The following is a 144,179-nucleotide window of genomic DNA, read 5'->3' as shown; positions in this document are numbered from 1 at the left end:
TAAAAATAAATAAATAAATAAAAGAATTATTTTTTAGAAACCACAAAACACTTCTTTGGGGTCATATCCCTCCATTATCACCTCTCATAGAACCCTATACCTTTCCTCCATAGTAATTTTGTATTTGTGATTGTGATTATTTAATTAATAACTGTTTTCCCCACTAGACTATAGGCTCAATGAGGTAGGAGACTAACTCAATTTATTTGATCATTTTATCTCTAGCACCTAGCATAGTGCTGGGCATATTTAGAAATACATGAATGAATGAACAAATAAATGGCAGGAAACAGATTTTTCCACAGCCTTCTTATATGTGTTCATTTGAATAATAACAAAATGTGGTTGCCCTTAATATAAGGCTGTATTTGAAGTAAGCCGATTCTCACAAAAATCTTATCAAATAGATACTATTATTATGCAATTTCCCATGGTGAGTGAAGGTGGAGCCAGCTTCAGCTAGTCTAAATTTGGAGTGCATACTACTAACTCAACGTCCCCCATGTACTCACTCACTGGAGAGTTCTTGGAAAACTACGTAACTCTTTAGATTGTTACAGAGAACAGGAATAAATCAAGCAATGCTTGGAGAGTTTGGAGTTACATTTATTACGTGCAGGTCCGGAGGAAAATGTCTCTCAAATTCTGGGCCCCAACATGGAAGAACTTTCCATATTATGTTTTTACCTTCTTTGCCTCCAAAATATGTGGTGTTTCCAGCCCCTTTTGCAAGTTCTTAAAGAACCTCTATGAGTTGGGGCCTTGAGACCTCAACCAAAGGCCTGGCCTGGTGCCAGCACTGATCATTTTGTCTGGAGAAGGTTTAATGGCCTCTCTGAAGTGGGAGTAGTTTCATTTTCCTTATTATTTAAGCGAGCAAGCATTTATAGAAGTCAAATAGCAGTGTTAAAATTTCAAACAGCAGTTTTTATATAAGATGGATGCTTCAGGATCACGCTACCTTTCTGGAGTGAATGGTGGAGGTAGACAGCTCTGAAAACCTGACAGATCTGGGGAAGTTTCCTACCAGCTAGAGTTCAGAGTAGCAATTTCTCTGTAGGAAGAAACCTCTAGAACTGGGAAACATTGCAGAACTCTGCATGCTACTTCTGCTCAAAATACCATACAAACAGTATCCATGAAACAGATCTTGACTAAGATGACCTCAGTGACTGGAGGGGAAACAAATGGAATCCAGCATGTTTGAGAATTCTAACATTCTGATTCAAACCAGCCCTGCCTGGAAAAGCAAGCAATGGAACTTTTGATTTCATCTGCAGTATCTACCCTTGTAATCAGGGATTTCGTAACATGCTGCCAGGTGTCCCCAGGCCAGTGACCATTCCAAGCTAAAGTTCTTATCAAAGTCTTTTTTTTTTTTTTTTAAACTGTGCTATATTCAAGTATAGGTGATACAGTAGGCAGTTAGGCAGACATGAGCTGAGTAGAAATGCTAGACCAGATATGGAAGGTCACCCAGGGTGGAGGGCCCTGGGTACCTGGCATTGGGTAGGATCTGACCCCCAGGTTGACCTTTCCTCCCTTAGCATATCGCTGGTCATGAGGTTTAGACTCCCTGACCTTTCATATTGCTGGTCACGTGGTTTAGACCTTCTGAGCTTTCACATCACTAGTCATGAGGTTTTGGCCCCCCTTAGAGGAGTAACAAGGGGGCAGGAGAATAGCCTCATCTGATTCCCATAGAATCCCTTGCAGGACCACACCCTTAAGCATTAAGCCCTCAGGACAATGAGGCTCTGGCCTGCATCAAATGATCTTAGAAACAATGCCTCAGGTCTGTTGACCACAAAGACAGAGTTTTGGTCAAACTAGAGATAATATTTAACCTTCAGTTGAGTTTCAGTTCCAGGCCCAGAAAAGCAGCAAAACCAGATGAAGCGATGCCATGACTAACAACAGGACCAGCTGCAAGGAGTAGTGATCCCCTACCTAGTGGCCACCAATCAGTAGAGACCACCACCCTGAACGGACAAGTTGCTAGCTTAATTTCCCATGGTGAGTGAAGGTGGAGAAAGCTGATGAATATTCTATTGAGACTGCCTTCTTATACAGCTCACTATCTACCTTGGTGGCTTTCTAAGTAAACTCTCCCTTGTGTTAGAGTCTTGGCTCAGAATTCCTTCTTAGCCAGTTTCAAGGACCAAGGTCTAACCTCTGGTGCCATTCTCCATTAACATAAGTAAATAAAACCAAAGAGAATAATATTGAACTCATAAAACTATTAGTGTGGTGGGATTAGATACTTTTATAATCTAAAGAAGCTATTCTCTGTCTCCAGAACAATTAAGTACTCCTGGTGCCTTAAGGTAGACTGTTATAGAAATCAGTCAGCCCTTACAGGGTAGCTCTGTTCCTTAGAGTCTTGTCACAATATGCCAAAGTTGTGGATTCTATCCCCATCAGGGCACATACAGGAATAAACCAATGAATGCATAAATAAATTGGTTTACTTATGGAACAGCAAGTCAAGGTTTCTCTCCCTCTCTTTTCTCTCTTTCTCTAAAAGCAATAAATAGATTTTAAAATAAGTCACAGATGACCTCTGTGTATTAGCTCCTAAATTGTTTACTTTTCTCTGCAAGCTGCAAACAACTCAAAAGCTCCTTGGTGCCAGGCTCAAATTAACATACATCCAATTATTTTTAAAATGGCCAGAACAATAGAAATATGAGACACTTTGTATGTGCCTGCTTTGTATACCCCAAAAACTTCACAGCTTTTCATATTGATAAGACAGGGCCTTGCAGAGATAAGCCCCAGGAGCTCTCAAAACCCAGAGACTCCTGGTAAGCTCCTTCTCTCATTCCTCTCTCCCCCGGGAGGCCCCTAGTCTTCCTCTTCCTCGGGCCCTTTTCAGTAAGCCGATGGGTGGTCTCATGCTGTGAGGGACTTTCCCTCTCATGCTGCCTTGCTCAAATGCCATCCAATAAAGCCTGTGTTCCTGCTTTCCTCCCTCACCCTTTTCCTTGACGAGCCCCACGTTTCTCAAAGCCCTGCACAGACTAATTACATCTTCAGTGGAAAAGGTGCAAAATGCTGCCAGTTATGAGTAAGCTATGACTATGGAAAGAGATATTGTGAAATGCATCTGTTAAACAAAATTCAGCTGAATAAATCTGAAGATCTAATTGGGTTTATTAAGGGATTCACGAAGCAGGCAGCAGCCCATCAGGCAACTACACGGAAGTTTTTTATAGGTGGGCAAGGGAGCTCCTGCAAAAGAAAAGAAAGGATTACTTTTAGACCACAACGTCCGTCTTTTGTGGGGAAGGGAATGGGAAGGGTTTTTGTCATGCAGATTGCCTCTTCTTTCTCTGGGGGTAAATTGTGGAGAGAACCTACGTGACAGATTAATTTACTGGTGCTTGACTAGAAAATTCCCGAGAAGTTGGGTCGGATTACATTTCTAGAAGTTGAAGCTGGTATTAAATCTAGGTTTAATTTCCTCCGCTTTGAGCACAGGTGATGCCATTTTGAGCCTGTGACTTTCTCTTTAGCCCATCTAAAAGTTTGGTGATTATTGTCTGAGACTATTCAAGAGAGAAAAGGTGCAGGAATTTTACAAACATTCAAAAGATGGTAATTCAGGCTAAGTAACCAAATATGTTTCAAACAAATAAATTGTTTCTATTTCCACCACATAGTCAATGGAAATGGATCATGATCTTCCTCCTGTCATTTACGAATTGTGTACCCTTAAGCAAATTTTTCTTTGAAATCTCTGAACTTCCAGTTCTGTACCAATAAGATGGAGATAATTATATTTATTGTGAAGTTATTGTGAGTTACTATATCAGCACCTGGTTCCTAACAGTTTTCCAAATTTGTTCGCTTTTCACCAAATATATATATAATGGAAATATGTTTTTTTTCTTTCCAAGGGGACTATCGCATATGATGGCATATGTCATTGATTTTTACAAACAGGGAAGAACATTTTCAGAATAATTTACTAAAGAAAATGTTAACAGTTCAAAAGGTAGAGATGGTCCAAGTCACTTGCTTATGGAAAAGGTTATTCTTATAGCCCCCGCCCCCACTCCTTGCCTTAAAAGAAGTCTTGGCCCAAACAATTAAGTGAGTTGAAGAGTTTCCTTCTGGTTTTCAGTAGTACTTTGGTCTCTTGTGGAAGTCAATGTTGTCTAGTGGCTAGACAGAACATAGGTCTTGAGGCCGGCATGGTTTAAGGGAGACTAGCCACAAAATCACCCAAGCTGAGACCCCTTTCAAATCCTTTGACCTCGCCAGCTTTGGTCAAATGCAGGACCTTCCTGAGAGTAAAACATATATTAAAGGGGCTGAAGTAGTATAAGAACTTAAAAAAAAAAAAAGGCATAAACAGTCAGCAAAATAAACTCTGAATGCAGGAACAAAAAATGAGAATAGAAATATTGCTTCACATCAAAATCCAAATATCTGAATCATGGAGATGACAATTCCCCATGTTTTTCATTGCTAGATATTTAAGCGTTCAAGATGCCAAAGCAGAACTGTAAATCTGTTGTTTGAAGTGTTGTTTCAGAAAAACAAGTGGAAGAGATTCCGTATATAAACAAAGGAACCCCCTTTCAATCTCAGCTTTTACCATGTGTAGAAGCGAGGATAGTCTATTTTGCTTAGGGCCTCACACTTAACTTTAAAACATTGTAAACGTTTTTGTTCTATAGCTATCTAACCCAAGGCAAAGACCTGAAAAATATTTGCTATAGAAAAAAGCAGGATGGAAGAATGTAGTCAGATTAAAGACTAAACACTAGAAGAGATCTTAGGATGTCCAGCTTCTATATGGATTCACCCTGCATTCTAGATCCCAAATAATATTTGGATCATATTTGAAATTCATCAAGTTGTCAAAACATATACATAAACATGCAACATCCAAAAATCTCTGCAACACATGTCCAAGGATCTAATGCCATCTAAAGGAAGTTGTGACAAATTGCAAAATAAATACATGAATTAAAACTTTTCACTTTGGGGCAGGAGGAGCACACAGTCCGGGCAGAGTCGGAACCATGTTTCGCAACCAGTATGACAATGATGTCACTGTCTGGAGCCCTCAGGGCAGGACTCATCAAATTGAATATGCAATGGAAGCTGTCAAACAAGGTTCAGCCACAGTTGGTCTGAAATCAAAAACCCATGCAGTATTGGTTGCATTGAAGAGAGCACAATCAGAGCTTGCCGCTCATCAGAAAAAATTCTCCATGTTGACAACCATATTGGTATTTCAATTTCGGGACTTACTTCTGATGCTAGACTGCTATGTCATTTTATGCGCCAGGAGTGTTTGGATTCCAGATTTGTATTTGACAGACCTCTTCCTGTGTCTTGTCTTATAGCTCTAATTGGAAGCAAGACCCAGATACCAGCCCAAAGATATGGCCGAAGACCATATGGTGTTGGACTGCTTATTGCTGCTTATGATGATATGGGCCCTCATATTTTCCAAACCTGTCCGTCAGCTAACTATTTTGACTGCAGAGCTATGTCCATTGGAGCCCGTTCTCAATCAGCTCATACTTACTTGGAGAGACATATGTCTGAGTTTATTGCAATTTGAATGAACTGGTTAAGCAATGGTATATGTACAAAGATAATAATTTAATTTAAAAAATAAAATAAAATAATTAAATTTAAAAAAAAAACTGGTTAAGCATGGCCTGTGTGCTTTAAGAGAGACACTTCCTGCAAAACAAGACCTAACTACAAAGAATGTATCCATTGGAATTGTTGGTAAAGACTTTGGAGTTTACGATTTATGATGATGATGATGATGTGTCTCCATTCCTGGAAGGCCTTGAAGAAAGACCACAGAGAAAGTCACAGCCTGCTCAACCTGCTGATGAACCTGCAGAAAGGTTGATGAACTAATGGAGCATTAAGTGATAACCCCCAGTTCATATTTGTATTAGCAAATGTGTAAGAATGCAAGAACATGTACTGATGACAGTAATCTATACTTTGAATCAAAAGGTGCAGTGGTGGAATGGTATGTTTTAGGAATCAGTCAGATGTGAGATTTGGAATTGCAAGCAGCTTCACTGAAACCATATAATGGAATGCATTTTTTTTTTTTTTTTTTTTTGGAAAGGGTCTATATCAGTGTTTTTCAACCTTTTTTGGGCAAAGGCACACTTGTTTCATGAAAAAAATCATGAGGCACACCACCATTAGAAAATGTTAAAAAAATTTAACTCTGTGCCTATATTGACTATATATAAAGTAATTCTCTTGAATAGGAATCAAACACAAAGAAAGTATTTTATAATTACTTTATTATGAAATATTAAGTAAACAAAATAGTGAAAAATTATAAAATTCTTGTCTTGTCTGCACCTACGGCACACCAGGCAACATCTCGCGGCACACTAACAGCGGTTGAAAAACGCTGGTCTATATAATCATTTTTTAGAAAGTACATTTGCCTTTATTAATGTTTTTATATGAAGAACATAGTGTCTTTCTGGTTTTAAATACAACTGTGAAATAAAATTGTTTCATCTGCTGGTAAAAAAAAAACAAAAACAAAAAAACTTTTCACTTTGGATATAAACATAAATAAGATGTTCTGGGTTAATATTATTAACTAGAGGCCCAGGGCACGAAATTTGTGCATAGGTAGGGTCCTGATGCCTGGCCTGCGATCAGGGTCAATCTTCCCTGGCTGCCAGCAGCCGATCCCAGCCCCTGCTGCTGACACTGGTTGCCCTCTGTGTGGGGTGACCAGCAGGGCCATTGGAGCCTGCTCACTCGAACCCACCTTGGCCTGACATCACGTGCATCCACCACCCACCCCCAGCTCCCCCGTTCCCCATTGGGCAATTGGAGCCTGCTGGTCAGTGGGAGGGACCAAGAGGTTGGCTAGCAGCTCTGATTGGATGATCGATCGGGGCTTGCTGGATGGGAGCAGCTCCTACTATGAGTTTCTGCCCCCTAGTGATCAGTGCACGTCATAGTGACCAGTGGTTCCTATGGGTCGATTTGCATATTATGCTTTTACAGATAGATAGATAAATACCGTGTTTCCCCGAAAATAACACATCCTCCGAAAATAAGACCTAACGCATGGAAAGATAAGACATCCCCCGAAAATAAGACCTAGCACAATTTTGGGAGAAAAAATTAATATAAGACACTGTCTTATTTTCGGGGAAACAGGGTAGATAGATGATAGATAGATATCACTAAGCTAATACATGTTATTAGCAGCTTGATATTATTAAGCAAGGAACCACAAATCCTGTGTTGATTCTGATGAGGAGAAAAAATAATTTTCCTTCTACCCTCCTAAATTTATATATATATATATATATATATATATATATATATATATATATATATATATTATTGATTTATATATATATATATATATATATATATATATATTATTGATTTTTTACAGAGAGAAAGGGAAAGAGATAGAGAGTTAGAAACATCAATGAGAGAGAAACATCGATCAGCTGCCTCCTGCACACTCCCTGAATCGAACCTGGGAATCTTGAGTCCGCAGGCTGACGCTCTATCCACTGAGCCAAACCAGCTAGGGCCCTCCTAAATTCTTCTGGCTGGTCTAATAATACACATACAGCAGATTAACGGGAGAAAATTACGCCATGATTTCACAAACATGAAAATGCCATCTCATTCTGGATTAAGGAGAGCTAAGTAGGGAGCCTGAGACTTCAAAAGGAAGTAAGGCAATTCACAGGGAGGTGAAAGTTAATGTTTAGTAAACAAATGTTTGTTGAGCCATTTAGAAACAATGAGATACAGAGAGGACTTTGATAAAATGGTCCTTGCTAAGTTCCTCCCTGTTTATCATACTAAACTCTAGTTATCTGTGATGATATATCCCTTCCCGGAACAAGGCCTCTATTTTAAAGTCTTCGTGGCAGCTTGGAAAAAGGGCAAAGGTTTTTCCAGAGTCGCTCCTTTCTTGAAACTAACCAGATTAAAATAACCAATATCCTCAAAAGGCATAATGTAAGGTGCCAAACTTGGCTCACCCTCAATTCCACATAATTTCTATTAAAGTCAATAAAGCTTTTGTCCAAAAATTCCACAGAAGGAAAATTAAAATACAAATAACTAATCAAGAGGGGGAGATGTGAGTATATGTAATTATGTATGTTCGTCTATGGGTGTTCAGCATTGCAATAAACCAAATAAATATAATTAACACAGGGAAAAGTCTTCTTAAAATGTAATGCTGACTAGAAATCGGTTTGGCTCAATGGATAGAGCCTCGGCTTGGGGACTGAAAGGTCCCAGGTTCGATTCCGGTCAAGGGCATGTACCTTGGTTGCGGGCATATCCCCAGTAGGGGGTATGCAAGAGGCAGCTGATTGATGACTCTCTCTCATCAATGTTTCTAACTCTCTATCTCTCTCCCTTCCTCTCGGTACAAAATCAATAAAATATATTTTTTTTAAAATGTAATGCTGGCTAGACAAAAAGTGGAAGCAACCCAAGTGTCTGGTGACAGATGAATGGATAAACAGAATATGAAACAAAATGTGGTGTCCACTTGCAAAAGAACAGTATTTAGCTTTCAAAAGGAAGGAAATTTTGACCCATGTTACAACATGGAGAGAGGGATTTAGTGCCTAATGGATATAGAGTTTCAGTTGGGAAGAGAAGAGTTTTGGAAATGGATGGTAGCGATGGTTGCACAGCCATGTGAATATGCTTAATGCCACAGAACTCTACACTTAAAAATGATCAAAATGGTAACTTTTATGTTACGTATATTTTACATAATAAAAAATTCAGTATCAGGGATGCATTAATACACTGCTGATGGAAGGAAAAAGTGGTGTCATAGTTCTGAAAAATAATGTGACAATATGTAGCAAGAAATACTTCCATGTTTATATCTTTTAATTTATTCTATATCTGGACTCCATCTAAAATATATATAACAGAGATATGTTCAAAGAACTGTGTTCAGGGATGATCTATATCTATAATAGCCTTATCTATAATAGAGAAAAGTAGAAAACAAATCACAAATCCTATAATGGGGAGATAAATAAATAAATTATAGAGGACCCATAAGGTTATTGTGTTGCAATTATTATTGTATGTGAAAAATACTTAATGACCTGAACAATTAAGTGGAAAAATAGAGGTATTCATATTTGATTTATTTTTGTTTGTATATATTACAAGCATTCTATTATAAGAATTTCTCATTGTTAATTGGTAAATGTATATATTGCAGAATTAGGCCAAAACCAGCTCTCCGATATCCCCCAAGGGGTCCCGGATTGTGAGAGGGCTTAGGCCAGGTCCAGGGACCCCACCAATACACAGTGGGGGGCTGGGGAGGGACACAGGAGGATGGCCAGCCTGGGAGGGGCCATGGAAGGGCTCCAAGGCATGTCTGGCCCATCTCACTCAGTCCTGATCAGCCAAAACCCAGGAGCAAGCTAACCTACCAGTTGGAGCATCTGCCCCCTGGTGGTCAGTGCATGTCATAGCTAGCAGTTGAGCAACCTTAGCATATTATTAGCATATTATTCTTTGATTGGTTGAATGGACAACCAAACACTTAGCATATTAGGTTTTCATTATATAAAATACACACACAATATGTGACTTGATAAAAGTGTTAAATTAATTTTCTATTTGAAATACATTATAAAGTTAATTTTACTTAAGCAAAGCCTCATAATAATTCATGTCACATTATACTAATGGCAAAAACTATATTCTAGTCTGGCCAGTGTGGCTCTCTGGTTGAGTGTCAACTTATGAACCAGGAGGTCACAGTTTGATTACCAATCAGAACACATGGCTGGGTTGTGGGCTCAATCCCTTGACATCATGGATATTTCTTTTTCTTCTTCTTCTTCTTCTTCTTCTTCTTCTTCTTCTTCTTCTTCTTCTTTTTAATATGTTTTATTGATTTTTTTATAGAAAGAAAGAAAGAGGGAGAGAGAGTTAGAACATTGATCAGCTGCCTTCTGCACACTCCCTACTGGGGATGTGCCTGCAACCAAGGTACATGCCTTTGATGGGAATCGAACCTGGGGCCCATGAGTCCACAGGCCAACGTTTTATCCACTGAGCCAAACCATTTAGGGCTCATCATTGATATTTCTGTCTCCCTCTCCCTTTCTCTCTAAAATCAATAAAAGTATAATTTTTTTAAAAAAAACTAAACTCTTTTAATTCATAATAAGTCCATTAATAGTGTTTAAGGCTTTTACTAAAATATGACTAGTTCTTTATTTCATAGGAAAGAAAACTTATTTGGACATTCAAATTAAAAAGAATACATCATATCTACCACTGTGAGGATCCACTCTGAGTGAAATTGTGATGGCCTTACTAGACTAAATAAGTTGTACCTAAAACCACCATCTCTCTTCTGCCACCATTAGACTTTGCTTGAACTTAAATGGCTTACTCTGTTAAAATAAAAATAAACATTTGTCCCTATGCTAAAGATAACGTTTTAAAATAAAACCAATAAAAAAAGAAAATAGAGAGTTTTGGAGGGGAGTGAGTAGAGTGATAAGGAAAGGTCACCTTAGAGGAATTATGAAGGAATTATAAGTTGCGTATTTAGATACCTAGGTAAAAGGCGAAGGGCATTCCAGACACATGCAAAGGTCCTGAGGTAAGAGAGTGCCTGTGTCAGAGGAAAAACAGCAAGGAGGCCAGTGGGCCTACAGAAGAATGAGCAAGAATGGTTTCAGACATTTTCAAAGATCAGAGAGATGGGGGGAGTAGGAGCACATATAGAACTGCCTCTTCCGTGCATTGGACCAACTGGAAACAATAAAGCTTTTTGCAGCAAAAAGAAAAATACTTGAGAAATAACTCTAAGCAAACAGTATGTAAATCAGAAGAGAGGCCTAAGTGTTGAGCAAACAAGGAAAAGGACCATACAGCCTCCAGATATTGTTGCATTCTAGGAGATGTCTCATGGAAAAGAAGTCTCAGGCGCACAGATCTTCCTACTGCCCATACGTTGTGGGGCAGTGCAAAGACTTCTGTCTGATTCAGCCTGTGTGAGAGGGACCCCAACCTCTGGGCTATTAGGCTTTTATGTTGCATTATGAGGAAGGTTTCAGCCCCTCCACCCCACTACCAGGCATGATCAGCAACATAACAAGGCAGAAACTTCATCCTCACTCCATCCTACCAGTTCAGCATTGTCCCTCTACTTCCTGACATGAGATGGGGCATGGAGTCCAATCCTCGAAGCTATATGATGTTGTGAGGGGTTGTATGACTCAGCACCTCAACATTTACAGTTGGGGGAGCTCCAGTCCATGCTCTAGTGTGGTCAGGATGGGAAAGCCAGTCAGTCTAACACACCAACAATTCTGATCCCTAAGTTTGGCCTCTAGACTTCATATTTCACTCTGTCAGTTCTCTGTAGCAACCATTGAGGCAATGAGGCTGGTCACTCTAGGTGACACTAGAGGTGATTAGGAATGATCTAGTGTGAGCCCCATAATACAGACAAGGTAGGGCTCAAAGTAGACAGAAGAGGCCGTTTGTGAGAACAGCCTGAGAGGCACATGTTCTCCAATCTGAAATATAAAACAAGGCCAGCATCTAGGGTGGGGGTAATGTCCTGTGTTACTAATCTCTGGGTTGCCTCAATGTCCTATGCTTGGCTTCTCAGCTTTTCTATCACTGTGATCATTTTATTCTCTGAATTAATATCCCTCTTGTGAAAGACCTTCAGTGGTTTCTGTTTTCCTGACTTGACTCAGAAAGAAACATATGTGTATTTCATTATAAAGGACCTCAAACTCTTTTGGAAATAGATGGGAGTTTTTAAAAATAAAAGATATTAAAATCATGTAAATACTTGAAAATTTTATCACACTGCCTCCTTTAAAGTCAGTTATTGATTTTAAAATATATAAAAAAAAACTGTTCTTTTGTAGATAGTAAACTTTCATGTAAGATGGTGTTATTATTTACATGAATACTGTTGAGTAATTTTTCTTGTAATATGGCAAAAAAGTTACCTTTTACATTTTAGTCTCTTGATATACACAATGGATGTAGATGGTCTTTTGATGGATGAAACTTCACAAACATACCCAAAGGAGTCTATTTCCCAAATTTTATATTTGACTAAGCGCTAAGTATATTCTTCCAGGCATTTTTTTTTTCTCCTTAAAATTGCATGTGAAGTTGCAAGTGATCCAGATGTTACTGATTTGTTTATAGTTAAGCAATCAGCAATGTTTGGTAAAAAAAAATATTTGAAGGCTTATGATGCTTTTCAAATATCTTTATCCTTTGAAGACCAAGGGTGAGGCCTGCCAAAACTAAGTGAAACTTGAACTACACAAGACTCAAGTCCAGTGAACCTAAGACATCTTAAATCTGCACAATACCCAATGCTAACTAATGTTTTCACATCTAGCTCTTGGTACAAAGCCATGAAAGAACAATGGGTTATTCACTTATTTTTACTTTTTGGTAGTGGGGGGAGGCGTTGATGGTTAATTCTAGTATGGTGAAGGTTCCTCTTCAAACACAAATTATATTTAATGATTTATGATTCTGACCAGATGGCTTCAAGATTACATTGTATTGTCATGCAAAAATGCAGCCAATGTATTTGGCTTCTATTCTGAAACAATGTTTTCCTTTTTTTTTTTTTTTTTTTTGTACTGATCAAATGAGATAACCAGTTGCCAAATGATGCCTAAACATTGTTTTCCACTTATCCAATTTTAGTAAGCTAATGTACAGCCAAAGGTCTTTGAAGAATTTAAGTATTTTAAAAGAAAAAAAGCCCAACAGTATGGCAGAGTGATTGAACACCAAGTTTTTGAGTCAGTAAGACTGGGGGTGGATCCTAGCTGCATCAGTTACATGAATGTCCTTCTCTGTAAGTGAAGATAAGCACAGTAGCTGTCTCATGGAACTATAATTAAAAGGGACAATATATGTGAAAAACTGAATATATTGCCTGGCACATATCATGTGTTCAACTAGCTATTGCTATTTTAATACATTATTCAGATCAAACTTTTTCCATTTTAGAAAATCTTGTTTACAAGTTGAAAGACAGCTGCCGAAACCAGTTTGGCTCAGTGGCTAGATCGTCGGTCTGCGTACTGAAGGGTCCCAGGTTCCCAGATTCCGGTCAAGGGCATGTACATTGGTTGCAGGCACATTCCCAGTAAGGAGTGTGCAAGAGGCAGCTGGTTGATGTTCCTCTCCCATTGACGTTCCTAGCTCTCTATCCCTCTCCTTTCCTCTCAGTAAAAAAAAAATCAATAAAATGTATTTTTTAGAAAAAAGATGAAAGACAGGGATAATAAGACATCTCTAAATGTGGGCAGAACCAGTAAAACTTTTGTGGGTCAGTGAACAGTTTGTTCACCTGAATATTTTTTCATTTTGTTTTACTTTTGTTGATTTTTTTCAAATAGTACATCTACATGGTTTAACATTCAAAAGCTACTAAGAAATATGCAATGAAAGATCTCCCTGTCATCCTTGTCCCCCAGTTACCCAGCTCTACTGCTTTAGAGGCCATCAAGGCCAGCACTTTGCTGGTGAATCCATACAAGATATGTAATGCACATAAAAACAAATAAACCTGATCCCTTCCTTTTACTAAATAGTAGCATGCTATACAAATTGCTTGTTAGTGCACTTGCCCTTTTTGCCTTAATTATATATTGTCTATCATTCCATATCAATATGGCTGCATAATAGTCCATACTTTATTGTAGCCAGTGCCCTGTTAATAGAAATGTAGGTTGTTTCCAGGCTTTTGTTATTACAGATAATGTTCCAACAAGTAACCTCATCTATGCATTATTTAGCATATATGTAAATACTATTTATATCAGTAAATTCTGCACATGTGTAGGACAAATTCCCAGAAGACCTGCTGGGTCAGAGAGTATGTGTAATTGTAATTTTGATGATTATTTGCAAATTGTTCCCCATAGAGATCACACCGTTTTATAAAGCAACCAACAATAATATACTTGGACATCAAAAATCCATTTTCAGAGCTAGTTGCAGACCAAAGGTTCAGCCAGCTCCAAAGTGCATGACCTGATCATATCCTTTGAGCCCCACATTCTTTTATTAGTGTTAACCTCCAGGCAGAAGCATACTAGTGTCTCAGAGAGATTTCTTTTTGTTTCCATGGTGACACTTAACCTATTTAGAACCCTCAAATTATTGTTCTTAGGTTACCAGAGTAAAAACTATGGATTAAAATGTTCTACCCACTTCATGTTTTAAAAAGGGAAGAGATAAGAAAAGTCCTCATAGGAAAACAGTGGCACTCCCCTTGCCGGGGGGCGATGGTTCAATTTAGGCGTTTTTCTGGTGTGTGTTTAGGGATTTGCTCTTTTGCTCTCTGAGGTCCTCTTCAACTTTGCTCTCTGGCTTTTGAGAAACTAATTTGTTTTCTTTATGGAAGAACATGGAAAGAGGGCAGGGTGGGAGGGGTTGATTATGGGTTTGCACTTAATTTTCAGCCCCTCTAAGTAGAAAATTTTGCTATTACTTAAATATATTTGAATTTCTTTTCTTTTCTTTTCTTTTTTTTTTTTTTTTTTTTTTTTTTGCTATTAAGAATTAAGAGTAATAAACAGTGTTATCCAAGGACAAAAATGCATCTACTTGCTTGATTTTCTTTATAATCATAAAAAAGAATGCAACAGAGCTATTGGAAAATCTCTCAGAAGTAAACACATGAAGTAAACATATATACAATCCTTCGTGTTATTGGTTACAGGAAAATAGTGCCTCTAAGAGAGCCTTCAGAAACACCAGAGAGATGTGTATGTGTGTGTTCCTGTCTCTTGGGGTTCAGATGAAAATCTGCCCAATTGAAGAAAGGATTCGATTGGCTGTGAATGTATTTATTTGCAACACTGAATAGTTTATCTGTGAATGTGTGCCCATCTGCAGATTAACCGTTTTTTGCATGTGGGCTAAACCATAGGGAAGTATTTAAAACAAAAGGATACGGAGGGCTTAAGCTTTCACTAGAGCTTTTCCCATTGTTAATTTTAAATTCAAATTCAACATTAAGTGAAGCCTGATTTAATTGGTCCAGCTTTCTGATGGTTTTCAAAGCAAAGACTTTTTATCCTTGCTGTTTCTTTTTCGGTACAAAATTAGCCTTTGAATTCTGGGTGGCTTGTAATTTCAGTTAAAAGAGAAAGAGAAATAGAGGGAAAACTTTGTCTATTGTGTGATAATAACTCAAATCAGTTATTTGCCATACTTGAGAACAAAAACTTGACTGATATAACAAGTATGTCGCTTTTTCTCTGTTTTGACATCATAAATACAGCTACCAAAACATTTTCTGATTGCAAGCAGTCAATACAGCCCCATCAATCTTTTCAAGCTTCTCTCCAGGAACAGATGTAGAGTTGAAATGTGAACTACAGCAAATGAATCTTGAGTAGACTCAGTCTTTTCATATCTTTATGAAGGAAGAGGTGGAAATTCCTGCATCTTACAGGTAGCAGAGTGAAATATTGTATTAGCCAGAGTTCAAGGGGGGGGGAGGGGAGAGAAGAGGAGAGAAGAGAGAAGGAAGGGCACTAGGTATTTTAACATGAGATTTTATGTAGAGAATCAATTACTCAAGAATTATAGGACTGAGAAAACAAGAATAGAACACTGGGTTAACCCAGAGCCAACAGCAGAAACAACAGCTACATTTAGGCCTGAGGAGACAAAAAGGAAAAGAATGAGCTTAGTATTCACCTCTTTGGGAGAAGTGCCCCTTCGGAGCTGGGAATCTGCTACCTCTGAGTGCTTCCTAATTGCAGAATCCAACAGCCAGATGGCAAAGGACTCTGGGAAAAGTAATTTGCAAAGTTTCAGTCCTAGGATAAATATAATGGTCAATTTGGTGTTGTGGGATTCAATTACTTAATTTTTTACAGAAAGCAAATCAAAATACTATAAGGCAATCAAGTCCAGACATCCTTTAGTTACTCTTTTTAAAAAATATTTTTTTATTGATTTCAGAGAGACAGAGAGAGACAGAGAGAGACAGAGAGAGAGAGATCAATAATGGAAAGAGAATCAGTGATTGATTGCCTGCTGCATGCCCCACGTTGAGGATAGAGCCCGAAATCTGGGCATATGCCCTGACTGGTAATCAAACCATGACCTCCTGATTCATAGGCTGGCGTTCAATCACTGAGCCATGCTGGCTGGGCAGGTTACTCTATTTTTGTAAAGGATTTTATATTTTAAAAATTTCACTCATTAGTTAGATTATTAGAGAACTATTATTAAGAAAACCAGTAAGGACATTAAGTTAGTGATTATTTTTTTAAAAATATATTTTTTATTGATTTTATACAGAGAGGAAGGGAGGGAGATAGAGAGCTAGAAACATCGATGAGAGAGAGTCATCGATCAGCTGCCTCTTGCACACCCCCTACTGGGGATATGCCCGCAACCAAGGTACATGCCCTTGACCGGAATCGAACCCGGGTCCCTTCAGTCCCCAAGCCGACGCTCTATCCATTGAGCCAAACCGGTCCCGGCAAGTTAGTGATTATTTTGATGAATTATTGAAATATATTCTATGTTTACCCAGTGAAGAGAAATAAAGTATTATATCTGAATTACTTATTGATTGCTGTATAACAAATTATTTCAAAATCTAAGTGCTTAATTTAATACAACAAACATTTATTATCTCACACAGTTCCTGAAGTCAAGAATCTCAGAATCTCAGAATCAAGCATCTAGCTGGTTTGGCTCAATGGATAGAGCTTTGGTCTGCTGACTGGAGTCCTGGGTTTGATTTTGGTCAAGGGCATATGCCTGGGTTTCAGGCTTGATTCCAAGCAAACAATCAATGATTTTCTCTGATCATTAATGTTTCAATCTCTCTCTCCCACTATCAAATTAATAAAAATATATTTAAAAATTTTTAAAAAGAACCTGAGCTTAGCTGGATGGTTCTGGCTCCAGGTTTCTCACGAGGTTGCAGTCCAGATTTCAGCCAGGGCTGCAATCATCTGAAAGCTTTGAAGGATCGCTTCAAAGCTCTCACATAGCTGTTGGCAGAAGGCTGTAGTTTTCTACCAAGAGAACCTCTGAAATTCTGCTTAGGACTGATAGCAACTAACTTCCACCAAAGTTACCTTTTCATGAGAGAGGGAGGGTCAGACAGCAACAAAATACCCATGTCTTCTATAACCTAATCTCAGAAGTGACATACAAAGTAAAAGCAACATGCTGTCACTTTTGCTCTACTAGATTCTATTGATCATGTAGGTTAACCTCAGTACAAGGTGGGGACAATTCTGTAAGGTTGTGAATTCTATGGTAGGAGGTAGGGATTATTGGTGACCATTTTAGAGGCTGGCTACTATAATATCTAAACTTTTATTGGGGGGTGAGGGGGAGAAACAAAACCTCCAGAAATTCTATGTTAACGTAAAAACATTGAAACTTGTAAATAATTTTTGTGAGTTTATTTGAGCCAAACTGTCAACAATTGCCAGGAAGCAGATCCTCGATGGATTGAGATAATGCTCCAGAGAATGGCAGTTTCTCACCTGTTTTTATACATGGCAGTCAAAGGAGGGGACGTAGGTAGGTTATATGAAATCCATTGGTGATAGATTAGAGAGGTGGGAGAAAGCAAAGCTGGGAATCCTTTGGGATTGGATAAGAAGTAAAATGATAGACAAATACTTAAGTGGGTACAGGAATAATTAATATGATAACAATGAACGAATTTTTGGTATTTGTCCTGGCACCCAGGCACATTAGGTTGTACCCCAGGGGCTCCAGAAAAAGGGAAGTTACAAGTTACCCAGACATTTCAAGGATGTATTATCATAGATGCAAAAAGACAGATAGTTAAGGTAAAGGTTGACCTTGTCAGGGATGATACCGACCTAATAGGTGACTATGCACCATAACTGCTTTTAGTTAGTTTAATTTCAGACCAACTTTTTTTTGGTTTCTTTAGGACTTAGAGTTTGCAAGACCGCCATGCAGGCCTTCCCTGAGCTTGTCAGGTTAGCATGTGGCCCCTTTCATCCACACCCATCTTTTTTTTTTTTTTTTTTTAATAAAAAATTCCATCCAGTACAATTATTAGCTCTAAATAGACTTGATTGTGTACAAGAAAAAAAGCTAGTTGACCCATTTGCATAAGATGAACTTGATTAATTTTATTAGGTTCTCAGTAGTATGTATATATATAAATTGATTTTTTACAGAGAGGAAGGGAGATAGTTAGAAACATTGATAAGAGAGAAACATCCATCAGCTACCTCCTGCACACCTTCCACTGGGGATGTGCCCGCAACCAAGGTACGTGCCCTTAACCAAAATCGAATTTGGGACCTTTCAGTCCGCAGGCCGACGCTCTATCTACTGAGCCAAACCAGTTTCAGCTATTAAATTTTTTTTTTTTTTTTTTTTTTTTTTTTTTTTTTTTTTTTTTACTGATTTTAAAGAGAGGAAGGGGAGGCAGAGATAAAACCATCAATGATGAGAGAGAATAATTGGCTGCCTTCTGTGCACTCTCTACTGGGGATCAAGCCTGCAACCCCAGCAAGTGCCTTGATCAGGAATTGAACTGTGACCTCCTGGTTCCATGGTTGGCAAACTGCTGCTCGAGAGCCACATGCGGCTCTTTGGCCCCTTGAGTGTGGCTCTTCCACAAAATACCACGGCCTGGGCGAGTCTATTTCAAAGAAGTGGAGTTAGAAGAAGTTTAAGTTTAAAAAAATTGGCTCTCAAAAGAAATTTCAATCGTTGTACTGTTGATATTTGGCTCTGTTGACTAATGAGTTTGCCGACCACTGTCCTGGTTCATGGGTCAACGCTCAACTATTGAGCCACACAGGAGAGGTGGGTTCTCAGGAGTATTGAATCTTTCAGGTTTTATTTGATTAAAATATCTCTGTTTAAAGAATTTTTTAACTTTTGCTAGTCAGAGTGAACATTTCCATTTCATCCAAGTATTAACCGGGCCCGACCCTGCTTGGCTTCCAAGATCAGACAAGCTCTGGTGTATCCAGGGTGGAATGGCTGAAGACCTGAACATTTTAATTTCAGATGTGTTTTCTCAAAAATTTTCAGAAGCTAATGCTAACAATTAAAGATCCTTTGAAAGTAAGTAAGAGGTCCAGTTTAAAGGCATAGGATCCTTTAAAGTTGTCTGAACAGCAAGCTATGTTTGGGGATTTGGCATTCAAAGGGGCTGTCTTGGATTAGGTCTCAAAATACCTAAAGGATTTCCTTAAACAGGCCCAGTGTCAGACACAACAGGTGTTTTACTTCTAATTTTGGAAGCAGAAGCAGCCAGTTTAGAATGAGGCTGCTATGCACTCATTCAGCAGGAGTGGGGACAATAAGTAATTTTGCCAAGACATCAAGTGTAGGAAAAAGTGGATGTTTTATTCTTCTCATAGTTCTAAAAACCACATTTTTACAAGATAACAGAATTTTGATGAATTCTGATTAAGGCCTCTGTTTTTTCAGTATTTATAGCAATTAATTAAAAAATATTGAAAGTAGACTCTAGTGTCTCAGGTTCTATACTAGAATACTTATTGAAATAATTATGTCCATTCTTGTTTCTATTATACTATTGCCAGTGAATTAAATTATTGCAATGGGAAATAAAGACATTCTAGATTTAAGCATATATTTGTTCTTGTCAAAATACTTTAAATGAATTTGTGCGCTTTAGAAGAAGGTGATATTACTTTATTAAAAATACGGAAACATTTAAATAAGATTAAAATATATATAAGCCTTAAAATATAAAATATGCTTGAAACATTATTAGCCACCCCAAATGAACTTTTTCTGCATATAAATGTGAGCAATCCTTTTATTTGAGTGACTTTAAAAAAATTAAAGCAATTGTTATCATGAACTTTTCAATTACAAGGGTTCATAAACTTTCAAATGTAAAGTCCTTGGAAATGTTTCTAATATATCCTCAAGATATTCAGTGCAATCTTAGCATGATATATACAGTACATTTCCCATAAATACACACTAAATGAGATAAGCTTCAAAATTCTTATTGAAGAAATCCTATATAATAAAAGCCTAATATGCAAATTGTCCCCTTGGGCAATTGTTTGACTGGGAGTTTGACCACTCGCTATGATGTGCACTGACCACCAGGTGGCGTCGCGGAACATGACGGGCATCAGCTATATGCTGTGACCTCTTGCTGGGTACCTAGGGGCTGGGGACAGGGGTGATAGGGATGGAGTTGTGGTGAGAATGCAGGGTGTCTGCTGAGGTTCTCTCACTCCCTCTGCTATCCTCCCCTGTGGCACCAGGGCTTGCCCGACAAGGAAGCCCCCACGCTCAGGTGCCAGGCGTTGGCCTCTTTCCAGTGAGCCAGGCCACAGCCTCTGGGACCACAGGGGCTGGTTGGGCTCCCCATGGGTTCACCCAGGAGCCAGTCTGCAAGGCCGACTGGAGAGAGCGTGCTGCCTGCCAGCTTCCTTGTGGCGCTGCTAGGTGGTCCAGAGGGCCATGCTGTGCCCCAGCCCGTGGCATCTGGCCTCGCTCACAGCATCTCCGTACCGGGAGTCAGGCTCTGTGACTCAGGAAGAGGGGGGCACTGGGGCCCAGGGGCCCAGGTGCTGCCCAGGGCCCAGAGGTCAGCTGGGACCTGCCCTTCCACACCAGACTCTTGCGCTTCCATCGCAGTTACGGCCTAGGGACTGCATTTGTGCATGAATTTCTTGCACCAGGCCCTTAGTATCCTATCTAATTAAAGAGAAGCATGCAAATTGACCATACCTCTGCTACACCCACAAGCCATGTCCACCAGCCACATCCACCAGCCAATCAGGAGTGAGCATGCACATTAATCCAACCAAGATGGCGGTTAATTTGCATATCCAGGTGCAGAGAGAAGACTGAAGATAGCATAGAAGGAAGCCAAACTCTACAGAAGCAAGCAAGCAAGAAGGATGGCGGAGAAGGGAGGGAAGCAGGAGGGGCAGGGGAGAAGGGTGGGAAGCAGGAGGGGTGGGGGAGAAGGGAGGAAAGCAGGAAGGGCAGGGGAGAAGAAAGGGAAGCACGAAGGGCAGAGGAGAAGGGAGGGAAACAGGAGGGGCTGGGGAGAAGGGTGGGAAGCAGGAGGGGCAGGGGAGAAGGGAGGGAAGCAGGAAGGGTGGGGAAGAAGGGAGGGAAACAGGAGGGGCTGTGGAGACCACCTCGGGAAGCCCTATTGCAGGAATTCCTGCAAGGGGCCTATAGTATTAAAATAGTTAAGAAAGACATGGTTTTCTTGTCATATCAGAAAGTCTGTTGCTTATAAAATGAACACTATAGGATCTACTCACTTGAGGAATTCAATATTTAAGCTCTATGGTTCAGATGTTACTTTGAATTCTTCTGTGGGTTTAAAAGAGAATCTAGCTAGCCCTAGCTTGTTTGGCACAGTGGCTCAGTGGCTAGAGCATAGGCATGTAGACTGAAGGGTCCCAGGTTCCATTCCAGTCCAGGGCACATGCCCAGGTTGTTGGCTTGATCCCAGTAAGGGGCGTGCAGGAGGCAGCCGGTCAATGCTTCTCATCATTGATGTTTTTATCACTCTTCCTCTCCCTTTGAAATCAATAAAAACAAATAAAAAATCAAACCTATTTTGAAAAAAAGGCAAGCTATGTTGTAAGTAATGGCAAACCTCTATAATTATTTAAAAATATTTTATTGATTTTTCACAGAGAGGAAGGGAGAGGGATAGAGAGCTAGAAACATCAATGAGAGAGAAACATCAACCAGCTGCCTCTTGCACACCTCCTGGGGATGTGCAGGCAACCAAGGTACATGTCCTTGACTGGAATTGAACCTGTGACCCTTCAGTCCACAGGCAAACTGGTTAGGGCTGTAATTCTTTTTGAGTGGAATGAGAAGTGTATGCAATGTAAATATTTTTGAAGAAAAGGAACAGGTTTGACTTGAAACTAGATTTTTCTAATAGATTCCATAATGTTTATTTCTTTACACCATGTACAAAATTTAATATTGCGACAAGAAAACTTATTTAGGTCACAATAACATATATTCTCTAAAAACAGCACAATTGGAAAGAGTTTTTAAGCAGTAAGAAATCACATTGAGCCCAGGGTGGTTTGGCCCTGTGGACAGAGCGTGGGCCTACAGACTGAAGACTCCTGGGTTTCATTCCAGTCAAGGGCACATGCCCGGGTTGCAGGCTCAGTCCCAATGTGGGGCCTGCGGGAGGCAGCTGATCAATGATTCTGTCTCATCTGTCTCTCTCCCTTCCTCTCTGAAATCAATTAAAAAAAAATAAATCATATTGAGAAGCTCCAGGGTGGTACACAAGCTAGTCACCCATTGCTTGCACCAAACGCACTGAAAACTAGTTTCTAGAGCTTTCGGTAATGTGCACTGTACTCTCACCCTCGGGCCTGCCTTATCTCCATTCCAGATTGCCTTTGACTACATGTCTAACCTCACAGTAACACCCGCGTTTCTTTCTCCCCCAGCTCCACCTTGGCCTCAGACTGGAGTGCATTTTACGATTAACCATGTGTTTAAGTAATTAGGACATCAGCCGCTGTTGAATTTTAGCAAAATACAATTACGGATTCACAAAAACATGCCGGGTTCTCAACATAACGCGTCACATAACTTCCAAGGGTGGGACCTGGAGCAGGAAGCCTCCAGGCACTAGTGGAAACCTCGGCCAAACCAGCTTGTTATCAAGCAATTACATGGTGACATTTTAAAGGAAAAAACAACTAGCATTTTTCTGACCATTGCCATTTCTGTGGGCTGGGTGCGCAGCTACAGAGAAGGGGGAACAAAAAACGTCGGTGGCAAAGGCATCTTGCCACAGTGCGTGAGCTGCACTCGGCATTTCCAATAGGAATCCGCGGCAGGCGGCTGATTTACGGACTGTGTCTGTGTCGTCCAACACCGTGCCGGCCCCAGCGGGCTTCGCCCATCAGCTCTGTTTGCCACTTCAGCCGTTCAAGCCACCGCCATGGAAACAACGGGAGGAGAGGCCGCCGGGGGGAGGGGTGCAGACAGGTGCGCCCTCTGTGTGGGAATACACAAAGGGCCGACCCCGCCGCCGCCGCCGTGTCCCTGGCAACTCCACGCACTCGGGGCGCGCGCACTTCCCGCGGCCGCGAGGCGCAGCGGGCAGCCCGGCGGGCGGCGCGCGCAAGTCACCGCGCGTCAGCTCCCGGGAGAGCCCTCGGCCTGCTCTCGCTCCGGCGCGGGCCCCCGGGAAACGCGAAGCCGGCTCCGGCGGCGCAAGGGCTGTCGGGATTTGTAGTCCACTTGGCCTCCCAGGCAGCGCGTCCCCGCCCGTCGCAAGCCAAACTTCCTGCCGCTGCCAAAACCACACCTCCCGGCATCCTCTCCGGCTGTCGGGCCGAAAGCGAAAACAAATTTCTGGGCTGCGAGGGAGCTGCCCTCACTGCCTGCTGGCTCCCCCACCCGCTCCCCGCCCCACCGGTGCCCTCCTGCGAGGCGTGGAGACTGAAAGGCCGCGATTCTCTCTCTCTCGGCTTTCTTGGCTCCCGGTGTCGGGAGTGCGGCGTACGCAGGCCTTGTTCCACCGGAGCCGGCCTCGCGCGCGCGAGGGGCGGGGTTTCCTCGCTTCACCCCCCCACCGCACCCCCGAGTCGGGACGAGGAGGAAACTTGTGGGGAAGGCGACCCCGGGCCGGGGTCTGGAGCACGGCAGCGAGGCCGCCGGGAAGTGACTTCTCACTCTCGGGTTTTCTCTAAACATTTCTCTCGGAAGGCGGCCGCGTGCGCACTGCCATGCATTAGGCAGGGGCTCCCTTATGCACTCGGAGGGCGCGGACCGCTGCCTGGGGCCGCCGCCGCCGCCTGCGGAGCCCTAGACACAGCCGCCGCCGCCGCCGCCGCCGCCCGTCCTAGGCCCGTGGCGCAGAGGAGCCGGCGGCGCGGCCATGTGGGGCTAAGCCCGCGCCGCGCCTGGCCTGCAGCGGGACCGGCAACATGGAGGCGGCCGTCGGTGCGCCCGACGGCGGGGACCAGCGCGGCGCGGGGCCCCGCGAGGACGTGACGCCCATGGACGCCTATCTGCGGAAACTGGGCTTGTATCGGAAACTGATCGCCAAGGATGGGTCCTGCCTGTTCCGGGCTGTGGCGGAGCAGGTAAGGGGGTCCAGGGTCGGGGATCGGGGTCGGTGGGGCCGGGGCCGGGGCCGGGGGGTGGGGTGGCCCGCAGCTACCCCGGCGGCCTGCGTTCGGGGCTGCGCGGGCCCCGCTGTCGTCACAGCCGCCCATTGTAACGCTGCCGGAACGGGACGCCGTCCTGGGTCTGGAAGCTGCAAATCGAAACTTAAAAACCCGTGGATGATCGGGGTGTCGCCCCTCCTGGCGGAGAGGTAATGCGTTGTGGGCCCCCTGCGAGGCCCGCCGTCGGGAGCATGCACAGTTAGTTGATTGATTGCTGGGGACTTGGCGAAATGATTCCCCCCCCCATTCTGTTCCGCATTCACCTCCTTTTCGTTTTACAAGCAGAGCGTAAAACCCGATGTTTGCTGGAGGAGGCGGTGCACCAGACCTGACTCGTAGGACATTGTTTTTTCTGCTGCCGGACTTTGGAATGTGGGGGGTGGTCAAGGCCGCCGTGGTCCCCGTGAATCTAGGGAAGGGGGGAAATGTGCAGTTAGGGCAAGCTGACCTCTAAAAAATATAGAATGTTTTAAAATATTTGTCTTAGTTTCCATTCTTTATTTGGCTTTGCAAGGCGGTGTAGGTATACTGAAAAAAATTTACTTAAAAATAAAAGTCTGTTTAGTGTTGATTGTAGGAAGGATGTAACCGGGGGTGCTTTAGGCCCTTCTTGGCCGAATTTTCCCGTTAATGGTCAAAATCACATTCTAACACAGTGGCTTAGGAAGTTGTTTCTGTTTGTTTGTTTGGTTTTTGTTTGTTTGTTTGTTTGTTTTTGGGGTAAGAGAGACTTTTCCGCGTTATATAACACCGTGTGGTTGGTAGATATGCAGTCACCAAGATCCATCCTATGTTGAAAATATCTGCTAAAATAGTTGGATAAAAGTTTCACTTGCTGACCTGGTTTGTACTAGTAATTTCATACCATTCACAGTTTTGCTTTCCTTTGCTTAAGATTCACTCCTCCCCATCCATGGAGTTTTTAGGTTTCTGTTTTTCTCACCTTTTTTTGAATGCTAAATAGCTATCAAAATTTCTGTTTATTAAAAATGTTTTACTTAACAGCTGTAAACCAGTCTATTCTAATTTTTTTTTTCAACATCAAAAGGCCAGTCATTTATTTTGCAAAGGCCCTCTCTTCACATCAGTAGCATGAAATCTTTTTTTTAAACAAGAAATTGACTTAACTGGTATACACCTTTGTATTTTAAATGTCGTTGTCACTCAAACATTCTTTTTTTTTTTTTTTTTGAGCATTTTTTTTAAAAATATATTTTATTGATATTTCTCAGAGAGGAGGGAGAGAGAGAGAGAGCTAGAAACGTTGATGAGAGAAACATCGACCAGCTGCCTCTTGCACACCCCCTACCGGGGATGTGCCCGCAAGCAATGTACATGCCCTTGACCGGAATCGAACCTGGGACCTTCCAGTCCGCAGACCGACGCTCTACCACTGAGCCAAACCGGCTTCGGCTAAAACATTCTTCGTAAAGCTTCCCGATCAAGCTCTTTTTCAGTTCTTGATTTTTCTCTCATTTTTAGAAATTTAAGATGTTCCAGTGTTGCTGTGGGATATATTCACACCTACCCACCCTAGGCTTTACTATCAGTAGTAGGTAAACAGTATGTCCCATTTATGAATTTTCCACATCTCCGGCTGCTCTGCTGCTTCCGTCTCAGCCTCCCTGAACTCCTCAGCACTGCAGAAGCAGAGGGGAGTGGTGAAAGTATATTACATATTCGGTTAGCTCTAGCAAGAGTTCAGTACGGAAGAGGTAGAAATCAATAAAAGTAAGAGTAGTGTGGTATTTATTTGGAATTGGATTTCCAGATCTTTGGTTTATATTGAAGCAGAAAGGTGTACCTTATTTCAGTATTCCATGCCATAGATAATTAGTGAACTCGAGTATACAGAAGCCTCTCTTTTGTAGTGGGATCTCTGTTTTTAAGTACAATAGAAGGGGGCAAGAGCTAGTTGTATTAAGTAAGAACTCATTGCTAACATCAGATAAATTTCATTACAATGAGATACAATAAAATGTGTTAAGTTAGGCCTAAGGGAATATCCTCTTTCTTTATGCGGCTCGTGATTTTTAGTATACAGAGTTTCGGAAGCTTAACACCATGAATTTTGGGAAAGCTCAGTTCTTGGACATGGGCTAAGCATAGAGCCTTGTGGCCAAAGGCAAAGCTTGTGTGGGGGTTGGGAGCAAGGGAAGTAACACCAACCTCAGGCTGCCCTTTAAAAATATGTACAAAGGATTTAATTTTGTTGCCAACATTTTAAGTATCAAAGTAATTTATTGTTTCTAAGGAGTCACAGTAAGTAATCTAAATGGCAGTCGTTGCGGGGAGTGGGGTAGAGACTTGAGTTAGGAATAGTCTTTCCCTCCAATTTACCTGATTTAGATAGGCCCTTCCCTTTTTACACTTCTGGACTTGGGCCTGCGGGAGGCCTGACCTCAATCAGCTTTGTGGCCATGGAGCTAAAAATAGGGCACTCTTAGAGGACTTGCTAAAGCAGTGTATCTCAGTCTTTCCCAGTGTTTATCATTATCTTGTCCTAAGCAAAGATAGAAAAGCCTCCTATTTGTAGCTTATTTCATCTATAATTGCAGAGATATTTGTCATTTCAAATCTTCCTGAGTGTCCTTAAACTTGTACTATATTATACTTTTTAAACAGTTGTCATGTAACTTTGTTGCTTCTCTTCCAGTGCTTGGCTTTGTAAAGCACCAGCACCCAACACTTTATGGAAGTTGGCTTAGAGTTCGCTTCTTAGTAACAGGTTCAGATGTCATGTGCTAATAAAATCTTTATTAAAAGGAGAAAAAATAGTATTCCTACCATTGTTTTTGATGGAAAATAAGCTTTATTCACTAACCACCTGTTGCTAGGTAAATTGCATTAAGACTAGCTTCACTTTGCTAACTGCAAGAAAGCCCTATCAAATGACACTACAATTTACTCAGACTAATAATACTTTGATTCATAATGGTGTCTGATTTAACATACATGAAGTGTCATCAGCATTTATTCATTGGCAAAAAAAAAAAAATATGTGGTGTTTATTTTTATATATGGACAGTTCTTTCAGTCCTGGAAGCTTATAGTATGTAAGGATGCTTTTTAATAGTTCTCAGGACAGCATTGCAAAATCAGCTGTTACACTGAAAACAAATTCATTGCTAATCTCAGACAGTGCATCTTCAGTATATCTCAAAGTAAAGGGACACACTAGCTGTCCAGACAGTTGGGCCTCTGGTTCTGTGGATATAAATGAGCCTTGGCTGTTATCCAAAGAGACCTATAAAATGTGCAGCTGGAGCCTCCCTTTTCCTGCTCGCTGTGAGCATATGGGAGAATCTCTCAATTGGAATTGTAACATTTTAAGGTATAATTGACGTACAATATTAATTATATTAGTTTCAGGTGTACAAAAGAGCCATTTGACATTTTTATACTTTACTAGAGGCCTGGTGCACAAAATTCGTGCGCAGGGTTTGTGTGTGGGGGGTGTCCCTCAGCCCACCCTGCACCCTCTCCAACCTGGGACCCCTTGGGGGATGTGGGATTGGGCCTAAATGGACAGTTGGACATTCCTCTCACAATCTAGGACTGCTGGCTCCCAACTGTTTGCCTGCCTGCTTTCCTGATTGCCCCTAACTGCTTCTGCCTGCCAACCTGATTAACCCCTAACCACTTTCCTTGTCAGCCTGATTGATGCCTTACTGCCCCCCTGGCAGCCTGATTGCCCCTAACTGCCCTCCCCTGCAGGCCAGGTCCCCAAAACTGCTCTTCCTTGCAGGCCTGGGTCCCCTGCAATTGCCCTTCCCTGCAGGCCCAGTCACCCCTAACTGCCCTCCCCTGCTGGCCTGGTCTCTCAACTTCCCTCCCCTGCTGGCCATCTTGTGGTAGCCATCTTGTGTCCACATGGGGGCAGGATCTTTGACCACATGGGGGCAGCCATCTTTTGTGTGTTGGAGTGATGTTCAATCTGCATATTACTCTTTTATTAGATAGGATAGAGGTGCGTGGGTGGGGTCCAGCTGGTTTGCCCTGAAGGGTGTCCAGATCAGGGTGGGGTTTTCTTGGGGTGTGGGGCAGCTTGGGCAAGGAGCCTATGGCAGTTTGCAGGCTAGCCACGCTCCCCCCCCCTCCAACCCCTTCCTACAACTCAAGTGGTACCTGGGATTTATCTTCTACAATTAAAACTTTGTAACCTTGAGCAGAGCCAAGCCTCTTGCTCGAGCTGCCACCATTTCTGTTGGAATTAATGTAACTTCTATTATTGAAACTTGATAGCTTTAAGCAGAGGCCTGGTCTGGCCAGGGCTGCAGAAATTTGACTTCTATTGCCAGGGGCAACCCTAGTCTCCTGCTCTTCCACCTCTGTGGCTGCCGCCATTTCTGTTGGAATTTATCGTCTATAATTGAAACTTTGTACCCTTGTGTGGAGGCCTGGGCCCACCAGCGTTTGTGGAAAGCTTGGCTTCCTCTATCGCCAGGGAAACCCAAATCTCCCTCCTATTGGCTCAGTGGCTGCAGCCATCTTGGTTGTGATTAATTTGCATACTCACCCTGATTGGCTGGTGTGCGTGGCTGGTGTGTGTAGTGGAGTGATGGTTAATTTGCATATCACTCTTTTATTAGGTAAGATAGTGTGATCACCACACTAATTCTGATATCTGTCACCATGTAAAGTTACCACAATATTGCTGACTATATTTCTCTTCACCCTTATCACCCAATTTCCCATCTCTTTCCCCTCTGTAAACCATCCCTTTGGTCTCTCTTTATATGAGTCTGTTTTGTTCTTTTTTTTTTTTTATTCCATTTGCTAAAGGCCTGGTACATGAAATTCATGCACGGGTGGGGGGGTGGGGGGGTGGGGTGGTGTCAGCCCAGCCTGCACCCTCTCTAATCCACTACCCCTCTGGATGTCTGACTGCCGGGCTAGACCATCAGTCGGACATCCCTTTCACAGTCCTGGACAGCTGGCTCCTAATCACTCACCTGCCTGCTTGCCTGGTTGCCCCTAACTGTCCCCCGCTGTCAGCCAGGTCTCCCCCATCAGCCCCCTCCCTGCTGGCCTGTTGGCTCCTAACTGCCCCCCCCCCCCCCAGTCTGGTCACCCCTAACTGTCCCCCACCCCTACTGGCCTAGTCACCCCTTACTGCCCCCCCCCCCCCCCCCGTGCCAACTTGGTCGCCCCCAACTGTCGCCTACCCCTCACCGGTCTGGTCACCTCTTACTGGCCCCCCTGCCGGCCTGGTCACTCCTATCTGCCCCCTCGCCTGCCTGGTTGCCCCTCACGTCCCTCCTGCTGGCCTGGTCACCCTACACAGCCTGCTGTTCAGTTGTTTAGTCATACCTCACTAACCCTTTTGCTGGCCTGGTTGCCCCTGCAGCCTACTTGTTTGGTTGTTTGGTTGTTCCTTGGGCTGGCCCTGGGTGGCTGGGCAGCAAACATCTGAGGCTTGCCTGCAACTCGGGCTGGCCCTGGGCAAATGAGAGACTGAGGGGACTGGGTGCCGCCATCTTTGAGGGTGTGACAGTCACTTAGCATATTCCCCCTTATTGGCTGTGGGTGCTGCCATCTTTGTGACAATGTGATTGGCTGTGGGTGCTGCCATCTTTGTGACAATGTGAGCGTCAATTAGCATATCTTCTCGTTATTAGATAGGATGAGTCAAATTACTATATAGTATTTGGCTTTGAGTTATTTTACTTAGCATAAATACTCTGTAGGTGTCCATTCATGTTGTCACATATGGCAGGATTTTGTTCTTTTTTATTGCTGCACAATATTCCATTGTGTGTCTATGTATACACCCACCATATCAGCTTTATCCATTCAACTGTCTATGGATACCTAGACATATCTTGGCTATTGTAAATAATGCTGCAGTGAATATGGGGATGCATGTATCTTTTTTAATTAGTGTTTTTGTTTTCTTTGGATAAATACCCAGGAGTGTATTTCTGGGTTATATGGTATTTCCGGTTTTATTTTTTGAAGAGTCTCCTTATTGTTTTGCATAGTGACTGCACCAATTTGCAGACCAGAGTTCTCTTTTTTCTACATTCTCACCAACACATGCTATTTGTTGACTTTTTTTATAATAGCCATTCCGACTGTTGTAAAGTGTTATGTCATTGTGGTTTTGATTTGCATTTCCCTGATATTAGTGATGTCTGTTGGCCATTTGTATGTCTTCTTTGGAAAAAATTTTTTTCATGTCCTCTGCTCATATTTTTGGATTATTATTTTTTTTGTTACTGAGTTTTATGAGTTTCTTATGTATTTTGGATATCAATCCCTTATCAGATATATTGGAGTTGTAACTCCTAAAATTACTTTATAATATAAATTTTCAAGTGGCCTCCAGAGTAGTTGAGATGTGGTTATTTTAAATGTCAGTTTTTGTGTTTTGTTTTTTCCCTCCACCTTGTGCTATAGGGTACCAGGAACATCTTTGAGACACCTAGCAATAGAAAATAATATTGATCTTAAGTGTGGAAGTTAAAGTATTGGAGGCTAGCCAAAGGGTCCTAAGCATTTACTTGATAATGGTTTGTTTGAAACCAAAGCTTTGGAACTTTAGTAAGAGACAAAAGGCCAATAAATTATCCTTTTGTTGAATTAGTAGCTTAATTAAGAACAAAGGCTACAGAATGAGAGGATTTGGTTCATTTTGTAGTGTGGCTTATTTCAGGTGGTGCTTTAAGATTTTGGGCAGCCTGGCCTGTGTGGTTCAGGTGTTAACGTTGACCCATGAACTAGAAAGTCAGGGTTTGATTCCTCTTCAGGGCACATGCCCAAGTTGTGGCTTGATCCCTAACAGGGAGCATGCAGGAGGCAGCCAATCAATGATTCTTACTAGTCATTGATGTTTCTATTTCTCTCTTCCCTCCTCTCTGAAATCAATACAAATATATTTTAAAAAATATTTTGGGCATAAGAGCAAGTTTCAAGGCTATTGGAATGACAGCACAGCAGCATATTTGCATCCTGTGTGCTGCTCACTTGGATGTTCTTTTAAGAGTCCTGTAAGGATTTAAGAATTGAGTTTGGCTCAGTGGTAGAGCGTCGGTCTGCGGACTGAAAGGTCCCAGGTTCGATTCCGGTCAAGGGCAAGTACATCGGTTGCGGGCACATCCCCAGTAGGGGGTGTGCAAGAGGTAGCTGGTCGATGTTTCTCTCTCATCAATGTTTCTAGCTCTCTATCTCTCTCCCTTCCTCTCTGTAAGAAAATCAATAAAATATATTAAAAAAAAAAAGAATTGAGTATCTTAATTTTTCTGAAAGCACTTAGTTTCTACATAAGGCAGGTAATTTAAAACGCCTGGGGTGGATCTAAGCAGTGCACAGCAGAGATTCTGTTAGTTCTGCTTTGTGAAGAGCCAATTTATAGTAGAGGGCTGACCAAGAGAAGAAAGTGTCTTAAGTTTACAAAGATTTTCTTTAAGGAATGATTTCAGTATTTCAGTGACCTAAAGGAGAAATGATAATAAGCTCTTTGTAGAATGGCATCTGTTTTAAGAAATACTGCTATTTGTGTGTGTCATGTCATCCTTATGATTAGAGAAAGAAATGGGAATGAATAAAGATTTAGAAATTATAGAAAGACAAATGATGTGTCTGTTGGTTGTGAGATTTTTTGGGAGTGTCTAGGTTGTAATTTAAATCTTATTTTAACAAAATGCTTAATAGTATGTTGCTTTTTCTTTTAGGTATTGCATTCTCAGTCTCGCCATGTTGAAGTCAGAATGGCCTGTATTCACTATCTTCGAGAGAACAGAGAGAAATTTGAAGCGGTAATTTGTAATTTTAAACGAAATGGTATCTCGACTTGCTTTTACAGTTCACCCTTTAGAAAAGTGGTCTAGTGGGAATTTCACAGGATGGATCTTAATGGGGGTTATGAAAATCCCCCTTATAAAAAAGAACTGCTTTATTGAGTTTAAATCCAATTATATTTTTTTGTGGTAGTTTTTATTGCCATTTAGTGGTATTCATTTATTATTCAGGCTTTTAGAAAGCTTCTGTGACAGATAAGACACAGCTATGGAGGACAGAGGATGACTTGGGCAGGCTCCTTACATATTAAGAGTGAGTTTTGTATGACATAGATTAAATGGGAGTGTTGTGGTTAATAGAGTTTTCTGTGATTTCCCCTATGAATTCATACTACATCTTTTATTTTATCAGAAGGCATTTATATATTTTTAATTTTCAGGCTTCATTGTGAATCATATTAGAATACTGTAATTATGTAAATATGATTAATAGTTAATAGAATGTTGTAGAACAATTTACTGGAATTTTCTCAGTAGTATGTAATAGGTTATAAAATATGACAGTGACCTATTTTCATTTTACATTGAGAGCCTTGTAAGATTTGCTTAGAATTAAGTCATATGACAACTTTCAATGATATGCTCCCCTGTGGACTGCTAAAAGAACGTTGGTGTTTTGCAAATAACTCAATTATGAGAGCTAATAAATAAGTGGTCCTCAATTTGGCTATGTTCTTGGGTTGGTTTTCCTATATTCAAGCAAAATATTACTTTGTAACATTTTCCTGAGTGCCATTTTATAAAATGGACAATAATACATTTCAGAAAGGAGAATTACCTACTTGGTCTGGAGATATGAAAACTTGTCTTACAAAAAGAAAACTGGTAATGAGGCTACATAGAATATTAGGGTGTGGTAGAGAAGAGAAAGGTAAGTGGAGTAGTGGTCTTTAAGTATTTGAAGAAATTACAAATGAGTTAGTCATTATTATTGACCCCAGAGGGTAAAACTCTCTTGACAATAATGGAAATTACTAACACTGGTTGAGCACTTAATATGTGCCAGGCATTATTTTAAATGCTTTGCATATATTTATTTAACCCTTGCAATCTTACAAGTTATTACCAAAAGTTGAAAATTCCAAAGGGGTAAGTTTCACTTTGCCATTTCTGTTGGCCAGAATGGGAAAAGGCTGTCATGGGAAGTGGGCAGGGTATTCCTTGTGACTGAGGATGTTAGTCAGAGCCTAGCTGGATGCTTTTCTGATTAGAAAGGAGAGTCTTATATTGGATACTAGAGGCCCAGTGCACGAAATTCTTGCCCTAAGGGGGGGGTGTCCCTCAGCCCAACCTACGCCCTCTCCAATCTGGGACCCCTCCATGGATATCCGACTGCCTGTTTAGGCCCAGTCCCCGCAGTCGGACATCCCTCTCACAATCCGGGACCACAGGCTACCAACCGATCGCCTGCCTGCCTGTTTGCCCCTAACTGCTACTGCCTGCCAGCCTGATCATCCCCTAACCACTCCCTTGCTGGCCTGGTTGCCCCCAACTGCCCTCCCCTGTAGGCCTGGTTTCCCCTCCGCCCCTCAACTGCCCTTCCCTGCCTGCCTTGTCCTCCCAACTGCCCTCCCCTGCCGGCCTGGTCCCCCCACCAACTGCCCTCCTCTGCTGGCCTGGTTCCCCCTAACTGCCCTCCCCTGCAGGCCTGATTGCCCACAACTGTTCTCCCCTGCTGGACATCTTGTGACGGCCATCTTGTGAATGGGTGTGATAGCTAATTTGCATATTACCTTTTTATTATATAGGATTATATAGGATAGGCTTGTAAAACACTGCTTGGGTCTCTACCAACTGTAATGGTTCTTTGGGGTTTTAAGTCTATAAATAATCTAATATAAAACAGTAGCCTCTGATTGGTGGATATTTAAAATAATTAGCTATTTTGTTATAATGTGTTGAACTCAAGATACTGTCTGGAAATTTGACAGTATACTGTCTATAAAATAATCTCAGTCTTAAAAAAAGATCCGTGGGCATTTAAAAGATTTTTATAGACTAGGTAGTGTACTTTAATGTTTTTTAATTTTGCAAAATTGACTGAGCCTGTAATTTAAGTAAAATTGTAATTTAAATAAAATTGATGTTTCAGATGGTGTTTTAGGGCTTTCTTGATTAAATTCGTATAATGACCATTAGAAAAACAAAAAAAAATGTTATCACAGCTTTTTTTTTTTAGGTTTGTTATTGATTTTTAGAGAGGAAGGGAGAGGGATTGAGAGAGAGAGAGAAACATGTGCCCTGACAAGGAATTAAACCTACAATCTTTTGGTGCACGGGAGCTTCACCAGCCAGGGCTCACATAGCTTTTTAATTTTATTGATTTCAGAAAGAAAGGGAGAAGGAGAGAGAGATAGAAATATCATTGATGAGAGAGAATCATGGATCGGTTGCCTCCTGCACACCCCCAACTGAGGATCAAGCCCACAACCTGGGCATGTGCCCTTGACTGAAATCAAACCCAGGACCCTTTATTCCCATAGGCAGACACTCTATCCACTGAGCCAAACCAACCAGGGCTCACATAGCTTGAATAAACTTTTATTTTTATGTTAAGGTGACAATGAAGCAAAGTGTATTAGAAAATATCTTACTGATTTTTCAAAATATCTTTAGCATTATTAATTCTCATCTCTGTTTTTAGTATAACTGACTTAAGGAACAGTGAATATTCATATCTGTATTAGTAAACCAATGTCTTAGCTAATGTATCTGTCTTTGTTTATTCTCCCCTACGTATTGGCCATTTTCAAATTAACCTTAAAATGCTGCTTTTACCATATCATTTCTCTGTTCATAATGTCACCTGCAGTGACCTTGTATTGCCTTCTCTCCCTCTTCTGAAAGTCCTGCCTGGGCTCAAACTGTCTATAAACAGATGTTCAGTCTGAGTTCTCTCTCACTCTGCTCTCCTCATGAAAGTACCCTGTTCTTGCTGACTAGGTCACTCCTGTCTGCCCAACACAGTGTCCTCACTGTTTCCACATGCCATCTTGTCCCTGTGTCTGTTCACATCCTGTCCAGGAAACCTTTTCTGACAGAACTTCCTTCTTTAAGTTCTTTGTGTGTGTTTATGATCCTCACTTAATGATTTGTATGTATTTTCATAATTAGATTATATATGTGTATATATATTTTACTGTTACTGAGGTATCCAAGGTTTATGTAAGAACTCAGTAATTCACAGTGGAGAGGTTAACTGTTGTTTTGATGTATTCCTAATAGATTTCTTTTTCCTTTTCCAGTTTATAGAAGGATCATTTGAAGAGTATTTAAAACGTTTGGAAAACCCACAGGTATGCAGTAGTCTTTTATCTATTATATATATAAGATTAATATTATAGTGTATGGAAGGGTTATAGTGAGTTACCCTGTTTCCTTGTAAACATTTCTTAGGTGCACATTTTACATAGCATTTAATTGGAAGACAGTTGGAACTTTGTACTGTACTGTGCACTAGATATTGCCTAAGGACAGGGTTGTGGTATCTTTATCTTTGTTATAATGGCATGTGACTGTAGTTTAAAAGAGCTAAAATAAAACTACTGATGAATTTCATGATGCTATGTTGGTAGGTGTATGGGGGTTGGTGGCCTGGGCAAGATTTGATTACTTCTTCAGGTAACTGAGAAGATAGGTTCTTTTATGGAGATTTTATTTCCCATAATTAGCTTGAGAAGAAGGAAATGTCTGTTGAGAGTAAAAGGTCAGCACTTCCAGGTCTAACAGCCACACTTCCTCAGTTAATGCTGATGTTAAAATAAATTTTTTTCTGCTTACAAAACTCCTGTAAAAAATCCAAATATCATGGGATGTCATGTAGAATGTTCTGTTATCTCCAGAGGTAATTACTGTCAATTTTAAAATGACATTAGCAAAGGATGAAGCTAAGGAGAGGAGTCAGGTAGGAGGGAAGGGAATAGTAACATGAGATCAGGGTGTTTGGTCAACAACTGGTATATCAGTTTGATTCCCTAACATTAGTTTGAGTTTTGCTGTGGTGCAAGAATTGCCAGTCACCTTGGGGATGCAGAAGTGAGAAAGTACATATGCCATAAGAAGAACAGGAATGATGTTATAAGCATTCAGAGTTTTGTTTCTAGCTGGGGAGGCAAAGCCAAGAGTTGGAGTTGGCATTTGGAGTCTGAATAGATTCTGAATAAGAAACGCCAGGGGTGAAGGTCAATTTCAGGTAGTGAAAATTGTGAGCAATGCAGATTCAGAATGCAGTCCAGTTTTGTGGAGCATGGAGCATTTGAAAGTAGGAGGTAATGAGAAATAAGTCAAAAGGCAAGCTATGGGTCAGATCATGAGAAAGCCCTCAGTGCTAACTAAGCTCACCAAGTTGAAGCTTATGCTTTAGACCAGCATATCTCAGTGTGAGTTACACACCATCTGCATCAGAATCACCTGAGGTAGTTGTGCAGATGCAAGTCCCCGCCTCTTTATTCCTGATCTGAATCAAAGTCTGTGCCTGGGGCCTGGGAATCTGGCATTGGGAAGCCTTGCAAGTTTTTTGGGGCAGGAAGTGAGTGAGTGTGTTTTGTTCACCACTGTGAACTAGATAACAGTGCCTGACATTTATATTGACTGAATGAATGGATGAAAGAATTTTGTATAAAGGTGGTTTTGAGGGAGATGAGATCAGAGGCAAGAAGACCAATTGCAGTGGTTTTAAGATATTTTTATTTGACCCTGGTTAGAGAAGATACTGTGATAGCCATTGTCTACTTAACCAGACTACACCAGAATTTATTCTGAAGATTAAATATAAAATAGTTCATTATATGAAAGGTAGTATTTTGTTGAGACAAATAGAATAATTTTCCATTTTTTAAAGTGATGTAACACATTTTGCATTAGGTGTCGCTTTTGTTTGTAATCTGAGAGATTTCGTTTACATCAGAGGGGTATTGCTTGCAGCAGCTAATTAAAAAACCATTGTTAGGTAGAGGCCTATTTTAAGAAATCAATTTTAATATATGGCATCCATTTCATTTTGAAAACCAGAACCAATTTTTAAGAACTATTAAAATAAAAAATCTCTGGGGAAAAGATTATTATCCTCATCTGTGTTCATTGTCTAAAATCTTTTACCTCAAATTTCTTTTCTTTCAAAGAAAAGTTGGCAGCATTCATGTACCATAGCTCATTATTTTTAGTGACTGTTGGTATTAAGTCTTTATTAATTTCAAAAATAGTGTAGAAACATTCTTATGGTAAAATATTTAATATAGAATGAAAATCCTTTATTTTCCCTGTCTCCACTGTCAATTTAGGATGTTATCCTCCCAGTCCTCTCAAGGAATGTATGCATACATATTATACACACTAGAGGTCCAGTGCACGAAATCCATGCACGGAATGGGGCTGTCCCTCAGCCCAGCCTGTACCTTCTCTGATCTGGGACCACTCAAGGGATGTCCCGCTGCTCGTTTAGACCAGATCCTGGTTGGATCGGGCCTCAATGGGCAGTCAGACATCTCCCTCACAATCCAGGACTGCTGGCTCCCAACTGCTCACTTGCCTGCCTTCCTCATTGCCCCTAACTGCTTCTGCTTGCCAGCTTGATCGCCCCCTAACCACTCCCCTGCCAGCCTGATTGATGTCTAACTGCTTCCATGCCAGCCTAGTCACTCCTAATTGCTCTCCCCTGCAGGTCTGATCCCCCCAATTACTCTCCACTGCAGGCCTGAGTCCCCCGCAACTGCCCTTCTCTTGAGGCCCGCTCACCCCCAACTTCCCTCCTCTGCCGGCCTGGTCCCTCCCAACTGCCCTCTCTTGCTGGCCATCTAGTGGTGGCCTTCTTGTGTGCACATGGGGGCAGGATCTTTGACCACATGGGGGCAGCCATCTTGTATGTTGGAGTGATGGTCAATCTGCATATTATTCTTTTATTAGATAGGATAAGTTTTTGTTTTATACAATAGGATTCTTTTATAGTGATTTTTTTATACTAGTCAGTGATTTTTTTCGAAGTCACTTCACATGGGTATACCTCATTTTTTTTTCATGATTGCATGTTTCATATATAGTATGGATAAAATGTGTAAGTTATTTAATTATTCCTTACCTGTTAGTGAAATTTGGGGCTCTAACAAACATTTTTTAAAACTATTACAGATAGCTACAGTGAACATTCTTGTTTATGTTTGTGGACATAGGAAACATTTCTGTAGTGTAGGTTTATAGAAGTTGAATTGCTTTGTCTAAGAGTTTATGAAAATATTTTAAGATTTTATATATACTGGCCATTTCCTCCTTAGAGACTTAAAGTGACTCCTTTAGGATTGTAGAATCTCTACCTCATTTGAAAAGGATTGCTGGGATACTGCTCTCTTTGTACTTTCAACACGTGCCAAGCTCTGTCCTGGGTGCAAGGTTAGAGGACAGAACCCTTGGATTCGATAAGTTCTCAACTTAAGGATACCACTTCTTGGTTTTAATACACCACTAGGACCTGTCATTCTACCCCATTACTAAGGATTTTTGCAACATACGGGCTGCTTTTTAGTATATATAACTTGTTTTATGTAAATGTTTTTATAATATTTATGATACTACTAATAAGCTTTCTGAGCTTTATATTGTATAAAGGTATGTATGAAGATGTTGTTTAGAGCAGCGATTTTCAGTCTTTTTTATCTCATGACTCATAATCTAATTACTCAAAATCTGCGGCACACCAACAATATATGTTTTACTAATCTGACAGAAAAAAATAGGTATAATTTTGATTCATTTACACCTGATGGTTACTGTTGTCATTTTTTATTTGACATTCTAAGGGAAAAGAGGTCAGTGCCCTTATTAAATAGTCAAATATTGCATGTTTTAAAAATTATTGCAATACAATGGTTGAAAATCGCTGGTTTAGAGGTATATTGTAAAAAGTCAGACATTTAAAGGCCTTTTTTTTTTTTTCTTTAATACAGGAATGGGTTGGACAGGTGGAAATAAGTGCCCTTTCTCTTATGTACAGGTAAACACTAATATAATTCAACAAAAATAAAGTTAGTGGAAAATTAATATATTACATTATACTAAAATTGTGAAAATAGTGATTTTATGTCTTGGTTGTGAAGCATCTTTTCTAAGTTTTTTTTATTGTATGAATTAGATTTTGACATTTAGATATATCAATGTTTAGAAATTTTAATTTTCAAAATATTTTTGGAAAGGAGTACAGAAAATTTTACAGACCTCTAAACGTTACCATTTATCAACCTTATTGAGAAATGATTTCTTGCTTTCTCATGGCCAGTAGCACTGAAGGGCCATTAGAAAAGAGGCAAAACACCTCTGTCAATTACCAATTTTACTACTATTGCCTAGTAGAGGAGCAGGTGAATGCTTTATATTTTCTTTTTTTTTTTTTTTAATATATTTTATTGATTTTGTACAGAGAGGAAGGGAGAAAGATAGAGAGCTAGAAACATTGATGAGAGAGAGTCATCGATCAGCCGCCTCTTGCACACCCCCCACTGGGGATATGCCCGCAACCAAGGTACATGCCCTTGACCGGAATCGAACTCGGGACCCTTCAGTCCCCAAGCCGATGCTCTATCCATTGAGCCATACTGGTCTCGGCTATATTTTCTTTTCAAAATGTCTTTGTACATTTCCTCTTCACAACCTCTGTATTTGAGGTTTCCTTTAAGAATTATATATGAAGTCAGACATATACAAGCTATATTTGAAATTTTTTTTTTTTTTAGAAGATGCTCTTATATAGGTATTTTACAGCTTAGTATTCTATTACTATCTTATGTTTACTGCTATATCTTCAGTGTCTAAACATACCATCAGAAGTAATTTCTAAAAATGTTACTTTCAGGAAAGATTTTGTAATTTATCGGGAACCAAATGTTTCTCCTTCACAAGTAACTGAAAATAATTTTCCTGAAAAGGTAAGAATTTTTTCAATGTTTTTAAAAGCTTTAAGTGAAAGAACTACTCAGTTGCCACCTTGACCTCCTAAGCTATAATTTTAAGGTGGTTTTGGAAATATTTGTACATGAAGGCTAATACTGAGTTATATAGTGTAGCCCCTGTTAATCATCATTGAGCCATATTACTTTGTATTAGTTTTTCCTGACAAATCACCATGTTGAACCCTATCACTAGAGGAAAAAAGTTGAGATACTAGTGTTTATGAACATTAAATAGTAAAATAACTTGTAAAAATAGGTTCTTCCATTACATCCAGAAATACTTTGGTAATCATATTTCCCATTATAAAGATAATTTGTTGACTAAGTTGTTATCTGTTCAAAGCAGAAACAATTAGAAAAATATATACTCTAGAAGGAAAAAAATTGCAGCTGATTCATTATAAGGATACTTTGTTTTATTATAATTAGTTGTTTTGGAGCCATCCAGGCCAAGTTGAAGTATCTTTGTCATTATGCTAATGGTGGTAAGGGGGAGGGATATTGAGTGAAATACTACCTTAATAAGGACTTAGAGGTTCCTAACATGCTTGTCTCTGGATCTGGCCTTTTCCAGTACACTTAATGGAATATGACATACGTAGTCTAAATAAAATAAGTGTGCATTTCTCTTTGAATAAGTAATTAACTATTTAGGAAATACAGTTGATTTTAAAAAATATATATTTTATTGATTTTGTACAGAGAGGAAGGGAGAGAGATAGAGAGTTAGAAACATTGATGAGAGAGAGTCATCGATCAGCTGCCTCTTGCACACCCCCCACTGGGGATATGCCCACAACCAAGGTACATGCCCTTGACTGGAATCGAACCCGGGACCCTTCAGTCCCCAAGTCGACACTCTATCCATTGAGCCAAACCGGTTTCTGCAATACAGTTGATTTTTTAACAACATGAGTTTGAACTTATATGTGGATTTTTTTCAATGAATATATAGTTTGTCTTCTGTATCCCAAAGTGTCCGGATTCAATCAAGAGCAGATTGAAAACAGTATTTTCCGATTTGAGATTAGAAGTTGGGAATCTGCAGATGGGGAAGGCCAATTATATGCATTGTTCTACACCATTTGATATAAGGGACTTGACTATTCGTGGATTTTGGTATGGGGGTTAGTGTGTCCTGGAACCATACCCTGCAGATACCTAGGGAAGACTGTAGATACGTTTTGGGGGATTCGAAAGTTATATTTGGATTTTCGAATGCGAAGGAGTTGGCACCTCTAACCCCCACATTGGCCAAGGGTTAACTGTACTTTAACTGTTAGAAGCAGAAAAATGTTATTTTTGATTCTGCCTCTTAGAGGTAAGTATTAATAACATTTTGGAATATTTTCTTACGGTCTCTACATCTTGTTTCTTTAGTAGCTGAAATCATACTGTTTTTTTTAAAAAAAAAAATATATGTATTTTTATTGATTTCAGAGAGTAAGGGAGAGGGAGAGAGAGAGAAACATCAATGATGAGACAGAATCATTGATTGGCTGCCTTCTGCACCCCCCCTACTAGGGATCGAACCTACAACCCGGGCATGTGCCCTTGACTGGAATCGAACCTGGGACCCTTCTATTTAGGAAATACAGTTGATTTTTTAACAGAAAAATCAGGCCGATGTTCTATCAACTGAGCCAAACCAGCTAGGGCAATGTATTTATTTTTTATCCATAAGCATTCCCCAAGTCATTAAGAACTTTTTGATTTAATAGCTGTGTAACATTTCAGCATGTAGATATACCATAGTTGACTACTTTGGAGCTTTAAATTGCTTCTAAAATACTAATTTTCTGTTTGAAAATTATTTACTAGTGATTGAGAAATATTGGAGATAGTAAGTTGCTAGGTAAATATCAAATATGAAGTACTGAAAAGTGTCTTTTATTTTTTCCTTTCAGGTATTACTGTGTTTTTCGAATGGAAATCACTATGATATTGTCTATCCCATAAAATATAAAGAGAGCTCTGCTATGTGTCAGTGTGAGTTTCACCCTTGTGTTTGTATAGGAAATTATATTCCTAAGATACACAGTCTTAATGCACAAAAGTCAGGGCACATACACTCTGTTCTGTTGTATAAAATAATATTTCTAGAAACCTTAGGTTACCAAAAATATTAATACTGTATATAAAAAAAAGATCTAGTAGCTAGAGTTTGACTTATAAATGCAACATTATTTATTTTCTGCGGTAAATAAGATCAATAATAAGGTTTTGTATGTATTTTAAAAGCTGATAGTATATGGCTTGAAAATTTAAATGGCCGAGCAAATCAAACATTTGATTATATTTGGCTCTAGAGCAGGGTTTCTCAACCTTGGCACTATTGACATTTTGGACCAGGTCATTCTTGTTGTGGGGGCTGTTCTGTACATTGTAGGATGTTTGGTAGTAAACCTAGGATCTGCTGTGTAGATCTCTCTCCCATTGTAACAACCAAAAATGTCACTATATTTTGTCACATATTTCCTGGAAGGGTACAGTTCCATCCCAATTGAGAATTACTGCTCTATTAGTTCCTTCCTTTGTCTGTACTAAATGCACATCACTCGTACTAAGCAGTGGTGTTGGGCCTGCAACAGCTTTTCCTCTTTTTTTTTTTTTTTTTTTTTAAATGCTCACATGAGGTTGAGAAAGTGAAAGGGAAGGTAGAAGAGACAGAGAGAGAAACACTGATATGAAAAAAACACATTGATTGGTTGCCTCCCTGACCTGGTATCAAAGCTGCAACCCAGGTACATGCCCTTGACTGGGAATCGAACCATAGTTCACTCATAGGTTCATAGGTTGATGTTCAATCCCTGAGCCACTTTTGCTGGGCTGAGAATACATTTTATAACACTTTCTTTTTATTCTTTTATAGGAAATTACCTTCTTCATAGCAGTCTTTTTTTAAAAAAATTGTTTTGTTGTTTCATTTATTAATCCTCACCTGAGGATATTTTTCTGTTGATTTTTAGAGAGAGTAGAAGGAAGGGGGAGACACAGAGAAACATCTGATGTGAGAGACACATCAATTGGTTGCCTCCCGCACACTCCCTGCTCCCGGCCGGGAGCCAGGGTTCGAGCTTGCAACCCGGGTACATACATGCCCTTGACCGGAATCAAACTTGGGAGGGATCCTACAGTTCGTGGGCCAGCACTGTATCCATTGAGCCAAACTGGTTAGGGCAAGCAGTCTTAATGTTTCTTAATGTTTTCTATCCAAGTCTCTTAAGATTGGGCATGTTGTATGCTATCTATAATTCTGTTTCCTCATCTGTACAGAATAATTATACCACTGTGCTGGGATTAAATATGGAGATAATGTAAAGGCTTACCGCATGGAGTGTAATAATTGCTCAATATGCATGTTTACTTATTGTCATCATACTTGTTTCAGAGCTGTGATATTTTTTTGTGTTGATATTTTTTAAAAAATGGCAGATATCTTAATGTAATGGTTTTAAACTGATTTACACACAAATTCTGGTTGCTCTCCATGTAGGCAACTTTCTGATTAAATTTGACCATAGATGTTGCAGGTGTCTAGTTAAGATTTTAGAAGCCTGGGCAGTAGATACTCAATTTTATATTAGAACATAAAATTAGTTAATGTTTCATAACATCTCTCTTGTTAATTACAGCTCTCCTTTATGAATTACTGTATGAGAAGGTATTTAAAACTGATGTTAGTAAAATTTTGATGGGACTCAACACTGCTGAAGTAGCTGGTGAAAGCCACAGTGAAATATCGGATTCAGAGGATGATAGTTGCAGGTAAAAATAAATTCTAAAATATCTTTATAGTGCTGTACAAAGAAACAGTTGAGTAAATGATTCTGAAAGGAGTTACCTGACACTGAAATATTATGCTATTCCTAAAATATAGCAATCCGCAATAGAAGGTTCTTTATGTCTGCCACTAATTTTAATTCATAAAGCTTATATTTTGGTTAGAAAGCATCTAGTTCTATGTAATCTGTATGTGTATATGTGGAATAGATTTGGTCTACCTATATCTGTCGCATTATAAAATTTTAAGGTTAACCTGTCAGTTGTTTGCGTATTCAGTGCTAAAAAAATGGCCATTTTGATTTCCTTGACTGCCTTTATTTTTTTTAAATAATGCCACCTTTTTTTCTTTTTTAGATAATAAAAATTCCAAATTAGGGTTATAGTGTGGGAACAGCTCTGGATAATGCCTTTGTTTAGGTTGTGAATAAGAACCTTTTAACTCCGAGTCTAGGATATTCCCCCTCATCCCCTACCCCCACACAGGACATGTAAACTGGTGGACAAGAGCATGGGCTGTAGACTTCCAAACCTTGTTTCAATACTGGCTTCCTTCCAACTTACTATACTTGGGGCAAGTTACTTAAATTCACTTAAGAAGCCTCAATTCTGCATCTGTAAAATGAGATATATTAGTAGTTTCTCAAAGGGCAGAATCCTCCTATATAATAAAGGCTTAATATGCAATTCCACCGAATGACAGAACGACCAGTCGCTATGATGCTCACTGATCATGAGGGGGCAGATGCTCAATGCAGGCCCCAGGCCAGTCAAGACAGGTGCGGGGGGGGGGGGGGGGCCCGATTGCCCCACTGGTTGCCCCATAGATCGGGCAGGCCTAGGGCTTCTACTTACACATGAATTTCATGCATCAGGCCTCCAGTTTATAATAATTAAATGAAATATAAAGTGCATAAGCTAGTTCCTAGATAAAGTGCCCAACATATTAGTTTTTATCAATAATATTTAAAAAATACTAGAGTCCCAGTTCGTGAAATTCGTGCATAGGTAGGGTCTCTAGGTCGAGCTGGTGATCAGGGCCCATCTGTGGGACGATAGGTGGGTGGGGGGATCGGGGTCCCTGCTGGCACCCACGTTGGCTGGTGGCCTGGTGCCGCCCAGGTGGCAGCTCCTGCGTTGAGCATCTGCCCCCTGGTGGTCTGTGCATGTCGTAGCGATAGGTTGTTCCGCTGTTAGGTTGATTTGCATATTAGGGTTTTATTATATAGGATAGGATATTTTATAGCAATTAATCATATTCCATTCCTAATGAAGTTAAACTATATTATTGCTGTTGTATCTTAAATAGGAAAGTATCCTATTGGTGTTACATACTATGAAACTAGAGAAAGAAATGAAATTGATGTCTTAATTCTTTATTAAATAGTACTTAAATATATTTTCATTTGTAATTTTAGGCATGTCTTAAATTAAGTTTTCCTGATCCTGTTTGAAAAATTGTCTACCATTTGTTTATAAGAAAGAAACAGTTAGGTTAGAATCTGGATCTATTATAAATTTAATGCTAGAATGGACTAACTTTGCCCATGTAAAATTTTTGCTCCATGGTTTTCTCTAGCACCTCTCTGATTAAGATATGTCATTGAACATAGTAGAAAGTTAATTAGGGATGGTGTGCTCATTATAATGCTGTTTTTCTTTTTATACTTTACTGTTGTAGCCCTTGGAACATGCGAGCCTTTCTCGTTAACTTTTTGCATTATTATAGATTTTTGTGTCATATTTGGCTTAGGGAAGACAAGGCTTCAAGCAGGGAAGAGTGCTACACAACCATGGTATGATAGGTAGGCATAATGTGATAGCAAGGGGGAAAGACTAGGGATGTTGTTTACTCTCGTGCCTGTATTCTTTTCACATTCACATTGGCCAGTGCTGAAGTACTGGAAATTATGGGTGCTTTCTTTTAAACCTAGACACTAGCTACTTGGAGTCTCTTAAAGATTGTTGCATTTAAGGGTGTAGACTTGGGAAATTGTCCTGAAGACTAGAAATTGATTGATTAAGAAGTGTAGGACAGAAGAGTACTATAGATGGCTCCTCACCTCATCTCCCACTCTGTTTGCCATCCCTCTGTTCCAGCCTTGCCAGCCTCTTGTCCACACCAGGATCTTTGCACTTGATTTCTGTTTTTTCCTGCTGGAATACTGAGTAGCCATATGGTTTGCTATCTCATCACCTTTAATTACTTATTCAAAAAGACATCTCAACAAGTTCTTTCCTCATCCTACTTTTTATTATTTAAGCCTATGGCTCAACACTATGATTTTTTTCCTAACACCCCCAATAGCACTTTTTTAGCATTAGCATAGTGAATATGGTTTGCATTCATTATCACTAGATGGTACGTCTTTTTGTAGTGGAATATTTTGTTTAATGGATCATCATCTATGTATTTAAAGGAAAAATTTTTACATTGAATGTTTTATAAACCCAATTATTCTACTTACCTGAATTTCAGTTTATTTGTTTGTTTTATTGAGCCAGTAAGAATTACTGATATAAGTTTTTGACTTAATATTTTATAAGTCACACACACACACACACTTTATTGTTTATATATTTTTAAATCTTCACCCAAGGACTTTTTTCATTGATTTTTAGAGAGAGTGGAAGAGAAGGGAAGAGACAGAGAGAAACATCCATGTGAGAGAAACAAATAGGTAGATTGGTTGCCTTCCGCATGTGTCCTGACCAAGGCCAGGGTTCAAGTCTGTAACTGAGGTACATGATCTTGACTGGAATTGAACCCAGGACCCTTTAGTCCAGCAGTTGCCAACCAGTGGTCCACGGAGGTCTGTGAGATCTGAGAGATTGGCGACCACTACTTTAGTCCACAGGCTGATGCTCTATCCACTGAGCCAAACTGATTAGGGCTACTTGCACAGTTTATTGAAATTTGTAAGGGCTCATTGGAATATAGCTTTGACTTTGTGGAATATAACTCTGGCTTCTGATATTTTTATGTGAAGTTAGAATAAATTAATTGCATGTGAACACATATTGTACTAATTATAGTTTTTTTCCCTTTATAGGAGAAAAACTACCACTGCTAATGATGTAAATGGATTTAAAGCGCTGTCAAGTGATCAGGTATTTTTTCTAAAGGTCTTGTTCTTTAATATAAGAGCTTATGAAAGTGTAGTCTTAATTTTTTTTCTCTTTCTGGTACATTTTCAGTAGTCAGGCACATCTAGTAAATTTTTCAGCAACTTAGTAATTTTTGAAGTTTTCTTTTGATTTTTTTTTCTTATACATAGGTCATACAAAATCGTTTTGTTTTTTTTTAATCGTGACTTTGTTTATTTAGCACCTGAAAAACACTGGGAACTCCCACAGCCTTCCTTTGTCTAGAAAGGTTCTTCAGTCACTCAGTCCAGCAGTTTATAGAAATGTGGAATATGAACTCTGGCTCAAATCTAAACAAGGTGAGTTTAAAAATCTGCATTTTCCATGAATTTGTTTTGTGGCACGTAAAAATAATTAAGTCAACTTGATATTCTTTTGATATTATTTACAGCTCAACAGAAACGTGATTATTCCATTGCTGCTGGCTTACAGTATGAAGTTGGGGATAAATGCCAAGTAAGTGATTATATAGAAGAAAAGATCTTACCTGAAATCTTATTATATTAGGAACTGAGTAAACATAAGTTTGAATGTGTTGTTAATTTGGAATTTTAGAATATATTTTTTTATGTCTACATTTTCATGGTTTTAAATACTTAGCATTTTTATTCATTTGAATACATTACCAAAATTGTATGTATCTAAAACCATGGTATCTTGTCAGATGATCTTTAAAAAAATAATCTAAGTTTTGATATTGCTTGCTTTGAAGAAGTAATAGTAGTATTTTAGATTTTTAGATATTTTCATTACAGTTAGCAAGTATTTTATAATTGGTTCAAGCTTGATATTATAGGTCATTTGTTTTGCTTATAAAAGCTAATTTGGAAGATTGAAAGGTACACAATGTTTTTGTTTGTTTGTTTATTTGTTTGTTTTTTAAAAAAGAGCTGAAACTGGTTTGGCTCAGTGGATAGTGTCGGCCTGCAGACTGAAAGGTCTCAGGTTCAATTCCAGTCAAGGGCATGTACCTTGGGAGCACATCCCCAGCAGGGGGTGTGCAAGAGGCAGCTGATCGATGATTCTCTCTTGTTGATGTTTCTAACTCTCTATCCCTCTCTCTTCCTCCCTATAAAAAATAAATAAAATATATTTTAGAAAAATAAAAAATAATAAAAAAGATATATCTTTTTATTGATTTCAAAGAGGAAGGGAGTGGGAGAGAGAGAAACGTCAATGATGAGAGAGGATCATTGATTGGCTGCCTCCTGCATGCCCCACTCTGGGGAGATTGAGCCTGCAACCCGGGCATGTACCCTCACTGGGAATCGAACCATGACTTCATGGTTTATAGGTTGATGCTGAACCACTGAGCCAAGCCATCCAAGTGGTGTATAATGTTTTCTGTTGAATTAAGAAAGGAAAGTGGACTGATAATAAGAAATTTTCATTTACTTTGAATAAACTACTGCTCTGGACTTAAGTAGCTGATTTTTAAAGGGGAAAGTTGGGGATTAGATCAGTGTTTATTTTTTCTTAATCCTTACCCAAGATATTTTCCCCCTTGCTCTTCAAAGAGAGAGTAGAAGGGAGGAGGAGGAGGAGGGAGGGAGGGAGGGAGGGAGGGAGAGAGAGAGAGAGAGAGAGAGAGAGAGAGAGAGAGAGAGAGAGAGAGAGGTATCAATGAGAAAGACACATCGATTGCTTCCCAAATGCTCCCTGACTGGGGATGGGGAGCGAACCTGCAACCTAGGTACATGCCCTTGACTGAGAATTGAATCCGAGACCCTTTGGTATGCAGGGCTATGCTCTAACCACTAAGTAACACTGGCAAGGACACATCAGTGTTTCTTAATTTGGAATTGATTTTGTATTCCCTCACTCCCTGCTGAGCAATGTCTGCAAACATTTTTTTGTTTTCTAACTGGGAAGATGGTATTCACATCCAGTGGATAAAGGCCAGGGATGCTACCAAATATTCCACAGTGTACAGGACACCTTTTCCCACTCCCCATGACAAGGAATTATCGGGTCCAAAGTGTCAAAAATGCCAAGGCTAGAGAAATTCTGGAAAAGGTAATTTTCAAAGGTCCCTTTTCTGTTGTTTATGATAAAAATTGACTATTTCCAAAATAAGAGCAATTCACATACACAAAAATTAGTTGGAAGATATTTTTCATCAAAATGGCTTCCATCAAAAAATGTTGCCTTTTGCCCTGGCCAGGTGGCTCAGTTGGTTGGAGCGCCATCCTGTACACCAAAAAGTTTGGGTTTGATTCCTGGTCAGGTCTTATACCTAGTTTGTGGGTTTGATCTCTGGTGGGGCATGTATGAGAGTCAACAATCAATGTTTCTCTCTCACACTGATGTTTCTCCCTCCCTCCCTTTCTCCCTTCCTCCCTTTCTCCCTCTCTTTCTTCCTCCCTCCCTCTTTTCCCACCTCCTTATTTTCTTTCTCTGAAATCAATAAAAACATATCTTAAGATGAGGATTAAAAGGAAAAAAGTGTTGCCTTTTCAAAACTATCTTACATAGCCATTGACAAACAATTCTTTTTGACTTGTGGGGGGAAACACTCATTTCCTTTGTTACAAAGTGGTTTGTGAAAAGTATCTGATTGACCAGGATTGTGTCTGTGTACTTTTGAGCACTTTTCATAGTGTTCTGGTTCTGGGATATTTGAAAGGAAAGGAAGAAGAGGATGTAATTCATTTAGGTTCTTCCTTATGAGATTTTAAAATTGTGCTCTAATTATAGAACAGAATTGTGGGGTCTTTGAAGGGAATAAAGAGGAGAATAAAGCCTAGGCTTAGGGTTCCCCTCCTTCCCTACCCCTCAACAGAGAAGAGAAGATTGCTTGTCTTATTACGCTGCATCACTGAAGTTTAGCTACTCATTATTTTAAATCAAGCATATCTTCTTTGAAGTTGCAGTTGCTTTTGTCATTAATAAAGTAGTTCATAAAGCAGATACTTGTTTTAATTTTTTCTGTTTTAGAGTATTTTGTTTCTAATTCTACTACTTAACTTTCACTTGAAACTTTATTGTGTAAACTGCTAGAAGTCAAAGACATGCATGTAAAATACAGTTTTAACTTTTGGTAAAAAACTTCAGAAAAATCTTTTTGATAAACTCGAAGAGAGGAAGGCAAACTATCTTATTTTGATTTGTGAAGAATGAAACCTCAACTCGAGGACTTTGTCTACTAATAAAAGTACGACAGTACTCAAAGCCATGCAACATGGATGGGCTCTTAGTGCTCCTGGTGTAGTTCATTGTGCATTGACTATAGAAATACCTCAAGGCTTACTTTCCTGTCACAGTTTACTCTTGGAAAATACCAGTAGTATGTTAGAGAAGAGATAACGGATCTATTTTTAGGGAGGAGAAAGGTCACGGTTACACACAGTAATTATAATAATACTGTCACGTCCTTCACGTATATGATACATACCTCATTCCATCTCCATCAGTCCTATGACTTTGGTACTATTATTAGCCTTATTTTGCATATGAAGACATGAGTGTGAGAAGTAACTTGCCCAAGGTCATATTGCCAGTAAGTAGAAATGCCAGGCCTGGAATCCTGGTTGTGTTGTGCCACAATCCTACTTCAGGACTGGGACAAGATACCTCTCTTGTTAGGAGCCTTAGTAGATGGTGCTGCTACTATTTGAACTATTAAGGAAATAATTTAGAACAATTTTGGAAGGATAAACACAAAAGCATTTTAGGAGAGGTACGTAAGTCTGGGAGGTCAGAGAAACAGATATTGTATACTGTTTTGAAATTAGTTTTGTGTTTAACAATAATACTTTTCATTTTCTCTTTAATTGGAAACAAAATAAATTTTAAAAACTGATCATTAATGCAAGTAAGCAGGTGACTGATCTTTTTGGAATTGTTCAGCAGGTTAGGTTGGATCACAATGGAAAATTTTCTAATACAGACCTTCAAGGGGTTCATTCTGAGAACGGACCAGTTTTGGTTGAAGAAGTTGGAAGGAAGTATGTATTGCTCTTCAAATAAGGCATTTACTGTCTTTTTCACTTGCGTAATGTAATCACGGGCATTTCAAAATGGCTTTGTGTATTTGTAAATTCACTTAAAGGTGTTGCCTATGAGTAGAAATATTTGTTAGAGCTTTTGAAAAATAGTTTAAATTCAATGTTTTGCATGATGATATAGTTTAAAATAAAAACTAATTTTGTCGGTTACTATTTAAAATGTGCCATTCTTCACAAAGGCATTTTGGGAAATTGACTATATTACAACTATAAAGTGCGAGCTTTGGAGGACAGGGACCATATCCATTCCTAATGTTATTTGGTACTGCATTGCATGTAATTAATTTTAAATAAATGTCAGATGGAGTAAAATTTTATGGTAGATTTACAGTGTTACTTTAGAATACCTTTTATTTTAGTTGCTGCTGCCCTTACTAGAGATAAAGCTAGTAAGTCACACCTAAACTGTACTATGGAAAATTTCAATCACCCATAAATGTCAGGAGCATAGTGCAGAAAACCCTAATATACCGCCATTCTGGTTCATCAGTTAACCGCATTTAGCAACCTTTTCTAATATATCCTCCCTAACCCTTTTTTATAAATGGAGTTGGAATAATTTAAAAAATCCGGACATTATACCATTTCTCATAGACATGTAGGTGCTTTTATGTGTTTCTAGCACAGTAAGGGCTTGTGCCTCTCCCCACCTGAATGACAGTACCATTTTCACATCTAACGAATAGCAATCATTCCTCGTATCTTTTGCTTTGATTGTGATTTAAGGCCATTTAGTCTTCTGGTATTTTTGGGTTTGAAAACACACTTTTGATTTATGTTATCTTTTATTTATTAGAATTATATCTGGGTTGCTAAATGGCTTTGTTTGTACTTCATTTTTAATATAAGGACAAAAGCTGGAAATTCTTACATAAGTTATAAATAAAATTGCTCTGCTGAATATTTAAGTAGATATCATTGCTATGAGCACTTTAACTTATTACATGTCTTTTCCTTCCTTTTGAAGGCACTCACCGAAGACCCTCAAACCACCTCCCCCAGAAAGCTGGAACACAGTGTCAGGGAAGAAGATGAAAAAACCTTCCCCTTCTGGACAAAATTCCCATTCTGGTAAGCGCACATCAAGTTATTCTTCTTTAGGGGGAGGGGTAAAGATCCATGGCGTTGTTGATTACAGGAAATTATGGGGTATTTTTGGATTCTTGTCACAGATACAGATTACAGAGGGCCAAAGAATTCAAGCAAGCCGGTAAAAGCTCCATCAGCACTACCTCCTCGACTCCAGCACCCTTCAGGAGTAAGACAGCATGCATTCTCTAGTCATTCTGCCGGGTCACCATCTCAGAAACCCTCCAGTGAGCACAAGAATCTTAGCAGGACACCCTCACAGATCATAAGGTAAGGGAGGGGCATTTCTTTTATTTGCCACATTTCATGCTTTTAGTTACAGAATAATATTAAAAGTATCATTGATAAAATACTATGTGAGAATTTCAGTTCTTCATAGTTCTCTTTAAAGAAATAAAAGTAACTGCAGAGTAAGTCATCTTTATTTTATTTATTTATTTATTTTTTATTGTCTAAAGTTTTACATGTCTCCCTTTTCCCCAGTTAACTCCCCCTCACCCAGCCCCCTGCCATTCCCACCCAGGCAGGCCCCCACTGCCCCAGTGTCTGTGTCCATTGGTTATGCTAATATGCATGCATACAAGTCCTTTGGTTGCTCTCTAACACCCTTCCCCTCTACTATTTATCTCTGGATCTATTATTGTTCATGAAATTATGTTGATCATTATATCCCACACGAGTTAGATCATGTGATATTTATCTTTCTTCAACTGGCTTATTTCTCTTAACAAAATGCTCTCTAGTTTCATCATTGTTGTTGCAAATGGCAAAAGTTCCTTCTTCTTTTATAATGGCATAGTATTCCATTGTGTAGATGTACCAGTTTTTTAATATACTCATCTGCTGATGGGCACTTAGGCTGTTTCCAAATCTTAGCTGTGGTAAATTGTGCTGCTATGAACATAGGGCTGCATATATCCTTTCTGATTGGTGTTTCTGATTTTTTGGGATATATTCCTAGAAGTAGCATTACTGGGTTAAATGGGAGTTCCATTTTTAACTTTTTGAGGAAACTCCATACTGTTTTCCACAGCAGCTGCACCAGTCTGCATTCCTACCAGAGTGCACAAGGGTTCCTTTTTCTCCACATCCTCCCCAGCACTTGTATTTGTTGATTTGTTGATGATAGCCATTCTAACAGGTATGAGAGGGTATCTTTTTTTTTTTTTTTTTTTAAATATATTATTGAGTTTTTACAGAGAGGAAGAGAGAGGGATAGAGAGTTAGAAACATCGATGAGAGGGAAACATCCATCAGCTGCCTCTTGCACACTCCCTACTGGGGATGTGTCCGCAACCAAGTTACATGCCCTTGAGTGGAATTGAACCTGGGACCAAACTGGTTTCGGCGGTATCTCGTTTTGGTTTTCAACTCTCGGATGATTAGTGACTATGAGCATGTTTTCATATGTCTCTGGGCCTTCTGTATGTCCTCTTTTGAAAAGTATCTATTTACATCTTTTGCCCATTTTTTGATTGGATCGTTTATCTTCCTTTTGTTAAGTTATATGAGTTCTCTGTAAATTTTGGAGATTAAACTTGTATCTGAAATAGTGTTTGTAAATATGTTCTTCCATGCAGTGGGCTTTCTTGTTGTTCTGCTGATGGTTTCTTTAGTTGTGCAGAAGCTTTTTATTTTGTTTATTTTCTCCTTAGTTTCCATTGCCCTAGGATCTATGTTTGTAAAGGTATTACTGACATATGTCTGCTGTTTTGCTGCTTATGGATTCTTGTAGGACTTTCATGATTTTCTGTCGTACATTTAAGTCTTTCAGCCATTTTGAGTTTGTTTTTGTGTATGGTGTAAGTTGGTGATCTGGTTTCATTTTTTTGCATGTATCTTGACCAAATTTCCCAGCGCTATTTATTGAAGAGACTGCCTTGACTCCATTGTATGCTCTTGCCTCCTTTATCAAATATTAATTGAGCATAATGGCTTAGGTTGATTTCTGCGTTCTCTGTTCCGTTCTATTGGTCTATATGTCTGTTATTTTCTTTTTTTCTTTTTTCTGTCTCTCCCTATTATAAGTTTGTCTTCTTGATTCTGTTATGTAGCGTGCATGATGCTATAGGAGATTGCGTTTGGTAAACATTTATTCAGGTTGCCAAAAGTTCTATAGTCACTGTGTAGTTAAATTAAATATTTATACTGACGAAATAGGTTATTTTATTTTAGGTGGTCAATACATTTATCTTTTTTTTTTCGTGACAATGTTTTATTTAACAGAAAACCTGATCGTGAGAGAGTTGAGGATTTTGAGCACGCCAGTCGAGAATCTAATTATTTTGGCCTCTCCCCAGAAGAGCGCAGAGAGAAGCAAGCTATAGAAGAATCTCGATTACTTTATGAGATTCAGAACCGAGATGAGCACGCTTTCCCAGCCCTTTCCGTATGTATAAAAAGAGATTTTAAAAGTTACTGGTTTGAAATCTCTCCTTAATAGAAGCAAACTCTTGAACGACATGTGTTTGAAATTTGGGGGTCAACTTATATATAATGCAGATTTTTTCCCCTCAATAACTATAGTTGGCTTTCTGAATTCCCCTTGTTTCCCATCTGCGGATTCAACTAATCACAGAATCTGTAGATATGGAAGACAAACTGTATGCATTCTTTTATGTCATTTTATAAAAGGGACTTGAGCTTTCACGGATTTTGTTATCTGTTTGGAATTCTGGTACAAATCCCCTATGAATATTGAGGGACACCTGTAGCTAAGTTTTTGGAGAGTTAAAAGCTATACATAGATTTTTGATTGCCTGGGACAGGTTGGCACCCCTAAACCTCATGTTGTTTAAGGTTCAACTGTAGTTTTTATATTAAACCATAACTTTATATTAAACCATAAGACTAATAATTTGTAAACTGAAGGGTACCTTGCCCTGGCTGGTGTGGCTCATTTGGTAGGAGCATCATCCATATACCAAAAGATGTGTTCCCATCAGGGCACATGCCTAGGTTGCTGGTTTAGGTCCCTGGCCCTGGTTGGAGTGTGTGCAGGAGACAACTGATTGATTTTTCTCTCTCAAACAACAATGATGAAAGAGAATCATAAATTGGCTGCCTCCTGAATGCCTCCTACTGGGGATCGAGCCTGCAACCTGGCCATATGTCCTTTACCAGTATTGAACCTGGGACCCTACAGTCTACAGGCCAAGGCTCTATCCACCGAGCCAAACCAGCTAGGGCTCTTTAGGTTTCTTAATTATTTTGGTGGAGTCAGAAGGGAAAACAGTTCTCATATAGAGTGAAGTCAATGGTCTGTGAAGAGGGTTCATTGACAGGATAGGGGAATGTGATTCAGTTTGGGTCACTGGAAGCCATGCAACTATGGCTTTGAAGTACTGGTAAGTGGTCGAAGGGACCTGTGATCCAGAATGTTTGTTGGACACTTTTTCTCAACAGTAGATGAAACAAAATGAAATGTTACAGAAGGCTTCCCAGTATACCAGTGTAAAACATTAATGTCCCTCACACTCAATTATCTGTCCACTGGCCTCTGTGGAATCTTTTAGAGGTGTGAGATGTTGGTTGAAAACAGCTCGTCTGAAATAATAGTTCAGTCTGGAATAGGGTTTGGAGCTTAGGGATTATTAGACATGGGTTGTGTGTTAAGTATATTTATCTTTATGTAATACTAGAGGCCCAGTGCACAAAACTTGTGCACTCAGGGAGGGGGGTCCCTCAGCCTGGCCTACGCCCTCTCATATTCCGGGAGCCCTTAGGGCAGGGGTCTTCAAACTATGGCCCGTGGGCCACATGCGGCCCGCAGAGGAGTCTGATCCGGCCCGCCAGGTTTTTTGGGCAGTGAGCGCAGCCGAGGTGTTACAGTAGGAATTAGTAGTTCATATAGTCCAGCCCTCCAGCTCTCTGAGGGACCGTGATCTGGCCCCCACTTTAAAAAGTTTGAGGATGCCTGCCTTAGGGGATGTTTGACTGGCGACTTAGACCCACTCTCTCTGGGGAGCAGGCCTAAGCTGGCAGTCAGACATCCATAGCACTGTTCCAGAGGCGGGAGAGGGTCTTGCCACTGCCACTGTGCTTGCCAGCTATGACTCCGGCTCAGCGGCACTCCCCCTGTGGGAGTGCACTGACCACCAGGGGGCAGCTCCTGCATTGAGCTTCTGCCCCCTAGTGGTCAGTGTGTGTCATAGCTACTGGTCATTCTACTGTTCGTATATTTAGCCTTTTATTATATAGGATATTATTTTCCCATAATAATTAGATTTTAAAACAGACACAAATTATTTAAGCTTGTACTCATAGCTTTTTGTCCTTTTTCAGTTAGTGAACGGTAAGACTATGACTACTGTAATGTAGGAATACAATGTGAAATATTTGATTGTCAGAATGGAGTCATACTCATCATTTTTAGATTACTAGTAGGCAGTTTGAATCCTGTCTTGTCTTCTAGAAAACTCCTAAGATCCCCTTCTCAGCTCTTAATACCAGAACAGGAGAGGACCTTCAATGATAATTTAGCTTAAAAACCTGACTTATTCTAGTCCTTTTGTTACACCAATTAGAAAGTTAGATCTCATGCAGTGCTTACATCAGTAGCATTTCAGTGAATAACAATCATAGTGCACTGTATCTGTTAATTTGCACTTGGGTATCTTTCCCCACAAAAGGACTGTGGCTCTACAATAACTGTTTTTGAAGGTTGCTCGGAAGGGTGCTTGCTATTCTTTGTCCAAAGAATATAAATTGCAAGGTGAAAGTTTGGTCAGAGCAGCTTTCCCTTATAAGGATATGAAGAAGTGTTAAAATAATTTAGGCCAAAGATCTGTCTGATTGCGTAACACTTAGACTTATTAATAAGCCTATAACTGTAGAGGACATAATTAAATATGAATCTTAGGTCTTATTTTTGGAAGTATAAAGACATGACTATGAATTTTGAGATTTTTAATCAGATGTACAAAGAATATATTTATGGGTAAATCTTTAACACAAAATTGGGTTTTGTTCATTTGAAGAGTTCATCAGTCAGTCAGTCATCTTCTCAGAGTAGCAATCCATGCATCCAGAGAAAATCATCATATGTGAGTGATAGAAAAGGAAGCAGGCGGAGAATGGATACCGAAGAACGAAAAGATAAAGGTATGTTATTTCATCATATGAAAGCATGTACTGGAGTTCTGTGTCTGATTTAAAGTCATCCATTAGAAAAAGAACTTTTAAAATCATTAAGCAATTTAATGTCATACATCTGTTGCTGACAGAAACTGACTCAGGCTAACACTCCTGTTAAATAAATGTCATTCAGAAAACTGTATTTTTTATGGATTAAATTATGCAAATAGTACTTTTGGCTTTCTATATTTTTATAATGTGTTTTTCTGTCTTCAAACCTATTGGCTGATGCTGTCTTTTTAATCTTGATCTGTTACAGACTCTAGCCATGGATATACTCACCTGGATAAAAAACCTGGGCCAAGCACATCAGAGGTAAATGTTTTAAATACTAATTGCATCTTTTTGTTTTCCTTATAACACTGTGATAATAATATATCAGGAAAGAAGCGGTAGCATTTGATAACTGTTAGGGAAGTAGAAAGGTAGAGAAAAAATGGGGAAAAGATAATAGTGCTTGAGGAGAATTCACTCACCATTGTAACCATTTCTTGGGTACATTATGATGACCTATCTGAATTGGTGGGGAGTAGCTTTTCCAATAATCTATAGTAGATTGAGATTAAAAAAAAAAAAATTTCCACCTGAGTATATGTTCATTGATTTTAGAGAGAGGAAAGGAAAAAAACAGAAACATTGATGTGTGAGAGAAACATCGATTGGCTGCCACCTGTATGTGCCTGACCAGTAATCGAACCTGCAGCCTTTTTGGTGCACAGGAGGACACTCCAACCGAGCCACCTGGCCAGGGCAGTGGGTTGAGGTTTTTAAAGGAAAAGTGTGCTCTTTGAAACTTTGTCCCCAATAAAAATGTATTAGTAGTTTGATATAAAGATGTGCAAGCTGTGTTACTCTCTGATGAAGGCCAGATGTAATTGAAAAAAAGACCATTGAGAGGGTTCAATCACGTGGTAGGGTGAACAATAAAGGCAACCACTATGATCCTAGAATGTGGGTCTTTGAAATACAAAATTACATTTTTGGTGTTTTTGTTTGTTTTGTTTTTTGCTTCTAAAGAATATTAATGATGATAAGTGTGCAAGAATTTCATCACCATCAAAGTCAAAGAAATTAGAATGCCCACCTCCTGCAGAACAAGTAAGTACATTGTTGCATCTGTTATGGAAGGCTCCCTTCTCTGGGTCTCTTAGCTCTGTATTTGATAACATTTAAAAACAGAAAACATCTACATAGAAAATGGGAGGATATATTTTAACATCATAATTTGGATAGCTGTAATTTTTATAATGCTGTTGTTCAGAATGTTTTCAGTTTTAATGAGATATTATTTTTAGGTACACTATATTTTGGACATAGAAGTCATTCTAAATTGATTTTGAATAAATTTGTATTTGGTGGGTTGGCTTGAAAATTTGAGTTTTGGAATTTTCTACTTTAAAAACTTTTCAGTAGTCTGCATTAACATTAGGGGGAAACAATGTTTAAAGAGCCATATCACCAGTTTTTGAATTTAATGATGAAGGAACCCGAGTTCCAGCAGCATTTTGATTCTTGGTCTAATACAGGCCTAGAGAAAGGTTGTAGTTTTTGCCTTTCAGTTAACATCCTTATGTCAGTTAGAAAGCATACACAGTTTTGTGGCATGTCTTCGTGTGAGGAACTGTTCTTAAAAACTCATGAATTTCAAAGTGATTTCAATGGTTTTGCTTCCTTGCCTTAAAAGCCTTGTGTTCAATGCTTCAAAGTTTGTTTGTAACTCTGCCAATGACTTCTGTGACTTTCGGCAGGCAGTCCCTGTTTAGAATCAAATTTGTTTGTGTGGAATTTTTAGCTACTGTGCTTTTTTTCTTTCTTTATAAGATCAGAAAGACCATTAATATAGAAGCTGCAGTAGAAAGGTAGGCAACTCAGAGTACATTTGTGGTTAAAATGAACTCTTATCTCTTTTCATCCTCTCTTTTTGAAGAAGCCAGCAGAACATGTGTCTTTGTCAAATCCAGCTCCCCTTCTGGTTTCTCCAGAGGTACATCTAGCTCCTGCGGTGCCTTCTTTACCAGCCACTGTGCCAGCCTGGCCAAGTGAGCCTACATCTTTTGGACCAACAGGTTAGTTATGAATTTTAAAAATACAGTGAACCATCCAACGTAAGCTTTCCAAGTTAGAGACTTCAAATGTTCAAGTGAGAGTTTGACCTCGCAGTAGGGTTAGATATATGGAGCCTCTTTTTTGCTATCCTCTCCTCTTCTTTGCTTCTTGTGTGGAATTCATTTGAGATAACTCCCTCAACATCCCAGGAGGAAGATGTGTGAGCTGTTTATCTCCCCTGGTTGCTTTGCTTACTCAGCACTGACACCAAAGTTTCCTTCCCCGTGGACCAGTTCTAATGATCCTCATTGAAAACTTTGTCAGGCTCTGTGTACATATGTTTGTAAGAGCTACACTCGTGACATTGATGAAAAGCTTGTTTCTTGAGTTCATTTTCTCCTGTATATCAGGAAGGGTCCTTGGTTAATATAAAAAGTTTCTTTGTATTGCTTAAGTACACATATTTTTAACAGGTATATAATTTGTATAGCACACTTTTCTTTTTACCTTAATGTAAACTTGTAGTTGTAGAAAATTATTTTCAACTATTTATAGTTTTTGATTCCTTTTCTTTTGTAGGTGTCCCTGCTCAAATCCCGGTTTTATCAGTGACACAGACCCTGACCACTGGACCTGATTCTGCCGTGTCCCAAGCTCATTTAACACCCTCTCCAGTTCCTGTGTCAATACAGGCAGTTAACCAGCCCTTGATGCCTTTGCCTCAGACTCTGAGCCTTTACCAAGACCCACTCTACCCTGGGTTTCCTTGTAATGAAAAGGGAGATAGAGCCATTGCACCACCTTATTCACTGTGTCACACTGGGGAGGACCTGCCTAAAGGTGAGCTGCTTCTCCAAGTTAAAACTGATTTTATTTGTCAAGTACTGGTACTGGTTGAGTTAGAGATGTACTAGGTACATCTAGGTTAACTGGGGTTTTTTTCAATAGATGGAGTTCCACATATGTTGATACATATGCAATTTGAAATGTATGCTATCTTGTTGTGTTGACAACAAGCTTCAAATCTTCATATGTCAAGTTTTCTGAAGATGTTAACATCATAGACATTTTTTACACTTAAAAATGTCTGGTTTTGTGCCAAAGAATGCATTTGAGGGAAGTTTTAATTCATTATTTTGAAGAAAAGTGCTGCTGAATAGTTAAGAAAGCTTATGGTGATCATTCCCCATCTCAAGATAATTGTGAATGCTGATTTAAACACTTTAAAAGTGATGATTTCAATGTGAATTGAAATGTATAATTATAGTGAATGATGATTATGTTATTTATTTTCAGATAAGAACATTCTTCGATTCTTCTTTAATCTTGGTGTAAAGGTATTTACATTTTATCATTTTAAAGTTATTTTCAAGTAAACAGATTTAAATTCTTATTTAATTATCTTAAGAGTAAATTCCCTAAGATTTACTAAATCTCATCTTAACTAGCAATTTCAGAATTATGTAGTATGTTTCTTTTTGGTGGTGGTTGAGGCTCCAATTTTTGATTGAGTTTCCTTTTAATGGGCAGTGATTTAGCCCTGTGAGTATGTTCAGGAGATGGCTCTGTCCCTGGGTGGCCTAGTGGAAATACCCTCAGTGAGGGAGTGAGCCATCTGGGTTTAAAGTTCTGCTGCATCACTTTTTAGCTGGATAGCTCTGGACAAGACATTTAATGTATTTGAGCCCAGCTTTTTGAAGTTATGGAATAGTGGTAGCATTCTTTGACCTGCCTCATTGTTTAAAGGATCAAGGAAATACCATGTAAAAGTATCCCTATAGAAGGTGGGGTGTTCACTAGTGGAGTGGAGGACTCCTTTGGGAAGTGGTCAGCCAAACAATAGTTTGTCTTGGAGAGAGACGGGGGGAACTTTTTGTCCTTGTCAGTGCTGTGTTGTCTCCTGTATTACCTTCTGTGATTAGGAGTCTCACTTTTATCTTTGTGGAGTGCTCTGGGGTCTCCCAGAACTGTGGAGTTGTAGCCTTGGGGGTCATCTACTCCTATACTGCTCTGGTAGAGCAGGTCCAGACCAATTATTTAGTTTGCATGGGTTCACACACAGTGAGCTAATGATAGAGCCAAAATACAAATGCAGGTCGAGCTATACAGCCAATGATTGAGGTAGTTGAAGCTGGAGGCTCAAGTGCTTTCTGTTGGTGGCTTTTGAGATCCATATCACCTATAATTGTTTTCGTGCAGTTATATCCAAAGAATGAAATTAATAGTCATGATAATCTTTGGGTAGGCTCATTATATTGTCATTTGTCAACATCTATACAGGACTTTGGATTGGTTTCAGGATAGGACAAGGAATGGAGGTTTAGAGCAGTTTTGATTTTATAATTCTTTTCCATGTTGAGTCTCACAGTGATGTAGTGCTTGGACTGCAGATTATATGCTCTTTGTAGACATAAGAACCATCTTGAGCCAGCTTTAAACTTTCAACCTTTTGTTTTTTTAACTGTTTTTGTTTTTGTTTTGTTTCTTTTAGGCATATAGTTGTCCTATGTGGGCTCCACATTCTTACCTGTATCCTCTGCACCAGGCTTACCTGGCAGCCTGCAGGATGTACCCAAAGGTCCCTGTCCCTGTGTATCCTCAAAACCCTTGGTTCCAAGAAGCTCCTGCTCAGAATGAAAGTGATTGTCCCTGTGCTGATGCACACTTTCCTATGCAGACTGAGCCCAGTGTTAATGGTCAAATGCCACATGCAGAGATTGGACCACCAACATTTTCTTCACCTCTGGTTATCCCTCCATCTCAGGTGTCGGAAAGTCATGGACAGTTGTCTTACCAGGCTGATCTTGAATCTGAAAACTCTGGACATCTTCTTCATGCTGAATATGAAGAGTCACTAAGTGGCAAGAATATGTTCCCACAACCATCCTTTGGGCCTAATCCATTCTTAGGCCCAGTTCCCATTGCACCTCCTTTCTTTCCTCCTGTTTGGTATGGGTACCCCTTTCAGGGATTCATAGAAAGTCCAGTAATGAGGCAGAATATTGTTCTGCCTTCTGATGAGAAAGAATTGGATCTACCCTTGGAAAATCTGGATCTGTCTAAACAAGGTGGTTCAGCTTCAGCAGGTGAGTTTCAGGAGGCCAGATGTGAAGACACACAACATGCTATCCCTGAAGCAGATGTGCGTGAGCATGAAGGCCGGGCAGAGCAGTCGTCCCAGACACCTAAGGCAGATCTGGCATTGGTTTCCATCCCTCCAGTAGCAGAGGGAAAGGCTCATCTTCCCAATCAGAATCTAAACAGAGAGAGAGAAACTGTGCCTGTTGAACCTGAGCCTAAAAGGACCATTCCAAGTCTGAAAGAAAAACCAGAAAAAGTGAAAGATCCTAAGACTGCTGCTGATGTGGTCAGTGGGGCCAACTCTGTGGATAGCAGACTACAGAGACCAAAAGAAGAGAGTTCAGAAGATGAGAATGAAGTGTCTAATATTCTGAGAAGTGGTAGATCAAAGCAGTTCTATAATCAGACGTATGGAGGCAGAAAGTACAAAAGTGATTGGGGCTATTCTGGTAGGGGAGGATATCAACATACAAGAGGTGAGGAGTCCTGGAAAGGGCAGCCAAGCAGAAGCCGAGATGAAGGCTATCAGTACCATCGAAATGGCAGAGGACGGCCCTATAGGGGGGATAGGAGGAGGTCAGGGATGGGAGATGGCCATCGGGGACAACATACTTGATGGCTGTTGTTGCAGTGTATTAGAGCAGAAACTTTTCTTAGGTGGAATGTTTCTAAAGGCTTTAAAAAAATACATTAAAATAAAAACCCAAATTGGAACTATCTCCTCCCCTACCCCTTTACCCTCACTTCTATTTTGGACAAGAGATTTTGGATATGTGTTCAAGGGGGCAGGTGAATTCCTGGCGTTGCCATTTCTCTTTGTTCAAAATCTGTTTATTTATGGGGTGACTGCCCCATAAGTAGAAAATAAGTTTATTAAAGTATTTTTTATAAACAGCTTAATATAAAACATTATAGATTTAGTGTTTGTTTGTTTTTCCCTTATATAAGTTTAATTTTAAATGTTGGAAATGTGTGCTGTATAGTGTTTACTAAAGTTACAAGAAAATACACCATTTGACATATGATAGATTCCAAAACATAACATTGCACCAAATAGAAATGTATATTTTATTATGCAATGCCTTAGTCATAAACTGGGCTCAAACAGTTCTTAGGCTAAAACACTGTTGTCTTTTGAAATGCTTCCAACCCAAAGGCCTTTCATCTCAATATCTGTCAAACTTGAATAATGTCTTCTTTTTAATATTACACATAAGGCAGCCTATTAACCTGTGTCTTAGAAATGTTGTATATAGTTCTTTTAATATTAATAGGGTATATTTTTGAATTTTGGTATTTGTTGAATTTGAGATCGCATACTAGAACATACGTTTAAGAAATAATAGGAAATACAATGAAATGGCTGTTTCCACCAAGAATTCTTAGCACTGGTGTAAATATGGTGCCTACTCGAAAGAAATGTAGATGCTATGCATTTTGAAAATAATCTGCATCTGTTAAAACTGCAGAAGTTTTTTAATGCCACTTTAACACTAATGCACTGACAGATTTAAATATTTTGAGAGACGAAATGTTAAAAATTTTTAGCTTGACAGGTTTCAATAGAGTTCCTGTTTTGTTTTTTCACTTTGCACCATTGGTTGTGTGCATCACTTTACATTTGCATGTTCACTTTGTCACAGCTGGAACTATTGTACAGAAAAGGATGATTGTGACTTCTGGTTCTTTTCTAGAGGATGCTGCTAGAAAGTGGTTTTGCTCTGCATTTTATATCTTGTTACCTCTTGGGTAACCTGTCCATCCTGCTTCCTTCTTGTCTTCGTCTTCGCAGTATTTCACTAGAAGTTCCCTTTGCATGTTGCACTCTGTCCTCATTTGGAGATTTGACTTTGAATTAACACAGTATTCATTAATCTGTGTTATACTGTATAATTATAACTTTTATTTCTCATTTATATATACTAATGTGAATATATACCCTTTTTTATGTTCTTTTTTGATCAGGAAGTTTGAGCGCTATGCAAATAAAGTAGTAATTTCTCTTTGCATGCCATGTATAATATACCTAGCCAAAAATGAATATTTTTAAAAAAAAGCAAATACAATTCACTTGAATTTGACAAACTGAAACAGATGAGTTTTCTGGGTTCTCTGATAACATACAGAATTATTTGGGATGCCAGCCAGGCTCTGAATCTCCACTGTACTGTAATAATGGTTATTTTACCTCTGTTTTAATTACCTAATGTCTGTGTAACTGCTGATTCAAGTAGTGATTATCATTAGATGTTTTGTAACATAGGATTTTAGCGAGCACTTTGAAAGATGTATTATGATGGTGCTAAGTAAAAACTTTAAAGACTAAGATGATTGTGTGGGAAGTACTGAGAGAACCTGCTGAAAGGAATTTCTGTTGTCACCTTCTAAGCTCTAACAATTGGGGAAGGTACTGCTTAAGCCATTTTTTTCTTAGTTAACATCAGTTGTTATGGAATGAGACTAGCGGGTCCTTTATTCTCAGCTCATATTTTTTAATGTAAGATTAGTGTATCTGATAGTTTTTATGAAAATCACCTTTAGATATTATGGCCAGATTTAAAAGTTCAATGTAAATTTAAACTCAGGAGACAAAAAAAAAAAAAAAAAATACAAAAAAAAAATGGTGTTTCCAACGTCTTTTATTGACTGGGATTTGATCTTCTCACTTTCTTTTGGAAAAGTTGAAATTGGATAGGAAAGAATACTGTTCATTTCTTCACTGTCTTACCTCAGTTGAGTAACAACATACTCTATAGTTCCTGTAAGAAATACTGATTTTCCTGTTTCCCATATTTACCTCCAGGACATGATGGAAACAGTGCTGAAAGAGAACTTTGCAGATGGTACTTTACTCAGTGACCTCTGGAATAAAAGAACTCTGAATTTTGATAATTAGTTTTAAAATTATGAGTCCTTGCATGAAGGTCAGTTTTTTATTTTAAGTTTTGTTTTAAATGTTTTCAGGGGATTTGCCTTATGCCGAGGTTGAACCAAGTGAGCTTTTGTCCTTCATTTTGATTGAGTCATATGGTATGTTGACATGAGATACAATGTTTATCAGACAATGTTTCCATATAAGAAAAACTAATGCTTAGAAGTGAGAATCATTTTTATTTTGAGTCGGAAATTATGGAACTTCACTGTATTAAGATTATATACATTTTAAAAAACAAATGTTTAGAATGACCAAGGGTCACTTCTTTTGGCTTTTGCTAAACTTGATTTTGACCTTTTTATTACTGGGTATATTTTTCTTCAAGCTCTTCTGATAAAATCTTCCTCTTGCTCCATGTACTCCTTGGAACCAGGATGCTAGCATCTGTGTAATTTTCATTCTGTTTTCTGGTAACCCATATATTCATTTTCATCTTGACTTGAGCTCAGACCCTGCCTTGATCTGGCAGGAGTAGGTTTTCCCAAACCACAGTGCTTAGTTGATATAAACTGTATATTTTGCATTATGTTTCCTTTGTGATTGAAGATTGAATTAAAATGCCTGTGAACTGCAAACTTGCTTATGATTGACTTGGTGCAATAAAGTTCCTTTCTAACCATTTCTGGTTTAGAAAACATTCAGCCATCCTAGAAACTAGCAATATTTATTTATGTCTCATTTATTTTACCTTCAGTTTTAGATGAGGGAATTGTAGTCTTTCACTTGTGGGTACTAAGCAAGGTCCATTTTGGTGTAGCTGAAGAGAATGCATATTTGGCTACACTATTTCTGTTTACTATGTTTTGTTTCTTGTTTAAAACCTTAATAATGGCTCAGTTCCAGCATGTCAGTCTCAAAGAACTAAGGTTTTACTACTAGTGTCAGCCATTTACTTTCCCACTAATCGGGACACCCCTCCCCCAGCCCCCGAAATAAGTTTTAGAAAATCCTAGTAAAGGGGAGAGTGCATGTCTTAATGCTGGGGAACAGCAACTTTGGTGTTGAATTTTACTTGAATGGATTAAAATTGCATTGTTACAGAGATAGAAAAAAATTTAAGTATGAAAAATAATAGCCTTATACTGAGTACAAATAATACTTTAAAAGCATGTGAAGATGTGATCATTTGTGATGTTACTTGTAAAAAATTATATATAAATATCTTTGGAAGTGTTGAAAGGAAAATAGTACTTTATATTCTTTATCATATCACTTTTTGTAAGTGTTGCATATATTCCTGTTTATTTTTCTATGTTCTGTTTTGTAGCCTTAAGAAGTGTTTCAAACATATCTGAATGTATCAGAGTAAATGCCCTACATGGTGTGATGCTGCATTATATATGAAACTGTGTGCATATATTAAATTTTGTCTGTTGATTTTGCTTGTGATTCTTTGGTTCCAGAGTTAACTCAGTATATAGCATATAAATCTTAAGAGGAATTTATTGAACTAAAAATAAGTGATTTTTATCCAGTCAAAATTCTAGTGTGTATAACTAAAAACCATGTGTAATTTACGGGGTAGGTACTATTCTTTTCCCTACTTCTATATATCTATACTAATAAAAGGGTAATATGCTAATTAGACCATACATCTTCCAGACAAAGTCATCATGGCAGGGGCCAAGGCAGAAGAAGTTAGGGGCAATCAGTCCAGCAGGAGAGAATGGCTAGGAGCCAGCGGTCCTGGATTGCAAGAGGGATGTCCAGCTGCCAGTTTAGGCTCACTGCGGAATGGCCTAAATTGACAGTCTGGTATCTTCCAAGGGGTCCCAGTTTGGAGAGGGTGCAGGTTGGGGTGAGAGCCCCCCTTTCCCCAACACGAATTTTGTGCACTGGGCTCTAGTATGTAATAAAACAGACAGGCCAAGTAATTAGATTAAACTCATTGCAAGTTAAGTTGGTAGGATTTGAATTTTGAACCTAGCTGAGAGGTTTTAAAGCTAGTATTCTCTTTTTCTGACTGTGCCTGGAAATGGGAATGTAGACTAAGAGTAATTTCTAGATTAAATGGCCCTTTTATTTTTAAAATTACTATTCAATATTTGTGTTCTGAAGAGAAATAAGGCAAATCATTTGAAAAGTTTTTTGTTTTTTGAAAAGTGAAAGTAAGTTAAGTCACCTAAGTGTATGGCTAGTCCAGTACTTTAACCTACTTACTAATATGTACTTTGTTTTAGAATGGCTTCTCCAGTAGGCAGAGCCTGAAGCAAAGGCTTCATTCATTACAGGTGTTTGACAGAAAGTGATAAGGTAGTATCCTGGTTAGTTAAGTTGGTTAGTCATAGAGGCCAGTTTTTAGGGATTGCTTGAGGTGGTGAGTGAAGTATCACAGAACCTTGAAGGATCAGAGGGAGAAAGAAAGGAAAAGGGGGAAGTATTTATCTGTGAGTGCCACTATCTTTTGCCAACAAGTCAATAGAGAAGCCAGAGCATGGGGAGGAAAGCTGGGAGTGTTGATTGGAACCCTTATAGAACTGGTCACTTGAAATGGAACAGTAAGTAAGTAGGTAAGACCAATTGACCACTGGTCCACAGTAAGTGTGCCCTGTCCAGGGTTTCTCCAGAAGTTTCTATAGGAAGGGCCTGCTTTTTCACTTTGAATATTTTATATTTTCATTCAACTTTAGGTACATATCTAGGGATAGTTTGAGAAATACACTACAAAAGAAGTAAACACAACTTCTCTTCAGAGACAATAAGAAACTCTTTCAAAAGTGAGTCTTGCACTCCGCCATTGGTAAAAATGTCATACTAAATATTTTTTTAATCTAGGAATTCGTTAGAGCTCAAAGTCAACTATTTAAAAATACATACCAGTCCTACGATTACATTTACAGAAAAATCTTGTAAAGATTAAAGATGCAAATATAAAAAATGAAGAGTGTTGATCTTATGGCTTCCTGTACCTTTCAATAGTCTAATGAAACTAAACTGGCAAGCTATTGATTCCCACACAAAATATGTGTAAGCTATTTTTTTCTAACTGCATAATTTTTTTTATTTTTATTGATCTCCAGGTGGAGAAAACAAAAGTAATGCTATATACCTACCTATGATATGTTACTGTGTAACTTGTTGCATACTTTCTGTAAGTTACTTTCTAAATTAGGAATTAGTAAAAGCATGTAAGTCTTCTCTAGTTTTAAAAGGTGTGTTTACAAATCAGGGAGAGGCCAGAAATGGAGACTAGCATAGGCATGGAGCCATGCTCTACAGGAAGGGATTATTGGACAGACATGACGTAACCTCATTAGCTGAGAGCTGTGTAGATAGGAGACATAGGCACAGGCAATGCTGAGAGCTGAAACAAATTTACATTACAACCAGGAGCACCCCAGTAAAACGGGCACTAATGGTAATAGCATAGCATAAATTTACTATAAACAAAGCCTTTCCTGGCCTGGGTTCCAGATTCTTAAAGGGAAAATACAAAACACAGACATTATCACATTTGTTTAGGTTTGAGGTCCAGGAATCTACGAGCTAAGATAAAAAGTGGTTCCAAGTTTGAAATATGCTTGGATCACCTGGTAGAAGAAAACTGAAAGCCTTTGGACAGACCTCAGTCAAGGAGCCAAGATTATTTTAACAATCTGACTTATAGTAGCTTAAACAAATAGGGATTTATTTCCCTTTAAGATATTTGGAGAGTAGCTGCTGGTTACACCTCAGACTAACATTTTTGGCATTTCTTGCGCCACTTTATGGGTACAACATCTACAAGGACAGTTACCAGATATCCTTTTATTGGAAAAACGAGAGCCTCCAGAATCCCTCCTCCTCCCAAAAGACTGTTACTTTCAATTTCATGACTAGGGCTGAATCAACATGACTTTGCCTAACTGTGAGAGACACAGGCGTCTTCAAACTACGGCCCGCTGGCCACATGCAGCCCGCAGAGGAGTCTGATCCGGCCCGCCAGGTTTTTTGGGCAGTGAGTGCAGCCGAGGTGTTACAGTAGGAATTAGTAGTTCATATAGTCCGGCCCTCCAGCTCTCTGAGGGACCGTGATCTGGCCCCCACTTTAAAAAGTTTGAGGACCCCTGCATCTCTTCAATGCACATGCTGATCTCTGCCTCTGACCTGACATGTGCTCTGCTTTACATGGATTATTTTACCATTTATTGTTACAGGTACTATATTTTTCTGGGAGCTACCTCCTTCATGTAGCCCTTTCTGACTCAACTATTTCTCGCCTGGACCACTGAGTGCTCATATTACACCAGGCACTGGGTTAAGTCTGACATACACATATCTAGATGTTAATGAACATGAACAAAATTATAGAACCAAGTAGTTATCCTGTCTTCCTACTTCCTGTGACAAATAGATTCATTCAATACTGTAGGCACACTACATACCAAACTATACAATGAATTATTAGCAAGAGAGATACTGGATTGGATTTTAAGGTACCAAAATGATTTCTAAACATTTGATATGTACAAAATATAAAATTCAGAAAGCAACAGGTGTTATATATATATATATATATCACCTTTCCTAAGTTAATCAAGTTATTCTTCCTCAAAGCATTAAGCTTGAGTATCCTTTTGTGTACTTTAATATTCTGTATATTTTCATATGAATGGTGTATTATATAAACTCTCTTGCACCATGCTTTTTTGCCTAGAGATTTCTTCCAATCAGGACATATTCAACAGTCTTTTTTTTAAATAGCTAACTTCTCCATTGATGGTGTTTCTGAGTTGGTAATAACTGATTTTATAGAAAAAAATTTTTCGTTAGCAACTGTAAGCCCTTTTCTACTGCCACAAAAATTTAAGTAACAGCTGTATTTTTAAATTTCATCTGCATGAAAAATGTAATACATATTCTGTCATAAGCAATAGGTAGAATTGTGCTCTTTACATATTGTATATTCTTTAGTTCAATACAGAATCAGTAAATAAAAATAGCTTTTGGCTTATTTTATTCAATTTTTTGAAATAATCATCCACAAATTTAACCTATCCTTAAAAGTAGGCACTACATATTTTAGTATAATCCCATTTATATACAATACAAGCCCTTTACATATTAACACTGGTAAACTTTGGGAGGGTAATATGAAGGGAGATCATAACTTTTTATTCCATAGATTTCGGTACATTTGAATTTTTCACAAATATGTATCCTATATAATAAAAGCTTATAATGCAAATCAAATGAATGGTGGAACCACCATATGACATAGTTACCACCAGGGGGCAGACACTCAACGCAGAAGCTGCCCCCAGCCTGCAAGCCCCAGGCCAGCCAGGGTGGGTGCCAGCAGGGGCCCCCTGGACACCCCACCGAGGAGGTGACTGGTAGTGGTGGGGTGGCTGGTGCATGAACTGGTGCCACCCCTGGATTGCCCCCGGGCAGGGGAAGGGAGAAGTGGGGCTGGTGAGCAGGCGGTGCTTGTCCAGCCAAGGTGGGTACCAGAGGCCACTCCCCTCCCCCCATTGCCTTGCCTGTTGCCCCACAGATTGACCCTGATCGCCAGTCAGGCCTAGGGATCCTGCCCATGCACAAATTCCGTGCACTGGGCTTCTAGTTTATATATTTTTAAAAAGGCCTAGTGGGGCCCTGTTATACTTTGTCCAATTTGCATATCAATCAAAGCTAAGCTATTGTTTCAAGTAACTATAAAAGTCTGTTCAATAATTTCTTTTAAAAAAATTGATTTTTTTTGCAGAGAGGAAGGGAGAGGGAGAGTTAGAAACATCAATGAGAGAAACACTGATCAGGTGCCTCTTGCACACTCCCTACTGTGGATATGCCCGCAACCAAGGTACATGTCCTTGACTGGAATCGAACCAGGGACCCTTCAGTCTATCCACTGAGCCAAACGGGTTAGAGCTGTTCAGTAATTTCCCTCATTTACAGCATGGTCGTTCCAGTTCACTGCATTAGTCAGAAGCATAACTGAAAGAGGTTTCACACTAGAGGTTCCTATTGCTCAAACTGAGAATTGGGGTAAATTTTTACAACTTATGCCCGGCTGGTATGGTTCAGTGGTTGAGCCTTGACCTATGAACCAGGTCATGGTATGATTCCCAGTCAGGGTACATGCCCAGCTTGTAGGCTTTATCCCCAGTGTGGGGCCTGCAGGAGGTAGCTGATTAATGATTCATCTTTGATATTTCTATTTGTCCTCCTCCCTTCCTCTCTGAAATCAATAAAAATATTAAAATCCTATTGCTCAAACTGAGGACTTGGATAAAATATTAGAACTCGTGCTTTACATTAACCAAAACTAAAAAGAAAAAAAAAAGTGTAATAGATTTACATAATAGCCTCTAGATCCAAATTTAGAATTGAGTGTATCTGGTAGTACAAGGGATACTTTGTACTGTTACCTGGGGAGTGTTTGCATTAATGTTGCCTTTAGATTAAGTGGCTCACAGCCTTGGCTGCCCATCAGAAATCTGTGGAAACTTAATAACATAAATGCTTAGGCACCAACTTGAGAGATTTTTGTGCCTGGGAAGCAAGTGCTCTTTACAGTGCCTTTTCCTAAATCTTGTTTAGTGATTATAAAGTTGTTTAGAGAGCTACCCTGTTTCCCCCAAAATAAGACAGTGTCTTATATTAATTTTTTCTCCCAAAGTTGCGCTAAGTCTTATTTTCAGGGGATGTCTTATCTTTCCATGCACTAGGTCTTATTTTCGGGGAAACACGGTATTACCTTGAGAGCAATTACAGAAAACAGAATCTTATTGTATGCTAAGCGTGAGTATATCAAAGTGAAATTATGTTGTTTTCTTGGTGAGAGTTGGGATACTGAAATGATTTTTACGAAGATATTCAAAAGCACCAAAAATTGTAAGCAACGATTAAGTTGGTAACAGCATTTCTGACAGTGGTGGTTTATAGTAGATGATCTAAACACACTGATAATATAGTGCAAAGACTGGAAACAAATATAATCCTAAGGTTTATTTATCAAATTTCATCAGTGGAGACTTGGACCAACTTTAAAATAAGGGCAGTTCATTAAATTACTTATAAGTACAGAAACTTAAGACTTTTAAAAGGGGGCAACACTGGTCAGCATTTGGTACATGAATATAGTAGCACGTCTACTGAAAAATCTTCCTCTACATCATGAAAGTTTGGAGGTAATTAATGTAGCTTGAAATGTGTTCATTTTAGAATGTTAGAGGCAAAAAGGGCCTTATCAAGAACAGAAAAGTCGTCTTTTTTTTTTTTTGTGGTTCAGACTACAATTTACAACACAACTGGCTTATGTTACAATCAGCAAATTCTACTTCAGGCTTGGGAGTGGGGCATTAAACCTGATTTAAGTTTTATATGACAAAATCCCAATGTTTATCTTCATAAATGGTTTATCGATATTGTCAGATTCAGTCTAATCATCCAAGAAAAAGTAGTTTCCACTCTTCTTTTGTTCTACATCCTGAAAAATAGAGAAGCAACAAAAATCAACACCAGGTCTGCTTCTGGATATTCCTTGGTCCAAGACTTAAAAGCAAGATTACTACCCATTCCTACTACAGAACACCTACCTCCTTTGGTTCACATCAAGCCAAGCCCTTCACATAAAATACTTATTTACACTCATAAAGTTGCCACAAAAAATACTGTTTCCAGGAAAACTATTAAATTCCATTTTCATCATTTTAAGCTCTTGGTACAAAAGGTCCATAACGTTGGTATGAAAACTGCCTAGTGCACAAAATACATAAAAAATTTCCCCAGTGCTCTTTACTGACTGGCCAGTAATGATCCATATCCATCTAACTATTAGCCTAGCTGCTCGCTTATTAGGGTTAAGGTATGACTCAGATGAGTGGGCAGAGAGAACCAAACCAGAAATTTCTGCAAAAAAAAAAAAAAGTGACAGTACAGTGTTCATTCAATTAAAAAAAGGGGGGGGAGGGAGGGACACACAAAAATAAAACACCGTGTTCATAATACTTCAGCAGAAATTCTTAGGAAAAATAGGTTCTGCATAATGAATGTTCTAGAATTTAGGTCCTCTTTTCTGCCTAATGTTTTCCAAAATTGAGGAAACTTCACTTTTAAGTTAAAATTTGTCATCTCATTCTCCTGGCCAGTGAGTAACAGTCATAAACAAAACACAGAGATGGCTAAAGGCAACATGATGTGTACGATGACCTTGTCTTTGCATTCCAAAAACTCATGGTTAAGTCACAAAGCTAGCGGAGGACCAAAAAATAAAATCTAATGACTGCTACGGGAATGGTGTATAACATACTTCTACAGTTTCTAAAGTATTATGATAGTCAGAAGACCACTAAATGTAAGCAGAATTTTAAAGAGGCTTTGCAGGGTATGTAAAAACAAATGGGTTTTTTAGAATTCATTTTAAAAATGAATTTTTAGCAACCCCCCAAAAAATTATTGCCTTTTGATAACAAATGGTATTTCACAGACTACATTAAGTGTAGGTGGCAAATTATTTTAGATACCACAAAGAGAGAAAAAGGGCCAATTAAACTGACAAAATATTTTTCCATTGTTTAAAATTTTACGATCATTGAAGGAGCTTTATTTAGACTCTTCAACTATATGCTTTAATTATGCTGCTCCTATGCATGCACAAAAAGAAAAAACACACACAAACAAACTAAGGTATTCTTAAAAACTTGTTTCACTGGTGCATTAGTGTAATCTTTCTGAAGGCAGTTAAATGGCAATTAACACACGTGGTGCAGCAGCGGGTACAACTCATATGACATGAACAGCTCTGCTGGAGTTCATGCTGCACTGGCAGCTACATCACAATTGCTGCCCGTAAAACTTAAGTATGCCACCAGGAATTAAAATATGAAAACATGACTCTGGAAATTAATAAAATATTATACAGATTTTAATTTGAAACATGCCTATAGTTATCCAACATTTAAGATAGTTTTTTTACATACCTTAATGGAATTGAGTTTGTTTATTCTTGGCCTATAGTTGTTTGGATCTCTTCTGAATGTAATTTCAAGTTGAGATAAAAATTTATTCATCCCAGCCAAAAGGGTTTGAGGACTAGAAAAAAAACAAGGTCAATTTTGATTAAATTCTACCCCTTAAATTCACTGTTCCCTCTAATTCTCCAATCATAAGCCATCTGGATAGTAGTATACTACAGCATATGATAAACTCTAGGTTCTGAAATATCTTCATGTAGACTCTATAGTTTGGCTATAATATTTTTGTGCAAACATAGTTTAACTTGTTTCTGATCTGGAAAAAATATTTAGGGAGTACTATAGAAAAGCAAAGATCATTAACTAGGAAATTACAGAATTTCAAACATGACATTTTTAGGGGAGAAGAGACTTGGTTAGAAATTAGACACTGGAGGGAATATGTACAATGTAATGGTTTTTAGTAATAAAGAACTTTTAAAATGTCTATGCTTTATTCATGCTAAATCACATCATACATGTGGAACATTTTATAAGCATTTTACTAGTATAAAAACAAAGAGGATCAATATTTGAATAAATAAGCTTTATATGGCCTAAGAAATGCCCCTAATTCTCAAAGAAATATGTAATTTTCAGTAGTTGATGTATGAATTTAAAAATGAAAAGAATGGAATTCTGGGAAGCTTAGTAAATTACTTATATTTCATGAATGAATTAAAATAGCAACTCCATTCCTTCCTAACACCAGAAAATGTTACATTGGAATCACATAAAATTTCTGTTTTTATAGGTCAAAATGGTTGAATATAGTAATTTCATATGGGTCAACCTAATTTAAGGTTTTACAGTAAAACCTTATAGGTTAGCCTTCTCTACATTACAAATCTTCTCAAGCCAGTAAGGAAAAAAATGATAGGAAAAAAAGGGAACAGTAAAAAGTTAACAAAAATGAAAAGGCGAGGGGCTAATCCCCCCGGGTGGAGTTCTAGAATAGTCTGAAAATGATTCTGCCGGGTCACATCAAGAATTCCATGTGGCCGAGACCGGTTTGGCTCAATGGATAGAGAGTCGGCTTGGGGACTGAAGGGTCCCGGGTTCGATTCCGGTCAAAGGCATGTAGTACCTTGGTTGTGGGCATATCCCCAGTAGGGGGTGTGCAAGAGGCAGCTGATCGATGACTCTCTCATCGATGTTTCTAGCTCTCTGTCTCTCTCCCTTCCTCTCTGTACAAATCAATAAAATATATTAAAAAAAAAAAAAAAAAAAAAAAGAATTCCATGTGAATGATCTTAGATGTGACAGTATAATTTCTATTTCTGGCTCTCTCTTTCCTTCTTAAAAATTAAAATGGTTTGAATCCCCAGGTGGCTCAGTTGGTTGGATCTTCGTCCCATATACCAAAAAAGGTAGAGAGCGGGTTCGATTCCCAGTCAGGGCGAGTATGGTAGGCAACCAACTGTTTCTCTCTCTCTGCCTTCCCCTCTCTCTAAAAATCATTAAAAAAAACCCACAACATATCCTCAGGTGAGAATTAAAAAAAAACATTAAAATAGTATGAGTAATATTTATAAGCTTATTGGAAAATTTTAGATAACTTTCTAATTATTAAAAGTTATAATTAGGCTGAATATTTTAGAAAGTAGTTTTACCTGTTTGCAACTGTGTTCTTAGATGGAACACCATCAAAAACAATGACTCGATCTGCTAGATAGGTGGCCATGATGAAGTCATGTTCTACAACAAAGGCTGTCTTCTTAGCATGGAGTATGAAGCTAAAACACATGATTGCAAAATCTTTTATAGTTTTATATAATCAAATACTCAAATGCTATATTAAGCACAGTTGTATGCCAGGTCACATAACGAAAATAATACTTTCATGAGGTTATTACCGTTTGATAACTCGAGCTGCCATCAATCTTTGTTCAGAGTCCAAATATGCAGATGGTTCATCAATTAAATAGACATCAGCAGGTTTGCCCAAACAAAGAGCTAAAGCTACTCGCTGCAGTTCACCACCAGATAATGTCTGTACCTATTTGGAGAAGGTTAGCAAATGATTTAGAGATATAAATAATAAAATAATGAAATAACAAAAAAAAAATTAAAGTACCTCTTGATCGATGATGTTTTCAATTTGCAGAGGCTTCATTACATCAGTCACAAATTGTGGATGAGTGTAAGCATCTCGTATCTTTTCATGTAGTAATTGTCGAACACTTCCCTGTTTTTAATGGATAAATATTGAAAATTTATTTCAGTACAGAACTACTCTAATTACGAATTGTAACAAAGTTAAGTTCCAGAGCAAAACTATGTCAATTTGCCACCAACAGATATCAATAGTGTTTTCATGCTTATCTGTCATCTATGGCATGTTCTGAAAATTTTAAATTAAACCCATCATGTCCAACAATAAAAAAAAAAGCGATCTTGAAATTTGAAAGTAAATGCTGAATGTTTCAGGGGAGAAATCATTGAGAATAGGAATAATCAGTAAGATAATACAAACTGATAGGAATGAATCTTGAGATGTATTGCTTGTTATTTCTGGAAAGGTGTGAATTTGAGAATTTAAAGGTAAGCTAGCCCGGCTGCTGTAGCTCAGTGGTTGAACATCGACCTATGAACCGAGAGGTCATGTTCGATTTCCAGTCAGGGCACATGCCCAGGGTTGCGAGCTCAATCCCCAGTAGGAGGTGTGCAGAAGGCAGCTGATCAATGATTCTCGTCATTGATCTCTCTCTCTCTCTCCTTTCCTCTCTGAAATCAATAAAAATATATATTTTTTAAAAAGGTAAGCTTATAGAAAGTATCGATGGTAAAATTTTTTATTGTACAGCTAAGCCATCTCAAATAGTCCTAAGTGAGTATTGAGGTACTGAGTATGGATTCTGAAGTCAAGAAGTTCCTTATACACCTGCAGAAACTGGAGAAGATTAACTTAATGTTTTCAAGGTTCATCCATATTGCAACATGTATTAGTACTTTATTTCCTTTTATGGGTGAATACATTAAATTTTATGGATATACAGTGTTTATTCTGTTCATCAGCTGATGGACATTTGGGTTATTTCCCACATTTTGGCTATTATAAATAATGTATTTGTGTGCAAATTTTTGTGTTGAGACAGTCTTCATTTCTCTTGGGGATATATCTAGGAGTGGAAGTGTTGCTTCGTATGTAACTATATTTAATTGTTTGGGGAAGTGCTAAATTGTTTTTCAAAATGGTTGTACCATTATACATTCCCACCAGCAATGTATGAGATTCATATCTCACCAATACTTTTTTTTTTTTTTTTTTAATTTAAGTCATCCCAGTGGGTATGAAGTGGTTATTACATCGTGGTTTAGATTTGCATTTCCCTAATGACTAATGATACTGTGCATCTTTTAATATCCTTATTGAGCATTTATATATCTTCTTTGGAAAAATGTCTATTCAAATCTGTTGCATATTTTTAAATTGAGTTTTAAAAGTTCTTTATAGCTGAAACCGGTTTGGCTCAGTGGATAGAGCATCAGCCTGCGGACTGAAGGGTCCCGGGTTCGATTCTGGTCAAGGGCATGTACCTCGGTTGCGAGCACATCCCCAGTAGGAGGTGTGCAAGAGGCAGCTGGTCAATGTTTCTCTCTCATCGATGTTTCTAACTCTCTATCCCTCTCTCTCTGTAAAAACTAAATAAAATATATTTTTTAAAAAAAGTTCTTTATATATTTGAGATAAATGATTTGCAAATAATTTATTCCATACTACGAGAGGTCTTTTCAGTTTCTTGATTGTGTTATTTGCAGCACAAAACAATTTAGGTTTTTAAAGGTTCATTTTGGGAAAAGCTGCCTATTAGATTTTTAAAAGCATTTTCTTAGTGGAAATGAATCAATGACTAGTCTTAATAATTCTCTAGTGTGTGTGTGTGTGTGTGTGTGTGTGTTTATTGATTTTAGAGAGGAAGGGAGGAGAGAGAGAGACAGACACATCAATGATAAGAAAACCATTGATTGGTTGCCCCCTACATGCCCCCCTACTGGGGATCAAGCTTGCAATTAGGGCGTGTGCCCTGATTGGGAATCAAACTATGACCTCATTCACTCAACCACTGAGCCATGCTGGCTGGACTCTAGACATATTTTGATAAAACTGTACAGAAATTAATTATTATTTTGTTATAGAAAAGATTAACATTATATATATATATATGTATATATATGTATGTATGTATGTATATATATATGTATGTATATATATATATATATGTATGTATATATATATATATATATATATATATATATAACTTTTCTTTAATAACCAAATAACAGAATAACTCACAGTTGACTTGGGACTGATTTTCTGTGGCTTATAACTGACGTTTAGAACTGGTACTTCTCCTGCAAAATAATGCAAATAAAAAACACACTGAAAACTGCCCTGATCTTTAAAGTTTACTATGTAGAACTGAGTAAAAGGAATCAAAGATCACAACAGTACCTCCTTCGTCAGGTTTCAGTCTTCCAGCAAGCATTCTGATAAATGTCGTTTTACCGGTACCTGGCAACACAACATACAACAAATTGACTTGAAAGATGCTCCATATTTAGTGTAAATCACTATGTATTACTGGGTTTTACTTGAGAAATGAATTTAAATATATGCATTGACACTACTGAATTCTGAAGGTCATACAGAAAAATACTTAAAACTTTCATGATTCACCTTTCAAATATAACTCTAAACCAGTGGTTCTCAACCTTTCTAATGCCACAACCCTTTAATACAGTTCCTCATGTTGTGGTGACCCCCAACCATAAAATTATTTCGTTGCTACTTCATAACTATAATTTTGCTACTGTTATGAATCGTAATGTAAATATCTGTGCTTTCAGATGGTCTTAGGCTCTATAGTAGCAGTTCTCAACCTGTGGGGTTGCACAGTTGGGAACCGCTAGCAGGGTCACCTAAAACCATCAGGAAAAAAAAATTTACAGTTCATAACAGTAGCAAAATTATAGTTATGAAGTAGCAACAAAAATAATTTTATGGTTGGGGGTCACAACATGAGGAACTGTATTAAAGGGTCACGCATTAGAAAGGTTGAGAACCACTGCTCTAAACTAATTAGGAGGAATATAAACTAGTTAAAATTAATAATGACCATTTTAATAAATGATAGGCCTACAAAGTATTAGACTTTGGCTACTTTAAAAAAATATTTAAATAAAATGTCAATGCAAACAATTTATTAAGATAAAATAGTATTGTTATGATTCATACCATCATTATAAAGACAATTTACATGAAATACTTAAGTTAATTGCAACCTAGTTCAAAATTTTTATTCCACAGTTTTATAAGCTACTAGAGGCCTGATGCACAGGACAGTTGAAACATGATTGCTTGTGAATTGCAAATATTGTTTCCTGTCTAGTCAGTATCCGAGAAACTAGATTTAAAAAAAATCTTATTTTTACTGAAGGTTGTCAGACAAAATAATATGAACTTGATTGTTCACATATCATAAAATTAGAAAAACTTACCATTTTCCCCCAACATCACCATGATTTCAGAATCTGTAAACTCTCCAGCTACAATTGCTAGCTCAAACTCTCCCATCTTTTTTCTCATTCCGGGATATTTATACATACACATTTTTTTCACTTCTTCTTCATTTGCTGTCTCAGCCACTTTAAAAACAAGTGATGCATCTCTGAATCTCAAATTTTCTGTTGGAACGTAACCATCCAAAAAAATGTTTATGCCTAGTGAAAAATCATTGACAATAGATTAGTAAAGATCAATTAAAAATTAAACTTTCTCTACAGCAAGAAATTACTACAGAAGAGCTCAAACCTCAGGCTCTCTTGGGATCACTGTAAGCACAGGCTTTAAATTTCTGTGGATTTATGATAACATGCAGTGACAACACAGGGTTTTATGTATCTGTTATACACACACACAAAGCACATCCTTACATTACGGTGTGATTTTATAAGATATTCCCCCAGCAGGTTTAATGCAAAAGCATACAATGCCATTTCTGCTGCTCATTTTCAACTCACAAATTCTAATTTTCTCTAAAAATGACTAGTAAAAGTGGAATATTTTCATAGATTGACATAAAATAGTTTGGGGAATAACTTTTTTAAAAAAGCAACAAGTTCTTTTATTTTTAATTAAATATTTTTATAGGTAGGAAGAGGCTGAGATAGGAACATAAATGATGAGAGAGAATCACTGATCAGCTGCCTTCTGCACGCCCCCTATGGGGGACCAAGCCAGCACCCTGGGCATGTGCCCCAAGTGGGAATCGAACAACCTCCTGGTTCATAGGTTGATGCTTAACGACTGAACCACACCAGCCAGACTGGGGAATAATTTTTTAAATAAACAGTTTAAAATATGAGTATTCATTTTCACATGAGCTATAATTACACATTGAAGTTACAATTTACTGCATTTATCCCCTAATTATTTTTGTAGGTTTCTAAGACATTTGATAATAATGAACTTCATTTGACACTTTTTTGCTTCATTATACAAAGTTAAACACCATTATCTAAAAGGTTTTAAAGCCTGGCCAGTGTGGCTCAGTGGCTGAGTGTCGACCCATGAACGAGGAGGTCACAGTTCCATTCCTGGTTGGTCAGGGCACATGCTTAGGATTCGGGCTCGATCCCCAATAGGGGTTATGTGGGAGGCAGCTGATCAATGATTCTCTCGTCATTGATGGTATGTATCCCTCTCTTTTTTCCTCTCTCTAAAATTAAAAAAAAAAAAAAAAGATATAAAAACTGGAAATAAACTAACATATTATACATTGAGAATCCCTCCATACTAAAGTTGTTAAGATTCATAATGGCAGACACAAAAATAAAAAAGTGGATTATTTAGGAGACAAAAAAAAACAAAACAGTCTTTTTTTAGTGTTTCCTATATATAAGGAGAAGTAACAGAAAGCTTGGTTGAAGTTTTGGAAGGTCTCGAAAGAGAGTCTAAGAATATTATTTGTTTCATCTGCAACTGAGAGCCATATCGGGGTCTATAAGCTCAACCTAAAACATAGGTGTGTTCAATAAATATTTACGAACAGAACAAATGAAGAGATACACTGATTTTGCCAAAAGTAGCATTTAAAAAAAATATGTGAGCTTAAAAAAAGTAAAACCAAAAATTAAATAAAAACATAAACTTGAAGGAAAAGAACTTTAGTGAACATTTAGTCCAAGTGCATAATTTACAAGGTAAGGAAAGTAAGATCCAGAGAAATAAGAGACTTTGAGCAAAACATTAATAAATCAACCTTTATATTCCTACTGCAATGTTTCTCTTATCGCTTTTACAGTTTAAAGAGTTATATACATTGCATTAATTTATTTATTAAAGGAAAGCAGAAAGATTAAGTGGTTTGCTATTTGAATTGTTTTAACAGATAAGGCACATTAAAAACCTCACCAGTGACTATTTTTTCAGTGACAAAGCCTTTACACAAGGTATTCATTCATAAACAGAACTGACAAGTGATTATCCACAGAATTTTCAACATGATTGTAGAACTACTACTACTATGTGGTATAGAGTAGGTACTCAATAAATATTGGCCAACTAAGGCAAATAAAACAAAGAATAACTTCTGATATCATCTCTTTAAAATGATTAGAAAGAAAAGTGAGTAATCTCACAATTTTTTCCTTTAAATATGTTATTTACCTCAAAGTTTAAGAAGTGATAACAAATCCTTCCCCATATCTTAAACTAAGCCTACCCTGGTGTGGCTCAGTGGTTGAGCATTGACCTATGAACCAAGAGGTCATGGTTTGATTTCTGGTCAGGGAATATGCGCAGTTGGCAGGCTCGGTCATCAGTGGGGGGTGTGTAGGAAGCAACTCATCAGTGATTCTCATTATTGATATTTCTCTCTCTCTCCCTTTCTCTCTGAAATCAATAAAAATATATCTTAAAAATATTTATATATTTTTATCAAACAAAAAAAGCCACCGCTGCCTTTTTATGCAAAATGTATAATGCAAATTTCTTTTTCCAAAAGTGTCTTAGGTATCTCAAAAACTATCACTTATAGACTATGCTCTATTTTCAAAATATGGATTAAGTAGTCCTTTTCGGTATTCTAGGTTGTCAGCTGAAGGCAGAGGCAAAGAGAAGAAATAGAAAAGAAAATAAAAGTAAGAAAGCAGCAAAAGGAAATAGAACAGGAAGGAAAAGGAAAAGGCATACCAGATGGAGAGTGCACAGACATTGTTTCAGGAGCCACTGAGTGGTAGGCTAGTTTTTACTTTTGTCTAACTTGCTTAGGTAGGGAGGAGCATGGAAAAGAGAGGCAGAGAGTCCCTCTTTCCTGAAAGTAGAAGGAATATAATAAAAATATACTCACAAGCTATTTTACTAGGCTTATATATAGTCAGTTACTAAACTGTAATATATATTTACTAAACTATCTTATTAGACTTTTAGGCAGCCCTAGTTCTATAAACTTAGGATAGACAACATACATGTGAAACAAGCTGAGCACTAAATGAATTTTAGGAGTTTCACTATTGGTCTTGGCCTGTCACAGATGAAATTGAAGATGATAAATTAAAAAAAAAGTTTCTATAGAAGCTAATATACACAAGAAACTTTTAATAAAGCAAATAAATAGTAAAACTATTCTGCCAAATTTCTTTCTATCCACCCCAACAAAAAATTCTCCAAAAAGATGTTCTGTATCATAATTGATGAATATAACCATATATATCATATATTCTGTTATGTGATTAAATTCCATGAGACTAGAGTTTTAGATAAATCATATTACAGCAACTTAATACCAACAAAAGTTCATTTTTTTAAGCATTAGAGTACAGAGAATACAGCATTGTGAATATACTTTTGCAAGTTACCTTCTCTTACACTAAAAGGCATAGTGACAACACCGTATGCACTTGGTACGCCATATAAACAGCAGATGAAGTCAGAGAGATAATCTAATACACTTAGATCATGTTCCACCACAATGATATATCTGAAAATATAGATTTAAGATGTAACAATATATATACATAACATTAAGATTATATTTAATAACAACTTCTATGTAACTTTTTTAAAACACAGTGTAAATTTCAGGAAAAGATATTTTTTTTAAAAATTAAGTATAAATAAAAATTAAGTATAATGACCATATTAAACAAAAGTAAAATATTTATTTAAATATGACTTAGCGATATTCCTATTTCAAATTGGTATACTAAACTAAAAGAAAAAAGTTAATATTAAATAGTTTATGTTATAATAAATGTATTTTACTAATAAACATTTTAAATAAACTTTACAAAGCAGAACAATGAATAGATTTAAATCAGATGCACCCTAATTGTTTGATTAGTATGCTATTCCTCTTACACATTCAACCTTTCTACTTGTCCCATGCTGGCTGTGGTAGGGGATACATGAGAATGACAGACAGAATCCTGAATCTGAGAATTTCCAATGTAGCTGGGAAAGACAAATCTCACTCTCTTCAGGTCCCCAGACATGGCTCTCAGTTTCCAAAGAAACAAATGACATAATTAGACTTTTCTTTTAAGACCTTCTAAAACTGAAGCTACTATTTTTTACTTCATTTAATATAGGACACACTGAAAAAATGGACCTTTCATTATTTACTAAACAATTCACTTTTCAATTTGTGTGTGTTTCAGGGGTATTCTAGCTTGTAAAACGTCTCCTGCCTAAATCCTCACTTGTTGGAAGTCCCTTCTACCGTCTCAAATCCTAACTTCTGAGAAACACCCTTATAGTTGTTTGTTCCCTCATTCTTTAACCTTTGTCACTCTGATCTAATTCTTGCACTTTCTGAGTACCCTACTACTTGTCCCAAAGACTCCAAAGACAGGCTGCAATCTGAATCTCATGATCTTTACTTGTGTGTTATGCATCAAACAGGTATTTAATAAAGTTGTTGAATGATGAAGAATTTGGACTTATGTTAATTGGCATTGGGGGAAATGGTAGATTTTTAAACAGCATTATCCAGTAGAACTTCCCTGATTATGGAAATGTTCTATCTCTATGTTGTCCCATATGGTAGTAATTAACTACATGGAAGGCCCAGCACTTAGAATGTAACTAGTTTGATTAAAGAAATTAATTTTTTATTTCAATTAGAATAAAAATAGCAAAATATGGCTAGAAGCTACAACCTAATTTTAGAATACAAGAATGGTATGAAAAAACATTACTTCAGGAAGACTGAACATGTGATTTGACATGTAGAATCTCAGGATACAGATATACTTCATTTAACTTTTTGTCAATTTATCACTAGAGAGATTATTTTAACCCTATACCAAAGACCTGGCACATATGTGCAAATGTCTAACTCAACCATTTTCTTCACTTTATCAGTATAATTTGCTTTGAAATGTTATCCTTTTACAATGAAGATTCTGTAGTCTGATAATTTCTAACTGTAGTGATTTGGCGGAATATTTACAAATTGAGATACATGTCAGTTGGTTATAAATCACTAATCTTTTCATTATGGTTAGGCCATTACTTGACATTTAAAAAAAAAATTATGTGTTAAGGTAGATTGTCTAAGACTTTCATTTCAGTATAATAAAGGGATATAAATACATTCTATAAAAAAGGGCTAGGGTTTCAAACTTGATTTGATTGCTTATGTATTTTACCAGGCTGTGAAGTCCTTGAATACTGGGACTATATTTTATACTCCTGCATTCCCCAAAGAGTCAGGCCTATGTACAAGGTAAAAACTATAGCTGCTATTTGGCCCAACTAAGTTTGTTTCTTTATCACTGATATTTGAAATATTATATTCTAACTTAAAAGATTACTATGAGGCTCAAATGAGATAATGGATTCAGAAACTCTGCAAACTACAAAAGCACCCCATATATATAGGGTGTTATGATTATTTAGTAGAGGCTCAGAATTCTCTTGTGCTCAGTAACACCATGAAGAACTGGAATTATTCTGTTGATCCTTATGTTCTAAGTTTTGTGTGTATCTGAGTGACATATTCATTTGAAGATCTGGTAAGAGCTAAGGATCTGCTTCACAGAAACCCATTTATTTGTACCAGAATTTGCCAATCATTTCAGAGTATTCATAATTCCCTGGAAATAGGCTTAGTAGTAAATAAATCTTACATTAAGAACCTATGTTCTAGTTAGAGGAAGGTAAATTCAAATGGTAGCTCCAAATAATCAACATGGAAAACGCACATGTATATGACATTGAGGGCCCCAGTGTTCAGTGTTTAGAAATCTGTAAAACTCCCGAAACAAAATAACACAGGCATATGGCAAATCTGTACTTACCTATCTGGATTTATTAGGGATCGGATAGTAATAGCAGCCTTTAAACGCTGCTTCACATCTAGGTAACTAGAAGGTTCATCAAACATGAAACTATGAAAAAGAAAAGCAAATGTAATTTGAAAGAGAAGTATGACATAATTCTATCTTGCATGTTATTTTAAAGTACTATAATATAGTTTATGTTTGGCAACAACAAAAAATCCCTTATTCTATTGAGGAGTCTACCCTGTAAGAAAAACTTCCGTATTTTCTTCAGAAGAAAAGAAATTAAGGAAAGCCGAACATGAGGAGACACTCCCAGATTAGGCTACCTTACAAATTGTTACCTGCTTATGAAAAATATTCTGATGTAGTCCAAAGTAATACGGAAAGCTTTTCTTTTAAATAGCTTAAGTCAGTTGCATTAAGCAAATAGTTTCTGGAGTGAAGGGCAGTGCACAGAATTATAGACTACTTTAGAGAGCTAGCCTGCTTTGGATGCCAGAGCAAAAACGTGGAACATGGAGCAGGAAGTATTGGGAAGAAGAGAGGCACTGGAAGGTAGGAAGGAAACTGGCCTTTTTTACTCTCACATACCATGCCATCCTGATTTAGAGTTATCTAAAAGACCTTCTATTCTACTTGCGGTATTTATAAAAAACTTGCTGGCTTTGTAGGAGAGCTTAATTAAGCCTTAAAAAATATTCTTCTTATGTACAAAGAAAGTTTAAATAATAAACAACTTACTTCAGAGTAAGAAACTCTGGACCCCATCAATTGTAAAGTATTTATCTAAATAAATGAGTATCTCCCCCTGCAGGAAGAACAGGGAGAATGGGCAGTGGATGCACAATTGCTTCAGCTTCTTACCTCAAAATGAGAATCTTAGATACTGCTTGTATTGTTTCTCTCAAAACCACTGTTTTATTACAGCATTCCAAATAAAAGCTCTAAAGTAAGGATTGAGATCTATAAAAGGTGTAAATTAACCTACATGTCAGCTTTCTGTATGCAAACGACAGCACAAGCAAATCTCTGCAACTCTCCTCCTGAAAGATCTTCCACATTTCGTTCTTTTAGATGGGTTAAATCTACAAAGAACATAGAGGCATTGTGTTTAAAGTTAAGTTTTATTTCACCTCTGCTAAGTAAAATTTATAATGTAGGTCATTCTGAGTTTGACTATTTCAGTTGAAAATTGTGCGAAATAAAAAGTAAAGATGACAACTATCAGAGATTTCCCCATGTATTTCAATAATCCATATAAAGACATTTGTCTTATAATTTAAGTTTAGGGCCTATTCAAACACATACACAAAATAAACACTTACCAAGCTGTTGACATACAATTGTTTGTGTCTTTGTTTCATCCTTTCGGTCCAAAATAGAACCCACTGTCCCCTGTCATAATATTGATAAAAACAGTCATTACTGTTTTTCTCCAATATTAAAATTAAATTCAATGTTAAAATCCCTTCAATCTTTGCTTTAATTTGATATATATTTTATACTTCCATCAATATCTATAAAGTATAAATTCCTCCTAAAAAGCAACTGACCTTTGCAGCTTTAGGAATCTGGTCTACATACTGAGGCTTGATAATAGCTTTGAGGTCATCTTCTAGAATCTTGGTAAAGTAATTTTGCAATTCAGATCCACGGAAGTAAGTCAAAATTTCTTGCCAATCTGGTGGATCCTAGAAATATACATATAATTAACTGAATTTAATTTAATAATACAATTGCAATGAGGATGACTGTTATACAAAATATAACATGTATCCAAATAGAATACTTTTGGCTTCTAACTTAATATTGAGGATTTAATTTCAAATCAAGGTATACCAACTCTCAGAATAATCAGGTAAGTAGCACTAACAAATTTTAATTAAAAAATGAAGGAGTTTCATCTATGTATAGTTTCTTAGCATTAATTCCACAAATAATTTTGAGAGGGGGAAAAAAAAAAAGACACAGCCCTGGACGGTTTGCCTTAGTGTATAGAACATTGGTTAGTCAGAGGACTGAAGAGTACCAGACTTGATTTTGGTCAAGGGTATATACCTCAGTTGCAGGCTCAATCCCTGGTCCTGGTCGGGTGCATGTAGGAGGCAACCAATTAAATGTATCTATCTCAAATAGATGTTTCTCTTTCTCTGTCTCCCCACTTCCTTCCACTCTCTCTAAAAATCAATTGAAAAATATCCTTGGGTAAGAATTAACAAAAGCAAAACAAAAAATGACATAAACACTCTCTTTCAGTCTCACAAAACCAACCCAAGATATCCATTTTTTATAAGGTGGTAATACATACATCATACTTTCCGAGGTTTGGCTTTTGCTTTCCTGCTAAAATTTTTAAAGCGGTTGACTTCCCAATACCATTAGTTCCAACTAATCCCAAAACTTCACCTGGACGAGGGATAGGTAACCTGTCAAAAGTATAAAAAAATAATAAAACTCAGAAAAAGCTACATAATATCAAAATGATATACTTTAAAACACTTGCACTCCACACACATCCATTAAGCTAAGAGATATATGCCAGGTATAATATTATTGGCTATTAGAAAACTCCCCAGCTAAGATTAACTTAAATCGTTGTTAGATATGCATCTATGGCAATATTACTCCAACTTTTATTTATTCAAAGTCTGTACTAAAGTAACAATTATTTTTTGCATATAAGGCTCAGTTTTAATGTAAAAATGCTTTGGTAAAAAATATTATAGCAGGTGCAACCTCACACTGTTGTTTTTGTTGTTGTTGTTTTCCTGCCACTTACTTACAAGGAGAGAAGTGCCACATCAATCAGAAATATTCCACTTCATTCTCCCTGCTGCAGGAGGCCCCTTAAAGCTGGCAGGTTGAGAAATACCTTTTTATTAGTTAAATCTAGACTCCCAGATTAAAAATATCAGTGTTTAGCAGATGAAACACCTCAAAGGACTCCTGTAATTTAATAATGTATGTCCAAGTTCAGAGTAATATTATCTGTTGATCATGAAATTAATAGATAAATAAAATCAAGGACAAGTTTTCTTAAAAGTCTTTTTGGGAATACAGGTTTATTAACAATAGCGATTCTCAACCCCAGTTATATTAGAATCATCTTGGAGCTTTTACAACTTACTGAGGTCCAGACTTTTCATCCAGAGATAGGATGTTATTCAACTGGGCTGAAATCTGGGCATTAGCTTTAAAAAGTCCAGGTAACTCTAATGCTGGCCAGAATAAACAACTGATATATATAATATGATTCCACATGATGTTACAATATTGTATTTCTCGTTAGTGCATGGGTAATAGTTTTCCCCCAGTTTTGCATATCTCTGAAAATTCCAAATGCATTTTACTTTTCACCGAAGTAAAGAGGAATGTTGACTTGAAAATATACCTGTGAAGTTTGAAGGCATTGGCACAATATCGATGTGTTGTTTCTTTTTCCAAGTTGCTTGGTAAGTTAACAATTGATAAGGCGCCAAAGGGGCATTTCTGTTATTTAAAGAATTAATTTTTTGTTAATTTTTGGAAGTAAACACTTAAGTAAAATGTAAAGATTAAGAAGTTTTTATAAGCAATCTTCTGAACATGGAGTTGCACAAAGATGTACAATATTTTTCATTTCCTTTTATTTACTTAAAAGTTTCTAGAAGGCAAAAACTGTATCAACTAATTTTGCATTACACTTAGTGAATGCCATAATCTTAGACATTTAATACTTATTGAAAAACTTCATGGAACTTGGAAGTTCTGTGTGCATTTATTTACATCATTAGATAAAAGAAGGCTAAAAGGTAAGATGAAACATGGTTATTGAGCACTATACAACTGCATATTCAGCTTATGACAGATTCCTTCCCTCTACTTCCTTCTTCCTGTCTCTGTATGCATCCATTTCTACCTTAAGTCCTTTAAGGTCATGGATTGTACCTTTTGGGTCTATTTATGTCCCAACAACAGCTGGCATTACATTTGGATAGAACAAGGATTAATGTCTTTCTGCTGTGATTTTTAACTATCCCATATAAAAAAGATGTTTCTTATTCCAACTGAGTAAATTCACATGAAAAAAAAAAAAAAAAAGACTTACAGAAAAATTTATTCAAATAATAGTTGACTAGTAATCAGATAAATGTCTATGAAACAAGAATGGCAAGAACTAGAGGTTCATTTAAGAGTGGTAATGTGCCACAGCCTGCATGGCTCAGTGGTTGAATGTCAACCTATGAACTGGAAGTTCAGGGTCTGATTCCCCATCAGGGCACATTCCCAATCCCCACTGTGGAGTGTGTAAGAGGCAGCTGACCAATGATTCTCATCATTGATGTTTCTATCTCTCTCTCCCCCTCCTTTCCTCTCTGAAATCAATATATAAAAAGAGTGGTAATGTGGCTAGAGAAACTTATTAGAAGTACATAAACTTGAAAAAGGTACATCCCAGAGTATAATCACATTTGAGATTTGTTTAGAAGAACTGTTCAGTGAGCTCAGGGACCAATTCAAAGTCCGTATAGAAAAATTTCAGTGAGTTTTATTTTTATGTTTAAAAAACATAGATAATTAAACAAATAAAACTTTTGTTTTCTAAATAAGTAATTACTACTGTCTAAACAAAACTATTAATTCTTTACATGAGATATTTTCTGCCAATCAAGTTACCTTCATTTATATTATAGAATTCTTTTTATTCCATCAATGTACATAAAATATTTAGAGGCTAAAAGTAATTTAAACTTCTCTAAATCTACAAGGGAAAACAAATCCACACTGTTCATATGTGAACTGCATTATAAGCATCTTAATTTTCAGGTATATACTATCCTCACTCCCAAAACAGACTCATCACATTAGTATCTTTTCAGCCACTGAAGTGCATACCCCAAATCTTGGAACCTCATTTTCCTACAGCAGTGAAAAAAAGAAAATAAAGTTCTTTCTTTCTACAATTAAAAATATATTACTCAAAATCAGATTTCCAGCACCAGAGAACATTGGTATATAAAAGATTAGTAAATATTTGCTGGAAGAAATATTTCCTGCTTATGTTTTCAAAATATGGGAAAATGTTTTCAGGTATTTTATTTCTGGAAGCCAATGCAAAGTACACATAAGCTTATTAGAATAAGTAACAGGGTGGTATCCATACTCTGGTAAAGGTCCTTTCTAAAATGCACACGATATACAAATAAAAACACCTAAATTAAGAACTTTCTGAACTGGCTCCTAAATATCTTTCATGAATTTAAGTTGGAAATTCATCATTCGTAAGTCAAAACCTTAATCAAACTTTTCAATGCAACAAAATCTAATTTGGGGTATTTTGAAAAATTATACTTATGGAGTAAATTCAACAAGAGAAGAATGTACAAATACAGCAAAAAAAGCACTTAAAAGATAAGGTTAAGCTGAAAAATTTCGGCCATATGCCCTTCTATTTAAAAGTTGCAAATTTAGCTCTAGCCAGTTTGCTCAATGGATAGAGCGTTGGCTTTCGGACTGAAGGGTCCTGGTCATGGCATGTGCAGGAGGCAACCAATCAATGAGACTCTCTCACACCAATGTTGATGTTTCCCTTTATCTCCCCCTTCCACTCTCTAAAAATCAATGGAAAAATATCCTCCAGCGAGGATTAACTCCCCCATGCGTATAAGTTGCAAATTTAAAGTTATATAGACTTGAAAAAAAATGTATGTTATATAACTCATATTTTTAGTATTCATATTCCCAAAAAGTTCTGGTGAAGAATATTCTTCTCATAAAAAGGTGGGGGAAAAATTTAATTTTGGTTGGAAATGGCTTTACAAAATTGAGTATGGTGAGGATAACTTTTAAATAAAAATCTGGCCTAATTACAAAGCAATATTTGATTATTGATACAAGTACAAAATTTATATTCATTACTCAATGCTTTATATTTTGCCTCTTTAAAACAATTATAAACCTGGTGGAGGGGGGAAGAAATGAGGAACCTTTGAAATATATGAACAATAAAGATTGATTTTAAAAAAAACAAACAAAAAAAACCCAATTATAATATATTCAGAATTTTCAGATTTCATTTTTAGGTTATAAATTTGACCTGGTAAATAAAATATCACTTACCTTAATACAAATACCACAACCAATACAAAGAGTTTCAGAAATCCAAGCTATTTTGCTCTGGGGTGTAACCTCAATGCATAGTTTTCCTGGCAAAAGAAAAATATGTTTATGAGGCAAGAGGGAGATGACTAACATATTTATTTTGTTTAGTTTAGTACAGGGGAAGAAAATATGCTGGTAGAATTGTGGCAGATCCTAAAAGTTTTATTTTTAAGCCGACTGACCTAAATATTTAATTCACAAAATATGCCTTGCAAATGGTAATGTACCAGTATACCAGAGAAAGGAATGAAATGTTAGCTAGCTCAGAAAAATTCTAAAAAGTTAAGTAGTCATCTAATATACAGACAAAATTAAACTTGGCATATAAACAAGACTATTAATAATAGAATTTCTGAACAGCATGGTAGACTATGATCTAGGAATCAACATCTATGATATCTAAAGTCTTTTAAGATTCAATAAGCCTAAGTTCAATTATTTTAACACAGTTCATCAATTCTGAATTGCTGTAAATTTATTTTATCTTGAAAATATAGCAAAACCTCATGAACAGGATTCTTTTAAAATATATTTTTATTGACTTTTTACAGAGAGGAAGAGAGAGGGATAGAGAGTTAGAAACATCGTTGAGAGACAGTCATTGATAAGCTGCCTCGTGCACATCCACTACTGGGGATATGCCCGCAACCAAGGTACATGCCCTTGACCGGAATCGAACCTGGGACCTTTCAGTCTTCAGGCCAATGCTCTATCCACTGAGCCAAACCGGTTTCGGCGTGAACAGGGGTTCTTTTTAAGCTCTTTAAAGTGAGAATATTATCAAATACAAACATTTTGGCAATCCTTTCTCCATGACTTAAAGTAATTACAGGGTTTTATAGAATAGTAAGAATATCAGTAACTTAAACTCTGGTTTGACTTTATATTCAATAAATGTTTAAAAATACTGATACTAATACACTATCCTATAATTTAAAAGAAACAGAATCATATAGTCATAAAACGAAAAATTCAGAACAAAATCTGGTGTCTTTACATTTCAAAGAAACTAATGGCAAAAGTTTAGACAACTACGAAGCCAACTTATTCCTTTTAAAACTCTTATCTTTAAATGATCCATGGAATAGCTTACCCATTCGAACCACAGGGCAACTCTTTTTGCATTCTTGCCGACATTTCTTAGGTTTACATTTGTCATGGTTGACAATAGCAATTCTTGTTAATTTATCTGCCATAATTCTAGCTAGGAATATCCAGCTCTTCTGTTAAAGAGAAATTAACAAAATTATGACATAATCAATGCAATTAATTGAGAAATAAGTCAGGCATAAAAGTTAGATAGGAGAGATCAACCAAAGGACTTGTATGCATGCATATGAGCATAACCATAGGACAGAGACAGGAGGGGTGCGGGTGAGGGCTTGTGCTGGGGGGTAGGAGTGGCTGGGGAGAGGTCAATGGGGTAAAAGGAGACATATATATAATATTTTAAACAATTAAGAATTTAAAATTGAAAAAAGTTAAATAGGAGATCATATATTATCCCTATATTCTGATATGATTATCTGGAATTAAGTGAAATAATACCATCTTTCATTGTCACAAAAAAATAAATGATCTAGAAATCAACCTAACAAGACACATGCAAATGTGAGGCAACTTTTAAAATACCATTAAAAAACATAAAAGACTCAACAAACAGAATGAGATTTTACATAGAGAATAGTAACACTAGAGATTTCAACCTTCCCCGAATTTATACATTTAATCCAATCTCAAGTGGGGAGAGGAGAAGAGAGAAAATTAACCAAACAAACCAAATTTAGAGCTCTTATGAAAAAAACAGTAACAGCTAGGAAAGCTGAAAAAAGAGCAGAAGGAAAAACATGATATAAGGCCTGCGTAATTAGTACTGTTACCAGTATATGAATATAGACCAATGAATGAATACAGAATAAAAAAAACCTGACAACTACCATGTTTCCCCGAAAATAAGACATTCTCTGAAAATAAGGCCTACTTACAGGTTTCCTTCTGAGTGAATTATAAGGCACCCCCCCCCCCCCGCCCCCGAAAATAAGGCCCCTCTAGGCTAAACATGAGAGATTTGGTCCACTGATTCTGAAAGAAATGGAGTCACAAGAAATTCACCAGGAAATTCAGGAATTGGATTGTTATGATGATGTTCCAGAAGATGATGACATGATTGTCATTAAATAAATGAGTAAATTCTTGATACTGTAGGATTCAGTTTGTCTAGTTTGTGTTGACAACTACAGTACCGAATACTGGTAATAAATTTCCTTTATTTTCATTTAACAATAAATGTGTACCGTATTCTTCTTCATGGAAAAATAAGACATCCCCTGAAAATAAGACCTAGCGCATCTTTGGGAGCAAAAATTAATATAAGACACTGTCTTATTTTCGGGGAAATAGGATAATACTCATGATAAAGATGTTTACTTCCTCTCTCAAACAAAGCATTACTTCATGTAGTAATACATGAATAAAACTATCCATCTGACTATAATGATTCTATTGATGAAAATGAGTTTCTAAGATTCTGACCATTGTGTTGGTAAAGTAGAAAAAGTAAAAACTGCATTTATCTGGGAATCTGCAATATGCACAAGATGAATTTTATACTAAGAGCACTGAAAAGAAAAGGAAACAAAGTAACTAAGTATAGACTGTATTCACTTTCAAAGCTTTTATAAGTCTGGATATTTAACAGTGCCACCGATTATGTAGCTAAGGTTAAAGTAAACTTAAATTTTTTTTACAATACTGGGCTAGTGATAGACTTTAATTGAACTTAATTTTCTTAGACTTGTGATTTAAAGAAAATAAGTCCCAAAAGTGCCTTAATACACCAGTTTTCCAATATGTAATGAAAGAACCTGAGGCCAAGACTATTTTATTGACAGACATTCTGTTGGTTTTTTATGACTATGATCCTCAATCCGCTATTTTTTGACAGACTGGCTCCTTGTAGATCTCTCGAGTATTTCTCACACACTTCAATATCATTATACATGGAGGAGAATAAGAAATTATGCTCCTGCCGAAACCGGTTTGGCTCAGTGGTAGAGCGTCCGTCTGCGGACTGAAAGGTCCCAGGTTCGATTCCGGTCAAGGGCATGTACATTGGTTGCGGGCACATCCGAGCAAGAGGCAGCTGGTCGATGTTTCTCTCTCATGGATGTTTCTAGCTCTCTATCTCTCTCTCCTCCTCTCTGTAAAAAATCAATAAAATATATTAAAAAAGAAAAGAAATTATGCTCCTACCAGGCTATTATCTCTTCCTTCTCACTAAAAGTTTCATTTTTGCATTTTGTCATTTACTGACCATCAGATCATTTGCCCCCACGCTTTGAAGATTTCAGACCTTGGCTAACTTTCACCCTCTTTTACAACTCCTGTCATAATTCTTGGTTCAATATATGTTCATAGATGAATCACCTATTAATAGCCTATCCCCATTGTTAATAAATCCCTCTCCTCCAATGATCTGGTTTTTCACCCTCCTTCAGCCACTCATTCTTTTGGTCAAACCCTTGACATCACCTTTACCAACTGCAATCTCTCCATAGTCTCCATTACAAATACCTCATTCACCAACCATAACTCTTTTTTAAAAAAAATATATATTTATTGATTTTTTTTTTTTTTTTTTTACAGAGAGGAAGGGAGAGAGATAGAGTTAGAAATATCGATGAGAGTCATCCATTAGCTGCCTCTTGCACACCACCTGCAACCAAGGTACATGCCCTTGATCGGAATCGAACCTGGGACCCTTCAGTCCACAGGCTATCGCTCTATCCACTGAGCCAAACCGGTTTCGGCATAATACTGTGTGAAAGCATTTAAAGATCACTGTTAAGTGTTGCTTAATATCGCACGAAGTAGTCTAACCTATGATTACTGCGGATTATTAGTCTTATAAAACATCTAAGTTGGGAGTGGCACACAACTGATTTCAGGGTCTTAAATTGAAGACATTTAGAAGAGACACTAAATTAATATTGCTTTCTTTTCCCCACAACAATTAAACGATCTTCCTAAGAGATTTTTTTTTTTTTTTTAAATAGGGAGAACAAGGTTTTTAACTAAAATAAAAGAAACCCTTTTGGTTCAAACACAGGCTAAGAGAACCTTGGTTAATATTGACAAAGCATTAGTATCCGGTAGCTGGACAGAATGGATATCTCCAGGATAAGGGACTAACGAACTGAGGACTGCAACACCAACGCCCCTGTCATCAATGCCTAGTTAGCAGTCCCGTGGAAGAGGATAACAGAAAAACAAGACATTGTCTTGGCAGTCATCTACGTAACCATACACAGCAAAAATAGGCCAATGTCTGTTAGCCTACTCACAGGTGGAGGGGCTTTGCCCGCAGTGACTACCATGTACGAACCTCTTGGAAGGAAAAAAAAAAAAAAAAAAAAAAAGATAAAGACGTTTTGAGTTAAGACACCACCCCTGATCTCAAGGAGTTAAGACACTGCCCCTGACTAAGGGGGCAGAGGGAATAGTCACTAAGGGGAAAAGCGCCCGATGCTGTAAAAGCGCACCAAAAAAAAAAAAAAAAAGCTCAAGGCGTTTAACGGGGAGATTAGCTAGGGCCATCCCACCGAAAGCCTGGTGCACGCTGTTCTATGAGAAAAGCAGAGCGGCTGCCTGGCCATCGTTTCTGTCAAGACTGGGAGGAGGGGACGAGGAATAACTCCACTTCACGGCAGCAAGAGGCCACTGACTCATCCCACAGTCACCCAGCGGTGGGAGACAAGGCTACGACTCCCCGAAACCAAGCACGCACGTGTGGAAATATGCCCACTCTCCTGTGCCCGGGGAAGAAGAGGGGAGGAAACGGCGGGCGCTGTAGATCCTGAAGGCGCCCTCCCCTCCAGAAGGCTCCGCTCTCGGGGAGCAGCGGGGCACAGGGGGCTGGCAGCGGGGAGGGTTGGATCGCTGAGACGGCCTCTAGCGGGGGCTATCCTCGCCGCCGCCGCCGCCGCAGGCGGGGTTGGCGGGCCACAGCGGCCGAGAGCCAGATGATCAGCTGGGACGGGAGCCCCACGCGCCATGCCCTCGCCGGCTGCCACGCGCCGCCGCCGCAGTCCCCGCTCGCCGCCGCCGCCGCCGGAGGCCTAACCCAAGGTTCCTCAGTCTTTTAAATCGTGGCGGAGGGCGTCTCCTGGCCAAACTCCTCGGGGCTACTTACTTACTCGGAGATAACGACCCCCTTGCGGAGGCGGGGAACGCACACGCCGAACCCGCGATGGCTGTCACTTCTCCGGTCCACAACGTGTTCCTACGGCCTCCGGCCAAAATGGCGGTGCCCAGCCGCGCCTCGCGCAGGCCTCAGCGACGCAGTGCGCGCACGCGACAGAGAGCGCCGGGCGCGGCGGGGAGGCGTGACGTCATTGCGACGCGACGCCAACAAGACGTCACCGGGAAGCCGGGCGATCCGGAGAAGCCGAGTGGGAGTGGTGCGGCTCTGCTGCGGGGAATCATAGGAACTTGACCTGCAGCGTACTCGGCCTGCAAGCCGTAAGTGCACGAGAATGGCTCTACCCTAAGCACATGCGTTCTCTTCTCCATCCTCAGTCTTTATTTTTTTGTTTTCCGCGCCCAGTTTCAAGGCCGGTGGGTCAGGAATGAATGGAGCGTTTAGCCATTGCCCGTTTTAGCCCTTCTAGCACAGATGTCAAGCAGGACCAGAAGAGTCTGGTCCAGATGCTGATGGTCCTTCTTCGGATTCATTTCTTTCTGGACTGTACGGGCAGGAACCCCGTCTCATCTGAACTCCGTGTTTTATCCACTTGGTGGCGTCCAGTACTAAGTCCTGCAGTTGAATTCAGCTCTAAGTAGCGAAATGGGCCTTTAAATTAAAATTTTTTTTATTTTTTATTTTTTACAATTTGACATTTTTGGACACAGCTTGTAATTCAGCTTGTGGAAAAAAAATATTCAGGGCCTGGTATAATGTGGGTATTCTTTTTTCCCCTCAACATTATTCAGCTTGTAATAATGGTCAGAGGTTTATTAGGTCTAGTAATAATTAATGTCGTTTTCTAATACTTTTTTAAATCGAATTTATTTAAACAATACAACAAAATTTAATCAACAATATAGTTGCCGTTGTTTTCTACTACTTGTGCCCAACGCTCAGGAAGCATTTTAATCCCTCTGTTGTAAAATTCTTGTGATTTTGATGCCAAAAATTCGGTCAATGCATTTTTGAGGCATTCTTCATTATTAAATTTTTTTCCAAGAAGAAAGTTTTGCAAAGAATGAAACAAATGGTAATCGGAAGGGGCAATATCAGGAGAATATGCAGGTTGAGGGAGAACTTCCCATTCCAACTGGGGCAGTTTTTCAGCAGTGATTCTTGCAGTATGCGGTCGTGCGTTATCGTGGTGAAGAATTACGCCCTTCCGATTAATCAGCGCGGGTTCTTTTTCTCTTAAAGCTTGGGCTAACCTTTCCAATTGGGCACTATACACTGCACTTGTAATGGTTTGGTTAGATGGTAAAAGTTCATAATGAAGAATTCCTTTAAAATTCCACCAAACACACAACATCACTTTTTTCGCATGCAAGTCAGGTTTTGGCGTGGGCTGCGGAGCCTCATTTTTGTCCAACCATTGAGGCCGCCTTTTCAAATTAACATACAGCACCCATTCTTCATCTCCGGTAACAATTTGCTCTAAAAACGGCAAACGGTTTTGACGAGAGAGGAGCGAACTGCAAATTGGGACTCTTTGATTACGGTTGTTGTCGGTCAACTCATGAGGAACCCATTTTCCAAACTTTTGGACTTTGCCAAGTGCACGCAATTGATTGGAAATTGTTTTTTGTGAACAATTTAAAGTTGTCGCAAGCTCTTGTTGGGTAATTTGAGGATTTTGCACCAAAAGAGCTTAAAGAGCTTCTTGATCAAAATTGGACACACGGCCTCGACCACTCTTGTCATCTAACGAAAAATTTCCCTCGCGAAATTTCTCAAACCAACGCTGGCATTTTCTGGCGCTAACTGCATCTTGACCAAGAGCACTACAGATGTTTTTTGCAGCCTCACTTGCTTTTCTTCCTAATTGGAACTCGTAAAGCATGCAGTGCCGAATATGCTCTTCATCCGCCATCTTCTTAGCCCTAGTTTTGCAACAAAAACCAAACCAAACACAAACTTTTTCAAGCAAAACTTGTTAATTGCACTTCACACGTTCTGTAGATACCACGTGTTTGAAGGTTATGTCAATACAAGTCAACGCCAAGCAAGATTTTAAACGAATGTTAAAAACGACATTAATTATTACTAGACCCAATAATTGTCTCACCTTTGACCTTACTTAACTTGTACGTGGCAAGTACTTCACTGTATATTGAATATATATATAAATATTCATTTATTCATACAGTAAATTGAAAATTTAAGTTTTAGGCCTTTACGAATTTTACAGTCCAGGGCCTCTACTATTTAGTAAGTGCTGTTGTGGGGATTAGGGAACAACTGAGATAAAATACAAGGTATCAAGGAGATAGTATGTGAAACTATTGGTCCAGATTTATAATAGCATGTATAATGATATTCAGTAGCTGTAACTTCGAATTTTTGAGGCAGTTTTATATACCGTTCATTCTGAAAAAAGTTCTTTTTTTTTCATGTTTGCATAGATATAACAAGATTAGCAAAAGATGAAGATACTTTTGGTTTAGAATTTGCCAGTTAAACCAGACCTTGAAGCCATTTTTCTGACTTTATCTTCTATGGTAATAGAACATATAAATGGAGCTTTTAAAAAAATATATATTTTATTGACTTTTTACAGAGAGGAATTGAGAGGAATAGAGAGAAACATCAATGAGAGAGAAACATCGATCAGCTGCCTCCTGCACATCCCTACTGGGGATGTGCCTGAAATCAAGACCAGAATTGAACCTGGGACCTTTCAGTTAGCAGGCCGGCTCTATTCACTGAGTCAAACCGGTCTCGGCTAAATGGAGCTTTTGACAACTAGTGGGGAAATGTGATTTTTCTCTGCATCACTTAATGGACTATTTAAAATGGAGACCCATATTCACATATTTCGGGAATAAGAGCATTTCTATCTGAGTTTTCTTGGGGGGAAAAAGTCATTTGAATTAAGAAATTTTACTCATAGAAGAATAGTACTGTATAACGCTATGGAATTATAAATCAAGTCAACCTCTTTGACGGGAGAGGAAATAAAGTCCAGACCTTCCTAATGTCTAGGCTAAAGAAGGGGCTGAAGCTAAAACCCTAATTCCTAATTCTGTGCCCCTTTGCCTCCTGTACTGTGCTGCTTGGCACATAATATATTTTAGAAGCTGAATTCCCAAGATTTTAAGAAGTACAGTGGTTATGTTAACTGCATTTTGAGAATAAGGTGATTATTATCAAGGGTCTATGAGTGATCCATTTTGCTATTAAATGTTTATTTTTACCTTTTGAAAAAAATTCAGGTCCTGGTATAATGTGAATATTCTTTTTTCTACATAGAATAATTTAAAAATGACCACACCAAACAAGACACCTCCTGGTGCTGACCCTAAGCAATTGGAAAGGACTGGAACAGTACGGGAGATTGGGTCACAAGCTGTTTGGTCACTCTCATCTTGCAAACCAGGTAAAACAAAACAAAAAAGCTGTTTATAATAACTACTTAACCAGTACAGTTTTATTCTATTCTGGACTGACTTTAATATTCTTTTTGTCTATATACTTTATTTTAATTCTAAAATAATTTGAGTTTTCATCTGTTATATATTTCTTCCCAATTGCGTTATTACTACCCACTTGAATTTCTGCATATGTCATAAAGTCTCTTTATCCTCTCCTATCTCTGCTATGATTAAGTTATTTGGGATAAGTGGGTGATACATTTTTTTGAATGATTACCTATCCCAAAGTAACTTTATTTTACTCTTGGTCGAGAGAAATCTTGAATGTCAGTCTTTTTCTCTCAAAAATTTGTGGATGCTATTATAGCATTTTCTTTGATGTCATATTGCAAATAAGATGATTATGCTTGTCTCCCACTCTCTTTTTTATATTACTTGGTTTTTGGAAGCATTTAAAGTAAGCATGTCAAACTCAAAAGCTAACATGGGCCAAATAAACAAGGTTTGTTTATGTGGGCTGCAAAAAACACACACAAAAGCTTCATAGAAATGTGGGTTTATTTTGGTAGAGACATGCTGAATTCAAAGGGCTGAAATAAATGAGTAACCATTAACATAAAATAATACAATAACTTAATAAAAATTTTTCTTGAACATTAACTTATCAGACACTGAATAACTGCACTAATTAATAATCATAACGCAAATAACGTTATTTTTCTTGTCCTCCAAAAGCGAAATATTTCCTGAAGCTCATACCAAACAAGTCAGCCCAAGACAAATGACATGGCAATTGGCTGTTAAAATATTCGCTGCTAGTATTAGTGGAGAGAAATAGTGTGCCCACACGTAAGTCATATAAGGGAAACGAATGCAACACAATTATAGTAATCAGTCATTAGCGAACGTTGTAGTTCTTAACAATTATGTATAACAGGATGTTATAAAAATTAAGTTACAAAATTTAAAAAATATATATATTTTATTGATTTTTTACAGAGAGGAAGGGAAAGAGATAGAGAGCTAGAAACGTCAATGAGAGAGAAACATCAACCAGTTGCCTCCTGCACAACCCCTACCGGGGACGTGCGCAACCAATGTACATGCCCTTGACGGGAATTGAACCTGGGACCTTTCAGTCCGCAGACCGACGCTCTACCACTGAACCAAACCAATTTCGGCAAGTTACAAAATTAAAAAATACCACAAAAATATTTGTTGTGGGCCACATGCAGCCCGTGGGCATCGAATTTGATGTGCTTGATTTAAACCATCCTGTTTATCAAACTTTCTAGACAGATACACACACACACACACACACACACACACACACACACACACACACACACACGCACACTCGCACCTCGTGGCTTGATTATGATCTCTGAACGCATAATAATCTGGCCACTCAGAGTGTGTGTGTGTGTGTGTGTGTGTGTGTGTGTGTGTGTATTAGAGGCCCAGTGCATGAATTTGCATGGGTGGGGTCCAGCCAACCTGGCCAGAGCGGGAGGGGACATGGGCATTGGCTGGCCTGCCTGCTGGTTGAACTCCTGATCGAGGGGACAATTTGCATATTAGCCTTTTATTTTATAGGATATACAGAGTGGCCAGATTATTAGGCATTCAGAGATCATAATACTCTGGCCACTCAGTATATATGTGTGTTTATATATATGTATGTATGTATATATATATAGTTATTTTATATTTTAAATATATAGTTCTTTCTTTAGCATGAGAATTTATTGTCACTTGTGGTGTTTTAGGATTTGGAGTGGATCAATTACGAGATGACAATCTAGAAACTTATTGGCAATCAGATGGCTCCCAGCCTCATTTAGTAAACATCCAATTCAGGTAATAAAATAAAATAAAATTTTTCTTGAATTTATTGCAGTGATGTTGGTTAATAAAATTATGTAGGTTTCAAGTATACAGTTCTATAATACCAAACAAAGTCAAGTCTCCTTCCATCACCATTTATCCTCCCTTTATCCTCTTTTATCTTTTCCTTTGGTAATCACCATACTGTCTGTGAGTTGGATTTTCCCCCCCCTCTTAATCTTTTCACATTTTTCACCCAGTCTGTTCTCTCTATCTATGAGTCTCTTCCTATTTTGTTTGTTAATGTATTTTGTTCATTAGATTCCATCAATAAGTGAAATAATATGGTATTTGTCTTTCTCTGACTGGCTTATTTCATAATACTCTTAGTGTCCATCTGTGCTGTTGCAAAAGGTATGATTTCCTTTTTTTTTTTTTTTTTTTTTTTTTTTTTTACAGCCGAGTAGTATTCCACTGTGTAAATTTACCACAGCTTTTTTATCTACTCATCTACCAATGGGCAGTTGGGCTGCTTCCAAATCTTGGTTATCTTCTATACTAATAAAAAGGTAATATGCTAATTAGCCCGGGAGACCTTCCAGGAGACCTTCCAGATGTCCTTCCGGACGAAGCCATGGTGGCAGGACAGAGGCAGAGGCAGGTGATCAGGCCAGTGGGGGAGGGCAATTGGGGGTAAGCAGGCCTTGGGGGAGGGGCAGTTGGGAGTGATTAGGCCAGCAAGTGGGAAAGGGGGGAGGAGAGAAGGCCTGCAGGCAGAGTGGTTAGGGGCAATCAGGCAGGCAGGCAGGTGAGCGGTTAGGAGTCAGCATACCCAGATTGTGAGGGGGATGTCCAAATGCCTGTTTCAGACATCCCTCCAGGAGTCCCAGATTAGAGAGGGTTCAGGCTGGGCTATGGGACACACCCCCATGCATGAATTTTGTGTACCAGGCCACTAGTTGTAAATAATGCTGCACTGAGCATAGGGGTGCATATATGCTTTCAAATTAGTGTTCCAGTTTCTTCAGATATATTCCCAGTAGTGGAATAACTGGGTCATAAGGCAGTTCCATTTTTATATTTTATTTTATTTATTTATTTATTTATTTATTTTAATATATTTTATTGATTTTTTTACAGAGAGGAGGAGAAAGGGATAGAGTGCTAGAAATGTCGATGAGAGAGAAACATTGACCAGCTGCCTCTTGCACACCCCCTACCGGGGATGTGCTCGCAACCAATGTACATGCCCTTGACCGGAATCGAGCCCAGGACCTTTCAGTCCGCAGACCGACGCTCTACCACTGAGCCAAACCGGTTTTGGCCATTTATATATTTTTAAGATAACGCCACACTGCTTTCCACAATGGCTGTACCAATCTGCATTCCCACCAACAGTGCATAAGCGTTCCCTTTTTTTCCACATCTATACCAACCCTTTTTTGTTGATTTATTGATGATAGCCATTCTTCTGACAGGTTTGAGGTGATACCTCCTGGTTTTAATTTGCATTTACTAATGACTAGGGGCCTGGTGAATGAAATACGTGCACTGGAAGGTGGGAATCCCCTCAGCCCAGCCTGCCCCCTCTCACATACTAGGAGCCCTCAGGAAATGTCCCACTGACAGCTTAACAAGGAGTGGGCCTAAGCCGCAGTCTGGCCTCCCTTTGTGGGAAGCGACGGGGCTGATCAGGGGAAGGCCCCAGCCCCATCACCACTGCCAGCCACCACAGCCACCAAGGTAGAATCTAGTTCATCAACATGGACTCTAGTCCCTTCACCATAAAAAAATGACAACTTTCTTTAGGCATTTTCAAGATGTGTCTTTCATAGGATATGCATCTCTTTCTTTTTTTATTTTTTTTATTCTCACCTGAGATTATGTTTCCATTGGTTTTTAGAGTGTGGAAGAGAGAGGGAGAAACAGAGAGAAGCATCAATATGAGAGGGACACTCTGGTAGCCGGCTCCACCCCTGCCCAGGTTAAAAGCCTCTGGCTGAGGCTTGGGGCCTGCACAGGGCCCCCCAGCTCCCTCCGATCACCGGCTCTGGCCCTGCCCCCTTGGCTCTGATTGTAGGCTCGGCCCTGCCCAGGAATCCTGTTGCTCAGGCCCTTCCCAGGTTGCTCAGGGCCCATATGGTGCCTACCTTGGAGTGATCTGGGGCCAAGAAAGTTCCGGGGACCCAGGCTGTTGGGCGCCTACATATGCAAATTAACCACAATCTTTGTTGGGTTAATTTGCATACTCACTCTGATTGGTTGTGGGCATAGTGGAGGTACTGTCAATTTACATGTTTTTTCTATTATTAGGTAAGATTAGTGTTGCTGAGCGTCTGGTGCCCAATGGTCAGCTGAGCGGCGCTCCCACTGTGGGAGCACACTGATCACCAGGGGGCAGCTCCTGTGTTGAGCATCAGCCCCCGGTGGTCAGTGAGCATTATAACTACTGGTCGAGCAGTCATTTGGTTGCTTAGGCTTTTATATTTATAGATTATGCACTAAAGAAAGGACTTTCTGTATTAAAAAAAAAAATGTTACATGTAAGCTTGAAAGAAGTTCAATTTGGACTTTATTTTGTTAATATAAAACAAAATATTTAACTCCTTCGATATTCTCCCCTTTACAGAGAAAATAAGCAACTCTTATTTCTTGTAGTAGTTTCTCAGCTAGTTGAGTGAGATTTTAGAAATAGTTCTTATTAATGTGTCAAGGTGGACATGTAATGCACAATTACAAAGTAGCATTTTTCTTTTAGATCGCATTGCTGCTTTAAATCAGGGGCAAGTTTTTTCGTTGGCCTGGGTGAGAACTCAATAAGGAGCTGGTATGACATTTTGGGTAACAGTTCTCTGTTCATTTAAAATAGCAAAAGGTAGATTTAAAATGAAAACATTCAGCCCTAGCTGAATGAAAGCTTCAAACTTACTTTAGTTTCTAGTAAGCTTTCTTTTTTTTTACCTAAAGTTGAGTCTGTTGTAAATGGCATAAGAAAAGTGTGGTTTGCTTATCTTTCCCTACCTCACTTATTTACCTTTCCCCATGTTCATTTTGGGGGTAAAAAATGTTTTTATTGACTTGAGGGAGAAAAGGAGAGAGGGGGAGAGGGAAACATCAATCCATTGCATTCCGACTATGGATAGAACCTGCAAGCTGGGTATATGCCCTAACCGGGTATTGAACCAGCAACCTTTCAGTGCATGGGACAATACTCAACCAACTGAATCACATTGGCCAGGGCTTCTCCTATATTCTTAACTAATTTCTGAACTCTTTAGGCCTGCTAGTATGGAAGTGGAGAAGGAAAATCCGTAATTGCCAATTCTCTCTTGGTGATCTAGCATTGGAGTTTCCTGTATGTGACTATATGTTTAAAGCTAACTGTATCTTATGCACGCTTTTGTGGTTGAGAGAATCTGCTTCCACAGTCACTTAGTGCTGCTGTGGGTGATTCACCTGCAACTCTCTTGATGAGGATACATTCATCATTTACTTCTTTAATTCCTAGGCCTTTAGGGATACCTCCAGCTTCCTAATGAGGATTGTTTATCCTTACTAGCCAGAAACTAATATAACCCTTTAGGTTACCAGGTTGATGAAGTTCCCTTCCACTCAGTGTACTTACACTTTTTAAAAATGAATACTATTAGATTTTTTCAGATGCTGTTTCTCTAATTATATGACCATATGATTTCTCTTTGGTCTGTTGAGATGGTCAATTTTAATAATTTCTTTTATTGTAAAATACACATACCATTTATCACTTTTAAGCCTATAGTTTAGTAGCAGTAAGTACATTCTCATTGTTTTACAACTGTTACCATGTCTAGAACTTTTCATTATCCCAGACTGAAACCATAACTCCCTATACTTTTCTTTACCCAAACTCTGATCACCACTGTTATACTTTTCTGTTTGTTTATTCTTTTTAATTTTTAACTTCTTTAAAAATACTCACCCAAGAATATTTTCCCCCCATTTATTTTTTCGAGATAGTGGAAGGGAGAAAGGAGGGGGAGAGAGGGAGAAACATGGGCTTGAGAGAGAGACATCGCATGTGCACTGACCAGGGCCAGTTCAAACCTGCAACTAAGGCATGTGCCCTTGACTGGGAATTGAACCTGTGACCCTTTGGTCTGTAGGCTGATGCTCTAGCCACTGAGCAACAGGTCAGGGCTTTGTATGTTTATTTTTTATATCTATCAATTTTGGCCATTTGAAATCTTCTTTGGAGTAATGTCTATTCAAGTTCTTTGCCCATTTTTGAACTGTTTTTTGTTTATTTTCTTGCTTTTGAGTTTTAGGAATTCTTTATTCTGGATATTAATCCCTTATCAAATATGATTTTTAAATGTTTTATCCCATTCTGTAGGTTGCCTTTTTATAAAAGTTTTTAACTTTTATAAACTCCAATTATTTATGTTCCTTGTGGCTTTGGTGTCATATTTCATTGAATGGTTATAATTGTTCTAATTTATTATTAGTTACTAGAGGCCTGGTGCACAAAATTCATGCACGGTGGGGAGAGGTCTCCAATCGGACCTCCTGGCGGATGTCTGACTGCCGGTCGGACCTAAATCGGCAGTCAGACATCCCTCTCACAATCCTAGACTGCTGGCTTCTTACCGCTCACCTGCCTGCCTGATTGGTTCTAACTGCCCCCTCTGACAGCCTGATCACCCCTCACTGCCTCTGCCTGTCGGCCTGATTGCCATCAACTGCCCCCGCCCACCCCCTCTGCCAGCCTGATTGTCCCACGCAGCCTGCTGTTCAGTCATTTGGTTGCCCCACACAAACGCCTCTGCCAGCCTGGTTTCCCCATGCAGCCTGCTGCTCAGTTGTTTGGTCACCCCGCACTAACCCCCCTGCCCCACACAGCCTATTTGGTTGTCTGTTCGGTTGTGACGTCGCTTAGGCTTTTATATAGATTGTTGTTAATCTCTTACTGTGCCTTATTTATAAATTAAACTTTATCATAGGTATGCGACTTCAGTTACATATTAGTCTGCTTTATACTGTCTGATAGACCACTGATTTTCTAAACATTTTAATGAGGGATGAGAACTTTTTATTTTCTATTCTTTTTGGAGAGTTTCTATATTTATATCATTATATTCACTATCTGCAATGATTAAACTGCTGTTAATCCCATTTGATAAATTTCTTATTTCAGATTTATTTTTCATATCCAGAAATTCTATTTTGTTTTTAAAATATATTTTGTCTCTTCCCATTTTCATGTTTTCTTTTAATTCTTTAAACAGTTTTATGGCAGACTATATTTTCCAGAGTGCTCACAACATTATTACCTATTGCACATGCTCACCTACAAATTTGTCTATTCAAGAGATGGCATCAATGTGTCTCCCCCTGAAACTGGTTGGGTCTTGGTGGATTTCTTGCCTAAGAGTATAATGTTATTTCTGAGGTTGGGTCATAAAAAGCAATACAAATTCTTCCTTGTTCTCTTTTATGTTATCCTCTCCCATGGTGTCCATCTACCATGCTGTGAGAAAACCCACATCAAATGAAGAAGCCCATAAAGAAATGAGCCAAAGCCCAAGGCTCAGCTGAGAACCAGCATCAACTTGCCAGCCGTATTAATGAGCCATCTTGGAAGCAGGTTCTTCAGATCTCAAGTCGGGTTGCCACCCCTGACGCTCTGTGAGCCCAAAGTCAGATTCATAGAGAAAGTAATGACTATTTTTTAAAGGCACTAAGCTTTGAGATGGTTTATTATACACATATAGGTAGATATTTGTATTTTTAAGTCCTTATTTTTTTTAATTCCATTATCTTTTATCTTCTTATATTTATATTGGCCTTTATTGACTGATTTTTCCTTATTATGGTTCACATTTTTTCTGGTTCTTTGAGGTAATTTTTTATTGGATGTTGGTGAGTGCTGGTCTTTTTGTTGTTGTTAATTTGTTTCTTTGTTTTTAAAGAGGATTGAACTTTGTTCTAGCAGGCAGTTAAGTTAGTTAAAAATCAATTTGACTTTTTTGAGGCTTGATTTTTAAGCTTCTTTATAGGGAATCTAGAGCACCCTTTACTCTAAGGTGGGGGTAGCAAACTTTTTATAATAAAATAGTAGTGTTATCAGTGGGTGCCCTCTGTTTCCTCACCTGTTGCTAGTAGAAATGGAGTTGTTGGGGTGACGCCTGAACCAGAATTTTCTGAGGCCCCCCATGAGAGGATGAGATATTGTGGGAAGCTTTATTGATGATGTAAAATTAAGGGAGTTCCCTTCCAGGGTTCTATCTCCCTCCATCTCTCATGGAAAAATTCTTCAGCAGGGCAAGAGTTAAGGCCACTGCCCAGAGTCTTTGCTCCATATTAAAGCACAGGCCAATTTAGCAACTGGCTGGTTTAGCTTGTGTTCCCAGCTACAATCCATTGTGTGTGAGAGCCCCATGGCCATGGGCTGTGAGGCTGCTTAGACCACATGGCAGGTTAATATACAGTTGGGGGTGGGCCAGGGAGCAAGAGAGTGCAAGGGAGCTGGAGCATAAGAGAGAAAGTTTATTTGTCTGGGGATTATAACTGGGAACTTATCCAATTAACTCTTTCGGATCTTATGTGCTTGCAATGGCTCTGCCCCTGTAGCCAGTTATCTTTTCCCCAGGTTAGACTGACAAGGACTTTCACTATGTCACACCAACTTCACAGTGCATGTGCCCATCTTCCCCTTTGTTGGGGCCCTTCCTCCATGATTTGTAGAGAATGGACTGATGTCCCTGGGCAGTGTAAAGCTGCCCAGAGGACCATGCTTATAATGTCTGGCTTCCCCTTTGCTTTCTTTCCATTATCAATATTAACTAGCTGGTTATGATAGTAACAGTAGTGTTTTAGGTCTTGCAAATCATATTTTAGGCTCTTCCAGCTGCTCAACTTTGCTATTATAGTGCAAAAGCAACTGTGGACAGTATGTAAGTGAGTAGGTATTGCTTTGTTTCAATATAAGTTTATTTATTTATTTTTAAATATATTTTATTTCTTTTTTACAGAAAGGAAGAAAAAGGGATAGAGAGAAACATCGATGAGAGAGAAACATCGATCAGCTGCCTCCTGCACACCCCCCACTTGGGATGTGCCCGCAACCAAGGTGCATGCTCTTGACCGGAATTGAACCTGGGACCCTTCAGTCTGCAGGCCTACACTCTATCCACTGAACCAACCTAGTTAGGGCAATATAAGTTTATTTATAAAAGTGGCAGGCTCTGTTTAGCCTGTGTGTAGTTTGCTGATAATCCCTACTCTAGGGATCCAAATTTTTGGTTTTAGCACATTCTATTTTGTTTTTTGACTTTATACCTTGAACCTCAAGAGTTACTCAATATAGTATAGTTATATAGAATACACAATCTGGCTCTGTGTAAAATTCCTAGATGTGGAAATGAGACCAGTAGCTTAACTCGATCTGAGCTTCAGTTTTCCTTATCTGCAATCGGTGCATAACAAGAATGAGAACTTCTAATAGTAACACAACTATTTTTTCTTCTTTAATATGTTTTTATTGATTTCAGAGAGAGAAGGGGAGAGGGAGAAAGAGAGAAACATTAGTCAGCTGCCTCCTGTACACCCCTTCCTGGGGATTGAGCCTGCAACCCCGGCATATGCCCTGACTGGAAATTGAATTGTGACCTCCTGGTTCATGGGAATGATGCTCACCCAGCTGAGCCATATCAGCCAGGCTAGTAATAGAACTTTTATTTTTTATTCACTTATTGTTAAAACTAGTGGCCTAGTGCACAAAATTTGTACACATTAAAAGGGAACAAAATAGTGGAAATATTTTAATACTGTTATTTGCCCTTTCACTACAATAGAAGTGTCAGAGATGAAAGAAAATTAGTAAAATGTATATGAAAATCTTTCTCCTGTCAGAATCTGGGGCACACTGTGGGACACAAAGTCAAGTCCCCACCCACCTGCGTGCACCTTGAAGTCGTGTGAGACCCAGACTTGGCCAGCCCCACCCCCATTGGGCGAGATCCAGACTCGGCCAGCCCCACCTCTGCCAAGCCCCGGCAGGTGGGAAGCACAGCCTCAGGTCCCCTGGCCCGGCACGAGGTAGGGGTGCAGCCTCAGGCATCCCGTCAAGCCCCCTCAAGTCCCCCGGCACACTGTCAGGTCCTCTGGCCCAGAGCATGGGGTGCGGCCTCCGGTCCCTCAGGGCAGGGGGCTCAGCCTCATGTCCCTCGGTTTGGGGTGAAGGGCGTGGCCTGAGGTGTTCCACGCAACATCGGGTTGAGGGGCATGCCTTGAGATCTGCCGTCAAGCCCTGCCAGGCGGGGGGCATAGTCTGAGATCCTCTATCAAGCCCTGCCAGATGGGGTGTGCAGCCTGATGTCCCCTGGGTCAGTGCCGGGGTAGGGTACAGCCTGAAGTCCCCTGGGGCAGAGTTGCAGCTTCAGGTTCCCTGGCCTGGGGTGAAGGGTGTGACCTGAGGTCCCCCAGCCCGGCACCAGGGTTGGGGGTGCACTTTGAGGCCCTCTGTCTTGCCCTGCCAGGTGGGGTGGGGGGTAGAGGGGGAGGATGTGACCTGAGATCCCCCATTAAGCCCTCCTGAGTTGGGGGTACAGCCTCAGGTCCCTTGCCCTGACTTGGCGCCATGCAGCCTCAAGTCCCTGTTGATCACTCGTTATGGGAACCCCATCTCCTCTGTGGGTGCAGCCATCTTGTGATGGCGTGAAGGTTAATTTGCATATTGCCTCTATTATATAGGATGTGTGTGTGTGTGTGTGTGTGTGTGTATACATGCATATATATCCTAATCCTAATATATAAAAACCTAGGGTCTGTAACAACTGAAAGCTCGACTGAACACTGGAGGTCAGTCCTACAGTCAGTGCTGGGTTGCCGTAGTGACCCAGCACTGACTGCTGAGGGGGCTGCAGAACAGGCCCAGAGAGAGGCAGGGTCTGATCCGCATCCTTCATGGCAGGTGTTGATCAGCTCTTGCCTCTCTCTCTCTCCATGGAGACTGCCAATCAGCCACACCTTTCTGATCAGGCCTGGAGATAGGCCTGGAGACACTGACTGGCATAGAAACCTACCAGTCAGAACCAAATCTGGGTGAACTGTGAGGAGCCAATGGCTGCCTAGGAGGTGGAGCTTTTGACACTGACTGGCATAGTAACCAACCAATCAGAACCAAATTGGCCAGCAGGGGAGGGCAGTTGGGGGCGAGATCAGGCCAGCAGGGGAGGGCAGTTAGGGTGATCAGGCAGGTAGAGGCAGTTAGGGGTAATCAGGCTGACAGGGGAAGGCAGTTGGGGGCAAGATCAGGCGAGTAGGGGAATAATGCCTTTTAGCCAGATGTTATGAAGATAAAAAGGAAAAGGGGCTGTTAGTCACTAGGAGTGTTTGTCACTAATCTCTTCTGTTGAAATTTCATGGGTTCTAAGTTAGTTGGGAAATTATTCAAGAGTTATAGCAGGTGGAGACTGAAACATCATTTTTATAAAACTAACAAAGTTTTATAAGAGAAAGGGATTTATATCTGCAGTCAAGTGTTTTCCTAATATTGAATCTAGAATTACATAGACTTACCCATCCAGTTAAGAAAGTAATAGACCAGGTAGAGCCTGTCCCTATTAAATGTTTACTGTCTGCCAGCAGCTCTTTGTCAGCAGAAAGAAAGTAGTGGGTGAGGGAATAGAGAGAGGCTGGGAATTACTTATGTCATCAGAAATGAGTAAGTGTTACCCTGTGCCTTCTCCCTTCCTATAATACCTTATCCTAAGAGTTTAGCAGGATGCCTAGAGTATAGAAAGCATTTAGTTTTTGGTGATTATTACTACATTGATGATTTGAGCAGTTTGAGTAGCTAGTAGTACTTCTCATAATCTATGTATTTAACCTTCCCACATGCACTGCTATTTTAAATTCACCATGAAATAAATTCTAATCCTATATGATAAAAGGCTAATATGCAAATGGACTGAATGGCGGAATGACTGGTTACTATGACACGCACTGACCAGCAGGGGGCATACGCTCAATACAGGAGCTGCCCCCTGGTGGTCAGCCAGAAGTTGGGTTCACGACTGGCAAGTGCAGATGTGATGGCAGGAGCCTCCCACCTCTGTGGCAGCACTAAGGATGTCCTTTCCGGCTGATAGCCTGGGCCTGCTCCCTGTGGGACATCAGTTGGACATCACCCAAGGGTTCCTGGACTGGACTGAGAGGCCCCCCAAATGCACAAATGTGCACCGAGCCTCTAGTTTATAAATAATTTAAAAAGGCTTTACTGATACTTTTTAGAGCAATAACTTTAAACTTTGGTGGGGTCACAATTTCCTTTGCAAATTTAATGAATCAATGTATATAGCATAGATTATACATATGATTAGTGGAGATACATGGGCCTTAGGATAACATCCCGTGGTGTAGATAAAATTTAAAGAAGTGTAAATACCTGCATAATACTGTAATCATCATCAATGACTGTTGAATAAGCTAAGTACAGTTTGTTACATACTAGTAGGAAGGTGATAGTTTAAGATCAAGTGAGGCAGACATGTTTCAACTCCTACAATTCTTACCTACTAGCTATTCGACTTTAACATATTATTAACCTGAGTATTATTTTATCTTTTTTTTAAATCAATGAAATGAAGGTGATAATAGCTCCCATATCACAAAGTTGAGGAATACATGAGTTAATACACTTAAGCCATTACTTCTGGGCTGGATAGAGTATTCTATCCAGTGGGCTATTTGCTGCTGTAGCTGTTGTGTTTACAGTGATTAGAGTTATTGTTATTCTTTGTCTTTCTAACCTCACCCTAATTATCTTATAGGTTCCAGTGCCTAAATTGTCCTGTATTTTATAACTTGGAGATAAAATTACTCTGATTAAAAAGCTTGGTCCTTTAGATCTGTTTTCATTTTTTTAGAAAGAAGTCCTTAGGAATAATCTTCATGATATAGATCTTTCTGTCTAAGACCTTTTACTGCCTCCTTATGGCTCATCAGAGAGAAAGTCTTTTGTGTGCCCTTCAGAATTTTCCTTTCTTCCTTTGCTTCCTCTCATATCTCCTTCCTGGCTCTGCAGTAACAGAAAGATGTTCGTTTGATACCTCTGGCCTCTTTTTAAAACCTGGTAACGGTATTTATCCTGTCAGCAGTTCCTGGGTATTTAGCATTTTACATCTTCATCTGTCTTTATTATTTGCGGGAAAGTCCTTAACTTTCCCCATTCCTTTCTGATGAATAGCTTGGTCTACAGAAGTTTGGTCCCCTCACTAAGAGTTACAGATCCCCTGCTGTTTTTATAGGTTGACTTTTGACACAGACTTCTTCTGTTCAAGGAGCTCATTGTTGTTAAGTTAGTGCCAGTTTATACCAGAACTTAACTTTTAAAGCACATTTAAATGGACTTCTTGGTGTGTGTGTGTGTGTGTGTGTTGATGTTTAAAATTGTCTAAATTTTTTTTAAGGACCAAAATAACAAATGCTTATTGTTAAAAAAAATTTTTTTTAAACCACATACCAGATGTACCATAATGTAAAATAATGTGGATTTTTTTCAATAGATGGCGTTACACTTATGTTGATATATATGCAATTTGATATGTATACTGTTTTGTTATGTTGACAGCAAGCTTCAAAACATCATATGTCAAATTTTCTGAAGGTGTTAATAATACACTTAAAAATGTTTAAATAAAAATTAAAAAATGTTGAATTTCATGCCAAAGAAGAGCATTTGTGGGAAGTTTTAATTCATTAGTTCTTCATTTTGAAGAAAAGTGCTACTGAAAGTTATCGTATACTTCGAAAGCTTATGGTGAACATTCTCAATCTCAAGATACTTTTGAATGCTGGTTTAAACACTTTAAAAGTGATGATTTCGATGTAAAAAACAAAGAACATTCAGGTTAATTGAAAAAGTTTGAAGACTAACAATTACAAGTATTAATGGATGAAAATGCCTGTCAAACTCAAAAACAACTTGCAGAAAGATTAAATGTTGCTCAGCAAACAATTTCTGATCATTTACAAGCAATGGGAAATATTTTAAAGGAAGGAAAATGGGTGCCATATCAACTGAACAAAAGACAAATGGAAAACTGAAAGTGATCAGTAAAATGTTGCTTCAACTGCATGAAAGAAAGTGACTGGCAATGAAAAGTGGATTTATTTTGAGAATCCCATACTCACAAAATCATTGATTGATCCAGGTCAACCATCCACATTGACTGCAAGGCCAAATCGCTTCGGAAAGAAGACAACGCTCTGTTTGGTGGGATCAGGAAGGTGTGTTGTATTATGAGCTTCTAAAACCAGGTGAAACCGTTAATACTGATCGCTACCAACAACAAATAATTTGAACCATGCTTTGATCGTGTAATGACCAGAATGTGCCAGAAGACATGGCAAAGTAATTTTGCTTCATGATGACGCACCATCAAATACTTCAAAACCAGTAAAAGACACGTTAAAAGATGTTTCCTGGGAAGTATTAACCCACCCACCATATTCACCAGACCTTGCTCCTTCAGATGACCACTTGTTCAGATCGATGGCACATGCATTTTCTGAACAGCACTTCAAAACGAATGAAAAAGTGGAAAATTGGGTCTCTGAATGGTTTGCCTCAAAACAAGACACATTTTATAGGGACAGTATCCATAAATTACCTGAAAGATGGGGGAAATGCATAGCTAGCGATGGACATTACTTTGGATAAAGCACTTTTGATGTTTCTCTTGAAATTATCATGTTTTCTTTGATTACAAAATCTACATTATTAACCGATACACATGGTAGATAAAGAAGAAAAATATCTCCCATAGTTCCACACCTCCAAAATTATCATTTTCAAATCGTTTTTGTATGATTCTATTTTGGCTTAACTGTTTCTTCTTTGCTCACATCTGGTTCTTGACTTTGCTCTAGATAAGCAATGCCTGTCTATATAAGCAAAATATGTATCTATGTTCTATGTTTTTTACATGTTTTTCATTTTTATCATTGTTAAAAGTAAAGAACATCAAAACTTTTTATTTAGATAATCATTTTAGCAAACAGTGATTTTTAAAATAAGAAGATAAGATGTTTTGGATATAATCTTTCCATAAGATAAAGATCATGTTTTTATTTTATTGCTTTTTAGAAGAAAAACAACGGTGAAGACATTATGCATTTATGCGGATTACAAATCTGATGAAAGCTATACTCCAAGCAAGATTTCAGTCAGAGTAGGAAATAATTTCCATAACCTTCAAGAAATTCGGGTATGTTTTCACATTTTAAAAATATTTATGTATCAATCAGACTCTTTAGAAGATAGTCATGTTTGATATTCAGAGAGATTAAAATGTTAATTCAGGGGTGGGCAAAAGTAGAGAAACAGTCATTTGTATGGAAAATAATACAATAATCTATACTAATAAAAGGATACTATGCAAATTAGACCAGATGTCTTCCAGACATCCATCCGAACAAAGCCACAGTGGCTGCGAGGGCCTAGGGCAGGAGAGGCCTCCTAATCCCGGCACCATGCCTCCACAGAGGCTGGACAGGCTGTGACCTGCTGTGCCTCCACCTCCCACTGCCCCTCCCCCAGCCGGCCTGGCCCCAGGTCACCCCCCACCCAAAAGTGGGTAGGGGGTGGGGCCAATGCTAAGAAGCAAGGGGCCAGTAGCTACAGCAGGGTGATGAAGGCGGTGCCTTTTCATAATCGTCCCACAGTAGGACATTCCAGATTTGATGGGCTCCCAGACTATGAGAAGGGATAGGCTGGGCTGAGGGACACTCCCCTTCTCCCTCCCTTCCCTCCCTCTTGTTCTCCCTACTCCAGTGCACAAATTTTCATGCACTGGGCCTCTAGTAAATCTATAATAATAAAAGTATAATATGCTAATTAAACCAGCCAGTTGAGTTAGCATTGTTTCTTGTCAGAAAAATCATTGAACTCAAATAATAATTAAAAGCTTTAAATTCATTGGTTCTGGGGGATCTGGGAAGCACCTGTGATTTTTGAAATACTTTTAGTTAACTTGTTGGCCTGGACTCTTACTTGACTTGTTTATATTAAGACCTTGTCTTTACTTGTATTAATCACATGAATGGGTCATCATATTGAGAAGTCGTTTTGGATCAGAATTGCCTTATATTGGTTTAAAACGAAAGATTTGTCATATAATTGCTCAGGCAGGTTGAAATATGTGAAACACTGGAAATAAAGTTTTGATTCAAGATATATGTGGTATATATTTGAAATGTTCACTAGATGTCACTGTTGTCCTTTAATTACTAGTCTCACTTCTTAGTTAATAAGTTCAAGACCTGAAGCAGTTCTTCGTTGTACTAGTTTTTCCTAGAGAATATATATATATATATATATATATATATATATATATATGTATATTTTTTTTATCAAAAATTCCTTGATACATTTTGGAAATGCACACCTTCACACATGATTTCTATATTTATGTGTTAAATATATGTTTTGTATTCTGTTGTAAACTGGAGAAACTTTGACATTTGGGCCATTGTGGAATACTTTTAATCTAGTTTTTGCTTCTGTTATATCATTTAAGTGCCAAAACATTAGCCATATAGAATAAGGGCTCTTTTAGGTAGTGTCTTAATTTTATTCTAAGTGTGTTTATATTTCTGTGTAGTGACCACATAGCCCCATGAGACCAGTAATACTAAATATTACCAGGTGATAATGTAAGTTGTTTTCCTGAAAAACTTAATGAACATACTGCTTTTCTGCCACAGTTTTCACTAAGGAACCATAATTCTTATATTTTGCTTTAAAATATTAGTGCTGCCTTTGCAATTCATGATATAAATGTACTTCATCTTTTAATTATACATCTTTAATGGGATTTACTCTGTTTATCTTTTTTCACTTTATAAGTTGAAGAAATAAGAATCTCAAAGCACTTTGTTTTTTAAGGGAATATATAAGCAGATTGTGATTTTATTTCTTACATTACTGCTCTGTAAGATCTAAATTGCTATTTTAAAAAATCTGTACTTCTAACTCAGATAGTCAGTGATTAAAATAATGTGAAATTTGAGGTTTGAGAACCATAATTTTATTAGTTATAGGACTGATTTAACTGAGTGGAAAATCAAACTAAATCTTTATATTTTTCCATGGATACTTGCCCACTCGAGGGTGTAGTGTGTATTAGAGTGTTTTAATAGGTTTTCCTTTTTTACTAGAAATTATGGATTTGTTTACTTGAAACGCTCTAAAAACCTATCTTCTGTAATTTTATTATTGGTTTGAGTAGTAAATAAAGAATTTTTGGTTCAGAGTGAAAAAAGCTAATAGCTATCTTATTTATCCAAAAATGACTTTCTCTATCATATGTTTTCCTTCATTTCAGTGTTGGAGCATGACTTTATATCTAGGTCTTTGTTACCTTTGTTGAAAATCCCTCTGAAGAGATGAGGCATTTCCTTTACTATTTTAGAATGCATTTGTTAACCTCTAGACATGAGAAGGGACTTAAAATGGAAGTGAAGTTTATAATCTCTGCTTAATGGCTTTGGCCAAATAGAACATTTTTTAATTATGCTGTTCATTCTACTTTCTTCTTATCTCTCTCAAAATTATCTATCCTATACAAATTGTAAACCAACAATCTAAGAATATTTTATGTTTATAATTTATTGCTTTTACAAGAAACTATTTCTAAATAGAAGTAATATTTAACACTCATTTAACATGAATCTTAATGTCATTGTCTTTTAAGAATACTTTATTTCAGTTGTGTTACTTTTAAGCAGGAAGTTATGTTCATGTATTCAAGAGAAGTTTTCAAATAAAGATGTACATGCTTTTTAAGTTTTTAAACCTTTACGTGTTAGCATTATGTTTTGGTTTAATGTTCTTCTCTTTTGCTCTCAGAAGAGAAAATATGTGTGAAGGAAATTATTTTTTTATTCAGATTGAGGAATCAAATCATAATATATCATACATGTGACCATTTTAACATTTTAGAGAACATCCCTAGCTAAAGACCAATAAAACTTAAAGTCCTTATCAATTTGCTGATTAGTTACAGTCATCTCTCCCCATCCCCCAATACACAGATGCTCAAGTCTGTTATATAAAACTAGAGGCCCGCTGCATAAAATTTGTGCATGGGTAGGGTCCCTAGGCCTGGCCGGCAATCAGGGCCGATCTGCAGGGTGACTGGTGGGGCAAACGGGGGTAGGGAGGACCCACTGGCACCCACCTTGGCTGGCTTGGGGCCTATGGGCTAGGGGCAACTCCTGGGTTGAGTGTCTGCCCCCTGGTGGTCAGTGCGCATCATAGCTATGGGTCGTTCCACTGGTCATTCTGCCATTTGGTCATTTTGCATATTAGGCTTTTATTATATAGGATGATACAGAATTTGCATCTAACCTATGTGCATCTTCCTGAATATTTTATTTTTAAAATTTTTATTGTTGATAGTTTTGAAGAAGTACCTCAATTTCCCCAACCTCCTTAATCATCTTCCTCCCAGCCCCTGCCCCACCCCAGGCTTTCACTACACTATTGTCTGTGTCCATTGGTTATGCATATAATTCTCCTGTATACTTTATATCATGTCTATAATACATATAATACTTAATACAATGTAAATCTATGTAAATAGCTGTCACTGTGTTGCTTAGGGAATAATGACAAGGCAGAAATGCTGTACATGTTCAGTATAGAAGCAACCATCCTAGGCCTCACTACATAGTACATGTTATACATGTTAGCAACAGGGTAACATTCTGGCCCCCCTTTCCCCCTGCCCGCACCCCCCAAGTGTTTCAATCACAGTTGGTTTAATCTACAGGTGTAGAACTCCCAGATACTGAGAACTGACTGTATTTTCTTTTTAAAAACTATAGTAGAAATATTTGTACTTAAATATAAATCTAAAATGGTTTATTAGACATATAGTCACAGCTCTCAAAATTATTTCTATACAGTTCTGTGAAAAACAAGTAAAGTTAAGCAGATACTTTCAGCATATATGTAACTTGTCCTTTGGTTCATTGTTAGCATTATGCTTCTAAAATTTGTCATCAAAGTTTATCCTTTTGCCACAAAAGGATAAAATATTGATGAGGGCAAGATTAAACACTTAACTGAATTTTAAACCTTGTTTTCATCTTCAGATAATAGAGCTGTTACCAAGTGATTTTTAAAAAAGAAGTGTCTTAGCCAAGTCTTCAATGTTAAGAGAGCTATAATGATATTTTTCCTTTCTTCCATGCAGACAAGCCTTTTGGCTCTCTACCTTGTGTATTAAATCAGTGGCCTGGCTGTGGGAGTCCATATATGGTACTTTGACAGAAGTGGTTAATAAGTCAGCTCTTCTATTAAAATAACATTTACTATTATAATTTGAGTTCCATTAATGTGTGTGGTAGAATAAGAAGATGTAGACAAAGGCTCTAACTCTATTAATTGATCTTATGAGGGGCCTATTTTAAACAACTTGATATAAAGTGGGATGATTTAGGTAGTATCCACAAACATATATTGGTTTGAGTGTTTAATTTATTGAATCTTTGGAAAAAATGGTTTTTATTGAATTTAGCTAAAAGAAAGTAATTTTAAAAATCAGTTTTTATAGCCCTGGCCGGGTGGCTCGGTTGGTTGGAACATTGTCCTGTACACCAAAAAAGATTATGTGCTGGATTTCCAGTCAGGGCGTGTATGGGAAACAACTGATCGATGTTTCTCTCTTATAATCAATGTTTTTCTCTCTCCCTCTCCCTTTCTAAAACTAAATAATAAAAAAAAAACAACCCTATCCTTGGGTGAGGATTTTAAAAAGATTAGTTTTCATAACTAACTTTAGAATATCTTTGAAATGAATAGAGAATGTTTTGGTGTGATACACATAATTTTTAGGCCACAAATATTATTCTCTCTTATCCCTCTCTTAAAAGAAGCATATGCAATTAAAAATTATTCATAATTATATACATATTATTTCCAAAATAGAGTTGAGATAAGTAAGATATGGGTTATATTTTCTTTTAAAACTAAATTATTTTGCAAAACAGTATCATATATATATATATATATATATATATATATATATATATATTTTTTTTTTTTTTAATATACTTTATTGATTTTTTACAGAGAGAAAGGGAGAGGGATAGAGTTAGGAACATGGATGACAGGGAAACATTGATCAGCTTGCCTCCTGTACACCCCCTACTAGGGATGTGCCCGCAACCAAGGTACATGCCCCTGACCGGAATCGAACCCTGGACCCTTCAGTCTGCAGGCCAACGCTCTATCCAAACCGGTTTCGGTGTATATATTTTTAAAAGAGAAATATTTCTGTATCTTTGTGGTTCTTTTAGACCACAAACTTAGACTACAGATTTGTAAAGAGATGTAGTCTGGCATTACCACACAAGACAGATGGCAAATATTTATTTAGGGCCTACTAAGTGCCTGATACTGTGTTAGAAACCGGGGATACGGCAAAGACAGTCATCATTTCTGCCTTTAAGGCAGGTGACTAAATATCAACAATTACACTGGCAAATACAGGGGGCTACGGGAACACATGGAATATTAGAGAAAAAGTTTTTCTGAAAGAATTGATGGTTCAGCTGAATCTTAAGGACAAATGTAAAGCCTGCTCAGGTGGATAATGAAGTGGAGGCATCTAAAAGGGGGCACAGAGCACAGGCAGGAGTGGAAGCCTGAGAGTGTGGCATGATGACAGTGAGTAGTTAACTATGCCTGGAAGATGGGTGGGTGGGAGCGAGTGGCAAGAAAGACCAGCGAAATATTTATTCACTTAGCACATTTATTGTGATGGTAATATGGCCTTTGCATATAAGGAGCTTACATTTTTGGAGGAAATAAATATATAATTTGTTACTGTGAAATATATATAGGCAAAAGTCAGAATGTGCTTATTGTCAAACTTCTAGGGAGTTTAGACTTTAAATGAGGAAGCCATTGGTAAAATTTAATTGTGGGAATTCTGGGGCTAGAACAATGTGAAGACCAGGTAGGTAATATCCAGGTGAAAATGATGAGGATTTTAACTAAGTTGGGTTCTAGAGAAAACGATGCATATGAAGGAGAATCAAAAGATTTGTGACTGATTGTACTTGAGGTATAATTGAAATATGGGCTGGGAGTTCAAGTAGGTAGGAGGGAACATCTAGAAACCTTCAGAGGGTTGGCAGCTGTTTGAATGTTGCCATTAATCAGAAATGGAATAGAAAGTTAAGGAACATTGTGATGAGGATCGAGAGAAAGGTTAAGCTAATGAGATTAGTTTTGTCACTGATTTTTGTAATCTTTTTAGATAGAGGGCTTTTCATTGGCTAGTCAGGCATATGGTTCGGAACCTGTGACCTGACCAGGAATTGTAGTATCAAAGTATTAAATCCATACATTTAATTCAATGCTAATGAAAATTTCATTAAAATAAAAAACAAATGGCCGGGACCAGTTTGGCTCAATGGACCTGACCAGGAATTGAAATTGCAGCCTCCTGGTTCGTAGGTTGATGCTCAACCACTGAACAACACCAGCCGGGCCAAACCGAAGCTGCCTCCTGCACACTCCCCAGTGGGTGTGTGCCCGCCGCCAAGGCACATGCCCTTGACCAGAATTGAACCTGGGACCCTTCAATCCACAGGCCGACGCTCTATCCACTGAGTCAAACCAGTTAGGGTGAGTGAATCTTTATTCTTGGCAGCTAAAATGGCCCTGATCAGAACAGTAGTGGCAGTAGAAAGAGATGCAGCAAGTCTTGCTGAAAACCACCTGTTGAAAAATTGTATCATAATTTTAAAGTATATCTTATTAGAAGTGAGTCCACTCAGAACCTTCATTTTTTTTCCCTTAGTCTCTTATTTTATATGTGGTAAGTGAAGAAGAGTAATGTCCAAAGATGAGAGACAAATAGTTGATGTTCTTTTTTGATGGTAGCAAAGTTGTGGAAGAGAAGAATCAGCATATCAATTTTGATTTAGAGTCGATGGGCCATCATAGAACTGTATTTGAGTTATTGTGTTCACCATTACTTGTGTTCATTATTGCCTCTATTGTTTATTAAGCACTTTCTTCAGGAATGCCATTGTGCTAAGCAAGCACTACTCACTCTTTCATTTTGTCTCTCCAAAGTTGGTGTAATTACTATCCCTTTATTTAAATAAAGCTGATACTTAGGTTAAGTGAACCGTTTGCTCTATGGCTAACTCAATGTGAGAACATTAGAGCTTAAAGAAACTTCAGAATTAATGGTGATACCATGAGTTCATATCTTCTCCAAGGGACAGCTACTACTCATTTTGAGCCTTGGTTGCACATGGGAATGTAGGTCCATTGTTGCCAATTATACTTTTTAAAGGGAAATCAGAAATCTAGATTTGAATGTTAAATTTCCCAATTTTTAAAACACACTTGACTATTATGGTATGTCTACAGGCTAAATGTGGCTAAGGGCCACCAGTTAGCAACTTCTAATCAAATTCAAGCTGATTATTTTACAAATGAGACAGAGAGGATAAGTGAGCTGTCCATTGTCACATAGGAAGTCAGTGGGAATCAACATGTAATTAATATATCATCATTTTACCCCTTAAGATCACATTAAATTGCAAGTTACCAAAACATTTCTTCACATTATTAAGAAAAATTGAAGTGTGTAGCTGGGGAGATGAGCCGGTGAACTACAGGGAATAGAGTGACTACAGATTTTTGAAATGTATTTAAAAATTGTTTACTTTTTACATGCATTCTACTGAAAATTGATTGATACTTGTTATGCTAATGCTTTTGGCATAAAAATTTGGTACATCCAGACAACGGTCGTTATTTTCTACTAAAAAGATGAGCTGTCAAGCTATGGAAAGACACGGAAGAACCATAATGCATATTACTAAGTGAAACAAGCCAATCTGAAAAGGCCATATAGTACTGTATAATTCCAATTATGTGAAATTCTGGAAATGGCAGAACTAAGAAGACAGTTTAGATCAGGGGTGGCCAGGAGTTAAGGGTGGTTGGCAGGAATGAATAGGCAGAGCACAGAGGGTATTTAGGTTATTGGAAATACTCTGTATGATACTGTAATGGTACATGCCAATATATACTGGTCCAAAACTAAAAATATACAACACCAAGAGTGAACCCTAATGTAAACCCTGGGCTTTGGGTGATATCATGTAGGTTCATCAGTTGTAACAAATGCACCACTCTGGGGGACCAGTGTTGATAAGGGGGGAGACACTGCTTGTGTAGGGCAGAAAGTATATGGGAAATCTCTGTACCTTCCTCTTAATTTTGCTGGGAATCTAAGACTGCTAAAATGTAAAGTCTTAAAAAAGGAAAAAATACAGGTCTTCCTCACTTTTCAAAACTACGTGTTATGTCACGTTACTTTCAAGAAAGACCTATCTCAATACCTGAAAGAATCTAAAAAAGGGTTTTTACTTTTAAGAAAAATGTGAAAAGCAAAAATTGGGTTCAGGATCTGTCTTGCAGAGAGCGTTATAAAGAGGCAGTACGTATCCTGGAAACTACAGGCAGCATCTCTGCATCAAACCCCATGGCTGTGAACTGTGTCTGTGAGCGCTTGGCCCTAAGGTATCAGAAATTCTGAAGAAGCTTACAGGATTTTAATTTACCTTGGGAGAATCTAGGAGACTCATAACGTGCCTCTTATCATGGCCCAAAAGTGATCTGTGGCACTTTAGGGAATAAGAACAAACCGAGAAATGAAAAATCTCTGCCTGCCTTCACTCTTCTACTTCAGTATATAAGGTAGCTGCTTCCATTTAAGGTAATAAAAGGATAAAAAGTCAGAATTATTTTCAACTAGCTTGTAAAACCTAGTTGTTAAAATCTTCTTTCTCTGAGAAAATTAGTGAAAGGCACTGGAGGTGTTTCTGGCATTAAAAAACTTACTTTGTATGAAGAGTAGCTTTGTGTTGATAGGATTATTTAATGCAGATATGGAATTCAAATTTGAAAAGTTTCTGTTTACTAAGTTCAGGATTATCTGTAGCATGGAATTATCATGACTCATTGAACTCCATTTAACCTGAAGTTGTAGTCATTTGAAACTTGCTGCTATTCCCCTAGAGTCATGTTGTACTCACCATTGTACGCTGAGTTCTCTAACCTTGGCTTATGGGGCAAAAACCCAGTCTGTTTCATAATCTGCAATCTGAGTTTTAAATATTGTATTCAAAGTGGGACAGAAGGATGAGACCTACGCCAGAGGAAGGAACATGCTTCTAGATTATCTTTGCCACATGCTGCTTTAATTGTGGGTTTTGGAGTCTGTCAGATCCGAGTTGGAATCTTGATATTATCAGTTCTTTATTTTGCTACACAGGGCAAATTTCTCTGTTATTTCTGAGCCTCTGTTTATTTACTTAAAAAAAAAACAAGAATTGCAGTACTGGGTGGTTGTGAAGATTAAATGAGATAATGTATATAAAAACATCTGTAATATGCCAAATACACAGTAGGTTTTCCAGGCAATGTGAGTTTATGTCCTTCCATACTTATTTTTTTCCTTTAATTTTGTGGCTGCTTGCTTTATCCTTACTCATACATGACTGTAAGAGGTCAGACTGTGCTAGATAAATGTGTCTTATCTTTATTAAGGCATGTTCTGGTAACAGATAGTAGATAGTTGTCTTGGATCCAATTCCATACTGCTAGATCTAAGCATGAAGTGGTTTTTTTAAAAAATTGATGTTGATATTTGGCATTTCAATATTAGTTGTCCAAAGTTGGACAGAGCATACATCTTACGTGGGTTTTCTAGTCATTTGTTTTTTATTTTAATGAAATTTTCATTAGCATTGAATTAAATATATGGATTTAATACTTTGAAACTACAGTATCAGTGGCATTATTATTTAGTGACTTTTGGAAGGGTAATTTTAATCTTTCTTATATGACCCATTTGATCACATGTTGACCAACTGTGTAAAAATATTAGATTTCTCTTTATTGGCTAAGGTAATAGTTTACTAACTTGGATACTTACTTTGATTTTGAAATATTTTTGTGCTTATGGTATTTATTTTGATTAGATTTATTTACAATACAAGCAAAGCTGACTTATTGTAATATTGATAACTTTGAATTTTACTATTGAGCCCTAAGACTTTCTCTATAGGATATATTTTTTTACACTAACACAATATTAATAGTAATAATTTTGTAGAATGGGGGGTATAAATGGACTTTAAAAAAATATGTTATTTATGTACATCTTAACTGCCATGACATTTAGCCCAGCAAATATTTTCCAAAAAAGCTCTATCCTAATTGTATAAATATTTCTATAAACATTTCCACTAAGCAGTGAATGAACCCCAAGAGTCACCCTAGCCATTCTGAAGGCTCTCATAGCAGGAAGTTGAGAGTAGCAATTGAGTTTTGGAAATGCTCTTGTTAATAGGCATTTGCTTTTATGGCACTTTGGCCTAACAATTGAACCAATGACTTCTGTTTGAAATTTGTAAAGCAGAAACAGAGGTTATCACAATATAGTTTTTGCTAGAATATATGTTAAGTTGGGTCACTAGATCAAATAGTTTTAAAATATTACTATATGAAGTTATTCAACTTATTTTTAAAAAAAATATATTTTATTGATTTTTCTTACAGAGAGGAAAGGAGATAGACAGCTAGAAACGTCGATGAGAGAGAAACATCGACCAGCTGCCTCTTGCACACCCTCTACCGGGGATGTGCCCGCAACCAATGTACATGCCCTTGACCAGAATCGAACCTGGGACTTTTCAGTCCACAGACCGACGCTCTAGTGCTGAGCCAAACCGGTTTTGGCTCAACTTATTTTTAAAATCCTTCTTTGTGCCCATCCAGTGTGGCTCATTGGTTTAGCATTGACCTATGAACTAGGAGGTAACAGTTCCATTCCTAGTCATGGCACATGCCTGGTAGGGGATCAAGGTTGCAGGGGGCAACTGATCAATGACTCTCTCTCATCAATGATATCTCTCTCTCTCTCTCTCCCCCCGCCTCTCCTTTCCTCTCTGAAATCAATTTATATATATATATATATATATATATATATATATATATATATATATTTAAAAATCCTTTGCAAAAAAATTCTGTGCCTTGATACCTATAGTATTAAGATAGCTTTTCATTTCATTGTGGCCTGGAATAATAGACAATACTCTTAGAAACTGAGAGTACAATTGGAAAAAGATAAATATCACATGATCTTATTCATTTTTGGAATATAATGAACAACATAAACTAATGAACAAAAATAGAACCAGAGACATAGAAGCATTGAACAAACCATCAAACCTCAGAGAGAAGGTGGGGGGGGGGGGTCATATATATAAGCATAACCAATGGACACAGACAGTAGGGGATGAGGGCATGTGCTGGAGGGGCTGGGAGTGGGAGCACCTGGGGAGAGGTCAATGGGGGAAAAAGGAGACATGTAATATTTTAATAAAGAATTTAAATTAAAAAAAAAAGAAACAGCATTGTATGTGACAGTTTGGATGAGTTTGTGTGTGTGTGAGTGGGTACAGACCTGTGTATGAAAGATCATATATGTAAGAGCCTATTTCAGTTAGAATTGATAAGAAAAAAACTGGAGTATTGTCTTACTAGTAATAAAACTTCAGTGTTGATACAATTATATGGCTATCAAAACACCCCTATTCATTTATTCATCTCCTCCTAGTTGTTTCTCGGTACATTAATTGGATAATATTCTTTTACTAGAGGCTTGGTGCCCCAATTCATGCACAGATGGGGTCAGGCTGGCCTGCCCTGATCAGGCCTGATTGAGCTGGATCGGCTGAGTGGAGGGGCCAATCGGGGGTGGGGCCGGCCAGGGACAGGGGCCATGGGTGGTTGGATGGCCCTGTCCCTAGTCGAACTCCCTGTTGAGGGGACGAGTTGCATATTAGCCTTTTATATAGGATAGAATGGTTTTGAAACTTGGCTATACTCTATGATCCAATTATTTATAATACGTGGAGATGATTGGGAATTATCTCATATTTTTTAGGCCAAGCAATGTTGAAAGACTACAATTTAGCAAAGTAGACAGATCTGGTTTTAAACCTCAGCTTTGCCACTTGTTAGCTGTGTGAAATTTTGAAACACATCTAGTCCCTCATACACAGAATAGGGATAACAATGCTCATTCATTGGATTCCTGAGACAAGTAGGATGAAGTTTGCACTTATTCATATTGCCTGATGCATAGTCAACACTCAGTAATAGCAAATTATCTTTTGTGTTTTTTGAAAATAAATGATATTTGACAATATGAATATATTTTAAATATTTAAAGTAAAATACAAATTTATTCCCACATTAATTTTTGGGAGAGTAACAGCACTTTCTGCACCCCTGGAGATATCTTTTTAAAAAATATATATATATTTTATTAATTTTTTACAGAGAGGAAGAGAGAGGGATAGAGAGCCACAAACATCGATGAGAGAGAGACATCGATCAGCTGCCTCATGCACACTTCCCACTGGGTATGTGCCCGAAACCAAAGTTGCCTTTGACCACATTTGAACCTGGGACCTTCGAGTCCACAGGCCAACACTCTATCTACTGAGCCAAACCTGTTAGGGGGAGACATCTTGATAAGAGCACTGGATATAGCAATTACAGGATTCTCTTAACCATCCCAGCTCCCGACTAAAAAATTATTTTTTAAAAAATTTTCAAAATTTATTTTCAATTATAGTTTATATTCAATATTTTGTATTAGTTTCATGTGTACAGCATAGTGGTTAGATAACCATATACTTTACAAAGTGTTCCCTGGATATTTCCAGTACCCAGCTGGTACAATACATAGCCATTACTTTGCATATTCTTTATTTAGTTGTATAAACCAAATAGGCAAATATAAAGCATAATAGCTGATTATTGGTTTTAGAAAGCTTAAACATTTTTTATGGTCAACTTCCATAAGCCATAATGTACAAATTCAATTTGAGAAAAATATAAAGTTTCTATCAAATAATATACCACCAATTTGGAGGAAATGACATTACTTTGGTCTGTTAGGATTAACTTAAAAATCCCATTAGATACCAGCATTGTTGGGTTCTGAGGTTAATTGGTTGAGTTCAGTTATAGGTTAGGAAAGGTCCCATTTGAATAAATTCACCAAGAATAATTCATCAGGCAGAAAGACCAGTAGTTCAACAATAATTGACCGTGTTGGTATAATAGAAACACATATAAAATTCTCTTTGCCAACAACTTTGCAAGTGAAAACCCCAGAAGAAACTGTTATGTCCTGTAACTATCCTGGAATGCTATGATGGGGTTAGCAGGCTGTGGGTGGAGGTGAGTCTTGGTGGGCGGAAGTTGGGGGAAGGGAAATGTAAAATATAGGAGGAAAAATTTTGGAGGGAAATTAATTAGGCAAAATGTTAGAGGAAAATACTTAGCTTTAGAAATTATTCTAAACATCTTGAATCTCTAAAAAGTATTGTATTTGAATCTCTGTAAAAGTAGTGTCTTTTGGTTCATTATATTTTCACCCTTCTTGTTCTGTATCTCAAACCCCTTTGTATAGGTTCGGTAGTCATTATTGCAGTGAGCTGTTTTTTGAAAGGTAACAACTTTGACAGAGCATAGTGCTCTAATGAGGATGAAGCTTGTTTGTTGTCCTGCATTTTTGCTTCATTTACCAATAAATGACAAATGTCTGAAGCACCATTATATCCTTGAACCTAAAAATGGCTGTTTGTTAGTTGGTTGGTTGGTTGAGGTTTGGATTGTGCCAGAGTGGAGGAAGGGAGAAATATTGGAAGAGACAGAGACAACATAATTTCTCTCTCTCCCCCTCCCTCTCTCTCTCTCTCTCTCTTTCTCTTTCTCTCTCTCTCTCCAAACCATATATTTTATTAAAGAACCCCCAGAGCAGTATATTAGTCTTTCTTAAAGAAAGCAAATGTTTTCAAATGCTTTAACAAATTTAGTGAACCATTATTAGGGGTTGGTCTTTTAAAGGGGAAAAAAATAACTTTAGCTTAAAACTCATTTGGGGGATATGAGTCACCAAAAGTGAGCTAGAGAAATTGTGCAGCAGATATCATTGTATGATAGTACAGTAGAAGGATGATAACATTCCTGTTGCATTTTTTTAAAGCATCTTTTATCTTGTAAGAAAAAGACAATCAAACTGTTAAGTGGGCTTCAAAAATAGTAATAAAAAAAGATTTATAACGGAAAGAATTGATGGTATATTTCACCTAGAGTAAGAAAGACAATGTGTAATAAGGGATTTTGTGGTTTTACAGCTCAGTGCATGTGTTTGAAAGCTGTTCTCTCAGCAACGTGGGTGGCAGGTTATGCTACCATATAATGTATTGTAGTTGGCTCTCCACACTTGTCAGGGTTAGTGTTCAACCACTCGGAAAATTTTCCCATTGTTCTATCATGTGAACCAAGACTAGTGTTGAATTCCCAATGATTTAAAAAAAAAAGAAAAAAAAAGTTTAATTAGAAAGTTTGAAATTGGGTTACAACTTATTGTTTCAATACAGTGCTACATATATTATAGATTTTTGCTATTATTTTTCAGTCAAAAAGATATCCAAATCAAGATTTTATTCTTTTTAAAGTAGGTTTCACAGAAATCTGTACACTGAATCGTGCCCTTTTTTCTGTACTAACACTCTGTTTCCATCTTAAGCATTTTGCTTTAGATGGACCATGGCTCTTGGCAGCTAGTGCATTTTTAGCAAATAATACTGTTTCTAGTAAGGGTTGCAGAGAAAAAAAAAAACCTTAGTGTGAGGTCCTTGTAAACTGAACCTTTGGAACATTACTTTATTTCTCTTTCCCCCCCTTTTGTGCTTCTTCTCTATTTGTGTAATGGTTATAAATTACATCCTTTGAAAAGAATTAAAAACATTTTGTTTTGTTATTTTTGTAGTTGATTTTTTTTTCTTTACCTGCTATTTTAAAGATACACAGAGAAATAAACAATTATGGTATTGAAATTCCATTGTGCCAGCACCTCCAGAGCATAATCCAAAAAAAACAGAAAACCGCCTGCTGGGTTGTCTGCAGTGTGCTTGTGTGAACATCAGTGTCTGCTGTTCACACATCATTTTTTTTTACCGAAAGTTCCTTTTGGAATAAAGACTCTGTGTTTTCTGAGTGTAGTGAAACATTTGTTGGTCCTTATATTTTAAATTTGTAAGGATTTCTGTTTATAGTCTCAGTTGTCATAGATGTATATTACATGATTGTCACTGGCACATTAAAAAGTAGAAAAAAGGCTTATATGTTTATGGACTATAAAATAATTAAAAACTGTAAATGAAATTTCAAAGTATTGAGATAATAATGAGATATTTGGAGGATTAATTCACATATTTTATTTATGAAGTGAAGTGTATCTTGGCTAGGTGAATATAAAAATGTCATAAAATTGTCCTGTTTTTCACTTGAAATTCAGATACTTAAATATGTATCTGAATATGGCTTCTTAATATTGCATTAGTAAATTTTTTCAGTTGGCCCTACCTAGTTAATCAAGGAATGTATTAGAGAGTATATTATAGATTCTTACATAAATTTTTAACCTTATTTACTTTATTCATTTTTAATTCTTATTATGCTGCTGGATATCATAGACACACAGCATACTTGCAAAATGTAGTCCAGTGTGTTGGCAGTCTGAACCTTTCACTCAAACTTGTAAAACTTCAAGAAGAGAAAGCATTTACCAGATAATAGAGAATTTCAGGTTTAAATTTGAGAAATGGAAGTTGTTGCCCAGACTCCTTTAAGGTTTATTTGAATCATTCAACATCATTTGTGTGTGTTTTCTTAGAAAATTTCCACATTTTTGCTGAAACTAGTTTTTACCCATTTGAACTATTTTTCATTGAGAGATAATTTCAAGTTTGTTTGCTTCTGAATTTTACTCTGAGTTTCATAATTAAAAGCACTTTTACATTTCATAATTGTTATATCAATCTTTTAATTATTGTTTCTTCTGATTATTAGAATGAGATTACTATCTATGTGGGACCAGTTACTACATTTAGTCAATAGGTCCAGTAGGCAGTGATACTTGCTAATCTCTCACCTGATTCTCCTCAGTTTGCTTTTTATTAGTCTTAACTTTTCTTTTAGTCCTATGGATGGAAAAGATTGTCATCTAAACAAGTTTTATCTGGCCTGTGCCTCCAGGAAAGGGAAGGAAAGGCATCAGTTCCTTAGCTTGCTAGTTTTATAAGGGCCTAAGACGCCTGCGTCTTCTGATTGTCAGGAAGCCTAATTGCTCACAGGGCAACTTGGCACACTGCCATTTCCCCACTGGGCTGTCCACTGGTGCTTGTGAATAGAACAGGAATGAATGTCTTTACTTTCCTACTCAGTTGTCATTGATTGCAGTTTGAGGAAACACGTTAACATTTTTCTCAAAATGATAGTAATTTAAGTCAAGGTGAAGTCAAACTTCATAACATCTATGTAATAAGTAGTGGAGCTAGTTTAGTACTTTAAAAATTCATATTAAATACATTTCACTACTTCTTACTCCCAAAATATTCATTTTGTATAATTCCACCTTAACTATTCTAGACAGATGTTTTAGATTTGTAGAAACACTGAAAGAAAATTATGAGGTGGCTTTTTGTACTTTTACAAACAAAATTTATTATAAATATGAGTTATGGGACCAATGGCAATCACAGATCTTGCAAGCAGAATGTGTGTGTTTGCTGCGGGGGGGGGGGGGGGGGTGATGCAGGGAGGTGGTAGTTAGTTCAGCTGTTTTGAAAACTTGTTTTTGAGAATACCAGAGATGTTTGCTTTTAATTTTTAATACAACAGGGTAATTTTTAATATAATAGGGTTTTCACCTCTGACTGGACTTGTAACAAGCACTTGTGTGTTCCCATTGTCATGCTTTACATCTAGGCCCATAACTAATAGGAAACAATGAGGATCATGAGATTCTTCCCAATCCTCTTCAGAGTACCATCTGTCTTTAAAGCATATGCAGGATTATAGCTTTTTGAATTTCTGATGTTTATTCACTTTTTCTGATATCAGAATATATTCTTGTTTTATTTTTATTTCAGGCAGACATACTTGAAGACTACTTTATTACTTTGATGTTCAGGGTTTTGGTTGGAAATTATTTTCAAATCCTAACTTAATCCTGCACTGGCTAGGTAACCCTCAACATATTATATAACCTCTCTGAATTTAAGGTTGCTCATCTATGAGTTAGGGATATGGTGTTGGGATGATTAAAACAAATGTATTTTGCCATGGACAGTATGGCTCAGTTGGTTGAGCATCATCCCATGTACTTAGAGGTTGCAGGTTTGATTCCTGGTCAGGGTATATGTCCAGGTTGCAGGCTTGATTCTCAGTAGGAGGTGTGCAGGAAGAAGCTGACCGATGTTTCTATCTCTCATTGATGTTTCTCTCTCTTTCTTTCTCCCTTCCTCTCTCTTTAAAATCAATAAAAACATATTTTAGAGCCAATTTAATAGCAAATCATAATTTACCTGGAATATCAATGACTTGGGAAAAGCTACACCTCATTTATAGCATGAAAAGTTCTGCAACTGTGTGCTGGAGATTTTGCAATTTGTGTGTGTGTGTGTGTGTGTGTGTGTGTGTGTGTGTGTGTGTGTGTGTACTTAGCACTCCCTCCTCCCCAAAGTCCATAAAACACTTATATACAGTTTATATGTGTATATAACTTTTTAATGTAAGAAATAGAACTTTATGAGCATCCCAGAAGCTGGGAGTATACCCTCTTCCCTTCCCTGTCACAATCCTTTTCATATCCCATAGAAGTAACCACCATGTTAACTTTTTGTGGTAATTTCCTTAGTTTTAAAAAATATTTTTATCATCTTTTTAAGTTTAATTTTTAAGGTTTCAAATATACTTTTATACAATAAAACATGTACATAGGTTAAAAGTCCAAAAGGACTGCAATAGCATTTATAACAATAGTACTTCTTTCTCTAACATCCTCATCTTGCTTTTGGGAGCAATCCTCTTAGTTATTTTAGCCTTCTTTGCTTTAATTTCTAAATAACATATGTCCATAGATAACTTTAATAGAAATGTAGAATTCTAAATAATGTGTATGTATATTTGAAGACATGATCTAATGATATCTTACTGTGAAACATTAGGACTTAGCTCTATAATCTCATTTATTCTCTAATGTACTTTTCCTTCTCTTCATCTTACTAGTATAGAAATTTGTACACATGGGAAAGGGTGTCCCTTAGCCTGGCCTGCACCCTCTCCAATCTGGGACCCCCTCAGAGAATGTCCTGCTGCCGGTTTACAGGGATTGGGTCTAAACCGGCAGTCAGATATCCCTCTCGAAATCAGGGACTGCTGGCTCCTAACTGCTCATCTGCCTGCCTGCCTGATTGCCCCTGACCACTCTGCCTGCTGGCTTTCTCACCCCCAAATGCCCCCCCCCCCAACTGGTCTACTCACCCCCACATCCTCTCCCCACTGGCCTATTTGCCCCCAACTACCCCCTGCTGGCCTGCTCACTCCAAACTGCCGCCCCTGCTGTCCTGATCACCTCCATCTGACCCCCACTGATAGTCTGCTTGCCCCCAACTGGCCCCCCTGCTTACCTCCAATGGCCCCGACCCCCACCAGCCTGATCATCCACAACTGCCATCCCATCCTGGTCTGATCATCCCCCAGTGACTCAAGCTCCCAGCCCCTCCTTTTTTTCTTTTCAGCGCCTCCTTGAGCAGAGGCCAGGGCTAGCTGGAAGCAGGTATCTGGGATTTATTTATCTTCTTATAATTGAAGCTTTGTAGCCTTGAGTGGAGGCCAGGGCTGGCCAGGACAGGTGGGAAGCTTGGCTTCTTCTATCGCCAGGGGCAACCCAAGCCTCCTGCTTGCTCCAGCTCCATAGCCACCTCCATCTTAGTTGGGTTAATTTGCATACTTGCTCCTGATTGGATGATGGGCGTGGCTGGTGGGTGTAGCGTAGGTACAGTCAATTTGCATGTTTCTCTTTTATTAGTGTAGATACTTTCCTTCTCTTCATCTTACTAGTAGAGTTTTTTGTGGTATTTACTGAAATTATTATGCACATTTTCATTATTATGACCACATATTATTTATAGCTGATTCATGTCATGTTCTATGCTTAAATTTCCTTTTTAGACCTAATATTATTTTTCTGGAATTAGTGGTTGCCTCATTTTCCTGCTTAATTAAAAAAATTATTATCAGTTATCTAAATTCTCTGACAGATCTATAAAATACTCTTTGAAGCAGCCACATATACTCTCTTGGATCCACATTTTTTTCCTTTATTTTAAAACTAGAGGCCCAGTGCATGAAAATTTACACATTGGAGGGGGGATCCCCACAGCCTGGCTTACCCCCTCTCACAGTCCAGGAGCCCTCAGGGGCAGGAGGTGACTCAGCGATCAGGGTAAGGCGACGATGCCCCATCACATCTCTGCTGCTGCCACTGCCTGCAGTGCAAGCCTTGGCCAGCCCTGATTGCCTGAGCCTCGGGTGGCCCTGGGCGGCTGGGCAGTCACCATCTGAGGCTTGCCTGTGCCTTGGGCTGGCCCAGGGCTGAGGGGACTGGAGGACTCCGGAGGCAGGCGGGTGGAGTGGTTGTGCCTGCCGGGGGGCGGGCTCAGCCTTGCCGCACACCTGCTGCCCCAGGGGGGCTGAGGGGACTGAGCGTCACCTCTTATGGCTGTGGGTGCTGCCAACTTTGAGTGTGTGACAGTCAATTAGCATATTCCCTCCTTATTGGCTGCAGGTGCTGCCATCTTTGCGATGACACGAGGATCAATTAACATATTCCCTCTTTATTAGGATATGTTCATATTGATTTTTTTAGAGGGAGGAAGAGAAGGAGAGAAGGAAGAGTTGGGGCGGGGGGAGAGAGAGGGAGAGAGAGAAAGTGAGAAACATTGATTGGTTGCTTCTAGTATGTATTCTGACCTGGGACTGAACTGTTTGTATATATGTGTGTAGTGGGAGGGTGGGTGGCAGTATGTAATACCTTACACAAGTAGGAATTGCTTAAATAAATCTGCAAAGCTGTTTTCATGTCATCATTCGGGAGGTTGAAGTCTGTGGGCCCCGCTGTTGTCCCATGACAGCGAAGTGGGCCAGTAGAAAGTGACAACATGTGTGATCGACAAGAGCTCCTAACCTCAACTTGAGTGTGAAAAACAAAATGGCTGCTACTTCACTTGTGCCCTCCTAATCATGTATGAAAATATTTCATGCCCCATCTCACCAGAAACATGTGAGAAATGTAGTTTAGGTTAGGCCAAGGTAATACATTACAAAGCTACCATAGATGGCCATGAGAATGTTCCTCTTAGAAGTGTGATCCATAGGAGTTACTTACTGATGGCCCCAGTGCTCTCTGAAATCCATCACCACAGTGCCAAGACCAGGCCTTCCACCAGCCACTGAGAGAGTACAGCAGGGTATTGGAATAAACCAGGCCCACTCCCGGGGACCCTGGAATCCTGACAGGCAGCCTGGGCTCCAGCAGTCCCTGAGAGCCTTGCCCAACTTTCCCTGGAACTGCAATGCAATCTAACATGATCCACCCAGTCTTCTTTCCTTCCCTGTCTCCTTCCCCTGGGCTCAGCCCTGCATCACTATCTGACAGCTCTTTCAGCCTTCCCTGGCTCTCCCCTTTTCTGTCAAAGACATTTGCCTTTATAAATATCTGGTATATCTACTTATGTCTTGGTTTCTCAGAAGATCTGGACTAACTAACAGCTGTCTTCTTAAGATACCCCTTCAACATCATCCTAGGAGTTTCTTTCACCTTCTCTTTGATAGATCTGTCTCTCTCTCTCTTTTTTTTTTAATAGATAAGCAGTAGGTTTTTAAAAAATATATATATTTTATTGATTTTTTACAGAGAGGAGGAGAAAGGGATAGAGAGCTAGAAACATCGGTGAGAGAGAAACATTGACCAGCTGCCTCTTGCACACCCCCTACCGGGGATGTGCTCGCAACCAATGTACATGCCCTTGACTGGAATCGAACCTGGGACCTTTCAGTCCACAGACTGTCGCTCTACTACTGAGCCAAACTGGTTTTGGCTGGTTGATCTCTTGTTTTCTAGATCCCAGGTCTTCATCTTTTTTGATTTACTTCCTATTTTGGTGGAATGCATACTCCACATGGGAGGTAAAATTGTTGAAGCCTTGCATGACTGAAAACTTAATTTTAATCTCACCCTCGAGGGATGATTTGGCTGGGTATGGAATTCTAGTTTGGAAGAAAATTTTCATCAATTTTAAGCACATTCTCCATTGCCTCATAGTTTTTAGTGTAAATGTTAAGGAACACTTGGTTTTTGATGCTTTGCAAGTGACCTATTGTTGTTTGTAGAAGCATTTATAATCTCTTTATCCTTGATGTTTAGAAATTTCACGATGCTATGCCATAACTGCTTGTGTGTGGTGTGTGTGTGTGTGTGTGTGTGTGTGTGTGTGTGTGTGTAATGTTTCCTTCATGTGCTGGGTGCTCAGTGGATCCCATCAATGAGGAGACACTTGTCTTTTAGTTCTGGGAGGTTCTGTTATGTTCTTTCATATTTTTATTCTCTGTTCTCTCTTCTGACTTCACATCGATTAGCTGTGGTACCTCCTTTATCCAGTTACCAAAATTCTTATTTTCTATCTCTTATTTTCTTATATTTTTCAAGCAATTAATTTAATTTCAGTTAAATAAAAAAAAATTTTTTGCAGACACACACAACAGATGACCCATTTTTTAAAAAAATGAAATACAGTTAATATCTCTTTGTCATCTCTAATCTTTGGAATATTTTCAGAGTCAGTTTCCTTCATAGTATAAATTTATTTTTGCATTATTGCAGATTATATAACTGAAATTAGATGAAAGACCACTCAAGATAAGACTGGAGAAGCAAGCAGGGATGAGCATTAACTCCAGGGCTGTGCTGTTCCCTTGCTTGTACCTTCAGAAGTTGCCTCCTTCCCTGGCCACTTTTACTAAGTGGTTAGAGCATCTGCCTGGAAACTTAATAGTCACGGGTTAGATTCCCAGCCAAGGTCACAGAACCTTGCCCAAGTTGGGGAAGATTCGGGGGGCAAGCAATCAATGTGTCTCTCTCACTCCGATGTTTCTCTCCTCTCTCCCTCCCTTCCACTCTCACTAAAAATGAATTGAAAAAATATTCTCGGGTGAGGATTAAGAAAAAGAAGCTGCCTCTTAAAGGAGATATAAAATTTTAAATCACCAGCATACATCCACTTGAGGTGCCTGAAGTCATGGGTCTGGATACAATTATATAGGAGAATTTCAGGTATCATATTGCCTTAGCATTAATATTATTAACTTCAGTCTTTAAATCTGTCTTTACGGAACTACCATTTATTTTCTGTCATTAACAAAATTCTCTTTAGTAAACCATGTTATATCTTTTTGTACACAAAACTATGTTTAAACTACAATATTACATAAAGCTTTAAAAGCCTTAAAACTTTTAAATACAAATAGATATTGGTTAGGCACATTATTATCAATAGATGAGGAAAATCCAGAATAAAGCTGTATTAAAGAATTGATATGGCAAAGTGAGAGGTCACAGGTGACTTTGACAAGATTGGTTTCAGCGTTAGGGAAAAATTCAGATTGGAATGGGATACAGATAACTAGCAGGTGAAAAATTAAAAAATAACAACTTTTCAAATGAGTGACTATATGGAGAAAGGAACCAAAAGGGGGAGATGGCAGAAAGAACAAGAGGAATAAAGAAGTATATCTTAGTGGTGATGCGATTTTCATTTATTGACATTCAACCAGAAATGGAAGGGGGAAAAAGAAAGTTATTGTGGCAAAATTTTGCTTTTTGTTAATTTTCTGTTGAAAATATTAAAAAAAAAAATTTTTTTTGCATAAAATATCTTAATCTTCTAATCATTTTCAAAAATTTAAATTTATAGGCATGTAAGGTTTTAAATCTATGAAATAAGTTTAAATATGGCAGTATCAGAATAGTAAACTTTAATAAAAAAAGAATAATAACTTTATAGAGATGACTCTGAGAATTCAAACTGGGCACAATAGAAGTGAAGTAGACACATGAATTGGTGTTTATGACTTCCAGGCAATATAGTTGATGGTGAAACCATCTGAGAGGCATTAACAGCTATATATACTTTGTAATATATAGTACTTTTAATGATTGAGATCAATAAACTTTATTATATGTTTGGAAGAAATAGTTTATTAATTGCATTTATTGAATAATTTACTACATTCATAATTCTGAATATATCATGCCAAAAGTTATATATGTTATAAAATCTTAATATAGCTTTTTGTACACTAAAGTGTTTAAAATACTCTAAAAATAACATTGTATCTCAGAAATAATGGTTAAATTTGTCAAAAACATTACATTAGTAAGGAGCTGAATTTAGAATCTTGATTTCATTTTTTGCTCATTATTGAGATTTACTATTGTACATTTACTTGGAGAATAGATTATTTTAACCAGAAGTGCTTTCTCCCTCCTCTTAATTCCCATGTATATCTATTATAGTAGTTTCCTATTTCTGCTATAACCACTTAGATACTATACACTTAGTGGCTTAAAACAACACAAATTTATTATCGTACAATCTGGAAGTGAGAAGTCCAAAGTGGGTCTAGTCGATTAAAATCGTGGTGTCAGCAAGGTACATTCTTTTCTGGAGATTTTTTAGGAGAATTGTTTATTGCCTTTTCCAGCTTCTGGAGGCTGCCCACATTCCTTGGCTTGTGGTTGTATAACTCCTACCATTACTTCTTCATCACATCTCTGTCTCTCTTGCCTTCCTCTTTTAAAGACCCTTTTGATTTCTTTGGGCCTACCCAGGTAGTCCAGGATAATCTTTCCATCCCAAGATCTTTACCTTAATTGCACCTGCGGGGTCCCTTTTGCTATGTTAACATATTCACAGGTCACAGATTTGGGGGAATGATGTGGGTATCTGCCTACTACATCTTTCTTCTTTTAATCAGACTCATTGAATGTCAAAGCTGGAAGGGATATTGGATAACTTGTCCAATCCCTTTACTTTATGCAAGAAGAAACTGAATGAAGCCATAGAGGATGTTTGTATGCTTCTAAGCTTTTTTTGAAAGATTTGAAATATGCTTTGGGTTCATGCATTGTATGCTTAACTGTACTTAGAACAATATCTTGAACATTTTAAGTGCTTAATAAGTATTTGTGGCCTGAATGAATAAAAGGTTAGTGATAGAATCCAGATATATCTGGTTTCTGATGGACTCATTTTGAGTTAGTTCTAGTGGAAGTTTATAAAATGTCACTGACCAAAATGCCATGGGGGTAGAAATTTAATTATTCTTATATTTTGTAGTTACTAATAAAAGGGGGAAATCATTTACAATAGTATTAAATACTATTACAGTTCTCTTGCCCCATCTCTACCCACCCTCTTTCTTTAAAAAAAAATGCAAAGAAAGAATAAAGAAGGAAAGAGAAGAGAAAGAAAAAGAATGAAAGAAGATAAAAGAATTAAAGAAAGAAAAAGGAAGATATCATGGCATTTATTTAATTGTTTTTCTAGAGTAACTCACAGAACCCCGAGTTAGAGTTTTTGACACTCATTGCCATTTGACTGTCTTGATAAGATAAACCTATATTTTTTTGTAATGCATCTGTAGTTCATTTGTACCCTTTAATTAAGCAATTAAAATATCAATATGTTTTAAAAGTACTTTAGGAAAACTTAGAAACATTGGTTTACCTCTTGACTTGTGGTTTTCCTTTCCTTGTGAAGTAAGGACAGTTTGGACTCTTGTTTAAAAGAAAATTTAAATTAAAAAAATTAATCTGTAATTTCTTATTAAAAAACATTAAAAATCTAGATTTTAGGTTTAGATCATCATTAAGACTAGATAAACACTTACTATCCCCAAGAAAGAAAGCTTTGTTTGATGCTTATTTAATAACTGATTTTCTCTTAGTATTCTTATAATTTATATAGATTTTGATTGTTGTATGATTTTGGATGTATTAGGCATATTTCTTGAAATAAAATATGTCAGAAGCATGTTAGATTATTTCCCTGCTTTTACCTTCCATTGGATGTATACATTTACACATGTCTAATTCTAACACTAAGACTGCCTACTAAGATGGTACATGTAATGTGCTTAGCAACTATAGAAATAGAACATGGTAAATGTTTCCAGTAACTGATAATGGTTATTATCATACTGTCATTTTCTCGATGAGCAAGAGGTTAATTTTAACTTAACTTTATTTTTTATTCTATTTTTAAATTTGTAATTTTTCAATTATAGTTGACATACAATATTATATTAGTTCCGGATATACAGCATAGTGGCATTTGTATAACTTACATCATCACCTTGGTAAGTCTAATACCCACCTGACACCATCCACAGATAAGTCAACTTTAGAATGTATTCATTATAGTAAGTTATGTTCATTGGGTGCAAACCTAATCTGACTTTTCTTTTCCTGGCAGCAACTTGAATTGGTGGAACCAAGTGGCTGGATTCATGTTCCCTTAACTGATAACCATAAGAAGCCAACTCGCACATTCATGATACAGATTGCTGTTCTAGCCAATCACCAAAATGGAAGAGACACCCACATGAGACAAATTAAAATATATACACCAGTGGAAGAGAGCTCCATTGGTAAATTTCCTAGATGTACAACTATTGATTTCATGATGTATCGTTCAATAAGGTGACCTGGAAACAGAAGTCATTAAACATACCTTTGTTTTCTCTGGTCAGTAAATATATCTTTATTGAAAAATCCTCAGTTGTTTCGCAATTTTTATATGCTTTGAAAAGTATTTTATATTAGCTTTAAAAAATAAAATTTGGGTCATACTATCTTTATTTTCTTTATCATATAATAACACTCACATATTTTATATTAAAAATGAATTTATGCCCTGGCTGGTATTGGAGCATTGTCCCATACACCAAAAGGTTGCAGGTTTGATTCCCAGTCGGGGCACATACCCAGGCTGTAGGTATGATCCTACAAGAAGCAGCTGATTGACATTTCTCACATCAATGTGTGTTTTTTTTCTCCCTTTCTCTCTTTCTCTTCCCCTTCCTCTCTCTAAAATAATTTTAAAAATTAAAAAATAAAAAGAATTTGAAGCCAATCATTAAATGTTTCCTCATTCTAAAAGAAAACTAGTTGAACTGAAAATTTTAGAATATACATAATATTTTACTAACCAAGTGATTATTTCATATAATGATCATGCATTAGAGTAATAATTTTACTTCATGTTTGAGAACAAGCATATGTTTTCTCAATAGATACTATTTTTAATGAGCCAAAATTATTCCTTGTTTTTAACTCCAGAGGAAGCTTATTCTTTTAATACTGGGCCTTTTAAAAAACTGTCAAATAAGCTTATTATAAGGTGTTCTGATTTGGGAATATTGTCAATTATGTCATAATTACTTCCATGAAATACTTGTAACCCTAGGATTGTCTATATCCTGAAACCATGTCAGAGAGTGCCAGTATAATCTGCTGTTATCCTAATTCTAGTGCTGCTATATGAGTTAGTTTCAGATTTGTGTCTTGACACACGTTCCAAGGGATAAATATGTATCATGGAAATATTTTTTCACGTATGAAATTATTCTTTATATATAAAAAGATATTAGAGGAAGAAATAAAAAAGATATCAGAGGAGCTGCCTGGCCGGTGTGATTCAGTGGTTGAGCATTGACCTCAGAACCAGGAGGTCGTGGTTTGATTCCCAGTCAGGACACATGCCTGGGTTGAGTGCTCGATCCCTAGTGTGGGGCCTGTAGGAGGCAGCCAATTGGTGAATCTCTCTCATCATTGATGTTTCTCTTTCTCCCTCTCTGAAATCAATAAAAAAATATATTTAAAAAAAGAGATATTAGAGGAGCTTAAATATGTTTTCTGTCCATGTTTTAAAATGAGATTTTATTTTGCATACTGTTTTTCTATATCTATTACTTTTAGGGATGGTGTTTAGCCAAAGAACTTCCCCAGATTGACTCTTGCTTGGGAAAAATTCCATGGTGGTTCTTGCATTACTGTAGAGATTGAAGTCTTAAATATTATAATAGACTTGGGAAAACTTGGTACTTGAGGATTACAGAGATAATACTTGCCCTTACTATCGATTATTTAAAAGTACCGATAGACTAAGTGGTATAATAACAAAGCATAATTATCTGAAACTGTTGCATTTCTATTTTGAAAGTACTGATTATCTGACAAAGGATTTGTATTTAGAATAAAGAACTCTTACAACTCAACAGTAAGAAAACAATTCAGTTAAAAGTGAACAAATAATTTGAACAGCCACTTCACCACGGAATACATATGACATAAACGAGTGTGTGAAAAGTGCTGAAGTTAATTGGACATTAGTGAAATGCAAATTAAAACCATAATGAGATACTATTTCATAGCCACTAAAAGTGCTGCAATTAAAAAGACAATTACAACGGTTGGCAAAGATAGGAACTGGACCCCACACTGCTGGGGAGGATGTAATGCATAACCGTTTTGGAAAACAGTTTGGTAGTTTCTTAAACATGCATCTAATTATGTGACCCAGCCATTCTATTCCTAGTTATTTTCCCAAAAGAAAAGAAAGCATATGTTTATATAAAGACTTGTACATGAATATTCATAGTAGGTTTATTTTTAATATCTCAAAACTGAAAATAGCACAATATTGATCAACAGGATAATAGAAATATTGTGGTATATCCATACAGTGGAATACTACTGAGCAATAAAAATGAATGAACAATTAATGCATACAACAATATGGATAAATTTTTTTCTTACTGTATAGGATTTGAGAATTAAAAACAAAGATTAAAAAGCCATTTTAACAGTTAATGAAACAACAACAAATTCATTGATTCATTTGTAATGAGTATACATTTTTTAGTATTAAAAGCATTTATAAGATTTGAATTTTTAAATTTTACATCTAAGTATAAAACACCTTTTAAATCAGTTTATTAGCTGAGGAAGTATTGTCACAAGAAACTGCATAAAACTGGAATTTTAAAAGTTTATTGAACACTAATAGACAACTAATTTTTTAAATTATATTTTTATTGATTTCAGAGAGGAAGGGAGAGGGAGAGAGGAAAGAAACATCAGTGATGAGAGGGAATCATTGATAGGCTGCCTCCTGCACACCCCCTACTGGGGATGGAGTCTACAACCTAGGCATATACCCTTGGCCGGAATCGAACCTGGGACTCTTCAGTCCTCACGCAGGCCGACACTCTGTCCATTGAGCCAAACCGGCCAGGGCAACTAAACTAATTTTTGTTGTTAATCTTCAAGGATATTTTTCCCCCCATTGATTATTTTAGAGAGAGTGGAAGGGAAAGGAGTGGGGAGAGAAAGAAAAAAAAAAAATCGATCGATTGGTTGCCTCCTGTGCACTCCTTGACTAGGCTGGGGTCAAATCACTGAGCCTTACTGATCCGGCATAATAGGCAACTCTTAAAAAAAACAGCAAACTAATAAATACTGTATGTTGAATTAGATGTAATAAAGAAAATAAGATAAATCTCATGTGGACCTTGCTTGCTAGTTGCTTACAACACTACTAGGGGAAATAATAGTTCTCTAAACAACCAAATGAGAAATTAGAGTGGTAGTATCTCAAATTGCTGAGTAGAAGTGTAGAGGAGAAGAGAATTGACTTCCTGTCCAGGAAATTAGAGGTGAAGCAAAATACACATTGTGAAGGAGGTGGAATTTTGGAAAGAATATTGTAATATCAGCTAGTTATTCACTTTTCATGCTTGTTCTTGAATCCAAACTATCATTGTTTATATGTAAGTAACAACAGTTAATTTGAAACAGATGATTTGTATGTTTGGTATCAAGTGACATTTTGTATATTTACTCTTGTTTAAAAGGTTCCAACAATTAAAACACAGACAAATCTTGAAAAATAATTTTAGACACAATGCCTTCTGTTCTTTTAGCCATTATGACTACTAATTTAGTACAAATTAATACACAACAGTATAAATTTAAAGAGTATACATTTTTATGAGTTACCCAGGTGAGGTGGCTTATT

At 38.0% G+C, this 144,179-nt stretch overlaps 3 protein-coding genes and 1 pseudogene across 12 annotated transcripts; 3 read left to right on the top strand and 1 right to left on the bottom strand.

Annotated features, from left to right (window-relative positions):
• Positions 1 to 5,006: 5,006 nt before the first annotated feature.
• On the top strand, positions 5,007 to 6,106 carry LOC118711596 (annotated as a pseudogene).
• A 17,902-nt stretch (positions 6,107 to 24,008) lies between these two features.
• OTUD4 (OTU deubiquitinase 4) lies at positions 24,009 to 66,588 on the top strand. Of its 6 annotated transcripts, none has more exons than XM_036424430.2 (21): positions 24,009 to 24,167; positions 31,928 to 32,011; positions 35,299 to 35,349; positions 38,989 to 39,035; positions 39,891 to 39,963; positions 41,895 to 41,976; positions 43,623 to 43,755; positions 46,824 to 46,881; positions 47,099 to 47,216; positions 47,309 to 47,373; positions 50,770 to 50,864; positions 51,892 to 51,995; positions 52,097 to 52,283; positions 54,240 to 54,402; positions 56,993 to 57,116; positions 57,409 to 57,464; positions 58,167 to 58,247; positions 59,077 to 59,215; positions 59,775 to 60,035; positions 60,492 to 60,532; positions 61,687 to 66,588. In XM_036424430.2, exons 1-21 carry the CDS (start codon positions 24,009 to 24,011, stop codon positions 62,890 to 62,892), a joined length of 3,327 nt encoding a protein of 1,108 aa, XP_036280323.1. In that variant the 3' UTR covers positions 62,893 to 66,588. The 6 variants fall into 6 exon arrangements, with proteins under 6 accessions (XP_036280323.1, XP_045432488.1, XP_045432489.1 ...); XM_045576532.1 differs by having other exon boundaries at positions 50,767 to 50,864; XM_045576533.1 differs by lacking the exon at positions 59,775 to 60,035 and having other exon boundaries at positions 50,767 to 50,864.
• A 5,637-nt stretch (positions 66,589 to 72,225) lies between these two features.
• ABCE1 (ATP binding cassette subfamily E member 1) lies at positions 72,226 to 96,913 on the bottom strand. Of its 2 annotated transcripts, none has more exons than XM_036424438.1 (18): positions 96,772 to 96,913; positions 92,674 to 92,803; positions 91,539 to 91,624; positions 88,831 to 88,928; positions 87,748 to 87,865; positions 86,993 to 87,130; positions 86,765 to 86,834; positions 86,428 to 86,524; positions 85,455 to 85,544; positions 83,010 to 83,131; positions 79,650 to 79,871; positions 78,604 to 78,663; positions 78,445 to 78,503; positions 76,225 to 76,335; positions 76,004 to 76,146; positions 75,761 to 75,883; positions 74,115 to 74,226; positions 72,226 to 72,622 (listed from the first exon to the last, which is right to left on the bottom strand). In XM_036424438.1, exons 2-18 carry the CDS (start codon positions 92,774 to 92,776, stop codon positions 72,575 to 72,577), a joined length of 1,800 nt encoding a protein of 599 aa, XP_036280331.1. In that variant the 5' UTR covers positions 92,777 to 92,803; positions 96,772 to 96,913; the 3' UTR covers positions 72,226 to 72,574. The 2 variants fall into 2 exon arrangements, with proteins under 2 accessions (XP_036280331.1, XP_045432493.1); XM_045576537.1 differs by having other exon boundaries at positions 96,776 to 96,908.
• Positions 96,914 to 96,975: 62 nt separating this feature from the next.
• Positions 96,976 to 140,854, top strand: ANAPC10 (anaphase promoting complex subunit 10). 4 transcript variants are annotated; one of them, XM_036424441.2, is made up of 5 exons: positions 96,976 to 97,100; positions 100,075 to 100,201; positions 101,966 to 102,056; positions 115,153 to 115,273; positions 140,574 to 140,854. In XM_036424441.2, exons 2-5 carry the CDS (start codon positions 100,087 to 100,089, stop codon positions 140,802 to 140,804), a joined length of 558 nt encoding a protein of 185 aa, XP_036280334.1. In that variant the 5' UTR covers positions 96,976 to 97,100; positions 100,075 to 100,086; the 3' UTR covers positions 140,805 to 140,854. The 4 variants fall into 4 exon arrangements, with proteins under 4 accessions (XP_036280334.1, XP_036280337.1, XP_036280333.1 ...); XM_036424440.2 differs by lacking the exon at positions 96,976 to 97,100 and adding an exon at positions 99,305 to 99,323; XM_036424443.2 differs by lacking the exons at positions 96,976 to 97,100; positions 140,574 to 140,854 and adding exons at positions 99,305 to 99,323; positions 136,922 to 136,945.
• Positions 140,855 to 144,179: the final 3,325 nt, after the last annotated feature.

The sequence above is a fragment of the Pipistrellus kuhlii genome, unplaced genomic scaffold, assembly GCF_014108245.1.
Source record: "Pipistrellus kuhlii isolate mPipKuh1 unplaced genomic scaffold, mPipKuh1.p scaffold_m20_p_8, whole genome shotgun sequence".
Classification (NCBI taxonomy): Eukaryota; Metazoa; Chordata; class Mammalia; order Chiroptera; family Vespertilionidae; genus Pipistrellus; species Pipistrellus kuhlii.
The sequence above is the reverse complement of the archived record's forward strand: the minus strand, read 5'-3'. Positions and strand labels throughout refer to the sequence as shown.

Coding starts and splice junctions, on each gene's coding strand:
- OTUD4 (XM_045576532.1), top strand. CDS start 24,009: ATGGAGGCGGCCGTCGGTGCGCCCGACGGCGGGGACCAGCGCGGCGCG. Junction 54,403..56,992: donor ACGCTTTCCCAGCCCTTTCC/GTATGTATAAAA, acceptor GTTCATTTGAAG/AGTTCATCAGTCAGTCAGTC. Junction 57,465..58,166: donor CTGGGCCAAGCACATCAGAG/GTAAATGTTTTA, acceptor TTGCTTCTAAAG/AATATTAATGATGATAAGTG.
- ABCE1 (XM_036424438.1), bottom strand. CDS start 92,776: ATGGCAGATAAATTAACAAGAATTGCTATTGTCAACCATGACAAATGT. Junction 76,336..78,444: donor AAATCAGTCCCAAGTCAACT/GTGAGTTATTCT, acceptor CATTAAAAACAG/GGAAGTGTTCGACAATTACT. Junction 74,227..75,760: donor AAGAACACAGTTGCAAACAG/GTAAAACTACTT, acceptor TTTTTTTTCTAG/TCCTCAAACCCTTTTGGCTG.
- ANAPC10 (XM_036424440.2), top strand. Junction 100,202..101,965: donor ACTCTCATCTTGCAAACCAG/GTAAAACAAAAC, acceptor GTGGTGTTTTAG/GATTTGGAGTGGATCAATTA. Junction 115,274..140,573: donor ATAACCTTCAAGAAATTCGG/GTATGTTTTCAC, acceptor TTTTCCTGGCAG/CAACTTGAATTGGTGGAACC.